The sequence below is a fragment of the Melanaphis sacchari genome, unplaced genomic scaffold (genome assembly GCF_002803265.2).
Source record: "Melanaphis sacchari strain LSU unplaced genomic scaffold, SCAv2.0 Contig4_pilon_pilon, whole genome shotgun sequence".
NCBI classification, from domain to species: Eukaryota; Metazoa; Arthropoda; class Insecta; order Hemiptera; family Aphididae; genus Melanaphis; species Melanaphis sacchari.
Genome location: NW_020271335.1, coordinates 10,996,083 through 11,140,261, shown reverse-complemented (window position 1 = coordinate 11,140,261; position 144,179 = coordinate 10,996,083). Strand labels below are relative to the sequence as shown.

The following is a 144,179-nucleotide window of genomic DNA, read 5'->3' as shown; positions in this document are numbered from 1 at the left end:
CAGTACATAATGCGTATAAAACAAAATTGCATTTAAGAACTTATGTTTATGTTTTTGCAATCGAAAATAATACATCGTCGTATTATACGTATTCGTCGTCCTGGACTGCCACATAAATCAACGACATAAATCAACCAGGTAAATAGTGTTAAAAAATATCTTGCACCTTTTATAATTTTTACAACGTTTTATTAATTGTAATACGCATATATTATATTATGATCATAATGAACGAAATAGATGTCTTATGGGCAGTGGCGTAGCTAGAATTTTGCAAGGGAGAAGGGTTTAAGTGAAAATTAAACTTAATTTTTTACAGATTTCGTTATGTTTGTTGCCCAATTGAACTATTCAAGAATAAAGTTCAGTTGTGAACTTGTGAATATACAATATTATAATAATATATTATAAACACCTCAATATTAAAATAGAATTAATGAAATATATAATGATATAAATAATACATTTATTAGATGTGGAAAAAAATGGGGGGGGGGGGGGTTAAACACCCAAACCTCCCCCCATTGTCTACGCCATTGCTTATGGGGACACGAACTGTCCTGCGTCCGCGAGTTCTAATTTTTGCTATAGAGGGAGGTGAGCATAACGATTTGGTTTTCATCACAGCGTTTTTTAAAAAAATTTTGTTGGTGCAATAACGTATGTATATAAATCAAATATAATTTTAACGTCATCGCTTTTTTTTGGTCATTTTTGACCTTTTTCTATGTGAAATCATTTTGTAAAAATAGTGATTTTTTTTTTAGTTAATCATAGCATTTTGAACATTTATTATAATTTATAAATCATTCAGTTGAATTTGAAATTTTTAGTTTACGGCGATACAAGCTCGGTAATATGTACTCATTATGTTGTCCTAATTTTGAACAGTTCAAAAGTCCTTTCTCTAAATTTTATATTTTAGAAAATGTTAATGACAAAATTAATTTTATTCACGGGCTATAGTGAATTTTATTTCATATATTTTCTTTTAATAAAAATATTTTCTATAGTTTATTTTTAATTTTAAATTTGAGTACCAATAGTTCACAAATCTACGTTTCAACTTTTGAGCAACTTATATGTATCAAATATTTTAATACTTTAATAATTTCATAAATACTTTTTTTTACCTTAAATATTTTAAATGTTTACTATTGTGAAATTATTTTTAAAATTTTAGGTACCTACCTATTATTTACGTTTTAATAAAATAGATATGTCATAGATTGGGTTGAGATTTTTAAAACTTTTAATTGTGTATGTGTTTATATTTTTATAACTTTTAAAAAACGTTTACAATATTATTAACGGAATTCGGATTAAAATTATTTTACAATTTTGATTAATTATATTGCTTTTAAACGTTGATACTTAAAGGGCTTTAAATAAACAAACAAATTAAAATATGCTGTTTTAATGATTATAAATTATAATAATTTATAGATTATTTTAAATAAAATTCAACAATTATTTTAAATTTCAATAGTTACTAACAAAAAAAAGGTATAATTGTATAGGTTTGAATAAACAACCGGTATTTAACATTACGTGCACTAGAATGACAACGGAAAAAGACAATAGTCTGATCAGAGTTTTAGTCCCTTATAGGAATATATGTATTATACATCTTGAGACCTAATATTTATATCTTATTAAAAATTGAATAATTTCACAAATATTGACAATTTTAAAATCATAAACGATAATTTAAATACAACTACAGTTAATTCATATACATTTTATAAGACCTACAATTGAATACTTGTTTAACCATAGTTCAAAGTTTCAAAAGTTGTTAAGACGTGTTGAAAAACCGATTTTTATTATTTTACAATAATATTATTTTTAAAACTATTTTTATTTAAAATAAATTTGATTGGAAAATTAATAATTAATAAATAATAATATAAAGTATTTATAGGTAGTACATACTCATATTTCATATTTTTATTAATCATATATCTAACTCATTATTAGTCATTACTTATAATTGTAAACTCATGATATTTAGTTTAAATTTTTTGACCAACTTTAAATATTAAAAATATTTTATTAAATATCAACTTAAGTTAGCTAGGTTCTACTCAGAATTGTAGGCTTTTATAATATTCATATTTTTACACTTGAATTGAATATTTTTATATTTCCTTTCATAACATTATATTAGGTAATTATTTAGTATTAATTTCTATTCAATAACCATATAAATATGGTTAAAATTTATACAAAAAAAGCTTTAACGACATTTGGTTAATTAGATAAAACTTAAATTAAATTATCTAACTAATTCAATACAAAATTTCCTATAAAAGAGTATAAATATAATATTAATTAATACTTAAAAAATTTTAATACTAAAGATCTATTTTAATAATAAATTATAACATAATTAATCAACATTTTTAACCTGGCAGCGAAGCTGCATAAAACATTTGGAGTTCATTAGTTCTAAAAAAATATTGAATAGTAAATAATAATATGTAAAAAAAAAAAATACATCATCTAAAGACTTGTAGATTTTGCTTTATTAAGAATTTGAAAAACTTCGCTTTCAATCACCAAAAAAATAATGTACTAAATTACAATAAAGATAAAAAATTAATTAAATCAAATGCATAAGTAAATAATGTTATTTTAAAATGTAGGAGTCAAAATAATGAAAAATCTGTCCTTCTTCATATCTACCACAACTCTTTAAAAATCAGGATGATTAAGATCCAAATTCACTTAAAGTACAAGCTAGGACAAAAACAAAATAATAATACGTTATACGTAATATTAATACAATATTATTACATATTATAATTGAAAAAAGTGAACATCATCGTTAAATCTCTACAAAAATAAGTAATCAAATATAATAAACTATATCATTCGTGACTTAAAAATAATTAAAATCTAAAAATATAATATTATATCTATTGCCATTTATATAATAATATTCAGCAAGTTAATTTATAATGTTAGGTGTGTTATTTTACTTATAATTTATGATTTATTGTGATGACTTGGATCGTCAATAACTAATAATTAAATAAAAACACAACTTTTGTGAGTATTTTTTTCTGTTCTCACTTTGTTGACAATAAGATGGTACATATATTTAATATACATAAATCATATGTGTATACACGCTTAGAAATATTTGTTTAAAGTTCTATCATCAAGTCCAAGTTCATAGAGATTTATGGTAATTTTCAACTGAAATACCGGAACAATAAACTTTCCATATTGCTTCAAATTGTATAAAGTGCTATTTTTAATACCTCTTGCAACAGACAATATGATAATACTGTTATTATCTGTTCGGGTAACTTAAATTATTCAAAATTTCGTTAGCCTACACCGATCATCAATATTAATAAATATTTTATTTTTTACCCTCGCGATATTTGCAAAATGACGTCATTAATCTCTGCCGACTTCTAACTCCCGTTGAGGGACATCCGTCCAATTTATGTAAATTATACAGCCGGTGCATTTTTGAAACCACGCCACCCTGTCACCACCCTGATGATGAGAAAAGCGAAAAATATTTTTCTCACTATTGTAATGAAGGTGTCTGGTTAAAAAACAGAACGTGGAAATATAGTCTTAATTTATTCCTAAGAGATTTTTATTTTTTCATTTTTTCAGTTTACATTTTTCACGCACTAAAGCACTCAGATAATATGATTTTTCTTTTATATTGAGATATTGAAATTAAAATACATCAACAGACGGATATTTCCTCACTAATGCACATTTTGTTTTATAAAAATACAAAGATCATATATAGCGATAGTTCTTAAGCTTCATTATTTTTAAAGTATGTATAGCTATAATTTAAAAAACGTCCTTTTTATAACGCATTGTTTTAAATAATTATTGAAAATAGATATAAGAAAATAATATATGAAAAAACAGCTTTTTTTTATTAATAAAAATATATTTAGTTTAATAATTTGAAAAATAGTATAAATTCAAAATTATATAATTCACTAAACCAACTTATGTCTAACTCATTGGGTGCATCGAATTAAAAGAAGAATTTTAAAACGCTCTGTTAAATGTACCTACCTATAACTTTAAAAGATTTGTACCTATACATTACTCGAGTATTATCTACTTATTGAAGTATATTTTAAAATAAATGTGTTAGAATGTATAACAAATTAATTAATTAATTGTACTATTCTCGTTGCAGAAATCTATAAGTACTTGATTTTTATTTATTCTGTAAGAAATATAATTCAAATAGATATGTTTATTGCATGATTTATTTTTCATATTTTAAACAGAAAATTGTTCATAAATACCTAAATGTAAACAAATAAATATAATATTTGACAGTAAATTTAATTAATAAAATAATATTTACTAAAATATTTTTGTTATTTTACATTTTAACACGTTTTAGTCAATATAATAAATAAAAAATAAACAGTTTTAGATCGTCTTTAATTCATAATTTTTCTCTCGTAAGTCTCTAACATGAGCATACATATTATTAGTTATTACATGTTTCATTTCAATAATTGAAAAAGAAGAAATATTGTGTTATCTTCCTATAAGTACACATTATAAATAAGTTCTATCATTGAAAATGAAGGATTTTAATGAGCAACTGTTATTAATTCAATAAACTTATAACTTTTTTTGAAGAATGATGAATAAATCATATAAAATTAAAATTTATTTTTAATACAATTATGACTACATTATTATTATAATTGTTTAAAAATAAATATATTATCCAAAAGATGAAACTATACGATATCACTAGTTAGTGTCTACACCATGGTATGTTCGAGCAAAAAAAAAAAAAAAACAAGTACCTACTAATGTAGTCAATGAGATTTATCTGGCTTTTGTTTATTTTTATTTTGGACTTAGTTAAATAAAAGTACCATAGCACAAACTAAAATGCTTTTTAAATCCATTTATATGAATAAAAATAAAAGAAAAAATGACGGTCAAACTAAAATAATTATTTTTATACGTATTTCTATTCGTCTTATAGGTTATATATAGAAGTATTATACAAAGTGATTCATTAATTTCAATTCCAATTTTTGTTTATCTGAAAGAAAAAAAAATAATATTAATTTATGTTGTTTTTTTTAATGGAAAAAGTTTCCTCTCTGCAACCACGTTTTGTCAGCATCATTTTTTTAATTTGTGAAAAAGACGTTTAACATTGCATTACTACCTTTATTTATTATTTATGAAAAAGGGATTTGTTTCGTTTCGTTTATAGTTACCAGTTGGTTAGTATAGGGTTAACATTTGACGTGATATATGTTTGTTTATATTTTTTTAATTGCCTATAGTTTAGAAAGTATATTTTTGATAAAAAAAACATGATATTATGAATTTATTATTTTATTTTCAAATTGTTGATATGAACCACCTATAAAATATAGCACACCTATTATACGTGTGCTATATTTTTAAACACATTATGATATTATGTATACAAAATGATAATATTGTCGTTGTATCAACTTAATATAATCGCTTAATATCAACACTCATACGTATGTTTTAGAAAAAAAATCAATATTAAAAAAATATTCAAATATATTCAATAGAGTGTTGTTACAACTTTAAAGCAAAAGATAGTATAAAAATATTTAAATGTATTCATTAATTTCTATAAAACTCTTTACAGTATTATGAATACTTATTAATTGTTTACAACTTCAACAATATGAAATTTATATCGTATAATACTATACATATATAATTTATAAGAAATAAGAATACTATTCATAAATCATTTAAAAGAAATTTTAAGATAATTTTTAATTGTAAAAATGGTATAACTATTTATACAGGCATTTAAAATTAAATAAAAATTATAATATTTAATTTATCTTGTTGTATTCATGACTTTTTAAATCAGAGGTGCTTTATTGCTACAAACTCTAATGGAACATTGGGACGAGATTGCATTTTAGTTGAAAGTTTTCTTTTATCTTGCTTTTCAACAGTAAATTAATACAGTTGTGTCGTATAGAATTCATTGTGTACAAACAGTTGGTAAACTATTAATTTGAATTTCTGCACCATATCGCCATAATGTCTTCAGATGAATATTCCAAATAATATGTTACCTACTTTAAACATTCAATGAAGTTGTCGCGGTTACAGTTAAGTAGAATATTAGAATATTCAAAGTTAAAAGTATTGTCAAGTACTTATTACTTGTTAATGTATATATATATTTATATGGATAGATAGATAACTGATAAGCAAGGGAACATAATAATTTAAAATAATATTTTGAAAAAGTTAACGTTTGGGTTTGATTAATTACTCTAGGTATTTTTAATTTTTACAATGTTTAAAATTGTTTACATAATTTATTATTTATTTGTATACACATAACGCGTTATTGCAGTGTATAAATAACACTATATTAAATACTATAGCAGAATGCGTGAAATCCCGAATATAATATTTAATTAAAAATATTGTTTTGTATTCAATAAGAACAACAATACTGCGTGAGTATTTTCTTGGCTATATAATAATCGTTGTCGTCGTCGTCGTCGTCGTCTGCGATGTGCTGGTGCGAAAGGGAGCGACAAATTGAAACAGATTCGTATCCATGGAAATCGTCTGCTGCTCGACAAAGCGAAAAAAAGAAATACAAGGGAAAAGAAAAGAGAGAGAAAAAGAAAGGATAGGTATAGTGTTTTCTCAGGTCTCTAGCGTTTTAATTAGTTTGTCGAAGAGGTAGGGGGCATTAAACAACCGTCTTGTAATTAAATCGGCGGTGCAGCACGGTACGAATCTCAAAGAGTATTAAAGTTTCGGTCCCTTTCAGAGTAATTAGCATCCACGGAATAGTACGCGTTTGGTGGTAGGGAAAGGGGTGTAAGTTGCAAATCAACAAAGTTTTCAATTCTACCTATAATTCTATATGACATTAATTCAAACCGTCTCGTTCAAAAAGGATTTTAATTTAGTCTTCTTTATTATTTTTACCGTTTCTTGTATAATAAATATAATGGTTATTGTCCCAGTTTTGACGCTGACTGAATGTTTCGAACGTCCAATGTTATTAATTACTTATTTCGTATTCTCGCCTATATATTTTTATGCATAATATTAACTCCAACTAAATAAGAATATCGGAATAATTTCGTTTATGCTATTTGAATCATAACAATTATTTAGCCCTTTTATTGTTATAGATAATATTTCAGCATTGCGTTTATCATAGCTGTTTTTAAGATATTGTTAGTTAAGTGATAACCTATACTTTTTCTCGTGGATCATCATTTATAGTGGTATGATTATTATGGTTATTCGTTCGCATTTAATGTTAGAAGAGTGCAGAGTGCAAATAAATTTAAAAAGTTACAAAAATTAATAAACAAATTATAGCATACACTATAATAATAACTTATATACATAAATAGTATGTATAGTGTACAATAATTATAATCTTGAAACTATGCTTTCTTTGCTGCAGTAATGCAGTCAAAACCGTACACGATTTTCGGGAGATTGAACTCTTAACATCCTTCCAGATACGACATTGTTTGTAGTTATATCACATAAATACCAAGTACCAACTATAATCAAGTAAATTTTTATTCATTGTGAATTGCCAAATTTTAACTGTTTACGTATCCACATATATATACGAATATATTCACAAGATATGATGTAACCTCTTTTCTATTAATTGTTTTATTGTGCACTATACAGTATACGCGCACATATTATATGTTGTACCACATCGACTGCAATTTATTGCAATCCGGACGGGCGAGCAACAACAGAATATAAATATGTATATAATCTACTTTTTGCAACCTCTCTTAAATTTAAATCATCAATATTTTTCTGAGATTTTTTTTTTTTTTTTGAAATTATTCAAGAATCTAGATGGGGTAAAACCCCTAAGTCGACCATAAGAGATTTTGGCGGCTACATTGTTACACCTACTTTTCTCATTATTTTAGGGAAGATTTATTCTGTATCAATAATAATGAATATATATTTTTTCTCTAACACTATCTGTGCTATATTAAATATTATTATATTCAAAAAACGATATGATTTTTATACAGTTTTTCGATTTCTAGTTATAAAAGTAATTATATTTTTCATGCCAAAGTATCGATGTTTTGCGGTTAGCTGTATTATTAGAAAGGCACTTTGCCTAATTCGAAAACCACACGGGTTCCATTAAGATGGCATTATTTCTGATCAACAAACAATTCACAGATCATACACCATATAATATGTATAGGGCGTACTGCCTTTTGTTTGCATCGGGGTAGAATCTTTTGTTCATTTGGTCTGTGTATATATATGTACCACTATTCGGCAGTTTGCCATTCCCCGAAGATTTGCTTTCCTTTATTGTTTGTACACTATGGATTTTTTCGTTATTATATATTTTGTATTATAAATATCTAAACTCTGCAGTTACATAACATACTAAAAACACTAGTCATCAGACTTATAGGTACGCGTAAAGTCACGTACGTGTTTATAACAGATATACTAATTTTATTGTAAGTGTATATACCTATAAAAGTTATACAATTTAGTCAAATGATGTCGTAACCTCATAAATGTATAATAAAAGCACAATCAAGTATGAAACATACAAGACTGCGGTATTATAATTATTATTGCAGTACCAAATACTCTATATAATTACCAACTTTATACTACAAACATGTTAAAAGTTAAGGTTTAACCAGACATAATAACTATATAGTTATACATTAACTATATGTTATATTATGCTAATAAAACATATCAACGAAACGTAAATATATCGTTTGGTTGAAAACTTTGAAAATTTTTTCAACTCATTATGTTCATATCTAAACTGGTTTGATTATTCATTATTCGTAAAAACCAAACTCGATGGAACAATATTATAAATTATAAAAGAAAATAAGCGAATTCTATTACGTTTCTAACAAATAATAATAATAACAAACCAATAAGATTTTAATTAGAAAAACAACTGTGATTAAAAAAATATGTTCATTAACATTTTTACACAATTTTAATCAAATTTATACTTCTACTTCCAATTGTATTTATAAAATTAGTATAGTTAAGCTTTTGTACTGATAAAATGATTTTCTAAAATAGCATTTTATAAATAAATAAAAACATTTTTGATATTTTTCAATACGTCGGTGACCTGGCAATATGTTTTTTTGTAAATCGAAGAACATCAATAATAGAAAAAATGGTGCTTTACTGTTTTGATTTAAAATATGACATGTATTTTATTATATTTTTTTTAAAAGTTCTTGTGTAAACATTTCTTTACTTTTTAAAATATGCTAAAAAACTATTTAAACACTGAAAGGACAGAAAAAAAAATAGTTTTGAAATTTAATTTAATTTGTTATATTTTTATAGTGGATACCTATCGTTGACCTATATTTTCAAATTTAATTTGGAACTTCACATTCGTTACTTATTACTCAATAAGTATATTCAACAATAATTAACTTATTATTCGATACATAGCTATAGAGAAAAAATAAGCCTATAGTGATATAGCTTTTTACACAATGACATCCCAACACTATAATTTGATGTCAGATATTACGTTATTATCATTATCCAAAAGTTAAAAGCTTATACATCGGTTTAATGACGTATTTTCTAATACTGAGAACGATTATTGTTTTAAATGCTTTTATCATTATAGTGTGCCTACTCATATTAAATATGTATGTAAATAAGTATATAGTTTATAGGTATAGGTATGTTTAATGCGCATATATATATATATATATATATTTATGTATATGCACATGTTTAATAATACAGAACTTTGGAAGGCAGTGTATAATAATATGTAGTGTGTACCTAACCGCAGAGAGAACACGAAAGGATGATTGTTCCCCTATAAATGACAAACGTATAGCCGTAGGAAACGTGAATGTCAAACTCACTTACACGCACAAACACGTATTATATGTGTATATATTATAGCAATTGTTGTATGGGTGTGTGCACGCGCAAATCTATATGTGATACAATGAAAATGCAAAATGTAGAGGGGATTGACGGTGCAACGCAGTGCAAATTGGGTTCGAATTTCCCATTTACTCGCAATAATTGAATTATTCGCATCGCAGACGAGAATATTATTTCGTATTGTCTGTCCGGTTGTCAACTGTGCATAATACGTATTATCTGCAGCGAGTCCGACCAACCGATGTGCGGTCCCTGTCACATCTTTTGTTTCCGGTGTCCTCGTCTCCTCGGTTTCAAATATTATAGTTTTTTTATTTTTCTCGAAATCAAACGAACAAAAAAATTAATAACAACGGTTCTGAGAAAAACCTAAAGTATATATAATATATATTTATAATTAATCTTCGTCGACGAAAAATATAGTTTAAAACTTGGGAACGATGATGATATCTACTTCGGACAAAACGCAAATAATAATATTATGCAGTTATATTATTACTGTTTTTTTTTTTTTTATTTGTAGGCAAAACACAAAATTAATAAAAGTACCCACCACTAGCGTTGTTCCGATTGGCAGTCGCGATGAGAATATAGGCGTATTACCGTATTATAGTGACTATGCGATCGTATTACCGATAGCCGATTATATACATTGTATAGTATATAAACTTCTACAAAGCCAGAGTATATTTAACTATTATGTTATGATGGTAGGGAGAAAGATCAATGGTAAAAGATAAACCAGTATACAAAAAAATAGGCGTTTTAAAATATTTATAAGCCCTAGAAAAAGGTCATTAATTGAGCGCAAATTTAAATTATACTCAAAAAACAAGAAAATACTTTAAAAATATTCATCAAATTATTCTTAGTTATATACGATTTAAAACATAGGAAATAATTTATTCTACTTCAGAATATTAAATAAATTATTATGTATATTGTATAATTTTATTATTGCGGTTTTTCAGAAAGTAAGAAATTTAAAAAGAAACTTAAAATTATAAGATTTTTTAACAATTCAGTGTTGCTATTTTTAAATTCATATGTAAAAAATAATAACAATAATGTTTTTTAAAATACCCATTTAAAAGGAAAATTTCTGCTTAGTTATAAAGAATCACCTTGCGTATGATATTTTTTACATATATTTTAAATCATGTCCAGTTAAAGTGGCGCGCAACGATTATTTTTTTTTAAACAGTGTAAATTAGTTAACACAAACACGTGAAAAATTGATGAGACAACTACTCATTGTCAGGTCTTCGTATAATAGTAATATGAACAGGGGTGGATCGTTGAATACAATTATGACAGAGGTAGTAAATTTAAAACGAAGTCCATTCGACGTGATTGCGTGTTTTTTGCTTTTGTGTGGAAAAGGCCGGCTGCGGTATACATATGTACATTATATAATATGATGGGGACGGGCATATACGTACATATGCATATGTGGTATTGTCGAGGGCGATGATGACTAATGAGTCCTGGGGTTATAGTTAACTAGACGTGCATATATTATTTCCGACTGCTGTACAGTGTATATACCAATTATAAATTATTATATATTTTTGGATGCCACGAGACCGCGTGCAAATCGAATTTTATAACCGTCACTCTACGCAACGTCCAATTCAAAACTTTCGCATAAATCTCTAGAGTATTCAAATTGTCATCGGCCAAAAATAAATTTATAATAATAACACTGATTCAGGATAATTTTTGTTGTAAATAATCATTATACTTTTCCACACTCTAAAAAAGTATATATGGTTCGATTTACTCGAAGAGTTAGTGGATAATTCGATATGTTGATTCTTATAATATAATAAATATAATTACGAAATTCTTACTGAAAATCAATAGATTAAATATGGCTTTTAGAATTCTCTAGCTTGAAACGACTTTATATTGTTGTAAATGTTTCCAATATTGCCAGTACATAATAATAACAAACATATTTAATAAAAATATCGCGTCATTATCATTTTTACTTTAAATCAGAAAATACACATTTTTTAATGCTTAGTCTTCAAAGTTGTATACTTACTATTAAAACGTTTATAATGATATATTTCAATTAATGGCCACTGTTGGAATGGGTTGAATAATAAATAAATAAATATTCATATATATCAGATCAATTCATATTTAGTATAATATTATGAATTTGACCATTAAGAGACCTGTGCATAATATATGCATAGTTATTCACTATATAATAGCATTTTTCTTGTAATTTTAATAATTTTATTCATACATATTTTTTATTTCAGAATAAATTGCATTTAGATACAGCGGTTAACTATTATTTAATATATTATTATTGTTTCTAATGTATTTTATTATTTTTTATTTTGTTAATTACGTTCAAATTGTATTTGATAATTCTTAATTTAAATATTCTTTATCTTTTTAGATAATGTCGGGCACAGTACGTGAGTCTCCTTCAGATTTTAGAAATGGCGATTTGATAAGTCGTTTATTAGCGGCCACGCCACCGTATCAGACCAATTCTACGTTTGTACCGCCGGGATTATATTTTAGCGAAATGCTGAAAAGATTCGTACAAGCAAAATCTTGTACACCCTTATCCTTAAATAAAAGAGGACGAAAACGGACCTGGAAGGATAGTGGAAAGGCTGAACAATTATCTGAAACTAAGCAAAAGAAAATGGATTTCGTACCAATACCACCACCTGCACAAACAGAACCACAATTTCCATTATGGTACCCACCATTTTATCCACCTACTTACCCACCGGTCTATTTTAAGACTCCAGAAGCGGAACCATTAAACTTACAAATACGTTCAGATCCGCTAAAGCAGGATAGACATTATTCTGCATTCCGTGTACCCGAACCGTCAAAAGTGGAAGAACACGAAAATATTAACAATAAACAAGGAACGAGTTATTTGATGGGAAACTTGACGAAAATATATAAGCAAGTGGCACCAGAGGAAGAAAAAATTATTGATGTGGAGGGTGATGGTCCTGAAACAGCGCAACCCGAAGGTGGCGAAAAAAAGAATTGTAAAGATTTAACGGCTCTAATTGGATTAGAATTAGTTGTAGATTACGTCAAACACGGAAATAATAAAGACGGGCAAAACGATCAAAATGTGAAGTGTTGCCAAAACGCGTAGTTCAAATGTTATATTATCACCACTCTTTAATCAAACAAAAATTGTTATGTACTTTCAGTGAATATTATATATTTATATATATTATGTGGTTTTAGCTCTTTATGTACATTAATGATGTTAAAATTTAATTTAGTTATTCTTCATTAGTATCAAATTATATTATAGAATAATAATTAATAGTTTAGTTAGACGTAAAAACATGATAGGAGTACCTATATTATACGTATATTTATTGAGAAAAACAAATTTTGATATTCTGGTCCTCATTTATTATAACAAAAAATGATACAATTTTATTAACGAACATCATAGTTTAAGTGTGTTTAGGCATTAAATATTAATGTTAATTACATTTGATAGGATAATAATTTATCCATAATACACATGAGTATTCTATGAATTATATTATTATCACAAATCAATGTAATCGCATAATTTTCTAATTAATTATTTTTATTTCAATACATTCATCTTCAGAATTTTAGTTATTTATACTTATTACTTAGCATGAATTCAACTACTAACTATAAAATAATAATAGTTTATGCCGTTCGCGGTACACTGCTATTAAAATGTAGGCAAATGAAGTGGCATATTTTTATAAACATTATACAGTGTTTACATGCATACAATATTTTCGTTTTATAGGTAATATAATATTGAAATAATTAAGATTTTAAGCAGGTATACTTGTAATTATCGAACTCATCTCATAACTTATTACCTTACATCGGACATCTTAAAGAATAATCAAATAATATAAGAATCATTGTTTGTTACGTAGTATGATTTTATTGTAAGACTTTGTGAAACACAATCAATAATTTATTAATATATTATTGTATAATAAATTAGTAAGTATTGTAAAAGTTCACGCAGAAATATTTATTTATTGTTCGAACGCATTCAAATAGATTTAGTAAACAAATCTTTGAAGTAATTAACTTCGAGTTGAAAATAAATGATGTGACATTTTTTAGGCCGTAATAAATATTGAGTGTGAGCATGATTTTTTTTCTTTCAGTCATTTTAAGTAATACATACTTAGGTACATTTAACAATCACGAAATCTGTAAATCTCATATTGTAATTATCTAATCGTTTCGTTACCTATTATATACATTGAATTATTATTATTATTTGGCAATTTTTCAAAAACCTACTTTCAGTAGGTGTTAAACTATTTTTACTTCTAAATTAATTGATGTTTAATGATTAATGAATAATTATTGTTGTATTATGTTGTATTTATTTATATTCTTAAATTATAATTAATACTTAGTAATTTTGAAATCAATTCTGTTTTCAAGTTTTTTTTATTTTACTCCCATAATATCGTACTTGACCCGTTCATCTTATATCCTATTTACATGTAACATGTTATATTATGTCTTTGCTTTTCATAGTTCTATGTCATCACTATCAGTATTAACAATATAATATGTATATAAGCTGCTGATTCATTATACAAGTATAACGTGATGTCCCTGGATACAATCGATAATAATTTAGACACATTCTAATCAAAGGTATCAAAAATTCTTCAAAAAATATACAGTTAAGGTTCAGAAATTATAAATAAAATACCAAGTAATGTATTTCTATTGAAGTTATTAATTATATTCTATTAGTATATTAGTAGACTCGAATAACTAAAAAGCGTATTTAATTATTGGATATCACTGTTTTGGATATTATTCAAACAATTATAAAAATAATATATAAAGTTTTCGATTTAATTTATTTAACTTTTTTACTTAATTCGGCAAGTCCAAATTCGAATTATCAAAAACATTTTATTTAATGATTGTTAGTTGTTACCATGATTACTTGTAAATGTATAATATTATAATAACCGTAATACTTGACTGTATTAGTTTTAGTTTATTTTAAATAATTAACATACACATTTACAAAAATTAATTAAATCCTCACTATTCTTACAAAAAAAAAAAAAAGTAATAATAAATATGGTTACCGTAAATATATGAACGTTTTGAAACGGTATTCTATGATATTAAACAAAAGTAAAGGATCAATTAATATTTCAATTAAATAATTGTTATTCATATATATTTTTATTTTTATGTTTACATGGTTACCAACTACTTAGTATATAATAATATTCTATAACATTGTATATTATTATTAAATAAATCATACAAATTGAATTGGTATAGATACGATAGATAAACTCGTAAAGATAAAAAACGGATTAAAAAAAAAATTTTTTTCTTGCTATTAATACACAAATTGAATAACCTAAAACTAAATAAAAGACATTTTATTTCTAATGAATTTAATTTACAAGTATATAATATAATAAAAGATACACATACATTTCTTTTAAACAATAAAATATTATATTATACACGCTTTTATTCTTTTCTCACTTTGAACACATATTGTAATTTATTTCTAAATATATAATTATTTCCGTCCTAAACCACATTGAGATTGTAGTTTATACATTCAATATAATCTGCCCTATTGTAGAAACACGTAGTTCTTTTTAATATTCACGGTCAATATTCAGCCCTACGTGTCGTATTTTCCAGTGAAATGAGTACTCAATCACCCCCGTTCTTCAACACTTGCAAAAGTTTCATTCAAAATCATTGAATCATAACATCATATGACACGAGTTTAAAGATTATATATTTCAATAGACGTAATAAAAAACTTACTCACGAACATTTTCGTTATTAAAAATGCACTCTCAAATGCTTAATTCTTTTAGTTTCGAGTTACGTTATGGTACAGTAGCTTTATTAAAATCAGGAAGTCAATAGTGGTATACACATACTCGTATATTATATAAATATAATGTATTTATTTTTCGACGTTATACCACGAATAAATATATAATATATAATTTATATCATAAATCTTGCAATGTATAATTATTAATTAAATATTTAAAATTACTATTTAGTAAAATGTTTAGAAATTATCAGAAAAATCTAATAAAAAGATCTGTCGTTTATTAAAACATTTTTAAAACATACATCAATACTTTTATTTAGTTGAAAAAATTATTTTCTTTGATTCAAAAAAATAAAATTATTATCGTGTAATATGCTATGAGCAATCTTTAAGTACTTAAATTTTGTAATCCTAAATATTTATATAATATTAAAAACAAATAATAATTTAACAATTTATAGGCAAGTTATTCTTTCGAAACAGTAGTTCTTTATTTATTTTGATTATGATAGTCATAATATCGGCCAATTTAGAAAACAAGTCATCTTACAATGTCTATAGTTCGAAGATCTACTTCACTGCTTATATTATTACATTGTTGATATTAAATTTTATTTTAATAAAACAGAATATTTTTCTAAAAATGCATATGATCATTAATAAATAAATATCGATTATCGAACAAATGGTTATTATTTATCACTATTTAAAGATTTCAAAGTTTGCACAAAAAATCACTACTATTTCATTCATGGGCGCCCATAGGTAATATTTTAGAGGGGGGGGGGTCAAAATAAAAAAAATTTCGAATGTAAGATAATAAAGATTTAATATTATTTTTCACATATAAATGTATACACTATACATGCATGTTATATTTTTATTTGTATATATATATATAGTGTATTAATATAATAATTGTCATATAAATAAATAAATTAATAAATAATAATTGCCATACGAATAAATAAATAAATAAATAAATAATAATTTTAATAAGTATATAAAAAAATAGAAATTAAATAATATAATTAAGTATATTATTCGGTATCAGTAAATAAGAACTGTAAATTTCTTCGTTTTATTCCAAACATATTAATGACATCTTGAATGAAAGTATCCTTGTTTGCGTTAAGTTGAAATATTTGTAGTACCTATATTGTGATCTTTATAGATTTACCACAAATTATCTGCGATAAATTATTTTACGTATAGGTTATACAGACTACAGAATACGACCTATCTATGATGTTAATATACGATAACAATGAGTATATTTTTATATTTATTTCATATATTAAAAGTGATTTCAACAAATAATTTGCCTCGGTAATAAGGTAATATTGTGGTAATATTTTTTCCAGGGAGAGGGCAAGTGCCCTGTCCCCCCCCCCCCCCAATGGGCGCCCATGATTTCATTCCAATTATCTGAACATTACCTATAATAATTTATAAATACTTAAATAATATAGCTAGATAGGTAATAATAATATAATACATTATGTATTATATAATATGTTATAATTATGTAGATGAAAAAAAAATATAATTTTATTTTAAAATGTTTACGTTAGTAATTTTATTAGAATATTCCACTTCCAAAATAAAAATAAAATTAAATTAAAAATATTAGTCATTATCGGTAGAAAAATTGACTATGTATTGACGTGTATTCATATTATTAAATACTAATAATTCATACTTTGGAGTTTGAATTATATAAAAATAAATGTCTTTTACAAAATTCTACCGAATCATTGGACACGTTTATAATTAAAATAGAATTATTCTGCATATTGTATTAAGTAGTAAACGGTTATAGGTGTGCACAGTTGTAGACTAGTATTGATAGAAACAATAATTGATGATTAATAAATACAATAAATGATAAATTACAATTAATAATAATAATAATTATTATTATTATTATTATTTTAATAATAGATTAATATTCAAATTTGTTTATACTATTTATAAATTTATGACCATTGGTAGTATGTAAGACGCACAGGTACCTAATATATATAGCCCGTATACCTACAACTATTACGTATCGTGACATATCGGTACGTAACTGATGTCCGTCAACTATATTATGTACCTACTCGCGATCGTATGTTACAGAAAAATTTCGATTTTTATTTTAAGAATCGCGTACCTATGTTCATAATATCTACTGTACGACGCGGTGCGGCGTAACAGGGGATTTTCGTATCATTTAGAACGCGGAACGAAAACCCATCACTGCCACCGACGTCGCAGAGATACCGTAGATCGATGACGACTTATCGCAAGCGGGTCATTCGCGGACCCGCAAAATATCGTTATTACATTATTATATTGTATATACCTACGCCAAACGTGTTTGGCACGTGCATGCCAAGTCTTCGGTAATCGGTATACCTCCATAATATTATCGTGCACGCGCACACTGTTTTCAGTCGGCGCATCTCATTATAATACCTCTGTAATCATTATAGTTGTCGTCGAAGTCGCATTAAATGACCATCGTCATCGTTACCGCCGGCTCACAGAAAACTTCACTCGGAACAGTCGGAACAATAATACAATAATGACCGATCGGTTCCGGACGTACGACAGCGAATGCAGCGTGAACGGTGTAGGCGATCGTCATCACTGGCCGGTCGCTTTCGGGGCCCCCCGCCGGCCAAACAAAAAGTTTACGACAGTTCGGAGGCCTGTTTCACGAGGCAGCGAAGGACCGGAAGTCCGCAAACCGGACAACGGGATGCTGCTGTCGTCGTCGTCATCACCGTCGCTATTGTCGTCATCTTCACCGTCGCCATCACAGTCGCATTCATCGACATTGTCCACTCCATCGACTACACATTTCTACTACGAACCGCTTCGTCGTCCCAACCCCAACAATGTCAAAACCTGTGAGGCCATCGAATGGGAAGTCATGTCAAAACACTTTGCCAGGTGAACAATACACTTGTACCTATATTTTGTATACAGACTACTGTAGTTTTTCTAGGACTGACCACAAAAATATGTACTGTACTTTATATGGTGGTGGGAGGAGGGGTGGTTGATTGGTCAGGGTGTGAGGATTGAGTATAAATTTGTATAATGAGTGGCTCACGATTAAATGTTATAATTTTGTCATCTAATTTTGAAAAAGTTTTCAATCTATACAAAATTTGATAAAAATATGTGTTCGTATCAAATTATTAATAGGTGCTTACTATAATTATAACCAACTACAGCACAGATTTTTACCGTTGCTTGCAACCGTGTTTTCTCAAAAACAAACAAATTTTGATTGAATATGAATAATTTTTACCATTTCTGATTCAACTACTATACCCATTGAATGCTATAAAATATACCCTATAACCTATATTTTATTATGATGTTTGAAATGACCCACAATATACGTGTGTATTTGTTAAATCATATTATAGTATATTTTTGGAGAAATATTTAATTTGTTTGATTTCCAAAACTTACGACAACTAAGGTTATCCACAACAACCAATACTACGATAACTTTGATAAATGTACTATTTCTGGAGTCAAATTTTATCTGTGGACGTCGGAATATGCGTTATAATGTTGGTAGATATTACAAATTACAAATCAACAGTTGTCATTTATACTTCCCATGTTAGATAAGAAAGGTTTATTGATGTTCTACCAGATTAAATCAGCTAATGTCACAATTCAGCAACTACATTGACGAGTAAAAATGTTTTTAGTGATAGTTTTTACTTATTTTTAAAAATTTAATGATATTCCATTTATCTTTACCTTTTTTAAGACAAACAATTAAAATATTGTGCATGATAATTGTTTCTTTACATTACTCATTGATTTTAAAAGTTATAACTCAAGTATTAATTATGAATTTAAATACTTGTAATTTAATTGTATGATATTTCAAAATTAACTAACGATATGGAATCGTATTCATAAATAAACATTGGAGTTAATGTTTTCTTAGAGGAGAGTATAAAAACGTTTTAAATATTTTAAAATAGGGTATAGAACTTTTATTATAGTAAGAACAGCTGTCTTGTAACTAAGAACCTTGGAATTTGGTTCTGTTCTATATAGTTCATGTCAAGTGTTCCTCGCCATTGACTGTATATTATACACTGTAATGGATATGTTAAATTTAAAATCAATGATTAATCATTGTTTATGAAAAAATTCTGATTGTAGATGATTTGTCAACATATATTTCTTAATATATTTTATAAAAAAAGCTATTGATAATTTATTTTTCTATTAGTAATACGGCAGTAATAGATTGAACTAATTTTTGTCAAAAACAAATTGCATATATATATATATATATATCAATCGCTATAAGTAAAATTCACGAAGAATCTAACACCACATTTTCAAATTTTATAAATGAGCATTAACATTTTATCAACCTTTAAAGAAAAAATAATTCTATATTTTTAATCCAGAATAAAACAAATTTTAATAAATATTATAACTTTATATGCCTATAAAAGATTCAGTTTTTTGATTAACATTACAATTTTTATTTATTTGAGTTTGACTTATACCTGTTTCAACTGAAATTTCAGTGTATGAAGTGTTATAAAATCAAACGTAAATTATTATCATCACATTTTCTATTTATTAAATACGATCTATGATGTTATTTTCTATTATTTTGCAAGCAAATCGTGTACCTTTAAACCTTTATTTAACCCATATTGTACTATATTATTGTAATATATTATGATATTGTTACGATACAGGTTGCCACCATTTATCAAAGAGAAAAATTCGAAACAGTTCAATAGCGGACATTCACAAACAAACTTACCACAACATCATCATTTACAGTATTACAGCGATCTGCACAAATTACACCAAGTGGCATACGTAAGTACTATTGTAAAAAAAAATAATAATAAACAGTACGAAAGTTATATTGAAAATATAATGATCTGATTAGTACACGGAGTTTGTGTCGCCGTTTTCGTATATAGTAATTATCATTATCAAAAATTAACTAATATTGTCAACGACTCGTTAATATCATACACAGGCCACCAGAAACACTAACGCTAGAAAACCAGTGACGGCGGCAACGGCTGCAGCTCATCAGTCGTGCTGCAAACCGTGGCAATGGAGCCCTTACGGAGGACCTGCTGGGACGTTTATGAATGCGTATTACCTATCTGAGCCACAGAGGTATGACAATCACGCTAAGAACGTTATCCTGGAAGACTCATTAATACAAGTAGATGAAACAGACAAAGTAATGTACAATATAATATTATCACAATTACTAAAATTATATTTGTTGGTAATAGCATACTATTATAATGTTACATACTTATATACATAGACCAGCTTTGCCTATAGTAGGTTCTAAAATTATACGCCGTGAGCAGGGAGAGGTTAGAGAGCACGAATAAATGACTGAGTGGATGATTTATAAACGCAATTATAAATACATATATTTTCATTTTTCTTAAAATATAGTTATGTTAATAAATTACTGTATCATGTATTATATTGTTTTATATACACGATGACTTTAAAAACATTTAGATTAATTTGATGATGCTATTGCCTATTTATATCACAAACCTATTCATATTTTTTTACGGTATTTTGGTATTTACTTGAAAGTTTGTAACAATAATACCTATATGATTTAAATATATACTATAATATAATTAATATAATAATTTAATATAAATAATATTATAAGATTAACATAATGGTTTTTGCAAAAATTTATTCAGCATATCGTTTATTGTTAATCATGTATAAGATAAATTGAACTATAGTAATGATAATGATTTATCTATGAAATAAAACTTTACACTAATACATTGCAGTGACGAGGTATAATCGTATCTATACCTACTATTTTTAGTTTGGTGTACATTCTCCTTTTTATAGGTATTTACTTTTGTACATTTATTTCACTTTAGTTTATTAATTAATTTTTGACAATAAATAAGTTATTGAACATATATCAATACTGTAATTTTAATTTATATTATGAGTTATAATTTATTTAGTACCTATATAAGGATATAAAAATTCTGAATATGTGAAGTTCTGAGCTTCTTGCATCCTCTTTTAAATTCTACCTGGTAAATAAATGATATAAATCGCTGGTGATAATAATATTATGATTTATGATATATATTTATACATCGCAATTATGTCATATTATAATAAATATCTTTATCATTCCATCATCATTATTGTGACGCGTTTCAGCTGTCGTCGAAAGTCTGGCACACGTACTTGGACAACCGTCAGTCCGAGAGCGTTTACGAAACAAAAATGGCCATGTGGCGCAGGCTGTCGACACTAATCAAAAGCTGGGCGCCCGGTTGTGGTCTATACCTGGTCGGGTCTACGATGAACGGTTTCGGCGGTGACGTAAGCGACGCGGACTTCTGCTTACTCACTGGCTGCACGGCGGCTACGGGGGTCAACGCTGGCGTTCGACAGCATCGAACCGTGACTGAGGAGCGACACCGGATATGTGCCGTCGAACGGCTCCAGTGGCTGATGGCATTGCTGAACCATGAGCGTATCAACGGAAAAGTAGGTACCTCGGAAATGCGCATCGTGTACGCCAAAGTTCCCATACTCAGGTTTCGGTGGATCGGTTCCGGCGACGAAAAGATGGACGTGGACTTTTGTTGCAACAACGTGGTGGGCATCCGCAACACCCATTTGCTGTACTGCTATTCGAGGCGTAAGTTAGACATATTTTAAAATTGTATTCATATTAAAATATCTCGGACGTATGTAGTTTAATAACTAACTACGCTGTTTTATAATTTAACAGTTTTATTTTAATACTTAAATATAGTTTAAAGAAACTATCATATGAGAATTTAGAAACTATATAATATATGGTAATCATTATGTAAAACTAATATTTTAACCATGGTAAAGTGTATGGTAATTTGATTAATATGTAATATTCGACTATATATTATAATTTATATTATAGTTCGGTGTAGTAAAATAATTAAAAGTTGTCCTTACACTAAAACCTCATAATGTTATGGACATGGGTAATGCTTAATTCAATGGCGTATTGGAATTCTCGAATTCGACTAAGGGAGATGAAACGTTTAAAATGTATTAATACAACTCTAGTTACGGCAGAGACTTCAAGCCCACGTATTAATTAAATTCTTGAGTTTTTGATTTAAATGTTATAATAATTTTAGATTTTGAGCAGGACAATGAATGTAATAGTTGTATAACGTGTTTTTTTTTTTTTGATAGGGAAGAGGGAATGTAAAAATATTCATTTTTTTAAGAAAATATTCTTCAATTATCAACTTCTAGGGAATTTTCTGATAGAAAATTTGATTTGGTTTGTCATAAGTAAAAGTTGTCTAGTACTTTTAAAAATATTTTAGAAAAACAAATAAATTATAGTGACCAAAAACTTAAAGCAAATACTAAATTAAAATTAAGACTCTTTCCACTCGGAATCATTTTTAGGAATACCCTCCGTTTTCTGATTGTTTTCCTCAAATACGTTACTGGTTTAATATATTATTATAATATGTACAAATAATAATTTATTAATATTTGCAAAACTTACTACCATACTAAATAAAGAAGCTGCATATCCATATGTGATGATGTATATTTATTATTTTTTATTTTAATACATAACCATTTTTGTTCTGCACCACCACATATCGTGTTGTAATGGTTTTAATGGTTTTTCAGTCGATTACCGTGTAAGGCCATTGGTAGTAACCATTAAATTGTGGGCGTCTAGTCACAACATTAACGATCCGAAAAAAATGACGCTTTCCAGTTACTCGCTGGTGTTGATGGTTATCAATTTCTTGCAAAGTAAATAAATAAACTTACTAAAACTAATAACTTAGAGCCCAGATTTCAACTCAAAAGGTATTATTTTTTAGTCTAAAATAATACATTTTAAGTACATACTACTTTTAATGTAATAGATGTTTGAAAAGTGCAAATTTCATTTTTCATTTTTTAACATTTTTATTATACAAGATTTTTGTAAATTAAAAAATTAAAAATATTATATTATGAATTATTGTTTTCTTAATATCTGATTTAATAGTTTTCAAATATTATTTGTCTATACCTAAGTAAGGTATTTTGTTTTTATATTATTGCTAGTTTAGTTAAGATCAAGAAGTGCTGAAATCTCCGTTAATTAAACCGTTGTTTTCCTATCACTTATAGAGTTATTGTGTGGTCATTTTTTAAAGACATTGCATTTTCGGTGATTTTCTAGAACATTTTTTGATAGATTTAAGGTATTTAAATCTGGGCCCTACTCACAAGTAATAATGTGTAATAATTACAACATTTTACGCGATGACGATGTATGATATGTATTATTTTAATGACAATCGTTTCAACTGATGATAATAACGCATATCATTCATGGTTGGATCGTTCATTAGTCGTCGTGATCTATATTAAGTCTGTATGAAAATTATAAATATTATATGTATATTTATATATATATATTATGCTTGTGATTCACAGGCGTCAAACCGCCCGTGTTACCGTCGCTGCAGTGCATCTACGGCATGAAGTTCTCGGCCAACACCGACATCGAATTCGTGCACATGCACGAACAGTTGCCTAGCAGTGGTTGGAGAAGCGAAAACAAACAGAGCCTCGGCGAATTGCTTTTGCAGTTTTTTGAATACTATAATGATTTCAAGTAAAAATAATATATTATATAATATAGTTAATACTTATTAGTTTGTGCATGTGTTAACTTATTTTTATTATAAATTACTATATATTATCGATAATTGATGTGTATACCGAGGAGTGAGTGCGAGAATAATAGCATATATAACTTTAAAAATAGATGAAATATTCTTGAAATAAAATAAAGAAAAGCAATTTTAATTATTTTATTTTATAAAATTATTTCGTTTAAGTGAATGTTGGGGAAAATATTAGATCCAATAAGAATAAATATTTAAACACATCATATTTAAATTATAATATGTACATATATATAATGTATTAAACATTAATGTTGTCATATAGGTTATTTAAGAAATATTTTATGATATCTAAACCCTGGTATTTATATTTTTTCAAACATTTAAACTGGATATAAAAAATTAAAAAATGCTTTTAAATTATTTGGCGGTATTCTATATAAAAATAAGATAATACTATTTTTTAAGTTTTATGTTATATACAAGATATTCAATATATTTACGATAATACCATGCACCTAACTACGTGTCTAAATCACAGCAGGTTTTTAAAATTAAAAAAACATATTTTCATTATTTTAAATTTTTATTAATTTCAAATCATTATTATTATTTTTATTTTTTATTTAAATTAACACATTTCTTAAAATATAGTCCCATTCACTTAAATACATTAGATAAAAACAAATACTTAATTTATATTATTACTTACTATTTCAAATTATACCTGATATTAAACTATATATATATATATGTATTATGTATCTATTTTTAGTTTTTATAAACACGCGGTGTCTGTGAGAATGGGATCACCGATACCACTAGAAAGCTGTCGGATGGCCGATGCGGCAAAAAACAATCCGGGACAATGGAAATTCATAGGAATCGAAGGTTTGTACCAAAAAGATTATTATATGTTATCGTTAAATTTTATAAAATAATAATTTTACAAATCTGTAGACATTATGTAGTTTATCATGCTATTGAAAAATATAAAAGTCTTAGCCAGGGATCTATAAGAACCCTTCTCGGATCCCCCCTCTGATCCAAGAAACAAGCAAACATACTTCTTCAATATACCTATAGGAAATATTATAACAATAAACATTTCTTCAATCACATATAAATACGAGTATAATATAAATCATGCAGTAATTTTTGCCATGTTCGTCATTTAAAATTTATAAATATTAAATAAATTACATATTTGTAAAATTATAAATTAAACAATTTCTTTTACAACATTTATTTTTATTAATAATGATCGTAAAAATTGCTTAAAAACGATAGAGTTTTGTACATTTATTGACTTTTTGGAGCTTTTAAAATTGGTAATAAGATTACCTTAAGATCTGAAAATGTAACTCAAACTTTATTTTAATATATACCTATATTATATATATAGTTTTAAATACTTTTAAAAGTTTATGGTAACTTTGTTTTGGTTTAGCTTTTTAATATATAAGCTATAAAAAAAAACTATATCGATATATTAATATAATTAATTAGTACGAAAAAATTAAGAAAATATTAAATTCAGGTATGATTCAAAATTCCCTGATTCTTGCGCTCTAGATCCGGCGCTGATAATACATTTTAAACATCGATTTTTAATATAAATATATGTTTAAATGTTTTAAATAAACATAGCTACTCCAAGATTTTTACGCTGGATTTGTATCTTTTAAAAGTTAGAATGCTGTTGTCAGCTAACACGTTAGGCTAGGATCACACTATGCGTTTTGTCGGTTCCCGATCAACCGGAGCCAAACCGCAACACTCTAAAATAAAATAGGTTTAAATATAAAACGCGTTATCAGGGCCAGACTAGACCGATTTGCGGAACCGATTAAAAACCGTCGGGAAGCGACCGCAACGTGTTGCGGCCCAACCGTCCGGTTGCGTTTCGGGATGTAAAGCACAACACATGCAATGCAATTTGTCCGATCACATTTGTGCGGATTATCGGTAACCGAAATTGAAAATTTTATGAATAATTAATAATTATTTTTAAATTTAAATAATTAAAAAACTTAAAATATATTTGTAATATACATATATATATTATATTTTATTTATATTATAGATGTATATTATTATTTATTAGCATAATTAGTTGATACACGTTTTAAATAAAAACAAATAATTCTAATTACACAACCTTTTTATTATTTTTTTACTTATAATACTAGATACATTTTGTTTAAATAAAAAATCAGTTTAAAATTTAAATTTAAATTAAAAACGATTTTCGGGCTTTTTAATCTCATTTGTATGTATTCGGTTACCGATAAAACGCACAGTATGATCGATCGTCCCGATTGCGGTTAATCGGGATAGTATTTTTCGGTTGCCGACAAAACGCATAGTGTGATCCTAGCCTTATTTATCCATTTCCGTCTAATGTATTAGAAATTTAAAAGTATATAAAAAGTAATTAGTTTCTTATAATTAATAAGGGCGTGATAAAGATCGCATTTTTATTAAATGGCATCAAGTTGATTCTTCAAAGTCATCCAAAATATTTAATTTTTATTTATCCATACTTTAGTCGTTTATTGTTAATTGTCATTGTTCTTAATATTATTATTTTTTTTTTCAGAACCTTTTGAGAAAACGAACACAGCACGGTCTGTGAATAACCATAATGTATTTGCTCAAATCAAAGAAGCCATTAGTAATAGTTACAATCGATTAAAAGAAACGATGTCATTGGATTCAATATTTTGTTAGTTTGTAAAAAAACAAGCCCGAAAAAGAACAAAAAAAAAAAAAACAAAAAAAAATTATAAAACTACAAAATTACTAGAAAAAAAAACTTATAAAAACGACAAGAAAACTTCGTGTGGCTTTCGTCTGACGATATTTATATAGTGTATACTTAATTATTACGAAAGGAAAACTCGAAATTACCGCGTGATAATACAAAAAAAAAACGTACAAAAAGTATATAAAATAAAAAAAAATTGTCTTAGCGAATACAAAAATTTAGAAAAAAAAATTGTTCGAATTTATAGCACTTAAGTATTATTATATTATATTATGTATTGTTGAATTTATATTTAAAAGAAAAAACCATCGCATGCACGACATCTGTCGAATATACCTATAACTTTTTAATTTGTTACTATTGTTATATATATATATTACTTAATATTATTATGAAAATTAAATATGGGCTCTTATATAATTACTATAGGTATTGAAAAATATTTGCTAGCGCGATCCTGCACTATTTAGTTAAATTAATCACTGTGTTGACTACGATGTATTTTGAATTATACGTATAGATTCTATAGTAACTTTTGCGTTATTATAATAATCATCTTTATTAATAAATATTTTTTTCGAACAACCTGAAAAAATTTTGTTAATTTCATACAATTGTAGTTTAATTTTATTACGACTTGTACGAATTGTGACTATCAACTATCAAGCCTTGCCGGAAAGTGTTTAGACTACAGAACTGTATTAAAACTAAATCTTTATTACGATATTATATAGTATATACATTATACATTGATTATAGAATAGACTATTTTATAATTAATGATGTACCAACATTATTGTGTGTATTATATATTTTATTTTTGTCAGATTATTGACTTTAACAGCGGGAATTTTTTTCTTTATTTACCTATTTTATTGGTAAACAATAATGTTTTGCATTAATACATGGATGTTTACATGATGTATCGTAATCCCAATCGGACTTTTAAATGCGGCGAGCAAGATAGGGAGTGAGTGTCGGAGGCGTTATTTATAATGCTCCCTGAATGAATCCAAAAAAAAAAATTCACTTTTGATCATGAGTCTTAGTATTACCCAACATATATAAACAACATACTAGTATACTACTCAAAATACCCAAGTATAACTGTAAATTAAAATTGATTTCTACCAGATTATTTTTGTTGGACACATTGAAAATATGTTTGTTAAAACTAAAATGCTTGACGTTTTTATAATCGTTATCAGCTTATTGCATTTAATGTAGCCAATAATATTTTTTTGAATTTTTGTATGATGTTGGAAAACTTTGTTATATCCCTGATTTAGAAAATTTAAATTGTTGCAAAGATTTGGAAATACATTTGTTAGAAAATGACAAAAAAGATTTAAATGTTTATGATTTATATGAAGAAGTATTAATTTTCCGCCGTTTTATTGATAAAAATACTACACTACTTTCAGTACTATCTGAAATTTAAAAAAAAAATAAACAAACGTATTTCCCAACTTGAATATTGCTTTGCAAATTATGTTAACAATTTCGCTTACGTCACCTGAAGCAGAGAGAAAATTCTCAAGATTAAAACTTATTAAAAAATATTTACGAAGTACCATATCAAAACAAAGACAATTTTTTTTAAGCTTCCTTTATAAAATAAAGTAATTACTTATAATAATGATTAAGATGATAAGTTTATTTTCTATGCAAATAATATGATAATACATATTTTATCATTGATTGTTTTTATTTTTATTTACATACCTATAATAATATAATGTACAATAATTGTTTATTTAAAAATCGATAGACAAAATTCCCTTTTGAATTAAATATATAATTTATTAATTTAAAATGTAAATGTAATATATAAGATAGGAATGATGCCGGCATCGGTACAAGGTATACGCGATCTGCATATTATTAGAAAAATGTGTTTAGTATAAGCTTCATAACCACATTATGGTAAAAGCAATTCCTCAATTTTGTAAATAACGAACTTGTAAAACATCATCAAAATAATCAATTGTAAAATTTGATTGAATAACATGTGGTACCTATACCTACTGATGTAATATATTATAGACATATTATAGTCTTATATGTTTATTGATAAAAGGAAGATTGATCTAATTTTTAGTTTTAACGATGAAACAAGAGTTATCAATAGTAAATATTATTTTTTTAAAGGAAAGTGACGACTTAAAGGCTTCAAACAAAAATACACTAAAATAACATAAGAGAATGAATGATTATTTTTTCAGAGAATTAAATGGGCAAGACTGTTTTCGACCAAAAACGTACCCTTCCATTTTCGGCCGATTCACTTTTTGATCAAAACAAAATTTTATGTAATGTATGTAAAAAAATAAAATAATTGATAAATAATTTTTTATAAATGTAGGACAATTGAATAATTATATAATTTTGAAAATGATTAAAAGTATAATTTTCTACATTTTATTTTACATAACGTTATGCATTTTATACTTTTTATCATTTTCAGAATTATATAATTATATAATTGCCCTAATTTTACAAAAACTATGTACCTACCAATTATTTTATTTTTTTTTACATAAATTATTTAAAATTTTGTTTTGGTCATAAAGGGAATAAGTGTTTTTTTTTTAAATTTGGTTGAAAACTGAAAAGTGAATTGGCCTTACAAAGAAGGGTACGATTTTGGTCAAAAAAGGAATCTACCTATTTTAAATTTGGTCGAAAAGCGAAGAGTACGTTTTTGGTTAAAAACGGCCATGTCCAATTAAATATTTTATTAATATTTATTTTGACATAAATAGAATATTACCTACATATATTCAAGAAGTAACAACCAAAACGAATTATGCTTGTTTTAGTATTGCAATTTGCAAGATATACAAGATAAATAATGTAACGCAGCAAAAAAATTATTTGAGAGAAGATGGAAAGTTGGCTCTGCTATACTGCAGATATCATTTAAATTTAAATTTATTCTGTGGTGATATTAGCTGATAAACCGTATTCATTCAGAATTGTCATTCGTATACAACGATATATCATTGAATTTAAATTGAGCACATTCATATAACTATAACCCACTCAACATTTACTAAACAGCAGAGTAGAACCCATTTGCCCATATTTTAATATATATTTAATTTTATTAATTAATTTATGTTCCTACAATTGGATGTGAAGAAGGGAAATAGTGCTGTACTTTATCATATGATAGAATTTACATAAATGCAGCATCGTACCTACATATTGTTTATTAAAACTCGATAATTTAATATAAGTTTTTCATATAGTGTTTTTCTTTGTATTTATTTACGAAATCTTAAAAGTAGGTAATGTACGAATATTGTCAAAATCACACATGTTTATATATTTATTAAATTTTTGAAGAATGTAATCTTCAATTAAAATCGCAATACAAACTATTATGCAAACAATTTATTATTTATAATGGTTTTACAAGACATTTCAACTTGTGATCTATTAGACCATAAAAATTAAACACATTATATAAATTGCGATTTACAAATCTGAAGTCATAAGATCTACTTTTTTTATCGTAACCAATGGGTTATGGCATATAATTAGACAATAAATAATAAATGTAGATTAGGTTATGCTGGATACGGAATACGTCACTATTTTACAAGCACAAAGATAGTATGAATACAGAGTAGATATCTATATATATATATATGTAGAGAGATGTTGTATATTGTTATAGTTATATACTTGTATTATATTCAATATACCTAGTACCCAACAATTATTTAAAATTATTAAATTTTTTTTTGACTATATTAAAAGGAAAGTTAACATCTTAGCTTTCATATAATTTAATTTTGAAATGAAAGTCTCCTAATCCTAAAGTACCAAACGTATTGAATCATTTCGATTTAAATTACATCTATATGACATAATACATATCACTTATGTTGATATCACTTGTGTTTTTTTTTAATTTTTAACTATATTTTTGAAAAAATGATTGTTTCTATAATAATTTATCTAATCATTTTAAATACCTATCTATTTAGTTAATAATAGCATTAATTGTAAAAATTACTATTTATAACCAATGATAATAGGCAATAAACGTAGGATATAATTTTTTATTCAGTTGAGACTTAAGAGTTAAGAGTAACAATTGTTTACAAATCTATCATTACTAATCGTCTTAACTATTTTTGGTGGTTTTTTTGTAAACATTTTAAGGAATTAGTCTGATTTAACAATAGAAATTATACCATAATATTGTTAAAAGAACATTTTAATTAAGCCTAAATTAGCGAGTTAATTATTAGAAGCTTCATTTTTAGTTTTTACATCTTCGATGAAACGATAGGTACTTAGAGAAAAAAACTTTAATTTTAAAATTTATTTATGTAAATATTACAAACTGTCAAAAAACCTTCTTAACAATCATACTTACTATAAACTATAAAGTATAAAGCACAAAAATTCTCCTGCAGTCAAACTTATTATAGACATAAGTTAATAGTTATAGCTAGAGCAAGTGCTTTCATGTATTTGCATAGGTATTTATTTGGTTAATGTAATCGTATGTTTATTAAGTACAAAATTCAATTCACAATATTTGTGATTAAATACTCAATTATTTTAGTGTTTAATTTAATAATTTATCAAGGACTTTGAAAGATATTTCTCGTAAATCAAGGTTAAAATTAATTACATTATTAATTATAATTATAACCTACATTTTTGTTTAATATTTCGGATAAGAACTACGTAGTAAATAGTAATAGTACAACAAAAGTTATAGTTTTTTTTAGCGCGTATTTAAAATTTTTTGAAAATATTTTTAAATTCATAATGAATGATTTTTTAATATTTTAAGTTCTTGGACTAGTATAATTTTTTTTTCTCAAAACATTTTATTTAATAGACGTGTCTTAATAATTTAGACTGTTTAAAATAATTACTTCTACATTTGAAAAATCAAGATAACTAAAATATTCGTCAATTCATCATGCGGAGTCAATCAATTATTGATCTCTTTCTCCTCCCAAACATTTTACATTTATTTATTATTTTATCACAGTTTTTACTTATTGCATAACATAAGTAATAGCGTATTACTACTAATAGGTATTTTAATTCTATTGCGAAAACCATTTTTTTTTTTTTTTTTTTTTGATAAATGCAGTAAAATAAAATATTATGCATAAAATACCTAAATATAGTTCATTTATAAATGCTCACGATAAATTATTATTATGATAAGTGGTAACCAACGGTATTTACTATTTAGTGCCTACCAATTATATAATCTTGCTATAATGTTACTTTATATTTTATTAATATCCAAAAAAATAAATTAGAAATAACTTGTACTATTATGCACATGTTTATTATTGCAGATTACTGTGCTTAATTTTTTATCTTAAATTTCCCAACTCGTGTTATTAATATGTAACGTATGTAGTAAATTATAACTTATTTTAATGAATAAAAAGTACGTTTTTAATTGTATAGAACGTAAATGAGTAATTAAATCATACTAATCATAGATTTATTAATATTAATTATTTTACGAATTAAATATTTTAAATACCTTCACTGGCTTCACTCAATTTTTACATCCAACTATCATGATAAGACTACTCTTCTGTTATCTTGAAAAAAAGCCGCTTATCTACATTGTTATCGCTATAATTATATCTCCTATAATCCGTTTTCCATGGCCGTAACTTGTTTCAGTCGGTCACTGGTTCGTCGTCTATTTTACTTACCTAATACCTTCTACTTTCTAGTCAACTCGTCTGGTCGTCCCTCATCTGAGTCGTCTGGCCATCAATCTACCCATTCACTTTTTTTTCACTTTAATTTTATAGTTTCGTTATTAGTTTTTTCCTGTCATTAGTATTGGTATGTAACAGTTATCTTCACTATTCGCCCTTATCCCTCCGATTTTCGATCGTGATGATCAATATTTGGTGAACAATTGTATTAATTATTTGGAATTCAAAAATTTTAAAAATGACTACTAACTGTGACAAAAACTGTTATCTTTCAAAATTCAAATGGTTACAAAAGCTTGGACCATCATATTCGGTTAAAGCAGAAAACGTAAGTGTATTTTTAAATTTAAACTTTATCAAAAAAAATGAAATGTAATATATTATACTCAATATAGTTTATTTTTATACTATGATAATTTAGATCACAGCATTAAAGAGTCCCTCAGAGTTCTATCGCACACTTTTAGACCGATGCCGTACAGCAAAACATCGCATTGTAATAGCTTCTTTGTATCTGGGTATAGGGAATCTAGAACGAGATCTTGTGAGTAATCTTTCCTTGGATTAGTATAATACTGTGATTTATAACTGATTTTGATTTCAGGTTAATACCATAAAAGATGCTATGGAAAATAGGAGAGAATTGAGTGTGAGGGTTTTGTTGGACGCTAATCGTGGGTCTAGAGGTAAAGTAAGTTCACGTACCATGTTGATGCCCATAGTGAATCCATCATTCGATTGTCGTGTAGGTAAATATAGTAAAATATAAGTTTAACACATAATCTAATATATTTATTAATTGTTTGTCATTAAGGTATTTTTGTATCATACCCCAAAATTGAGAGGACTACTTCGGTTGCTATTACCTGAAAGATATAACGAATTAATAGGAATACAGCACATGAAACTATACATGTTTGATGACTCTATAATTATCAGCGGTGCAAATTTAAGTCAAGATTATTTTACTAATCGGTAAATAAATTTTAATAAACTTTTTATTTTTTAATAATTCTGTTTGCATATTGTATTAATGTTCAAATAATTGTAATTTGTATTAATTTGAATTTTAGACAAGACAGATATATTATCATTGAAGATTGCAAATCGTTAGTAGATTTTTATACAGGATTAGTTGAATTATTTGGCCGTATGTCATTTCAGCTTACAAATAAAAACACTTTAACATTGGATCCTACTTGGGAACATCATCCATATAAGAGTCCTTATAAAACATATGCTTCAGAAGCTAGAAAACAGTTAATGCAATATTATAATACACACATTATAAAACATCCAATTTTTGAAAAAAGTAATATCAATTTTTTTCTTTAAAGTATATGTATTATGTTAATTTATTATTTTCTTTTTGAATTTTAGCTACGGATACAATAGTTTATCCTTTAATTGAATTTCCTCCATTTGACATACATCATGACAGTCAAACAACTAATCTTCTTATGTGTAATGCTGAACCTGGATCTACAATGCATATGGCCACTGGATACTTTAACATACCAGATATTTACACTAATACTATGTTTCAAAAATCATTGGCAAACTTCAAAATATTGTTTTCCCATCCAATGGCTAATTCATTTCAACAGGCTAAAGGACCTGCTGGTTTTATACCTACTGCATACAGTTATCTCACAAATACTTTTCATAGTAAAATTGAAAAACTCAAACTTCATGAACGGATCACTTGTTTTGAATACCAAAGAACTGGATGGACATTTCATTCCAAGGGTTTGTGGTACACTCCAAACAAGTGTGAGTTGCCTGTATTAACAGCTGTGGGCTCTTCAAATTATGGTACATAATTAATTTTTTCTTTAAATATTGAATTTGGATGGATTTAATTTTTTTAATTTTTTTGTACAGTTTATTTTTCATCGTAAAATTTAGTATTTTCTGAAGTTGTAATTATTTTTTTCAGGAGCTAGATCATTGAATTGTGATTTGGAATCACAATTAATAATTGTAACAAATAACCAAAAATTGCAACAAAATTTTCATACAGAGAAATGTGATATTTTTAAATCAACATCATTGTATATTCCTGATGGTGAATTTAAAGCACCTCTTTGGGTACGATTTGTTTTAAGAATATTTAGAAATTATTTTTAATTATTTTGAGTAACCATTTAAAAAAAAAAAAATAAAATTCATATAAAAAAATATATTATATTTAAAAGTATACAATTTTTTATTCTTACTACCATAACTGAAATAATCAAAAATATTCATATTATTATCGCTTTAGATTTATATATTTCAATTTTCTTTTAATAGTATATTGATAGCAAAAGAGGAATTATTAATTTAAATATTTAGTTTGATTAACACTTTAACATAAGATAAAAATAATTTTTATTTGAAATAATATTTAAGTTTAGTAGTTACTTGTATACTACTTTGGTTAAAAGTTAAATTGTTCTCCGATTTAAAAATGAAACTTTATAAAAGAAACACTATTAAGAATAATGAAAAATTCTATTTATGAAATATTTGGGTTACAATTTAAATATACCTTTTTACTATAAGTATGTATAAAAAAAATTTTACTACAAAAATAATTTATTTTGAAAATTTAATAATTAAATTATTTATTTTTAATTTTAAACTAATTTAGTTAATAAGTTCCCTTGCAGAGTAGAATCTATAATATTATATTAATAGTAAAAAATTCACTTATTTATCAATGGTTTTATATTAATCTTCAATTTCATGTTATTATTTAAAATTTATTATAATTTTATAATTGTAAATTTTTTGCCTACTGGCTACTTATATATTTGAATGAATATTTTATTTATACATGAATTGTACAATGAGATAACTGAAGTTTTAATCAAAAATGATATTTTCATAATAAATACCAACTTTAGACTTAATTTTCAATCAATTGACACATGGGTTACATGATACTTAAGTGAGTTATGGATTTTTTTAACTACTGGAATTGTGTCAGAAAAAAGTCATAACACATTCTTTACTTTACTTAATTGCATTATAGGTACTAATAAAGTATAATGTTACATTATTATTTATTACACTTATTTTAGTTAAATTAAGTATTTATATTTTTAAAAATTGATTTCTATGAAATATTTTTTTTTTTGTAAAACTAATTTATAGAAATATTGTAAATATGTGTATTATTTATTATTACATGCTTATTACTGTGAATTTGTGTACCATTATTGATGAGAAAATCAAGTAACTACTTTTGTTATGTAATAAATATAGCTGTAAAATTGTTTGCTCAATAATTTTTATGAAACAGTTTTTTAGCGTAATTTAAACTGTTAAAAAATTGTTTAATAAATAAAACAAAGTACCTACTCGTATTTGATTGTATTTTGAAATAAATATAAGTGTTGATATTCATATATAGTAATTTTCTAATTATTTTTTTTTAATAAATATTGATTATTGAAAGTATTAAGAATAATGTCATTTGTCAATAAACTATAATCTAGACATAGAATTTTTATTCTGAGCTGTAAGTCTCGGTTCATAATAAATATTATACATAAGTAATAATAATAATAATAAACTTTTAATACTATTTTACTAATATACATTATAATTGCATTATGAAGGTAGAATTATTGACGAAAGAGCCACTGTAGAAATTAAAGCTCCATACATTATGTCAGGCTAAAAAAAAGTTCAAAATGCAATTAAGGCCATCGAGAGTGACACAGTGACTATATCTAATAATAAATAGAAGGTATATGATTAATATCATATATCATTCATAATTTGTACATTTTATTGAAATTATATTTAATTTTCTTGTTGTGAAATTGAGAACGGCCGATTAAAGTGTTGTGAAATGTAATGATGTAAATACTAAATACTAAATGATAATATTTTGTATCCATGACTCAATAAATGATAATTATAATTATTAAAAGATGGAGGGATAGACAGTGTAGGTACCTAAACTACTACGATTATTACAACTAGCGTAAATTCTTCCAGGTCAACATAATGTTTACCTAAAGAAAATATTTGATTATATAATATTATAGTATTTACTATTTAGAAATATCAAAATACCATAACATCATATTATTATATTTTGTTTTTTATTTGGGTAGAAACTAGTTGACCCGGCAATATTTTATCATTCCTTGGTTCCAGCATACATTTATTAATATTTTAGTTAAAATGAGATATTATTTACATATACATTATTATTTTCGTTGTTCGATTGATTCAAACAATCGAGTTGGAGCATTGTAAATTCGAACGATTTACAGTCTATAGCTTTTTGTTACTCGTCTGTTTCTAAAGCTCTTCGTGTTTTTTCATTATGTTTGAGCTGTAGATCGACCATTATTGCTTTTCAGTTTAAAGACATAATTTGAGAGTTTATATTATATATTACAATAGTTCTTTTGCAAATTTTTTAGTAGTAGGTATATATTTCTACTTATAAATAAATCGTAAACAATAAAATGTACTTGATAACCTTTATTTAATTTAAACAAAGTCACATGTAGATATATACATCGTATATATATATTTTATATATCGTCGAATCAAAAATATAGTTTAAAAGTGTACACCATCGTTGGCTGCTTCCCTAGCCCCAGCAAAAGTCTCCCAAGTTCTTTTTTACGGCTGCGTGTCATAGGCATGCGCATGGGTAGAGATGATTGGGCTTTAGCCCCACCTGAGTCTTTTTTTTTAAGCGTGGGTGGGTACTTGGTACCTAAAAAAGTAATAGGGCGTTATAGCCGTAGATTATTAATAACAAAATAAATCAAAACCATAGATATTTACACGATTAAAGATATACTAGTTGCTCATAGGCATAATTTTTTTTGTGTGATCGTGACCGATGGGGGGAGGGTGAGTGGTCAGATTGAATTTAGCCATACCCGACTCAGAAGTCGGGGCACATCTATGCTGCGTGTAATTGACATATGACGTAATGCCAGCACAATTATTTTACTGACCTATTTAAATTTGAAAACATCAAACTTAGATACAATGAATCCACAGCCACAGTAAATTGGCGGACGTAACCTGTCTTTTGGAAAAACATTGAAACATGGATGTCTTTAGTTAGGCATGATTATATTATTTTTCAATCATTTTTTATATTAAGATACAGAATATATTTAAATCATATCTAATCAAAATAACTATTTTATTATCTGTAACCAATATAGCAACGCTATTAGTACAAACAAAAAAATATTCGATTTTCTTGAGTAAAATAGAATATACGTATGTATGAGCCATTCTAAAGTGTCCTAACTTCTAAGTACGCGAGTTGAAAAACAAAATTTCAATCGCTCATTGTTTCTTGAGAAACCTATAGATTTCTATTGAAAACGGGCCATTAGTTTTTGAGTCTATAGAAGACGAAAAAACGATCATTCATTTTTTATGTATTAGATTTGTAATTAATAATAAATAATAATTATATGTGTACCTCTACAATGCCTTGGGACCTGGCCCAACAGCATTTGTTTATTGTTATCTTCGTCTTGGAAATACAGAAGTGCATTTATTAGCATGGACCAAATAATTATGGTTAGTAGCTTAAGATTAATTTAGTTCATACTCATATTAATATTATTATAAGACAAAAGTTAAATTATTATAATTATTATAGTCAAACTTTAATGTTACAACATTGTCTGTGTTTTATTCAAAGACGTGTTTTTTGATTGCAATGAGTTTTAGACATTTTGAAAAGTGACTATTTTGATGTTTTTCACGACTTGTACTTATCTGTAGCATATTGACGACAAAAGAAATAACAAAATTGCATCCGATCAAACAGAATACTTAATCCAAAAAAAGGTATGTTTTGTAGCAAGAACTTTAAAAACGTCGTTTATCATCAATTTTACGACGAGAAGAATTAAAAAATGGTTGAATTGGTCGTTCATCACTTCATCAGTAATTACAATAATTAAACTCATATCGAATACTTTTGCATCAATAGAAATCGAATTATCGTTTAGCTTAACAATTTTTTTTTTTTTTTGTAGTTAATCAATTATTTTGCCATTCTTATCTAATATTCTTGTTGAATTAGAAATAGATTTAAAAAACACACAAAACACATATAAAATAAAAACATACACTCACTCGCAGAGTACGGACTCATTTGTCAACCGTGACATAATAAATAGCAACGTTGTTAAATTGTCCTATGTCCATGTTCAGCAGCGGTGACCGCTAAATGCGGATGCTAGCGATGACGACCGTATTATTATTTTAAAAATATTTACTATAAATTTATTTTTAATTTTCATCATAAAACATTATTGTTGTTGACGATGGTTAGCGGATGCATGTTTTCCTAGAAGCGTTTGAAGATCGCCAATTAATTTAATGATTATAATTACAATATACAAAATATAATTGATACATAGGTACGGATATCTATGTAGACGTCAGTACGCCGATTTATTCACATTTCATATTCAGATTTCGGTATACAATTTTTTGTTTTTAATTTAAAAATATTTATTTTAAAATGTATATTTGAACTGTTTTGTTCAACAGTATCTACTATCTAACATAGTATATGATGTAAAATAATATGTACATAGATAGCTATCTCAATCAATAAGATATATTTATATGTAAGTATATTAGTACTATAAGTCTATAGTCTATAAGAAATAAAAGTAAGTACAAGTCTTACCGATCAAAATTTTAAGTATTGTTCAATATGTTCAGTATTCAATAGTTGTAGTTTTGTGCATGTATTGTGTAATATCGTGTAAAAATCGATTTATCAAAATATTATAAAATTACACTAAAATTATAAATTTTAAAATAAAACGTATGTTAAATACTTAGATTCTTATAAATGGCAATGTATCAATAAAAAACGTACCGAAAAAATGTATGATTGTCATTTATCATGTAAGATGAAAGTTTACATTGTCACAAAATGAACCCGAATTTGTAAAACAAAAAATTAATTTAAAATCAATTGAGACAAAAATATATAAATGAATTGGAAAGTTTATCAAAATCCGTGAATAAAGAAATCCAATAAAATCCTGTACCATCACAACACGTAATTCTTCAAAGCACATGCAAGTTTATTTTTGCTTTCATATGTATTGAATTTAAAAATACAAACTGATTCTTATGCAATAATATAAGGACTAAAAAATAATAAAATCAGCAAAAATTAAAATTATAAAATTAAAAAAGTGTATGTAACAAATATTTTTGACGATTCGTTAAATAAAAAATATCTATGGATTTTCTTGTAAAAAACTGCAGGCATCAGACCACCGTTTTGAAAAATGTTGAATGTAAAAACAATCACAAAGTATGTATTTATGTTATATTATTTTGGCAAATTTTACATTGTAATTTGTATTTTATTGTTTTTTCTGCCATAATATATTATGCACTGGGTATAATTGGGTTGTATTATCCGTAATGAACGACGATGTTCGAATTGTTTTTTAAAATATTTTTATTTAAATAAAAAAAAAAAAAAAATACATTTACTATAATGGTAAACTGAGAGTAGGTACCTGTATTGTTGATTAAAAATTAAAAAAAAAAATTTGTATAATATGATACATTGGTTATTGTTTATAAAACAGTTGGCGAAATCAATATAAACAAATAACCGGTAAAATCGTTAAGACTCTGGCCCGGGCCTACTAAGCCTATCCGCTGGATTTCTAGACACGCCACTGGGATCGCCGTCTCACCAGTTAACGACCTTTTCCTCATTATTGTCATGTATTTATTTATGTTCATGCGGCTCGTCACAACTTGTGCATTGGCCGTCAATGACTGATGGTAAAACGGCAAAGTATTCTATTCACTTTTTCGAACGAACGTCGCCGTGACGGACAACGCGTGTTGTACGATCCATGGTCCGGACAGATCAATCACAACGATTTCAGCACCATATACGACGTCCATCGTTTTGCAGTCCAGTGAATGACAAACGCGCCTGGGTATAACAAGTCTTGCGTTAAATAAATTTAAACGATTTTTAATGAGAAATGTCTATAACAATGGGTGTCAGGTCAAAATACAGTTCGGTAATACACATAAAATAAATGTGTCTTTTTTAAAAATAAAAATGTTATGTTGGAGTTTCTGTATGGCAGTGTTAAAGGTTTTTGAAATCAATTCAGACTTAATGTCGTTAGTATAGTATTGATGTAATAAATTGTATAGGTACGTATTTGTAGGTATGTATATGTACCGTTAAACGTATAATATATGCTATAAAATACTGTGATAATTAATATGTGAATTATATTTTTCTGTGTAACGCATGTGAATTAGTTTTCAATATTACCTACGTTCACCAAATAGTTTATCATATTAGGTATTATTATTAATAAATATAATATAGTGAGCACAAATCGCCATTTATTTATTGTAATACTGTAATTTATGTGTGCCTAGCTGGCCAATTTGCACTCCACAAATTGTAAGTTGTTATTTATATACAATATTGTGCCAAAAGAGCCGTAAATTGTTTTTATAATATCATCGTTTGTCAAGCTAAAAGGGCTATTTTTATTTATAATTGTAGAGTCTTAAAGGGCTTTATTTATTATGTTTTTAAACAAACTGTTTGTATCAAATAAGTAATTGTTTATATAATTTTTACACTTCTATATTTTACTTATTGGGCCAACAGGACCGTAATTTATTTACTATAGCTATTATTGCATTAGCTTTTTGAGTTACTTAACCTTATTTATTTTTTTTTTAATTTTATTTGTTCTTAATTTTAAACTTACACGTACAAATATACATACCTACACCAAACACTAGTACTCATTGGCCTTGTTCTATGACCCGGTCTACTTCCTCTGAATTAGTGTATACATAATATACCTATATACACACGTTAAACAAAGGTCAGTTGGTGCTTAGTAGTGTAGACAAAGTCTTTCAGTGATCGAGTACACGGACTAATAGTGTACGTTCCTATTGTAAATAAATCTTTTTAAGCATTTTTAATTACTGTTATTCTTTCTCATATAATATAATATACACCATATCATATAGTTTATAATATGTATAAACAATGCAACATAAAATATAAAAAACAAGATATATTGTAAAACTAATAGATACTTGTAGTTTTTGCTATCTTCGAATTAAAAAAAAAAAAAACATTTAATTAAAAATAAAATAAAAACCTGTTTGAAAACATTTATTTTAACATAGGTATACTTACACTACCAACCATAATAATGCTGTATTATTTATACATAGGTATAGATACTGTTTGTAACTCGAATGTTTTTGTATAATACATTATATATTAGAACAAAGTTTATTTGGGTATACTTACCTATGTTTTACATATTTATTAAGCAGGTTGGTACCTTTATACTTATTCATACTCACAATTTTTTGTCTTTGACTTTTACTTAATTTACAAATAGATAAAAAACAACTGGTATGATGATTATTTTTATTTTGTCAAGTAATAAATGTTTCAACTAAAATCACAAATATTATTTTTTCAATAGATATTTTTGAAGCACGTTGAGCATTATTCGATAATACTGTAAAACTCTCTATATTGTGTATTATTTTAATTATATTCTAATTAGAAAATAATAATTAATAGCATACATAGGTATATACCACATACCGTTTAATAAACCTAACACAATACTAAAATAATGTTTTAAGAAAATATAAAGGTATAGCCGGTATAGGTACCTACTTACACTTCAAGTTATAATAATATATTATGGTATAGGTAGTTTGTACACAAATAATAAGTAGTATATTATTGAAAGTATAAACGAAATTAGTTAAGGTTTAATATTATGTATAATAATAGGATAACAACGTAATTTTGAATAGAAATGCTAATTAGTTTTATATTTTCATTTAGTGAATATTGTTAAATTGTCAATGATATTGTTGTTGTAATGAGATTTCATGCAACGGGGTTTTTTTTTTTTTTTTAAGCCACGGGATATGGTATAAAATATTCAAATTTATCATCAAAACCAGTTGAAGTTTTATTATTATAAAAGCCAACGCACCAGTCTGTACCTATCAACTCTTGTATCACTGCTCACTTCGAGTAAGTAACTGTTTACCAACCAACCTACCGGCTACCTATAAATATTAAAATATTATAATTTTTCGTGAGTACCTATATTATATTTTTTAACACTATATTTTTAAGTACAATATTAGGTACCTAATTAAACCTACCTATATCATAATATACCTTCCTAAAAATAAAATTGAATTATTTTAATTCAAGTACATAATTACAAAATGTAAATGTTCAAATCACCAAACTTATACTCGTTCAAGTTATATTGTGAAATCCTAGCTCATTTACACTCGTGTATATTTTATAACATTATTATTTTATTGTATTGTATTACATTATCGTGTATCATAAACGGTTGCCCTATAATGGGGTCTCGTTCGTTTGATGCTTGGATAAATAATTAATTCTATATATAAAATAAAATATTAAAGTAATTACTGATTAGTAAGTATACCTAACCATATGTCTTATATAGATGGATTTTTATTAGGAAAAAATATATAGCCGTTAAAAATCTATTTTAAAATGATAAAGTAAAATATTTTCGTACATTATTTATAATTAATGAATTATCGCGATTGAAAGATAATAATATTATAAGATCTATTTATAAAATATTGGTTCAATAAGTAATTATGATTTTATGAAACTAGACAAAAAAAACTTAAATGTGTATATGGGTCTTATAATGAATTTTGCTATAATTCCAGAGTTCTCCATCATGCAAATTAATTATCCGATCGTGTTGGTATTGGTACTTATGAGTGCAGAATATATCAGTAATTAAATAATATAATATTATATTTTGTCTAAATTAAGTTCCATTGAGTACCGTCATATGTCCCGTTGTCCGTATGGAATAAAATCAATTTCAAATTAATTATATAATATAAATAATTATACATGCAAAATATCTATTGAATTCGCATAGCATAAAATTAATAATATATTGTACAATGTAAGTAACTACCTATTTTATATATAGAATGGAATAGAGTGCTTTATAATGTTGGAATTATAAAGTTTTTAAAAATGTTATTCTGAAATTATAATTTACTGGAAAACAGACTTCATGAAAACAGGAAAATAATTTTACAGAATATTATGTATAACATAAGTAATGTATTTATTATACAGCATCCGGACACAATGTTGAATTCGGTTGCGGTGACGTTTGCGGCGTTTGCCGTCTTGCTGCACGGGGTCACTGGCCTCGACAACGGGTTGGCTTTAACACCGCCGATGGGATGGCTCGCGTGGCAGAGATACAGGTGTATCACAGACTGTGAAACGTATCCCGACGAATGTGTCAGGTATGTAAATAAATTGTATAAAGACGCCGCAGATAAACACAATTTTATTTTTTTTTTGCTCGAATAATGAATTGCAATACTTATAACTGATCGTAACCCTCACAGCGCAGTGAATTTTCTAAAAACAAAAACTAAAACGCATTACCTACTTATACGTTCATCTTAAGAAGACGCCACACTCGCATTCGTTGTCTCCGTTTTACACACGTATGAAATAGTAAATTTTCGTTCACCAGTTTCAATAGTGTGTTTTTAATTTTGATATTAGAGTGAATTGATCTATTATTAAACTTTTAGTCAAGTACATTATCTGTGTTCTCTCGTTGGTTTTTACGATATTTTAATTTTTAAATTAGTTATGAGCATTTTCAAATATTTATATTTTTCATACTCATAAATTGTTTAACAATTAAAATATCGTAAAAAACCATCGAGAGAACACAGATAATATTCTTAACTAAAAGTTTGATAATAGGTCAATTGACTCTAATATCAAAACTAAAAGCACACTATTGAAACTGGTGAACAAAAATATACTATGCCGTACGTGTATAAGGCAGAGACAACACATGAGGGGCGTATATCGATTCCGCCGATTTTATATTGATTTCGCCGGCTATTAATTCCGCCGACTACTGTCTATAATATTTAGGCATTGATTCCGCCAAATATTAATTCTGCCGGTTACTGTTTATCGGTGAACGAAAATTTGCTATGTCGTACATGTGTAAGACATATTAATTAATATTATTAAATAATATTAATTAGATTATACATTTTGATTTTGATTTATACAATTATTATTATCATTAATATATGTAATATAATTATATTAATATAATGTATTTATATTATATTAATTATAATATACAGTCGATTCCGTTTAATAGAGACACCGGTTAATAAGGACAACCGCTTAATCGGGACAATTCTAAAATTACAAAAATAAATGTATACTTGTAATGTAAAAGTACGCCGCTTATCTGGATCGCGAATCCGGATAATTGGGACATTTTTATCGAGTATAATATTAAATATTAATAGATCAATAGTCCGACAATCGCGAACGACTCGCGTAATCGATTTTAGATTAAATTATATACATTTTATCTTATCGTATGATCAAATGTGATGTGTGTTAAATGTTATTTAGTGTATTTGTCGCGTATACGTAAAGATTTATCGCTTGCGCAAAAATTAGATATTCTAGACAAAATTAAATTACAGCCACCAGGCTGTAGTACTCGTCGTCTTTCGGAAATTTTAGGAGTATCAAAATCAACAATCGCGCGAATTCAACTACAAGAACAGTTTTTGCGAGAACAAGCTCTTAGCCAAGTGACAACGCGGAAAAGGAAACGAGAGGGTAAAGATGCAGATGTAGACGAGGCACTTACACAATGGTTTACACTGGCTACTAGTCGGGTCGTTCAAGTGTCGGGTCCTATATTAAAAGCTAAATCCGAAGACCTTGCAAGGAAACTTGGTAATGACGAATTCAAAGCCACCGACGGTTGGTTATCTAGGTGGAAAGTACGACACGACATAAAATTTAAAATATCACATGGTGAAAAAGCTAGTGCAAATTCAGAGTATGCCGATGAATGGAAATTTACAAAATTACCACAGATTCTTGCAAAATTTTCTCTCGATGATATTTATAACGCAGATGAAACAGGATTGTACTATCGTGCAACTCCAGATGATTCTCTGTGTTTTAAACACGAATCGATAGCTGGATCAAAAAAAGCTATGGACAGATTAACTATACTGTGTTGTGTGAACGCAAGTGGGACTGACAAAAAAAAGCTTTTAGTGATAGGAAAAAGTAAAAAACCTCGTTGTTTTCAAAAAATTTCTTTACAAAAATTACTGGTTGAGTATCATGCAAATAAAAACGCATGGATGACTTCGGCCATTTTTACCGATTGGTTGCAACGTTGGGATAGTGAGTTGAACAAAACAAAAAAGGCTATAAGTCTCGTCTTAGACAACTGTACTGCCCATCTTAATATATCTTTGAAAAACATCAAGCTTGAGTTCTTACCACCTAATACAACGTCACTAATTCAGCCTTTAGATATGGGTGTTATCCAAAATTTAAAGGTTAAGTATAGAGCAATACTGGTCAATTACATTTTAGAAAAGATTGAAGACAATTTACTTGAATCAAAATCAACAGCAATAGATATCAGTAAAAAAATTAATATCCTACAAGCAATTCAATTTATTTCAGACAGCTGGCGTGATGTAAGTAGTCAGACAATAAAAAATTGTTTTCGAAAGTGTGATTTTTTGGAGGAAAGTTATAACAATGATCAACAGTTGGAACCTAATTCCGAAGAAAATTATAACGTAAGAGTGCTAAATAACGTAGAATTTGAACAACTGGATTCAAATGTACAATGTTATGACCAAAATGAATACGCCGATGATGTAATATTATTCAATCCATACAAGATCAACATAATTCAGATGAAGACACGGATGAGGAACCAGATCCACCAAACCGACTACAGAAGGCAAAGAAATCTTTGGAAACATTGAGATTATTTTTTCTTCAACAAGGAAATGAAGAAAGCCCGATAAGTGCTTTGGATACTTGTTCGGACTACATTCGTCAACAAACATTAAAATGTAAAAAACAAAGTAATATTCATAATTTTTTTAAATAAGATAAAATAATAAAAAATATATATATGTGTGTACTTTTATAAATATTTAGGTTATACATAAAACTATGTTTTTCTTTTTGTATAATTAAAAAATTTCTATAATTGTGTTATTGTAATAACTAATATGTATTTGTAATAATAAAAACATAAAAAATCAGTTTTTCAATAAATTCATATGTTTTTTTTTTCATTTCGGATTATTGGGACAACCGCTTTATTGGGACAAAATAAAACGCAACCAATGTGTCCCAATAAAGCGGAATCGACTGTAATTAATATATTCACATACACGTATTAATTAGGATACACATTTTAATTTTAATTATATATTTATACAATTATATTATTATCATTTTATACAATTTAGACTATACATTTTAATATTTTTTAATATATATTCACATAAATATTAATATTAATAATTATTGTTTTTTTTTTTTTTCATAAAAATTAAATAATATTTATTGTTGATTTATTTTATCACAACAATAAAAATATTTGGATAATTAAATACTATAAAATTTTTATTTATTTATTCATAGAAGGTGCAATTCATTTTTTTATTTTTATGGTGACGTAAACTAAAAAAGTTTGGTATATATTTAAAAATACATATACAAGGGGGGCATAAACAGTGTCCAACAAAATCGATGTGTAGATATTATAAACAGTAGCCGGCGGAATCGATACAAACCTTTTTCCTAAACAGGTAGTTTCGGCGGGATCAATAGTTCCTCCACATGAGACGTCCTCTTAAGTTCAATGTGCTGTTTTTCCGCTTATCGACACTGGATATGTATATGTTACAAATAATGAATCATAAATAATTAGCAATTAATAATTATATTTATTATGTCTATATAAAACGTATATTCGTATTATAGCTTTATAGCCTATATAAGTGAACTTATTATACAACCTAGATAAATCATAACTTTTTTAATACCACCTAATAATATTTTAATTAAAATATCGATAGGTAATTAAAATCTGTTATTTAAAACTGCAGTTTGGCGTTATTGTATAAATATGAAAATGAATAAAATATCAATTAGATATCGGTTTATATAATAACATGAGAAATATTTTCACATACCATTTGAATAAAATAATGTATTGTTTATTTTGTATTAGAAATTTATTAAGTCTATTGAGATTAGATTCGCGTTACAATAATAATAATAATAATAATAATAATAATAATAACGAAATAATAATTTCGTGTTCTAAGTTCAAGAACTATAATATTGTGTATACGTATATTTAGTGAAAAGCTGTTTATGAATGTGGCTGATTTACTGGTCAGCGAAGGCTACGCAGACTTGGGGTACAAATACGTTATCGTAGACGACTGTTGGTTGGCCAAGAACAGATCAGCCGACGGAAAGTTGGAAGCCGACAAGACGAGGTTCCCGAGCGGTATTAAAGCACTGTCTGACTACGTAAGTTGCAATTAAGAAATTCTTTGATGTTTTTATAAATATGCTATCTAATATAATGTAAATTATAAACGTATGTTTGAAATGTGAACGTAAATTTCTGAGTAGGTAATGTCTAATGTTTGCCTTTGATACTAAAACAACAAATTCGTGTGTGGGGAACACATTAAGTAAACATTATACTAACTCAAAGAAAATCTATAAAGAAGTTTTAAATTTATTTCGATAGGTAACTGGTAACTGGTATGTGTATGTTAGGAGTCAGGAGATAGTTAATACAGTATAATATTTTATAAATATATTATTTGATCTATATTCTATGAACATTAATTTGTACAAAATCAAACGTTTAAGTTAGATACATAAAATATTAAAGTAAAATATAAATTATAAAGTATAGTGATGTTACTATACTTAATAGTTAAAATGCTATTGTTTATTCACACTGATATAGGTGCACTCAAAAGGTTTGAAATTTGGTTTGTATCAAAACTGGGGAGAGAAAACTTGTGCCGGTTATCCGGGCGTGCTGGGCAGCGAAGAAATGGACGCCAAACAGTTTGCCGAATGGGAAGTTGATTACGTAAAATTAGACGGATGTTATTCGAACGTCAGGGATATGGATAGGGGTAAGATTACTTACAGGCAGTCATTTAAACATCAATTTTTGTTTAACTTATTTGTATTTGTTAAACTTATTATACAACTACCACTCTTTTAATTTATTTTATAAATAACAATTTTAAAATTTCGGTATTTGAATGACGAATGAATAACTATAGTATAATATATGTTCACAGGTTACGTCGAATTCGGAAAACATCTAAATAACACAGGAAGGCCAATGGTGTACTCATGTAGCTGGCCGGCATATCAAGAAGACAAGAGAATGCGGGTAAATATGATTATTGAAAATTATTATAAGTTGTGATTATTAAATGTTGAGATGTATGGATAAGACTATATATCTATATGCAATACAATTATTAATTATTAATACAATATTATATAATAAGATATTTTAATAAGTATTGTATTTTTAAGGGCATGTTATTTTATTAATGTGTTAGGAAAAATACTTAATGTGGTGTATCGGTAAATTGTTCTAAACATATATAACAGGCAATGATCACTAAGAGGACAACAATCGAATTTGAAGGGTTGTTATTAAATTATTTTCCCGTCATTTTATGTTATGCGTGGTTTATTTCGGGAAATCTGATGCAATGAAAATTAATTCAAAAATCTAATATAGTATCCCGTGTCCGGTAGTACTTCATTATGGTTTGAAAATCAAACATAGATATGGTAGCTACATTTTGTTGATTTATGATGAAACCGTACTTGGACGGCATTGAACATTTATTTAAAATCCTGTAATATGTATTGCTTACAAAATAATACTTACATATTATGACATTTAATCGATTATTGTGATTTTTCCCGAAATAAAACTTATCCAAATCCAGTTTTTATTTTTATTTTTTTCGACTACTTATTACTTGTAAATTGTTATTATAGTTGAGATTTTGAGCAGAGCAATGAATGTATTGATTTTACAATGATAAGTTTTTTCTTTATGTTTATAAACACTTTTTGGAGTAGTAAAAATTGTTATTAAAATTTTATAAAATGGGATTGGTTTCTGATATAAAATTGGATCTAGTTAGTACTTTGGAGAGTCAAAAGTAGTAATTTCCTAAAAATAAATTTTACAATCGGGAAAAACAGATAAAAATGAAAGCGATGATTTTCACGCAAATCCAATTTTCGACAAAATTAATTTTGTTGTTTTAATGTAACTCAAAAACAAATAATCATATAGATACTTGAAATTTTCACCAAATTTTTATATTACTATTTTCATTATATTATAATAAAATATTTTAAATATATCGAATATTTTTGAGCTATTATAGACATGATAAGTTTTTAATTTTAATGACTTTTTTCTAGAAATATTGATAATTAGCAGGATAGAAATGCTTAAAAATGTAATCCCCATAAATTGATAATTTTCTCAACTAAAAAATATCAAACATTTAGTCACAAGATTTTTTTTAAGTATTTTAAGTTAAAATTTTATTAAAATTCATAAAAATCATGAAAATTAGCAAATTATTTTGTAGTTTAAAATTTATAATCATTTCTGTTTGAAAATTTAATAAATGCTTTTTATAAGTTCTTTAATATATATTTATTTATTCATTATTTATATTTATACATAACAACATTTTATACGGGAAAGCCAAATCAATTTTTTATATCTTTTAAAATTCAAAATTTTATGATATTAGATATTCATTTGAAAATAAATATTTAAATTCTTGAACAATTTTTGATATTTTATAATTGTTGATAAAAAATTATTTAGTAGGTTAAATTTATTGAATATTTAATGCATGAAACGACAACTTCGACTGCAAACAATTATTTTATGTTGTTTTGTATTTTTTTATATCATCATGTGATAAATTTATAGCCATTCTTCAATTGTAAATCTCATTAAATGTAGATCAATTACGCGTTGATGGCTAAACACTGCAACCTGTGGCGTAACTACGGAGACATTGACGACTCGTGGAGTAGTGTAACATCCATCATTGATTACTTCGCACTGAAACAAGAGTTCTGGGCGCAGTATGCAGGACCTGGCCACTGGAACGATCCAGACATGGCAAGTACATATTATTATACATTATAATACTACACATCGTTAATATAATTATACAGTAATGAAAAAACTCTGTTTATATAATATATAAATATGTACATATGTCTCTAAATAGTATAAAATGTACTCGTATATTTTAAATATTTTATTATCAGTTCCCAGTGTGATATATCATACATGCTTCCTTTTAGCTCCTGATCGGAAATTTTGGTTTGACAATCGACCAGAGCAAATCGCAAATGGCCATTTGGGCCATATTGGCCGCTCCACTGCTCATGTCCAATAAATTGTCCGCTGTACGCCCAGAGTTCAAAGAAATTTTGCAAAACGCTGAAGTCATCAAAATCAATCAAGACGCCTTAGGAATACAAGGCATGCGAGTGTTTAGGGTAAGTACTTTTACGGTATAAATATAAATATGCTATACGTAATACGTAAATATATACCCACTTATCCGCGTATTACGTTTTTTCGCTGGTTCTGTAATGTCCGTTTACCGGCCACGTAAAGTTCTAGATCAACGACGAGCACTGGCTAATTGATCTTTAAGTATTATTATTTTAAGTTCTAAGATAAAATGCACAGTTATTCCTCATCTAACGTTTTCCGCTTGTTGTTAAATACCGTATTTCAGGATAGGAGTATTGAAATTTGGACTCGACCAATCGAACCAGTTCATCACGGAAATTATTCTTACGCGGTGGCGTTTGCGAGTCGTCGCGAGGATGGCGCTCCTTTCCCGTACAAAATAACTTTGAAAGACTTAGGACTTAATCATCACATCGGTTACACAATTAAGGTAATAGAATTAATGAATTAGCATTCCGTGCCTTATAAGAACTAGTATAGTACATAGTACTATAGTATATAGTGAGGCTGTTCAATTATCATAATACGTAATTTGATTGTAAAAAGTATGAATTAATCGAAAATTTCGATTATTCAAAGATTTTTATCGATAAAAGTTTATTTAGAAATCAATTGTTGAAATAGCTTAATGAAGCTAATCGATTAATTGAAATAATTGAACAGTTCTAATATATACAGTGTGTGTATGAGTACAACGTATATTACAATTATAACATACGCGTTTTAATTGAAAATGAAGGTCTACATAGGTGGTTCTTTAAATCTTTTAAAATTTCTAAACACTGAGAAAAATGAAAATAAATATAGGTACTTATATAAGAATAACCTTGTAAATAAGTATATGCCTAAATAGTAGGTACATTACATAATTATTATATACTTGAATATTTAATATATTATAATAACATTAATAACTACTTATCCGCTCAGTATTGAGTGTATAAATTATGTTTACCCTTATGGCCTATAGTTTATAGTTTTTGTAAACTTTTATTCTCATTTGATTATTTTATTATTAACTCGTTACAGAATTTGTTTGATAAGCCTACCTCAAATAGTATCAAACACTACGCCTTGCCAAAGACTGTGGTCAACGTACGGATTATTCCGACAGGTAAAATAATAATCTATAAATCATATATATTAGTCTAAAATAATTATTTTACTTATACGTTCTTGTATTGATGCAATAATAGTATGTAGTATATTCATATTTATTATTATGTGTGTTATTTAAAATAGGTGTTGTGTTCTTACGATTCGACATTATTAAGATCAAATTGGAGGACGATATTTACAATAGCGCACTCAACAAAACCATTACATTTACATAAATCTATTGAAAAAAAGCAAAAAACCATTATAGTTTACTTGTTATAATTCATAACTTTATATGTTATTATTAGAATAGTAATAATGTTTCGTATAAAACTATAAACGATATACGTTTATATAAACGTTATATAGAATAAATATTAAAAAACTTTCAATACGCTTGATAAACGTGTTGTGTACTTACGACTTAACTATAATATTATTACAAAAATCTCAATAATAAATGTTGTAAATGTTGTGATTTATTCAAGAGGTTGAAATTGTTGGCACGTGTATGTGTCATGTGTGTAATGTGTGATAAATTCAAGATCTCGAAAAATTAATTTTTTTTCTGCACGTGAAATAATTTTTAATGTTCACCAATACGACTTATCAATTACACAATGTTGGCTTATTTCAATATAACAACACATAGTTATTGTTTAATAATAATACTTGCAATAAAAATTTACTTCGGTGTTAACATAAACAATAAATTAAAAAATATATTTATCTATATAAAAACTACGCAAATAACTGAATACTTTATGCTTTTAAGTTATAGATTGACATATAGTGCACGTTTGCCGTTCAAGTTTCACAAGAGTGAAGTCGGTTTACTCATCGGTGGCTAGCATTGTAAAGAAAAACTAATTAATTGAAAACTATATTACAAAAAAAAAAAAGTTATAAAACATATTATGTTGTGAATTTGTAAAATACATATATTAATTATAAATGACGATCGGTTGCATTAAGGGAGTGAAATAACTAATGATGTATGATTTTTACGTTTTTTTAACGAGGACACGATAAAACGAGAATCATAAATTATAGTGCTTTAACTAAATTTATTCCCTTCAAATCAAATTGGATCCTACTTAAATTTGTGATGTGTTTCACTACTGGTCAAATTAGTGCACTTATACCTATTTTTTCCCCATTTTTACAGGCTTAGGATTGTCAACTTAGAATTAAAAATAAGTATGGTTAAAAATGTGCGTTGGTAACCGTTAAAGTGAGAGCGAAAAGTTGTTTAAAATTAAAAATTTCAAATATTTTATAAATATTAGATTGGTTAAAGAATTAAGCAGAAACGTGAACCAACTCGGCCAGTGGGATAGAAATTTGGGTGTAATTTGGTATCAGTTATTCGATCCTTGGACTTTTTTTTTAACATATTGGCAGGCAGTGAAAATGATTGAAATTATTATAAACTGTATGCCTAAATTATTGGTTTATGGTCTAGCATTGCTGTATCGCCTGTATCCTATAGCAGTAGCTTTTACTTATATAATCTATACGTTTATTTTATAGTCTTATACAGTTATACATTCTAATATCGATTGATATATATCGTTTATAATCATTATCACCAATATGATACGATATAAATATTACAGCCTTAATGTAAATTTAATAGTAATGACATGCTATCTAACATTTAAAAATAAATAATTTATTTATAATTATTTTAGGTGAACTATACCATATATTTGCTATTTAATCTGACAATTTTCAATATCACTTTGTGTAGTATAGGGACTATAATTCTGTAATTAAAAAAAGTTTGTATATCATAGTATCATTGAAAATACAATTGCTATTTTTATTTTTATTTGAAATCAAAAAGATTACTGGGCCTCACTCGTTCGCCTTAGTAGAAGGGACTTGATTTGGATGGCATCCGTCGGGCCCTGGTCGCAGAGCAGCTCGTTATGACGCCTAAGGTGAGGTGGCGTCTCGGGCGGGCTTTCGAGATGCCTGGCTCCCGGGAGCTCACCCTGGTCTTTCACTCGGAGGAGGTAACTTTGCGGCCATATAAAGGGGCGAAGTGTCTCCAGGGTAAAATCCGGAAGAACTTGTCAGGTCCCACAACACACGGAAAGATGGGCCTCACTCGTGTATAGAGGCTCAAGATTATCTGAGTACAGTAGGTATTCTTAGTAAAATATTGCATATTTAAAATATACTTTAAATTTTACTCGCAGTATATTCATGTTGGAGCCAATGAACAAGATATTTTTAAAAAGCAGGTAGAGGCCTATTATAGCTATATAAATAGGCATTAAGTTTTATAATATCTGAGTTCCCAAGAAATGGTATTTTTTGGCCAGTCTAAAGAAAAGTTATTAGCTGCGTGTCTAGTGTTAACTTTATGGTTAACAAGAGATAATTGGTTATGTTTTTTTTAAAGTTTTTTTATAAGTTGTTTAAATTAAGGACGTTAAAATCTTTGCATAGTTTTGTCGTTGGAAATCTCCAATCTTTTTTACTCGCAACCTCATAATAATTGAGTTATGACATTTTTGAAGCTGCATCCTGTACTAGAACATTATCATATGCCCCTCCTAACCCTATTATATGTCGTACATAATTACTGATTCAAATAATGTTGAGTATATATTTCTAATTTCCTTCATTGGGAGTATTTCTCCTAATTGTTTTATTATATGTATATCATTTTTCTTAATTTGCTAAACATAGAATTTATTTAAATTTTTAATTTCATGTTGGAACACATTTCTATACCTAAATATTTATGGTTTTTAACTACAATAATACTGATTTACAGGAACATAAGTCTGTTGTTTTACATTTATATTCATGGATTTTTATATCAGTATTGCTTATAACTATCCATTTTTAGTTGGTTTGTGAGTAGGTAATGCTATAGCAATATTATTTAAAAGTGTCTTACGGCGTAAGCGTAACTATCAATGTATTGAAACTCTAATTTTTTGTATTATTCAATTTAGAAAAAAAGTGCAAAGATAGGTGTTGGCAGTGTCGTATTTGACCGAGAGTATTAAGGGCAATTACTCAGACCTCACATTATTTTTTTATGATTATAATGTAGAAGAAATAAAACCACGAGTAGATGTGATTTTTTAAATTATTGTACTGTAAATCACAAAGATAAATTAAAGGAATAAGGAATAAAGGCCACGTGTAAATTCTGCCGGTACATTTTTACTACCTGAAAAAATATGTAAATTACACTGGTTTTTTTCCACCTGAAATAAAATTAACAGTATGTAGGTAGTAATAAGTACTTATATCATTTATGAGCAAATTTATTATTTATACATATTATATTTAGATACTTCATCTTTTTTAATACAAATTTAAATTGATAAAAAATATTTATATATAATTACTAATTATCAATAATAAACGGCTAGTTAATAGTAATATTTAGTGCTATTTAATTTAATGTAGGTAAGTGAATGATTGAATATCTAATATAGCTTTTGTAAAGTGATGTGTATTTGGAGGTGTATTTTCATAGAATTGAGCTAAGTGTGAGTGAAACGACTCGCGTGCATTTATAGTTAAATTAAATTCAGCGCTACATTACGCCTAAATATTTGATGAAAATAATATGTTTCTTCTGTGATATAATTGATATAAATGTTTAACATATAATTTGTTTACCTGTAAATTGTGTATGTTCCAAGTTTTGGAGCTTTATAGACATTAATTCTATTGCAACAACATTAGAAACATCTTCGGAGTCCAAAAAAACTATAGCAAGAGCATATTTTATTAACTCATTTAAAGCAATCAATATTAGAGGACACGTGTTTATATCTTTGAATACGTAAAAACACAACGGAGAGTAATAGTCGTTAAGGTATCCATGTATAGTAAAAAGTTGTAAAAAATACTTGATGCAATACTCAAATGTTCCGTCCATGTAAACAATTACTGCTTTACACACAGCTTCAAAGTTTATTTTACAACAGAATATAATAATACACTCTTTTCTTTATTATTATATTAAAGACAATTTCCGTTTCTATTTGTCATATACATTAAGATTTATTTAATGAATCCTGAACGTTCAAGGAACTTTAACGTATTTTTGACATTATCTTTTTCCTAGCATTATATACATTTTCTTAACATAATTTACTTCTCTAACCTGTACCATTGAGTATATATAGTATATATATGCCTGTACTTAACTATTTACTATTACTTTCATCCTATGTAAGCTTATATATTTTTCTTGGTGCTTTACAATTATCCTCAGTCGCTTTTTGTTTTCCACCAATATGTAATACTTGCTGTTAAAATGTATTTTCGGTTAACGCTTTGTGATTATGCAGTGCTTGTTGAAATTATTGTTTATTTCCAGAATTAATCGTCATTAAAACGATGAAAAACCTTTTGTTTTCACATCGTAATTTTTTATCGTAATTATTTAATTGCAAAACTTAAAATTATTTAAACAAATCAAAACTTTGCTACGTCTGCTGATTATTTTCATTATGTTCATCTTGAAATCAACAGACGAGCTAATATGTGCCTTTAAAAGTATCTTATCGAACGCATTCGTTTTGAGAATGAGTAGATATATGATATTTATCTGAAGTCGTTAAAATGTCGTTTAGATAAAACGGCTAGTTCACAGTTGACGTATAGCTATATTAAAAATGGCTGTAATCTGTGGATTTTAGTGATTTTACTATCGTAGAGTTTACGTGTCATAAATCCAACCCTAAAATCGCTACCTGTTAATCAGCGAAATTTACGATTGTCCGAAATAAAAATGTTTTAAATTAAAGGGTCCTTAACCTTTTTTGACCAAGGCCATCAAAGTGCTAAATTCAGTTCTAGATGTTGGGTTGATTGTGTAAGCACTACGACCCTTATTTATTAATCCTCAAAGCTAAAATGTTAGAAAGTATATTTTCAATAGAAACGTATACAATAACTGATTTATTACAATATATTATATTTGTATAATGTGTACTTCAATTATTATAACATAAATTGTAAATAATTATTATAATATATACAAAATACTTGCATCATCGACCACCATATTTTTAGTACAATATAATATTTGGCGACCAGATTGGTAGCTTTGAACGTTCGATATCTATGTGTGTACCATGTGATATTAAATTTATTACTTAGTAAATTATCGATATTGCACGATAATTATGTCGAAAACCTATTTAATAATAACGCTACAGTAGTCCATACTATAATTTATCAGTTATCACTGACTTTAGGACGAGTCAAAAACTATTTTTCGTAATCAACACTTTATAGTAATCATGTTATAACTTATTTCATCACGGTGTTAATGAAAAAAACTTGAAAACAGTGTAATGTATAATGAAATATAGTATAATAAATGTACCACGATAATTAAATATTTTTAAAAAATTGATAGTTTTACAGAAAACATGTACGAGTGAGTAATGACAATATATAAGCGGTCTGAATAATTATTAACCTGAAAATTCAATGGCTTAGGTATTTATATTCTGCATTCAAAACGGTTCTAATATCTAATTAAGTAGTATTCAAGTAAAAAATTTATGCTGCGTACGAATTATCATGTCGAAAGAAAAAAATTATTATATAGCTTGTCATACATATACGTTCCTTAAGTTTTCAAACGATTTAATATTTTTTGATGTCAGACCGGTTGGAGTTCGATATTTAGTAATTATGAACGAATGTTTTTTTTTTTTTTTTTAAATAATAATTTGCTAATTTCTTACGATGTATAAAAATAATAAAACCATTCAATAGTGAAAGTAATTTATTATTAAATATTATTGTTGTTATTTGTCGTTACCTAGTTAATATTCGCCGCAGCGTGGTTTACTCATATTTATCCATTGTCAACTCATCTATTACACTTATAGTCATAACTCATAATATATTGCACATAATTGTATTTGTAAAGAATTATATTTTTAAGTGGTTTTGAAAAGTGACACAACTCATCATTTGAAATGTGCGCTGAGCTCCTAGGTATATTATTAAAAATATATTATAATATGGTTATAGAATGATTTAATTAAAAACTAGGAAGTGAATACTGAATTATGATACAAACATTACAAACACAATATAGGTACCAACCAAATATACAAATAAAAATAATGGAATGAATAACGATCGATTTTATTTAAATCAATAAATAAAATGGCAGAAATCATCGATTCAATATTGTATCTACGCATTGACGTAGCCCAGAGGTGTATATTAAAACATCATCTCTTCTATTTTGTCCGTTTTTAAAGATAGGTATTTAAGTATTGATAAAGTTGATAGGTACCGGCATACTGTATAATTGAGTAGGTATTTTAAAATTATACATAGAATTTAAATTTTATACAAAAACATAATCTACAACGTTTTAACTTATAACAATTAAAACTTTTTAAAGAACTTTGAACTTTATATTTGATCAATATTTAATATTATTTTCGTATAGGTACTATATTACTATACAAGATAACTGATGATAAATGTTAAATAATGTTTATTAACTGAAAAAAAATGGAAAATAATATTAACATTATTTTCTACATGATAAGATGACATTCGATATTAAATAAATTTTATTTTTTTGACATGTCAAATATTATTTAATAAAAATCCAACGTTTCCGAGGTTTCATCATTTATATACTGTACGAAGCACAGGATTCTCTGCGTGTGTATTGATGTCCTGGTTTCAGTTTCATTGTGGAAATTTCGAAATATTGTATAGATATTTTATTATGCGAGAACGCGCCGCGATAAGTTTTACTTTTACATAACATTTAAAATGTCTCCTAAGCCAAAGATACCAACTAGTGTGTTGAAAAAACCGGTCTAATCCGGTGGGACTTGAGTAGGTATAGTGCTATAACGAGTATTGTACACATATAGTGTACACCTGCCGCCCCCTTGTCGAAATAATAATTGAACAACAATAGTGTATTATAATGTATAGTTCACAATCGTTGTAAACGTGCTGGACGTCTAGTTATAAATAAGGTTGGACGTACACTGTAGCTGTACATTTTTGATGCGAGTCGATCCGACGACGCTACAACGGTAACCAAGGAACACGTAAGTCATATTTTTTTATAAACAAAAAATCTAGGAAAAAAATAACAAAAAAAATGTTTTCGCTTCATTATATTATGAACATGGTATAAAGGTAAAAAAGGCGTCCGTCGAAATGACTGTCACCGCAGCGCTGCGATGGGCTTGCTGTTTGATCATCGTGGCGATACGAGGGATCAACGGGCTCGACAATGGGCTTGCGCTCACGCCACCGATGGGATGGCTTGCATGGCAACGTTACAGGTGCATCACAGATTGCGAAACGTACCCCGACGAGTGTGTCAAGTCAGTATAAAAATCGTCAAAATTAAATGGGATGGTAAATAGGGGCGGTGTAATTTGTTTAAACTATCTAGTCTGTTTTATACATCGATTTTTGTGAGTTAAAAAAAAATAATTAGAATTTATATATTATACATATCAATTCAGTTTTGAAAAAATACATGTTATTAAGTAACAACTTTTCATGATGGTAATTTTTAATTTTTTTACAGGATTATTTACATTTTTATAAACTAATATAGTGTAGAACGCTTAAAAAAAAAAAAAATTAAATTATGAATATTAAAAAAAATAATAGATTTCCAGCATTGAATATTCATAACATGTATATTTACAGTTTAGATCAAACTTGTATTAAAATTATTTTTCATTTTTTATTAAATAATTGTTTTGCATATTTTTCAGTGAACAATTGTTTATGAGAGCAGCAGATTTATTAGTTAGCGAAGGCTACTCTAAATTGGGTTATAATTATGTCATAGTGGACGACTGTTGGTTGTCCAAGAATAGATCAGCAGATGGAAAATTAGAAGCCGATAAAAAAAGATTTCCAAGTGGTATTAAAGCTTTATCAGACTATGTGAGTAATACAGAATTCGCTAAATTGTTACTCAAAGAATAATAGGATATTTGCCACTCAGTAATAACACACTGAAAATTGAATTGGAATTATTTTTATACTAAAAAGATAAATTTTTATTCCAATGTACCCACTCAATACTGATTTATGTGTAATAATATGCAATAAGGACTTTGAAAACAAAGTTTGGTTTCTTATCTTGTCTTATTTAGATTCTATACTAACAACTTTTAAACCATTTTATTTATCAAATAATTTGATTAATTTGTATAATTAACAACTAATTACACTTTTACAGATAAAAAAAATGGAAAAAGTTGTTCATAAGACCTAAAGTAGATATTAGATCAAGATTTAAGACATTTAAATCAGTTTTCGACATCAAAATTGATAAATATTTAATTTAAATACATCTAAGACTTGAAAATATAATGAGACTCCTCAACTTGATCTTACTGGAATTTAAAAAAAAGTTAAACGTAAAGCCACATTTTTTTCATATTATAATGTATTATTGGTAGAAATTGACCAAAATATGCAGATAGTAATTATTAGGGTTAGGATGTTTATGACTTTTGCATATTTTTTCTTTTAGTCGTACACATTGCAAACCCAGTAATAAATTTGTTTTGTATGGCATAGAATCAGATATATTCAATTTTATTTTGCATATTTAGGAATTTTTATGAATAAATGCATATTCTACCAAAAAATTGTAAATAAATGCATATTTTGTCCAAAAATTAACTTAAATATAATATAAACATCAATATTTACCTATAGATTGGCATTGTTGGTTTCATAACTAATGAAAACGAGAAAAACATGTAGTTCAAATTATTAATTTATCTTTATTACTTATTTATCTTTACTATAATTATATGTTTATTAATCAATATAATCATGTTTATGAACGATGATCGCGATAGTGTGGTGATGCCTATATTTTTAATTTCAAATATCTCATATTTGTATGTATTTGTATTTAAGTCTAAAGTTATAAAAATAGTATTGTAAATTGATTAGGAATAGATTTTGGATTAGTACCTAATAAACTAATTTTAAAAAGACATTTAATTTTTTTTAAGGGCATATTTTGATATTTATTGTGCATATTTGCATGTATTTTTTAGTGTTTTTAAGGTCATAAACATCCTAACCCTAGGAATGATTATTTACTATCCCTAAAAACCGATGGGTAGCAATTGACCTATATTTGAATAATACTTATGTAGAGTAATTCAGATATTCTTAAATGCTTTCTTTTGCACTTGAATTTAACAAGCACATTAAGCTTAAATATTATCAATAATCATAAGTTAAGAACATTATTGATGTTTGAAATAAACATTTTAATTTTTTTGATATACGAGTATTTGAAATTGTAAAACTTAGCATTTCTACCCTTCAAAATTTAAAATTGATTTAAATTTTAGAATTATGATATGTCAATTCACTCTAATATTAAATCTAATAGAAGAATGATTCTACTAAACATATACTGGACATGTTGGGCGGGCATGGTTATATGAATTAGAAAGAAAACAAATGGTGTATTTACATTTTAATAATTATGACTATTATTAATAGGTACATTCTAAAGGTCTTAAGTTTGGATTATATGAAGACTGGGGTACTAAAACATGTGCAGGATATCCTGGAGTATTGGGGTATGAAGAGGTGGACGCTAATACATTTGCAGAATGGGAAGTTGACTATGTCAAACTAGATGGATGTTATTCAAACGTTAGACACATGGATAAAGGTAATGATGAAAAACATTGAAATAATAAATGATTATGTTTTTAATTAAATAAGTATTCATTTAGGCTATCCTGAATTTGGAAGGCTTTTAAATAATACTGGAAGACCAATGGTATATTCTTGTAGTTGGCCAGCTTATCAAGAAGAAAAGGGAATGTTAGTAAGTATTTCAATGCATACATATTTAACCTTGTTGACTATAAATTAAAAATCGTAAATTTTACCAACAGATTGACTATGCATCAATGGCTAAACACTGTAATCTTTGGCGTAACTACGATGATATTGATGACTCATGGGAAAGTATGATCAAAATAGCAGATTATTTTGCACAAAAACAAGAATTTTGGGCAAAATATGCTGGACCTGGACACTGGAATGATCCAGACATGGTAGATAAATTTTTAAATATATGTATCTAATAAAAAAAAATTCATTTTTTAATATTTTTTTTAGCTTTTAATTGGTAACTTTGGATTAACATATGATCAAAGTAAAACACAAATGGCCATTTGGGCAATACTGGCTGCTCCATTACTGATGTCAAATAAATTAACAGAAGTACACCCACAATTTAAAGAAATTTTACAAAATAAAGAAGTAATTGAAGTTAATCAAGATAAACTTGGCATACAAGGCACTAGAGTGTTTAGGGTATGTTTAACTTTAAATTATATTTTTTATAAATACCATTAGTTATAGTAACTTATTGTATTTCATTAGGATAAGGGTATTGATATTTGGACTAGACCAGTTGAACCTTTTAATGACGGATACCATTCATATGCTGTAGCATTTGTAAGTCGTCGTGTTGATGGTGCTCCTTATCCGTACAATATAACTTTAGAGGATTTAGGTCTAAAAAACCCTAATGGTTATTCAATTATTGTGAGTTAAATATTTTTATTTATTTCTAAGTTATAATTAATTTTTATATTAGTTGTTAACATTATAATAATCTGATTATGCTATACAATTATAGAATCTTTTTGGAAAAGAAAAAAATCCAACCTCTTGTATTTATAAACCAAATGATCCAGTTAAAGTTCGAGTTATTCCTTCAGGTAACATAAAATTAATTTTGAAGCATTTTTAAGCTTTATACTTATTATAAACAATTAACTATATTATCTTTAAAATAATTATTCATAAGCTTCAATTAAATACATAAACTTGTGGTTTGTTAAATTAAATTAATTATTTGAAAATTCTAACAGGAGTGGTTTTCTTGCGAATGAACATAGAAAATTCAAACAAAATATGTATAGATAACAGCAAAAGTCAGTTCTTCAAGTGACAAACAAGAATATCCCAAGGAAATACAAATAAATAATAAATTTTAGATTGTAAAGTTTATATTTTTAAAATATTATATACTTAATAACTTATTGGCTTAACAAAAAATATGCCTTAGATTTTGCTCAATAATATGTATGTTAACAAAACAAATTACAAATTCTTAAGAAACATTATAAGTATAAGTTTTATTATTTATAGTGATTGTGACAATTAAAGATCTTACTTGTTTTATATTTCTGGAACACTGGAATTCTCCAACAAGTAGATCACCTAAAAATTAAATTACAATATGCATTATTAGTAGGTTTATTTTTTTGAGTCATCTCAAATATTAATTATATAATAATTAATCACTAATAGTCGTATATTGTAAGTATTGTAGTAATGATGTTATTGAAAGCTAAATTACAATTAATAATAATCATAATTTAAATTACAAAATTTTCATTGTTTAATTTTCTACATTATCTTACTTTAGAAAATATTTAACATATTAATAAATAATTTTATAAATGTATAATTTGTGTGTTTAAGTTTATATATTTTTTTAAGCTCATTGCAATACTATTATTATTTTAAGTTTTAGTTTAGTTATGTCATCAAGACAAAAATAATAATAATTTATTAATAAAAAAAAAATAGTAAAATATATATTTTTATTTTTAATTGAACTTAAGCCCGGTGAATGGGGCCATTAGCTGTTGTAGGAGTTATGGACTGTGGAATGGGTAAGGTTGGTAAAGTAGATTGTTTTTTACGATTGTTACGGTTGATAGCAAACATGTGTGGCAAGGTTTTTAATCACTATGAACCCGGGTGGTAACCAATTCAGGAGCTAGTAGTTGTGGCCGTTACTTACTCCCAGTCACATTCTGCGACTGGTAGCAGCCAAAGTGCCACAGAAAAATATTTATTATACAATATAAATGAGTATTAAGTTGATATTAGTTGCTCAAAAATTAAAATTTAAAGTTTGATTTAAGTTTAGTATATTTATTTTTTATGTTCTATCACTTATTTTAAATAGTAAATAATTGTATGGTGAATATTAAAGTTAATAAACTTCTATTCTTACAAACCAACACATTGGTTTATTATAATCAATAAGTCTCTACCTAAGAACTGAAAAAATTACCTTCATTCACATCAATTGGATCATGTAGAAGAAATACTGTTTGTTTCCAATGAGTGGGCGGACAATTTGGCGCTGTTGATAAAATTACTGTATTATCATTATCAAATCTTGAATCAAAGTATCCAACTATACTAGTCATTGAGCATGTTTTTTTTATATTAAGTTTAAATTCTACTTTAAAATTAGTAGAATTAGTATCACATGTGTACATGTCAAAAGTGCAAAGTTTACATTCTTCAGTAACAATTCGGTCAACAGGTACGATTTCAACTTGTGCTTTATTTAAGGTTTCTGTTCTTAAGGACGGCATACGAAAACCATATACATCTGACCAAAATCCTAATACTTCATCATATCGATCTGTAAATTGTTAAAAAAAAAAAAAAATGTATTTAACAAAATTACAAGTAAATATAAAACAATTTTAATTATCATATATGATAAATACTAAAATTTAATAATTATTTATTCTCACCCATATCACTCACACCACAGATAAATAGGTTACATTCATTTGGCAACATAATTCCAGTTTTATTTAAATACTTGTCACGGGCAAATATCAAACTATCTAACATTGATTCAAATAACAAAAAATATCCCATCCATTCTGAAACGATGGCATCAACTTTTTCAACAGGTAAACTAACATCTTCAATTCTTCCTTTAATTGGCACAATCACGTCATTAAATCCATTTTCTCTGAAAATTTAACATAATATCTTATCATTCATTGAGTATTATTTTAACAAGAATATTAAAGATTTATACTGGAAATTGTCCATAGCATTGTATAGTATATCAGCTTCATCAACAGCAAAAATCTTAGCTGCTTGTGCTTTGGCCATAAACATGGATAGTATTCCACTTCCTGTGCCTAAATCTAATACAGTTTTGCCATTAAATGAAGGCGCATTTAGTAATATCGCAGAGCAATAACTTTCTGTTCGTACTTTATCCTGAAAATGATTCATTTATTTAATAAACATTCATTGCTTGTCATTCTATTTAGAAAATTTGACTTAGATTATTATTGATTAAAAAAATTTAAAAATATCTACATTAATGTTATCATGATACAAAATTAATTTATATGCTTTAACTATTCCATAGAAGGTAAGTTATTAGACTCAATAAATTTTCAAACAAATATTTATGGGAATTAAGCTATTTTAGTGAATGAATTGAGTTTCTGCATAGTTTAATTTCTGCTGTGTCCTATAAATAGGTAATCAATTCTTTACTTTAAGCATTTCATAGTGAATGTCAACAGATGAATATGAACCAAAATAGCCATGATCATCTTCTAAGTTTAAAGTAGATGCTGTGTTAATGGAATCATTTGGCCGAGCAGACAAAACTTTTGTTAAAGTATCTTTCATTTGAAGCATTTGACTGTATGCATCAGCAAGTTCTTTTTCTTTTAATTCTAGCTGAAAATATTGCATATAATATTATTTTAATAAAAATAATTAAAATGAATAGAATAGTTAATGTTCTTACTTGTTTTGTAACTGTTTGAATTTTATTTTGTATATGGCTAAAATGTTCAGAAGACAATGTAAATTGATTATTTTCAAAATTGACAGTATATCCAGATTCTGATTCTTTATCATCTTCAATTACATCATCAATATCTGAATAATACAAATAAAATAAATTAAACAATTACTAATATGGTATTGAAATATATTAAACATAGCAAAATTTATAAATAGAAATTTAAAATCAGTTAGAATAATTTATTAAAATAACTAGAATAACTATATTATGCAATTAATATTAATTTATAAATATTTAATTTTAATAAAATTGAAAAAAAAAAATTGTATTATGAGTAGTTCTCAAATGATTATATTCTATCTAATAGACTACAGTACTGTTGTTTATCAATAGATTTAATAATTTAATTCAGTAGTATGATGAACTGAACGTTTTCAGAGGCAAACAAAAATATATCAAGGATTCAACCACCATTAAAGATGCAACAAATAGTGGGGAGGGGGAGAATGATTAACATAAATTTATATAATTAATGCATGGTAATATAATATTAAAATTAAAGAGTGCCCACTAATCATTACCTACTCTTTTATTTAAAAAAATCTCAGGGAGACAATCACCTCTAAAATAATTGTTTGTTATGCCATTGATTTAGTTTAAGTATAAATTAATAATGTCTTACCAATCATTAGCCAAGGATCATCTTTTAAAACTGGAGTTAAGTATTTATCATCATTCCATGGTTGAGTGTCAACTTCAAATAGCATACTAGGATTAAAATTTTCATCTTCTTGTATCTGAGTTCTTGTGTAGTTGATGCATTTGATATAAGAATAAAAATCCATGGTATACTTACGTTTTGCCAATGATAAATCAAACCTATGGTCCTTAGCACAGTGAACTATAGCTTCTAGAACATCATCATATAATAGCTCACAGAACAGACATTTTACCATATCTGGTCCACTTTCCACCCAGTCACCAAAACTGTGGTCAGAATCAGAATCTACAGACATCTGAAAATTAAATTGTAAAGTTTAATTTTAATATAATTTAAAATGACGATGCAATAGGTACTGAAGCTTATGCCTACAACGTTTATGATGTACCTATAAAGTTAGAACGGTGGGATTATGCATTTAAAATAAATCATGTTAGTGTAAACTTACGATTGTACGGTTATGGACAATATATCAAGAAAGTAAACGGGATTATTATTGTTGCCAGGAATTCACACTCTTTAGTTGCCTCTTACGAGTCACGAGTCGGGATCAAAACGTTTAAAGTTTAAAGTGTTTAAACTTCAAATACGAAATTTAAAAGTTCAAAACAATCAAAACATGTTTTTATCGGATAACAAACCTAACCTTGATTGAGCGGTGAAGTAGTGATAATAGATAACCGAAAAAAGATAAGATGTAGTCATTGACCTAGGTCGAAGTTTAAAATATAATATTTTAAACTATGGTCGTGGTGGAAAGATATATGACCATATATATATATATATGTATATATATATGTTATAAAATTATGAGTCATTTCGGTTTCTGGTAATCGCCAATCGGTTATCGCTTATTAATTGTATATCGCCATATCGGTAAATAACTATACGGTTTTCGATATTTCGATTATGCCATATGGTTTATTAATATTTAATACATGATATTGTTATATGTTTGGTGACTACTGATTACTTTTTAGAATTTACTACTCAATAACTCAATCATTAATCATTATTCAAATATATAATATTCACTAGACAAGACGAGTGCGTTATAGTATAATAACTAACTATATTATAGTCATACCATCTATGAATATATATAATTAATGGGCATCGTTTCTCGTTGTGCTTGTGTTCTCGTGTAATAGTTCCTTATTAGGACGACCTGTTTAGAATACCTTTATATATAGTGATACGTATTTTTGTATATATTTTTCATTGCAAATCACATGGCGAGATATCTCAACAAACATTTCTTTAGCACATTAGCGCTGTCCACGAGTGTTGGTGCTGTCAGTGGTTTTGCAGTGTACTCGTTTCTAGAATTAAATAAAACTCAAGACCTGGTAAATAAAGAAGTAGAACAGAGGTACTATAAAATATTCGAGAACAAGGAAACGAAATGGGACTCTAACTGGGACAAGTAAGTGTGTCGCTTTGCTTGTGTTGTAGTGCGTAGACAGTTTTGTGTCTAATTTTCATACAATAATATTTTTATGTCTTCTTGTGTGTTCTTTATGAACAACATCTGTCGCTTTGCCTAAATATCCTACATAATATTAATGTTCTACTGTGACAGGAATGTGCTTTAATGTTTTTTTTCAGGTGTTAATTCGACTTCGTTAAAATATTAACTATTCCTGTCTGTCAGTCTTGCTCATACATAAAATATTACACCGCTATCACCAAACCACTGTGCAATGGAAACATCAACAAAACGAATTGGTCGCCAGCCTTCAGCTAAAACAAAAAAAGAAAATATCCAAGTGATTGTGAGATGTAGACCGATGAGTTCTAAAGAAGTGTCTAATGGATATACAGAAGTTGTGAAAATATCCAAAGATGAAAATTCTGTTGCTGTTGCTGTTCCCAAAAATGATGATTCTGAGTACAAACAGTTTACATTTGATTCTGTTTTTGATTGGAATTCCACTCAAGAAGAACTTTATAATAAGATGGTCCATCCACTCATTGAATCTATTTTGAATGGATTTAATGCTACTATTTTTGCGTATGGACAAACTGGAACTGGTAAAACATTTACAATGGAAGGAATCCGAGATGAAAAACTTCCTTTATCTGAACAAGAAAATCGTGGAATAATACCCAGAACTTTTGAACAGATTTTTCAAACTATTGAACAATCAAATAATAAGCAATATTTAGTGTTTTCTTCATATTTGGAAATATACCAGGAAGAAATTCATGATTTGTTAGGAACAAGATCTAAAGGAAAATGTGATCTTCGTGAAGACAAAGATGTTGGTGTTTATGTTAATAATTTAAACAAATATATTTGCAAAAACGTCCAAGAAATCCTAAAAGTCATGCAAGAAGGTAACAAAAATAGAACGATTGGTGCTACAGACATGAATGAACATAGTTCTAGGAGCCATGCTATTTTTACGGTTACTGTTGAAATAAAAAGTTCAACTGAACGTATAAGAGTTGGTAAATTAAATCTCGTAGATTTAGCAGGTAGTGAAAGACAAAGTAAGAGTGGAGCCACTGGCCAAAGGCTTAAAGAAGCTGGAAAAATAAATCTTTCACTCTCTACCTTAGGAAATGTTATACACGCACTTGTAGAAGAAAATTCTTCGCATATACCATATAGAGATTCCAAACTCACTCGATTATTACAAGATTCATTAGGTGGCAATTCAAAAACATTGATGATTGCTAATATCGGTCCAGCAAGTTATAATTGGGATGAAACTCTTACAACTTTACGCTATGCTAATAGAGCAAAAAATATTCATAATGCACCACGTGTTAATGAAGACCCAAAGGATGCCTTGATTAGACAATATCAAGATGAAATATCAAAGTTACGTAATATTTTAAATGAAAAATCATCAAAAAAAGTTACTTCTAAAAAAGGAAAACACGAGGAAAAAAATTATGACGTGGAAAATCTTCAAGAACATACTAAATTCTTAGAAAAACAACAACAAGATCTAAATGAAAAACGTAATAATATATTAGAAAATAAAGAAAATTTATCCACCGATGATCAAAATAGAATGTTGTATGACATAGAATTGGAAAAGGCTAAAGTTGCTGAAGAAATGGATTTTATGGCTTCTTTGATTACTCGTATTCAATCCATGGAAAGCAGTGTGTTGAGAGGAGGAAAGTCTATAACGGATCATTTATATGAACAGCAAAGTCAAATTGATAAACGTAATAAAGAAATTCAAGAAGAAATAAAAATGGAACAAGAATTAGCTAAAAATTTAGAAGAAATTGCTGGTTATACTGAGTCAATTAGGGAAACTTATTCAACATTGCTAGAAGAAGTAGAATCCAAACAATCTAAATTTGATAAATTAATGGTTCTATATCAAAGCCTTAAAGGAGAATTAAAAGTTAAAGAAGATGAATACTCAAATCAACGAAGAGACATTGAGTCTAATCAAGAAGCAATGACTCGTCAATTAAAACTTGGTAATATAATAATGTCAAATTTTATACCTCAGGATGAACTTCAGAGTGTTAAAGATAGATTATATTATGATGATGATACCAATGAATGGCGCATGGTTAGTAATCAATTAGAAGGTCACACACGTGGCTGCATTAATGGTGTGATTAATACAAGAAGAAATGAAAATTTAATAACATTAAATTTACTTACACTTGAACATAAATTAGAAGAGTATAAGAAACCAGAAATTTCACCTTCATTATTATCAATGCTTGATGAAGCATTAAAAGTCGAAGACGATCTGCAGGTTGATGCATCGATTGCAGAACGGCCAAAAAGTGTACGAAGTGCTGTTGGACCTAAGATTAAACCCACTTCAAATAAAAACTACCCGAGAGCACGAGGCTTAATACCAAAATAAAATATTTGCTGGATGCTTTAATTTGTGCACCAAATTTATATGTTGTTAATTTTATAATATTTAAATACTAATAACTACTATCAAATAAGACTGCATTGTTAAATTTATATTCTGCCCACTAAAATTATATTAAGTACCTAATAACTATAGGTGTATTTATTTATTAATATTTGTTTTTATATTTTCTTTCACATTCCTAGTCACTTATAAAAAACATTTATTTTATTTAGTTTCCTATTTTCTATTACTAATATTTTGCTTTATAATCTCAATTGTTTTTTATTTGCTTATTGCAAAATAAGTCCTAATCAAAACTAACATAGTCATATTGTCTAGTCTTTCAGCACAATGAATGACACTAATAAATTATATTTTATACTATTTATTTTTTATTTGTTCTTTATTTATTCTTAACCTTTACTCTTATCACGTGTATATATGTTTGAATGTGTTTGTCAACATATCAATTTTCAGGCGACAACCTAAAAGTCTAGTAAAACCAATTGACTCAAATAAACCAGAGCTTCAAGATATATATGATAAGAAAATTGAAAGCCAAAAATCCTGTGCAACAAGGCACATTTTTCTTATTAGACATGGCCAGTACAATGTATCTGGCGAGACTGATGGAGAAAGAAAGTTGACTGAATTAGGTATGTATCTAATATCTATGAATAATAATAAATGTTGTGTCCAAAGAAAATAATTGAATGTAAATTCATTCATTTAAGAAAACGTCTATTATTAAATACTAGTATCTTGGTAAAACTATTTAAATAGGAGAATTTGACTTATCATATGTGGATGAAATATACCTAATAAAGTTATTTTAATTTATACAATATTATCTTAAATGTAAATAATATTTCAATTTTCTAAACTTTGTTAATAAATAATAAGATAAAAACTATTATAATAACCTACTCTATCCAATATTAAATCAATAACCACTTAATAAAATTATTATTAATGACATTTATAAAACATGCACGTTTATAATATATTTATAAACACTTAAAGAACATTGTTTTTGATATTGTATTTATTTATTATCTACAACTGGATATTTATTATTTTTTTTTTAAATTAAAAAATATTTTTTTGCAGGTAGACAACAAGCTCTGTTTACTGGTGAGCGTTTAAGAATATTGAATTATCCATGGACAACAATTACACAGTCAACAATGACTCGTGCAATGGAAACTTGTTCAATAATCCAAAAACAATTGTCTCCAGATATTCCTTTGACATCATCTGATTTATTAATTGAAGGAGCTCCAGTACAACCAGATCCGCCATCTAAACGTTGGAAACCTGAGTTATATGTAAACATAATTTAAATAATTATTTACCCGCTATGTAATTTGTATGTAACAAACCTATATAATTTTATTACAAATTTTAGCAGTTTTATAGGGATGGAGCTCGTATAGAAGCGGCTTTTCGAAAATTCATTCATAGAGCGCCTCCTGAACAAAATGAAGACTCTTATGAATTAATAATTTGTCATGCAAATGTTATAAGATATTTTGTTATGAGGTAATTGTAATGTTTATTTATTGTGTATAAGCATCTAATCTTAAGTGTTGTGTTGATGATAAAAATGTATAATTGCAGATATTATTAACCAAAACAAAGCTTATAATTTTATTTTGAAAATAGTTTTTTGCTATTTAAAAAAATAGTTGGTTTACTCTTGTTTTAAATTAATTATTGTGACTTTGTGTTCTGTATTGTAGATCATTGCAGTTGACACCAGAGGCATGGTTACGTTTGAGCTTAGATCATGCAAGTATTACATGGCTTTCTATTTTTCCTAATGGAAGAGTAGCTTTACGATGTTACAGTAATTCAGGATACATGCCACCAGATGCAATTAGTCATTAAATACTACTTACTAATTATCAATTTATTACTGAATTAATTAAAATACTTAAATCTTATATATGTCTTAATTAATATCTATTAAAGTTAAACATTGAACAATTTTTGTTATACCTGCATTGAAAGTTTGATGAAAACGCTAATTATAGCATTGAAAAATTATCTTTTTCTATCCAGTAAACAGTAAATATTGTTTAGTTGTAAAGTAATAATCTCATTATTCAGCAATAAAAAAGTTGAAATTTTTTGTTACGTAGTGCTTAAAAAAGTTACCATTAAAAAATATGAATTTAATATATGAACATATGGATACGTTTTTACATTGTTTCAAAGTTTAAAATTTAAACACCAATTGGTAGGTGACTTACACACATGCTATTTTATGAAGATTTTAACAAATTTAAATTTTTGTCTTAAAATACAAGAAACCAATGTTATAGATAAAGAATTTTATCATTCAAATTAAGTTTATTAAAAAAACGTTTGTTTACAGTGTTAAATGTATTTTATTAACATTGTGGAATAGATAGAAGCTTTTGCAATATCAGCTTAGTTCTTACATGTTTTCTATAGGTACCTAGTTAGAGATAAACTATACAACCTAAACAGTGCAATAGGCTCAATCAATTATTATAAACTTTTAAAACTGTTAAAAAAAAAAATGATTTATGTTCTTGAACTAATATGATGTATTCTAATCTTGATTGAGATCAATATAATATGATAGCCAGAGATTTTAAAAATACATAGTTATAAACAGAACAAATAGTTTATAATCATCATTATACATTTATACTCATCTATGCAGTTAACAGGTGGGTATTCTTTTTTACTATCAATTAGGATACAACTTATTAATTATTTTATCACTCTTTGAATTTATTGATTAACTTAATATTTGTCTAATGCCTATTATATTATGTAAAATAATTTTTTTATTTAAAAATAAACTAAATATCAGTATATTTTCACTATTAAAATTTAAAGGCTAATACTTTAGTAAACGTTTTGAGACTAATGTTTATGAAGTGCATTTTTATTGATAATGGAAACTTTTTGATGTTCGACAGCGCTTTGGGTAGGCAATTATAAGGTATTCCATATTAACGAATGAATAAAATTAACGTCAAAACAAAATATAATTAGATACATTATATATTATATTGTATTCATTCGTGGCAAATCATAAAAGGGTTGATTTAGTTAACTCAAAACTAGAATTAATATAAGGTTAGTTCGTTAAATCATATAATGTAGTATTATTAAGTAGGTATCTATTTAATGTTAACATAAATTACAGTACCTAGTTTAAATTTTAGTTTAATCTTAAAGATTTAAACAATATTACATTATATATAATAGTATACTGCTGTCAGTAATACGTTTGACGTTGTCATTTCAAATTTATTTGATTGGTTTGTAAATTCTTATACAAGTGACTCCATCAGCGGTCATCGTCTAAAAAATACAAAATAGCGCATAATTGTTAGTACTTATATTATACATTATGTAATAATATTAATACAACGCTTTTGCATTGTAAAAAGGCATTTTGTAATTATAAATAAAATTGAGATATTGGCCTAGTATGTAGTCACTAGTCATGCAGAGTGCGCGCATATCGTACAGTTTCAATAATTGTGACTACAATTGGCTTAAATGTTAGATTCAGAGTGGAACGTTCTATATATTACATTATTATAATGGCGCGTAATTTATTATTTATGTGTTTGTGTTTACGTGTCTGTCACTGGTCATTATACCTTTAGAAGCAATAAAAATGCTTCAATCTTTAACTTCAATAATTATTTCCTGGTAGGAAACTAAAAAGTAAATAAGAATTAATTTTCGATATCTTTCTCAGCAATTGAAAAAAGAGAAAAGCGGAGATTTTTACGAAATCACAGTTTTAGAAAAATCGGTTTTGTTATTTTGCTGTAATAAGTTCTTTATAAATCATAAGTAATACTTTTACTGAAACTTAAAATTATAAAAAATATGTATGCACTATTTTTTTATAGACATTTTAAGATCAAACCTTTTAGGTGCCTATAGGTAATTAACTACGGTAGACTTTTAAAATCTCGACGATGATAATCCCGATTGGGAAGAGCCTGACAGTTTAATATACCATAGTTCAAAATCTCAACAAAATAAGATAATTTTGTCTTATTTTATCTCGCAAAAGCTTAATCTAGTATATAATATAAAACTCTCAATCATTTACCCTTAGTGAACATTTAAATATTTCAAATAAACAAACGTATTTTGAAGTGTTAATTGTATAGTGCTGTAGTGGTATAGTACCTATACTTTAAATTTACTATTATAATAGTAAAATGATTGAAATTTGATAAACAATCTCATTTTAAAATACTAAAATATATATCAAGGGATATATTTTAATGACAAAAAGACAAAAATCGAGTTGACCTATATTATCTATCGAATAATAAAATATATAATAATACAAATTAATATTATGTAAAAAATATAATGTAATAATTTTTATGTCCTTGGATTAAATTATTGAATAATGATTAACGAATATAATAATTTCATATAATATGATGAATGATGATATAAATATATAATGTAATTTTAGAGAAATGTATTTTTTGTATTTTTAAATAATTAATATAATACGTAAATATATGTTTGGTGATATAGTTAAGATTTTAAACTGTCGGGGTTTAAAACTGTCCAGATTGTGCTTTGTCGATATTTTACATATCGGGATTACGGATGTTAAAATTTTAAATAGCGTCTGTTTATTACATGCTATTTTAAATGCTAAATTATATTTACCTTTGCCAGGGACGATGCATTATTTTTTATTACGAAATAATAAATACTTATTTATCATTGTTAATGGAACTCTGAACTTGTAAGTTGCAACTTCAATACCACATAATCACAATCACAAACAAATACATTGTAATTGATCAGTGTTCATAGGCTTTGATTGTGTATATTTTATAAACATACCTAATGTAAGAACTAAGAACACGACAAATACGTCAATAAAAAAAAACCTGAATATTTTCAACCATTATGATAACGATGCATAGTATATAATATTTAGTTATTACTTATTAACGTTCATATTAATTATATAGCTGTGTAATTATTTAAATGGTATACAATTTAATAAAAGAGCGCATGCATCTAATTCTAATGGATGTTAAATTTATCGTTTATTTATAATAATTAACAGATAATCGCAAATAGATAGGATGAATAATATGTGAATTAGACAATGGTACAATTAAACGGTTTGTTTTCAAAGAGACGCAGACGTATTTATGTATATAAAGTACAAACTATATATTCATGCGAGAAAATCCTAAAAATATAAACCATATAAGTGGCCATTTTTAAATATTCTTTTGATATTATGTTTTTTACTTATTGTTCTGGAACGTAAAAATTTCACTTGGCTTATATAGTTAGCATGCGGCTGATTGTATACTTGATTTTTTATCATGATTTAAATATGTTACTCCTGTAGGGCGTAAAATGCTTAAATACGACACAGGTCACGAGAGATAGCCTCGGAGGGGTCGTTTATTATGTACCATGATTCATTTATATAATTATTACCATTTTGAGTTGATCGGGTTCAAATTCTCTGATTATCGTCGCCTCTTTTCTGTTGCTTGAACCTTTTTGAATGTGGATCAGCTTGTTGCCTTCCTGGGTGATGATTGACCTCACTTTATGGGCGTCTAATGTCTCTTCAATGAATTCTTCGCCAAGGTTGAACTCGATCGATGTATCTCTGATCATTGTGTTGCTGGTCAACACATATTTACCGTCTTGATTTTTGGTCAACTCCACCACCGGAGATATTACTTTGCCCAACGTGCGCATTACTTCAATAACACCTACAGAAAATGCACCCGAGTAGAATCATTTACAAACATACGATACATAATTATTGTAATTAAAACGTATACAAACTATACCATCAGTTTTTATCTGTTCTTAACTCATATCGGTATTGGCGGTAACTTAGGTATTATACAATGCATATTATGCTATTATTATTATTTACAATTCTAGGTTTAGTCTGTATATACGATATGGGTACCTACTATGAATGATAATTGCACTTAACATCTAAATATTATATTAATAATGACCGTGCTATAATTTTCAGGATATAATGTTATTGACCGTATAATAGCTGTAAATGCGTTCGACGTCATATCGAGATGTATTTAATATTTTAATGGGTATAACGGTGGACGGGAATCCTCATTTATATCGTTAAAATAATTGATATCGAATTAAAATTATTGGTTGGTTTATTCCATTTATTCGTTCTAATAATGTCGAGGCATGCGATCGTCACATAAAACGAGCTTATAAGTTCTCGTGCACGGTGTATACAATATTGATATAGTAAATTATACATTATACTTAGCAAATACAATAAACCTGCCATGTGAATAATGGGATATTTATTTAACTTAAAATCGACGCATTATAATAAATAATAATATCATGATGTACATGTGGGTATATCTTTATTCATAATTTCATTTCATTACGTAGATCAACATGCGTGGTATACTGGCATATAAACTAATATTGCTGGTAATAATAATTATAAATTGTAACGTGTTCACTGCTTTTAGTATCTATATGATATTATCACACGTCATCTATACCTAAAGCGTTACGTACAATATGTTGTTGTTACGGTTGTCTGGTCTGTAAATACGGACGCGGCGGATGAGTCTAAAGGTCGGAGAAACGCTTATTATAATTTATTATACATAGGCCTAACATTTTTACTACATTACTGACTTAATATGTTAACACGCAACTTAGATAATTTTATGTATTACATTTTCAAGTCCTTTTACCGAGTAAAAATAACAATTTTATCGACATTTAAAAAAATAAAACTAAAAAATTTCAAATGTATATACGACTATAAATAACTCAAAAAGAGTCAAAATACTTTGAAAGTTTATCGTGCATAGAAAATGATTATATTATAAATATTTTGAGAATTTTTTAAGTATCTACGTTGTTTATTTTTTTAATTACAATAAAATATCAAAAATCGTTTGAGGAGAAATAATTATTTTATTGGTGAATATGCCGAAATATTGAAATGTCTTAAAAATTCAAAATATGCAGGTAACAAATAATTGATTTGTTTTTGGTAGAAACTTTTTTTCATTATTGGTTCAAAAACTTATAAAAGAACCTTTAATTACATTTTAAAATCTTAGATATTTATAAAAGAAAATTTTTCATGAATTTCTACAAAATAATATAAAAGTTAAAATAAATGTAAAATTATAAAATTTTGGTGAAAATTTAAAATTTCTATTGTAGGTATATAGATATTCGTCTTCAAGTAACACCCAAAAAAACAAAATCGATTTTGTTGAAAACCGAATTTTGCGTAAAAGTTCTAATTATTTCTTATTTTGTTTTTTTCAATTTTTTTGAAAAATATTGAGAATTTTTAACTTCGACCTCTGTAAGTACAAACTAAATCCAATTTCATATCCGAAACAACTTTAAAATTTAGTTATCGTGTATACATACACAACAAAATAAAAATAATAACACATGTAATTGTAAAATAAATATATTCATTGCTTCACTCAGAATCTAAAATTGTTATTTAGACATTATACAGATATTTGTTAAACATAATACATGTATCATATTCATTTAACTACAATAAGTCTGTAACGTTAAAGTATTCAATTACTATCATGATTTTCGTATCGATTCGGCCAATGTAATATTATATTGTACTCGAGAGCCTAGTCTAATGTCGATTATCGCAGTATTATCAATTGTGTGTTTACGTATTTATTTTAAAATATTTTAATAATTAATTTTATATCTAGGAAACGAAACTAAAGTAAATCAAATAACACACGAGGCTAATAGTAAAATTTTTATTATAATCATAAATTCATAACAATAATATTAAATGGAAGTTCTGCGTTATAAATATGGTAATTAAATACTTATCAACGTAGAAATACTAAATAGTTATATTGAGATCATAAATAATTATACTAAACGTTTACAGTTTACACATCTTAAATCAAAACAGCGTATGATAAATTCATTATTGAATACAATTAAGATTAAATCAATAATATAATATATATTATTGACGCACTGAAAAGTGAAAAATTGAATTAATTTTTTTATCATTTTATCTAGATAATATTTTACACTAATGCAAATATTACTACGAAAATACAATATTATAAAGACAATTCGAGTCAATTTTGAAATTTGAAATTCACGACAACCTACTTTTAATATAGTTGAGTTGATACTAATAACGTGGGGATGGTAGTGGTGTGAATTTGGGGCGGATTCATTTATTTCTCAATTTTTATTGACTATGATTTATGAAACTTAAATTTACATTTTATTGACTCGAAAATAATTTACGATAACATCGGGCTAAATATTTCAAAGTTAAAAGCATTGATTATAGAATATTACAAAATATTCTATAATCAATGCTAAAAGTAATACTTTTTTTTATAAACTATAGATTATATTATATGGTGACGCAATTATGTTATTCACATGAATAATTAATTAATGGCGTGACTTAGGACATTAGGACACATTTATAGGGATAATCGATAATTTTTATTTGTTATGAATATGGTACATCATATATTTTTTTTTAATAATAATCCAAAATGTTCACTATATTAAAGAATATTATTTCATTATTTAAAAAAAATAATTAAAAAACCTTGTTTATTAAATATCTTTAAATTTATTATTTTAATATGTCTAAAACCAGTATTTTTGTGTTATTAAAATAAATTAATATAGTGTACCTATTCATTTTTTGCCCATTTAAAAATTATATATATAATAATATAAAAAGATAAAGATATATAATATAGGTATTATATTTTATAATAAATAAAATAATTGTTGATTGATAACTTACCCAGAGCTTTACAGAATTCGTCAAAATTTTCGCTGGTTTCCAGCTTGAACTTTTTATCAAAAATCAGAGACATTCTTTACTATTTAGTTTTACTGATTGTAAAAAAATATAAAACAGTTTCAATTTTTCTTTCCAACGATCAAATTATTACTGTACACGCGTGTAAAGGTAAAGTGTGAATTTGTAGTGAACATCTAATATGCACTTTATGTTCAATTCGTCGGGAGCTTTTATATGTTCATAGTAAAGGAACGTGGGAAATATTCTATGTATTTTACGATTACCTTATTTTTTTCATAACACATTTATCAATAACGCGATTACATAAATATCATAATAAACATTCTTGAATGCGTATATACGCTCACAATTATGAAAATAAATCAATTAAATCGATTTAAATTATCATTAAGTACTACTTTAATCAATATATAATAGTAAAACGAACGCCTTGGTGACAATTTTGAATTTTTTAAAACTATCGTTATTATTTATGTACGGGTTATGTTTTTAAATATATTTTAATTTAATACGTGAATTATTAAAAACAGTTATACACATAAAGTAATGAACGTAGCAATTATATTTTTCTTGATTTAATGCTAAAAAATATGAAAAATTTCACAACGCATAGCTATTTTGTTAATTGATTTATCATATGGGTTTTAAGAGATATTTATTATTTGTGGTATAAAAATTACCATAATTAGTATTTCATAAAAAATATGAATTAAAGTCAGCGATATAAATATACAAGTGAAAATGATTTTTTTTTTACATCACAACGACCGATTCGTTATTGAGAAAATTAATTTTTGCTTTTCTTGAAATTGAATTAAATATTTTATTTTTAATTCTATAGCTATGTAAATCGTGGACAAATATAGAATAATATTGCATGATAACGTTTTAAAATAGTTAAATAATATAAAATGCCAGAAAAAAATTTTTGATTTATGATAAAAAAAAAAAAATTAACCAGTATTTGTATGTGAGCATACTGTATAGATGATACTATACCGTTTAATGTTAAAAAAAAAATGGAAGAAATTATTTAAAATCATTTTGAATTTAGAGTATACCTAATTTAATTTTATACTCACAACTTTCTCTGTCATAGATTAGACATTCAGACTATAATATTTGTATATTATACCAAACTTAATTAAATAGAGTACCTAATATGTAATAGTGTTACTTGCTAGACAATACTAAGGTACAATAGTAAAATCACTAAATTGCTTTATTGTTGTAATTTATTTTTAAATAGATTTAAAAGAAAAATAAAGAAATAAAACAGTTTTTTGTTAAATTACTATACTTCAGGTAAAAATTAAAATTCATTAATGTCATTTAAAAATAATGTACTTATGCTTATATATTGTGTTCTAAGTTGAAATAAGGATTGTTCCTAAGTCAATAATAATTTACGAAATATGAATACCTAATGGTGTATACAAATGTTTAACAACACCACAAATATGAGTCTCTGCCCTCTAGTGAAAAAATATTAGCTTTCCATATTGTTCCTCTTTATATCCAAACTACTAATTTAATTTTAATGGGGTTTTACTATAGAATAGTTTCTGTATTGTTTTATTTCTCAATTTACATTCAAATTACAATGAAGCGTAAAACATTTTATTGACACGAATGGACAAAACGGGATTACTTATTTTCAAATAAAGTTTTGTCTGATGAATTGTTTTCAAAATGTATTGCGTCAAACAGTTTATTTGGTTAGGTCTTTAGCATAAAAAGTGTAAAGTCTCATTATATGTGTGAGTATAACGAACGTGTGGTGCGCATGTAGACCAATGTGTGTGTGTGTGGGAGAGGGGGAGAATTAACATGTGTTTTATCATCAGTTTTTTACCATTTTCAATTGATCGGGTTCGAATTCTCTAATGATTATGGTGTCGCTGTGTTTGTCGGATTTTTGAATGTGCACCAGCTTATTTCCATCTTGGCTGATGACCGAATTAACTTTTCGGCCGTCGATCGTCTCTTCGAGGAACTCCTCGTTGAGCTTGAATACGATCGATGAGTTTTTCATAATTGAGTTTGACGACAACACGAATTTTCCGTTATCATTTTTGATCAGTTCCACCACTGGAGTTGTGGTGTGGGCTAATTTGCGTTTTACCATGCCAACCCCTGTAGAAAAATAAATTATTCTTTTAACTGTCTGTCCTCAGAATTAGCAATATCTTTATTCATAGGCGAAGAACGCGTTTACGCATGTTTTAAATTATAATAAGTATAAATGTACAGGATAGGCGTTCTCGCACGAGATCCTCCCCCCCTCCGATTTCGTTGCACAACATTTAAACATTTTCCGTGACTTTTATAACACTTATATAGTGTATTGGGACTTGGTTTAGTTATATATAGTTTACTTGATTGCTAATTAAATTAATATCTATGAATAAAATTGTAATATATTTATAATAAGCATAAAATCGTAATTTAAATGTTTGATTATCATTTCGTGTATCGTATAGTTATTATTAATATAATTATACTATACTTATATGATGCACATATTTACAAAAATTAAGCTACAGTAATGACTACAATAATGATAATATGACATACATATTTCACGTTATATTTTTGATAAATATAGTATAATAGGTATTGAGTACCTACACAACATTTTTGTACTTTGATGTTGATTAATATTTAATGACATGATAGTATAAATTATTATAGTATCATAGTCCAATAATTCAACATCATTCGGCCAAAATAATGCTTTGTTAAATAAATTGAATAGCTGTTTTAATTTGAAACATTTACATGAAATATTTTTTCAAAATAAAACACAAGATTCGTTACGTAGGTATATACTATCTAGTACCTACCTATATAATTAAAAGTAAAATCGATTGTTTTAAATTTTGAGATGGGCCACGGACATTAAATTATATCGATTTAATAAATATAACATAATTATATATTATAACATTAAATAGACGTATAAAATAGCTTAGAATACTCATATTGTAAGAATCAATTAATTCCAAATTTTTTTAAATTATTAGGTACACAAATAAAATGTCAAGTATGTTAAGTAAAAAACTATTTGTATCATATAGATTTATTAATTTTATTTCTTAACTTAAATTTTCGACTAGAATTACGTCTTAAAAATTTTATTAACAGGGTTAATAGTATTTACTTATTTTTTAAAATAGTATTATCTGGTAATTTGTTCTCAAAACGTATTGTATAAAACATTTTTTTTCAGTTATTTTACTAATTGAGGCGTTATAACAGTAATTAATCGTTCACCATTAGTATTATAATATAATATTATGTTTAAATAATAATAGTAATATTATATTAGTACGTATATCATAAATTATTCGTATTTAATTTTGTTGTGCATTGAATTTTGTTTGACAAGAATCTACAGTATATAAGTATTGAGTATAGCTGAGCATATGTATAACATAGTGGTTGAACACGTATGCTCAATCCCATTTTTTTTTTTTTTTTTTAATTATGATTTTATTCTAATTTCAATTATTAAAATCTTTAAATATTCATAAGGATCAAAATATTTTCAAATGTTTAGATTTTTATTTAATTAAAGAGTTGTATTTTGTGGGGATATTAACTTTTTTTCAAACAAAATTCGTCATTCTTTCCTGAACATATGAACATATTGATGTAGGTATCTATATCAAAATTAGAACAAGTAATTTTAAGTTAGTTTATTTTGTGTATTTATTAAGGATAATAAATTTATAATAATAAATTTGGATGATATTGGTTATTTGAAAATGATAATATAATTATAAATTATAATAATAATCTATCAATATTTTATAGTTATAAAAATTCTACCTTCATAGGTAAACATATTTTATATTTTTGTAAAATTAAAGTCATTTTTTTATACTTATTAATAAATCAAAAACTACTCGTTCAAATATAAATTTAGATACATTAAATGTTTATCAAAAATTATCTGTCTAATCATTTAAAGTAAATCATTTTTGTTCTCGTTTGAAAAAAATAAGTTAGTACAGCAATGGAAGATTTCTTAAATGCTATAAAAATCTTAATAATTCATGCTATAATCTTTAAATATACTTAGAAATTCCAATAACCTGTATATTTTTTATAAATTATCTAAAGAATTTAATTTTAAAAGTATTTTCATATTTTAAATTAATCAATTAAATTAAATCTAACTATGCAATTACAGCGTCAACAGAAAACCACTTTGGATTTGCTTTAATCATTTTAAATCAATTAAACATTTTATGAAATTTGAAGGTTATTGGAAGTAAAAATAATAAAAAATTAATTTTTGCAATACTCTATAGTAAAACTTTTTATATTATGTAAAATCAAAATCATAAATATGTGCAGTGTTCTAATTGCTTAAACAACAACAGTAGTTATTAATAAATGTGTGATACATTTTTATAAGGCATATTATTATTAAGACTAAAGAAAGAAGTATTTAATGAGAATACTCAAGATTACGTTACTAAAGATACTGAAAAATAATTTAAAATAAATTAAATAATTTTGTTTTTAATTTCAATTTTTAATTGAAACAAGAATAACAGTTATCAATAAAATAATTTACAACATTCAGGTATTGGCGTATTATTTTCATATCTAAAGTATATATTTCAGAATTTAAAACTTCAGTACTGTAATGCATGTATAACTGATTACGATTAATACATTTATCGTTTACTTACCTAAAGCTTACATGTATTCATCAAAATTTTCACTGGAGTCTAGCTTGTACTTTATATTAAAAATCAAAGACATTGATTGTTTTTTGTTTTCTTTAATATTATAAATTATAATATTTTTACAATAGTTCAATTTTTTATACCAGTGATCAGGCGACTGCTGGCTAACAATTAATAATATTTTAAGCTCGCTCAAATAGATGAGATTGATATATAAATTATAATTGGTAATTTTTGCAATAACAAGCTTACGATAAAATATGTATATAACTCTAGACTATCTTTTAAGCATAAAATTAAAAATTAATTCTTACATAAAATAAATATATTAATGCTTAATATATAATTTTTGTAATTAGGTATATAAATCGTAAAATTATTATCGTTAAATAAAACCTATTAAATTAAAGCACCGCCAAGTAAACGAATCGACGATTAACTAATAAGATAATAAAATGGTGATTATGATTTTAATTCTTTTAGACGTATTAAATCTTTAAATTAATATATTGGTGTTTGATTATTAATGAAGTCCTATATGCATTTTTTTTTAAATTATTATTATTTAGACAATTTTAGATTTCAACCAAAGTTGAAATAATAAATTGCAAAAATGAAATTTAAGATTTATTTTGATTTTTTCAATAATCTATAGGTATATGTGTGTATGGAATTATCGATAAAATATTTTGAACAAATAATTAATACGGTTTCAAATGATGTCTGCTTTATTTCATGTAGATGACCATTTTTTTTTTTAAATAAAAACGAGACAAACAATTTTTTATTAATATGATAATTTTTGTTTTTTCCAGTTAAGTTACAATTTATTAAAATAATAAAATAATAATCAATACATAATTATTATAATATGTTGCTTTTTTTTTAATTGTTTTATATTCTTTTAATACATTGATATTTTTTTTTACAAACATTATTTAATAATAATGGAAATAACGGAATTAAAACGATACCATCTTGTAAAAACGGGGTAAAAAGCGTGCCGTTCAGAGTTTGTCGGGACAACGGAACATATGATCAATAAAGAGACAATCTCGTTTTAAACAATCTACCTAAATATTATCATATTTTAATTGTAATTTAAAAAAATAGCACTTTTAGCTAAAACTTTACTTAAACAATTTTTAAAATTTTTTGTGAGTGATCACTATTTTATTAAAATAACATTTAATTAATTTGATTATAAATGCAAACATAATTAAAATAATTATCACACTTACTGTTACATTTTAATAATAGATTATTAAAATTTAATACATGACTCATTGATTATCATTAAAATGCACTATTTTAAATATATGCTATTCATTATTCGTTTAGTTTTGTGTAACGATTATTAACCAATTATTAATTGTGCCTACTCTTTTTTCTTGAATTCTGATTTTTAGCTACAGGAAAATAGGCACATAATAAAGACGATGAATACCTACTGAGAATAAAACTTAAAATTTAAATTATTTTATAATCGTTTATTGTAAAAAGGTTTCGTTAAATATTCAAAAATTCTTCTTTCGTTTTGTAAAAAATATCTAACATCTTATAATTTAATGTTATTCATCTTTCAAGATTTACTATATAATATTATGATTGTACAGATTTTATTATTAAACAATTGAAATTATAGGTATGTATATTATTTGTATGGGTAATAACTATATTATTTTTTTTTTCAAGGGATTTCCTAAGGATTGATAAATATATAATATGATTAATTAGCCATTTATTATGTGGTTCAATATTGACTATAGCATATTGTATGAATACGGTATTATTCTTACTAAAATAACACTTGTATATACAAGTGTAATGCGGAGTAACCTCTAGATCATCATGGTTTATAACTTACTATTGAAATGCGAACAGTTTTTATTTAAAATAATTAAAATTGATAATATTTTGTTTCTTTATACATCTAATGTATGGACAAAATAATATATTTTATATAATCAATAATCATTAATTAATAATATAGTCGGCCCGCGATATAAAGATCCATCACAGGTCATAGAACAAGAGTTTAGGGGGGCTATTCACATTTTAAGATGACTAAGCCCTCCAAGCCTCCAATTTACGTATATGGTTAACTACTTTCCTGTCGGAGATTAGCTGATCATTGTAACGCGTGGAAAAAAATTCAAATGTATATTTAAAACCATGAAATAAGAAAAATTCAATAGATGTTCAGAAGTTTAATGAGAGAGGATGTTATAAATTATTAATAATCATACATTTTAGTTTATTGAGGGGATTAACCATTCAAAAATTGTGAGTCTTTATAGACTAAATTGTTAATATATACTATATACTATATAGCTTATAACCACGTGGGACTAAGATATTATGATCTGTACTTGTAGCTGTATTATAATATATAGATAGGTATATTTTATACATTTTAGTTTGTTTTGTACATATTATAAACGTTAAAGAGATTCGATACAGTCTGTGTTTTCTACCGAAATAGATTTATCCTATACCGAATTGAACCGATGATTTTAGTCATAGGATAATCAATCTGAAAACATAATATTTGAATGAATAATGAAGTTTACTTGAAAATGGCTTATCAACTTTTTTATATTGAACTTTGAATCCATTAAAATTAATTTTTTAATTTTGCATATTAAGAGTTATAAAATTTTAATAATATTAAAATGAAAAAATTAGTTTAAGAATATAATAGAATCGATTTCAACTAAATTTCATAATGAATTCAAAAAGGTTTTCAGAAATTTAATTTAACTATATAAGTTGATTAATACGATTGACAAAAAATTGATATTATACTGGGAAGTAAGAAGAATGAAGTTAAACCGAGTACAAGGTAATAGAAGTATTACTAGAGTACTTAAGTGTAAAGGAGGATTCATTTTAGGAGTAGTATTTAAAAAAATGTTAAAAAGGGTTTTATAAAAAAGGATTTATAAGTCGATGTAAGAGAAAGGTATATAGGCCGGGAGGCTTTTTTAGTGCTCTTTTTATGGATATAACTGGCTACCTCTGAAGTGATTAGATCATAATCAGGGGATTTCGAAAGGCTGTGTTAGGAGAAAAGTATTAGTGGGTAAAGATAGAGAAAGAGAGATAGAAAGAGAGAGAAGAGTGAGTGAGTAAGAGGAAGAGGGGAATCAAGGTACTGACTTATTAAAATAGTATGTGCTCATGGGGATATTTATATATAATTTTGTATACTGAAGGTTTCTTCAGGGTAGTTTTAAGGAATCCAGATTTTTATTTACTTATTTACTTTTTTGCTTAACGGATTTATTAACTTAATGTTTAAGACTGTGTATTGTAGAGAATTTTTTGTGACAGTCTTAAGGTTATTATTTGTTAACAAATTACTGAAATGGTTGACAAATAATTGATTTTCATGTTTGTTGAGAAAGTTTTTTCAAAGCGTTAATCGCAGATTATTATTTAATAAATAATAAATAAAAATCGTTTTAATAAATAGGTCAGCTAAAAATATAGCAATGAGTAGGATATAAACCCTAACTTTCTACCCTTTGGATTCGTTAAACTAAAATAATTAATAGTTATTCGTTCTATATTAATTAATTTAGATGAGATAGTTCATAAATAAATTAATAAATAATAATTAGACTTCGGTATAATAAATTAGTAGCGTTTAGTATTGAGTGAAATACAATGAATGTATATTTATAAATTAAACATATATTCAGAAAAGAAGGAATTTAAATTGAAACATTAATATTGTAATATTGGAATACACGTATAGATTAAATATTCCACAAAATTTCACTAGCAACTAAATTATGTAAATTTTTAAATTTTGTAAATTTTATGCAGTAATTGAAAATAATCAATAAAGAAAACTTACGTGTGTACTTATTTTTACATCAACTAATACTAAACGTGTATTATAATATGTGGCACCGCAGTTAAAATATTTAAATTTTGATAACAAAATGAAACATAAATACGAAGTGCCTGTAAAAAATATCATAAAAGATCTAAAAAGATTATAAAATCGCTTAAGCTGTATGACCTAAGCTACCCTTCAATTAGAAACTCAAAAGTCAGAAATTTTAGTTTTTTTTACATTAATATGTTTTTGATTTGACGCAACAAATTTTTTTTTGACTGTTGCAGTTGCCATGACAACCAAATATTAACAAAGATGATAATAATTTAACGTTGTAGTACCTATCTAATTACCTATCTAAGTTGGTCTTATTAACCAATGATCTACAGTATAATAATTAATCACTATAATTACTTTACCGTAACAATCTCATTAATTAACTTTTTTAATTATAATTTCAAAAACATATACATATATTATTCAATGTTTTTCTGAGCAGTGTAAAAAATATTAAGTAGCATTTTACGGTTATTTTATTATTTTTTTTATCAGTTTTATCTATAGACAAGGTTATTATAGCATAATGATTAATAGTAGAATTGAGATATTCATACATAATTTGAATAAGGCATCTTTCATTATTGCTGAAAAGATTTTTTTTTAAAGTTTATATCTTTAGGTTAGGTTATCTACATCATAGCTGGCATTATTTATAAATAAATAAATAATATATATATTTTCAAATAGCGAGACCATTTTTCTAGTTATATTTTTAAATTCTGAACAGAGCAATGAATGTGTTAATTTCACAATAATATATATATATATATATATTTATGTTTATAAATGTATATTGTAGCGTTAAATATTTTATTGACATTTTTAAAAATGAGATTTATAGTGTTAAATTAGATCTATAGTTGGTACTTTTAAGTTCAAATTTGGATGAAATTATTTATTTAAATGATAAATAACAATGTAAATTATTTGAAAAATTCAAACTTCTATACATACATTATATTATTATGAAATGTAATATTCATTATGACATTTTAATTTATTTTATTTTATTATCTATTTTTACTATGAACCTATTTTTATTATTTTATTTTATTAAAATATGTTATTACATATTGAGATTTATAAGTTGATATAATATAGAATAAATACACATTACTATAATAATTAAATCATAATATATAATAAATACAATATTTTTGAAAACAATAAAATAAACCTATCGTGATACTAAAAGTATAATAAATTACTTTAATAAGTTATTAATAATAACTACATCAAAAAACATATCATGAAATATACTTAGTGATGATTACGTTGAAAGACCGCCTCCGTTCAGAATCGTTTTTCGTGTACAATGATATATCATTAAATTCAAATTTAACACACCCCTATAATAGTGACCTACTCAATACCTGATATATATAGCAGAGTAGTATCCATTTGCGTATTTTTTTTTTTTTTGAAATAGAGTCGTGTCTATTTTCCCTCTAAATATTAAAATTATACATTCATTTTTAGATCATGAGTAATACGTCAATTGATTTTATAACGTTATAAAACAATTTGTGTAAAGTCTCTATTCTAAACATTACATTTATTATCAGCACAGTATATATTTTTTCAGTCATCCATTAGCTCCCAATTTAAAAATATAATATCTTGATATTATATAGCCCAAATGTGCTCATTTGGCTTGCAACATCAGCTAACCGTTTTGTTGCTCCCCTTACATGTCTTCAACTATGCTCGCAATCAACCACGTTGACTGGCTTTTGACATGCATTCAGGCAAACGGGTTGGCCACCAACACTGCAAATACTGTAATTTTTTATATTTTCTGTTTTTTGATAGCACTAATTTTCATTACAATATTTTAAGTGCTTACTGTTTCTTATATTTTCACCGATTACAGTAACTGCTTACGTACCAAATATTAAAGATACGTTTTATAATAATTACAAGACTGTTATTAAAATTAAATAAATATAGTTCGTGTAATTAGGTGGTTTATCACTTGTATAACATTATAATAAATAAATAGTAGGTAAAATTTCGGATAAGTTGCAAAAAATCTGAATTTTATAGTTATTGAATAACATTATAATATACATATTGTAATATATTATATATTTATTGGACTGGTTTGTAGATTCTGGTACAAGTGATGTCATCAACAGTCAGAACCTGAAAATTGAAAAGCATATCTCTGTTAATATTTTATATTGTAAATTACAAGATCTCATACAGTGTAATCTAAAATTCTAAAAGATAATTTTTTAATAATAATTAGCAGATTTTCTGTACAAACTTTGTGAACGATTTCGTGTTAACAAGTGTTATCTAAAATCGATATTTTGAGTTTTTTTTAATCACTTAATTGATATGTTAATAAAATATTAAAATGTAACCATCATATAAATAAATTGATGTTAAGACAAGCTTTTAAGGTAGCACTCATCATGATCATGGTTTATGACAATTGTGGTAGGTACTAGTATATGATCAAAAACTCTCTGTTTTTCGCAATTATATTTTCAAATTAATTTGAATTTATCAATAACTTTTGATCTAATATTTAAATTTAGATTTTTATCTATTGTTAAATTTCGGATTCACAAATTAGAAAAAAGAAAATTAAGATAAAATTTAACCTATTTTGAATTTTTTTCACTGACTTACTACAATAATTTTGAGTAAGTTTAATCTTTATTACCTACTTCTTTTTTCGATTAAAATTCATATCTATACATACACGAGTAAAAATTAAAGCGTTATAGTTATAAATCAAAAATTGTCTTTTATAATTTATCATATTATAATATGTTGAGGTTAATATAATAACACTTAAATACTTAATGCATTGCCTATTATAAGAATAAAAATCAAAGTATATTTATATATATATACGTAATAAGCCCCTATAATGCATATAATATATAAATATTTAATAGGACATAAATTCAATTACTTTGACAATAAGTCTTTGTACATAATGATAGTAAATTTCGTAATTTAATTTAAGTATCTATATTAATATCATTATTGTGTGATCGTCATAACAGTGTTAGGTTATTTTACCTAACCCTTTCGTAGTGACTGATTTTATTATCGTCTTTACCATTTTTAATTGATCGGGCTCGAATTCTCTAACGATCGTAGTTGCGTTATGTTTGTCACATTTTTGGGTGTGTACTAGCTTGTTTCCGTCTTGGGTGATGATCGATTTCACTTTGCGGCCGTCGGGTGTCTCCTCATCGAATTCTTCGTTGAGTTTGAACGCGATAGATGAGTTTTTGAATGTCGAGTTCGATGACAGCACAAATTTTCCATCATCGCTTTTGGTCAACTCCACCACTGGAGATACGGTATTACCTAATTTGCGGGTCATCATTCCAACACCTACAAAACAAAGTAAGAAACGTACATTAGTACAATGTAGTTAAAACTTCCAAAAACACAAGTAGGTAGGTACCTATCCATTTTTTTAAATTAAAACCATGAAACCTAATTTAGATACCTACTAAAATTAATGTTATATGTTTTAAAATATCCTATATATTTATATAAATAGTCAATATCATTAGTATCAATATAGGAGCTGAATATTGTTTTTAATCTGAGTTAATTATAGATTTCTAATATTATTATAATAATAATCAATCATTATTACCTTAGCTTCTTAAATAAAAATCAAATTTTTTAAGACTCTAAAAAAAGTAATTGTAGAAATAATATAAAGATTTTAGTATTATACAAAAATAGTACTTATTTTATAACTGTATATTAAAATAAAATAAATGAACTATGTGTTGCCAATTATTTTGTATGCATTTATCCCAAAATTAAATATTTTTTGATTTTTTGATTAATTATTATCTGATTATCGATTTTAGAGAATAAAAAAAATATAAAATTTCATTAAAAGAAAGTTTAAAAAAATGATTTAACTTTTTATTAAAACTATAAAAAATTTAATTCATTTACTACACTTTAGAAGGCCAAATTAATAAATAAGCCAATTAAAACTGATAATTTTACAATCAAAATTTTCAGAAAGCTCTACCAGAATTCATTAAAAATATAGTTGTTACTTGTTAATATTAAAAAAGACAAAGTTGACTTTGCTACAATTACAACGTGTTTAAAAATTATGAAATTGTGATAAAAAAATTTCTTAATTAAAAATCAAGAAACATATCTTTTTTTTGAAATTCCATATTGTTGATCCAAAATCATTAAAAAACGCGTATAAATGACATAAGATACATTTTGTATATTAGTAATACAATGATTATTTTTGATATTTATTATAGAACGCATAGTTTAATTCAAAAACTTAAGTTATAACGTATGATGAAATTATGCTACAAAGTGATACAAAAGTTTTAGTGTAGTTAAAACAGTTATAGTAATCTTACATCTTAATGATACTCAATTCCTAAACGATGAACAAATTAATTAACTTGACGATATATCGATAAGACTAATTATTATCGTACAAATCTATTCAATTTCACTGAGGTACATGGAGGATCAATCGTCTATCAATCCATCATAGTAAAATTATACAGTAATGCACTAATACAGTATAGTTAGAGAAGTTGGACAATTATACTAGGTTAAAATTTACATTTTAACTTTTTCATGAAATACTTAACATCAAATTCTATGAATTTAAAGTTGTGTTGTGTAGTATAACCTAACCGTCCTAACCTATCTATCATTCAGTTAATTATACTATACGTGATTCAATATAATATATTATATTATTAAAAAACGCACTGTACAAACTACTAACTAGGTAGTTTAGTAGTTTATACCTTGTAATTTGTACAAATATTAATATTTCTATCGCTTGTAGTCGTATAACTTAACTAAATTATGATTTGGTTTGAAGTGTAATATAATGTTCAATATTTAAATTTCTTAATATAGAACAATTATAATACATTATTGTATTGTTGTCATACAACATTGAAACTATGATAAAATAAAACAAATAATTATGGTAAAAATATTTATTTAAAACGAAAAATCATAATATCAAAATGAATTGTGTATTGAGTAATGAATAACTCTTAAAATTAAAATATTATGTATTAATTCTGCATTAATGTAAAAGTAAATATTTTCTGTAGATGTATCAAAATGTTAATATTAGTTTGTGACTATATCAAATAATTGTTAACCATAATGTAATGCTTGTTTTTGATGAAATGAACTATTTTAATTGCATTTAATAACAAACTGACTAATATACACAATTTTGTAGTGAAATTCTAGTGTATATTACGGTAGAAAAATATAACAGAGAAAGGAAAAGCGTCGATTGATCACGTAAATAGATACGTAAAAACATATAATTTTCTTTTTACATTATTTGCAACAATAATAGTAATACAATTTTACGTAAGTAGTAGTATAAAAAATTGAGTGTTAATAAGTCGAAGTGTAACAACAACAACAATAATAATAATAATAATAATAATAATATTGAGCTCTCATAGTTTCGATAAAAAATTTCACCTATGGCCAATGACCCGTTTCCAGCTCATTATAGTTTCGATCCAAAATAAACATTATAGAAACTATTTGTAATAGGTATATTTACATACTTTGGATAATCTTAGAATAGTTCTATATTAATACTAAATAGAAATTTCACATATTACTGCACTGATAACCGACATGCGAATGAATTCAAGTTATGCATAATATAGAATGCGTTAACAATTATTAACAATGATATACAATGTACTTATACTGAAATAACCTAGCGGTTTATGCTCTCTGCTATAACAGAACTTCCCAAACTGTAGTCCGCGAATAACCATAAAATAACAGAGAAAATAAATCAATTTTTTTTTTTACTTACTAATTTTTGTTCCAAATTTAATATTATTTTATATTGATTTTTATATCTTGTGTAAATAATTATTTACTATCATTTTTTTATGTTATTATAATTTTATCTCAAATTTACGAAAAATAAAGTTTATACCTATCATAATAAATAATGAATCACGGTAAAAATAGTTGTTTTTGCTTAAACTGTAATTACAATGTACTTGCTAATAAATAATGTAAATAATTTTATCCGTTGAGCTTTTTATGCGTACTATTAGAAATTATGTTCTATTTATCACAAAAAAAAAAACATATATATATATATGTGTGTATGTTTAAATAGGTAGATCACTTAAACATTAAACCGATATAAATTTTAGCAAAATTGTTACGTTAAATAGGTTTTATTATTGATAACACTATTGCCACTTCAAAATCAAATAAAATCAATTAATATTGGTGCATATTATATCATAATTAGTGTTAGTATTTTATAGCATTGTATTAAATTATTATTAATAATAGTATTTTATTGTATTATATGAAGTATAATAAGCTAAACTGAATAATTTACAAACGAATTTGAGTATAAGGTTTATACAGCTGTATAGTGTATATACAAATAGTAGATACTTTAATAATTTACAGAATAATTGTTTAATTTTATACAATAATCGAAATAATTCAATCGATACAGTAAGCGTTTATCTAACTACAATATACATTGTTTTATATAGAACGTACATTGTACAGACACTACAAGTGCAAGTCGTGCATCGAATTATTTTTAATAAGTAATAAAAACATTTTATGAATATTTCATGTATCTATATAACTATATAACAATATGTATCAATATTCGTAGTCTTGTATAATTTTCTCACATTAGTGGCGGATCACCAGGGCTAAATTAATTATAAAATAGTTTTTAAAAAATAAAATAAATATACAGAAACGCGGGGCGTTGGCCGTTAGGTTGATATGTGAGGATTTCGTATTTCCATATCACTCGCCCCGTCGGACTGTAATGTACTGATAATATAATACATATTGTAATAGGGTGATTACGATTTTTTTTGTTTTGTTTCGAAAAGGCGATGAATTACAGTGAATTAACACTCATAAGTACATGATGCAATATATAATACTATGGTTGTGCAAAATATTGGCTTTATTGTTTTAATAAAATTAGGGTTGCCAGTCAATAATCTGGCTTCAAAATCCGCTAAGTGAAATATACAGTTATATTGAGAATAAATGCGCCCCTAAATTGTGTTTTATAGTCTGCGGAGTTGTCGCGTTCAGGCCGTTTGGGGAGTGCAAAATATTTTTGTAAAATTTGTTTTAAAACGCGTGATTGATAACACAACGCAAATGTAATATTATTGTTATTATTATTATTATCGGATGTAAATTCACATGTTGTAATACTTGAACGTAAAACGGAAAAAAATTGTGTTATAATGACTGAAGTAAAAAAATAGAAATCAATAAATAGGTAATTTATACAATATTCGTATCATGGAAATGTTGAAAAAGATAATTTATGATTTACATAGGTAGTCATGTACAAATAAATTCACCTCGGCCGGTTGGTTTACCTTTATAAGGAACCGGAATTCGGAACGTATGCATCTGAGAGAGAGATGTTTTTTTGAAAATGAATCGCCGAGAGCTCTGGTGTACTCGTGACCTATTTTCGGTCGAATAGCGGCAATTCGGAGTTCGGGGCTAGTGTGGTAGTGGGCGGGTGGATAAGTAGTGGGGAGACGTAGCAGCGTTAGCGTGCGCGACTGTGGTCACCGTCGTCGTAATCGTTAAAACGAACGCGGCCGAAGAGAAACGTTCGGCAGTGTACCTGTATAATATAATATTGTTTATTACTCGCAGCTGTTATCGGTCCGTTTCCGTCATACGGCGTTGATAATTGAATTATGCAATTAATTACTTAAAAATTAAAATCAATAAAATCTCTAAACCAAGTTGCACGTGTGAATTTAGATGAATACCTACTTATAATAATATCATACGTATACACAGGTCGTGACGTTATAATATTTATACCGGTGACCACACACGGTCTCTACGCGTACAGACAACGTGTCTGTAATACCTAAGTATACGTGATATTTAAATTAAAATTAATCAAGACACTATTAGAACACCAATGGCTTACCGTGTGTGATAAATATAGTGTAGATTCAATAGTACTTAGATATAACATAATAATAGTAGTAATAATGTAGACATTTACGAAATCTTACCCAAAGCTTTCATGTACTCGTCGAACTTTTCGCTAGAGTTCAGCTTATATTTTTTGTTCAAAAAAGCTTCCATGGTCACGGCCGGAAAAGTTAAATAAAATCGAACGACGACGGTAAAAATGTAAAAATGTATATATACCTATATATATATATAGGTAAACTTAGGTACTATTATAACGCGGTTGTGTACGATATTACAGGTGGGTAGGTACAGGCAAGCACTGCAGACGAGAGACGAGAAACGAATGAGCGAGCCGCGTGTAGTGTATCGTGTGCAGAACGATATTAGAATTTATATATATATTATACTGACGAAGAGCGTCGGTTCCACTACTACGCTACGGAGTATTATATATTATCAAATCGTTGCAACGCCGGGTCCGTCCCATTTTATATGCGTCTAGTCTTCCTGGCCGACCGACCGAATACCAATCCCGCGCTGGTTTCCCATTATAAAATTTACAGTATTGATAACAGTTTAATGTTATAATAATGATGTTGTTACAATATTATAATTTACAATAATATAATATATATTATTATCATTGTACCTATTTTGCGTACGTTTCTCGTTCGCTGGTCCATAGTCATCGTTAGCGGTACAAGTATTAAGTATGCACGCACACATGCGTACAACAGTTCAAAGGCTGTATTATTTAAAGGTCAATATATATATACGAAGCTTTAACGCAAATGCCTGCAGAAACGTCTTATGATTCATAAATCGCTGAAATACACTAATTCGAAACTACTTATTACACCTAATTACCTTAAGGTATTCGATTATAAGTAATACTTATTTGTTTACAGGAAATATACAAATCATAGCAATAATATGTTTATTTTAATAATAAATAATAATCTATAGTATTATTATGTTGTAATTGTTTTCGTATTTCACCGGTTGTCATCTAGGTAATGATGTAAGTAAGCACACTTTGGACTCGAGTACAAATTTTGCTTAAGTATACTACATTGTACTAAAACTAGATATTACTTCATTATATTATAATATATAGATTTATTGTTGGTATTGGGCATTGGTACAGGCCACAGAATATGAAAAATTTATTCAATATTTAATGTTGTCTCAGGTGTATGTATTTACTATATCGAGTTTATATTTACGGTAATAACATTTTTGAACTCATTTATATATATATATGTTTAATTTTACTAAATTACCCGTATTGTATGGTCATATTTAAATACTTTTATAAATGTCAATGAATTAAAAAATATATTTATTTTACCATAATAAATATAATTAAGTCAATGTATATCGAATAAATTAATAAATATAATATAATAATTACAATTAAAACATTTAAGTTAGCAGGTATATGTCTTATTTTAGTATAAATTGTACAATACATACTAACATTGAAAAGTTAATGTAATCATTTAAAATTCATAAAAATCAAGTCAAACGGGAAATATTGATAATTTTAAATTGGAACTAATTTATTAATTTACTAATTTATATAAGTACACCATATAAGTAGGTTTGTATATAATATACTCGTGTATTTAATATTCATGTACCATCATAAATTAACTGTTGAAACCATTTGTAATTTAAAACTAGTTGGTGTTTTAGTTATTACTTATATACTTAACGTTAGATATATTGCCTATAAATCCAAGCGTTAGGCGCAGAAAGAAATGCAATCGTATATTCTGCACGTAAATAATATCATTCAATATTGATTATTATAATTAAAATAGTTAAAAAAAAAAAAAAAATGACTATAACATAATTATTAGTCACATATTTTTAAAATAAAGTACATTTCTACCGTATAATTACGCGTTAATGGTTAATCGTTATAGGTGTTATAAGTAATAGTAAGAAATTTAAATGAAAATGGCATACATTTGTTATACTTTAATGTGTATTAATAAAATAATTTAAAGTTGACAGTATTAGATTCGGATATCGGATATCGTTATTGCAGTATTAGAAACAGTACCGGTTTGGAACGGTATACTGTAATATCGGTACATGTCAAAAAACCTTATACCATTTCTTATTGGAAAACCGTAATACTGTACCTATATCAAAAAACGTCGATATGATATGCACTATTTACGTCACGTCTAACCGATAAATCAAAAAAACTGTTATGGCTACAACCCGTTTATAGTTAACACTATTGCTTCGGTATTATGATAATACTTTTGTATTGTGGTATTATGGTTTACCGTTCAAGCGGTATTTTAACAATTATAATCAGTTTACTTGTATACCGATATGAGACCGTAGGTATACTGAAAAACCGTTAACCCTAAAATAATTATGGAGTGTCATAATACTACTTAAATATCATAGTTTAACTTATTATGTATCATATATTTTTACGTACAAACATATTATAGTTTTGGGTAAAATTAAGAGAATTGAAGCAAATTAAATCAAGTATCTGAATATTTCGATAATTGATGATATAAATCGTAACGCGTTATTTAGATTGTTAAGTCTTTTAGATACACTCTGTATGTACCTATAATTGTATGAATTGATTGTTAATATAATATTCATAATATAGAATATAGATGAAACATAATTTTTACAAAAATATTTGATGAAAACAATTTTTAAATTAGTAACAACATTTTATCTAACGATATTACAAAATCTATTGAAAACCATGTTTGATATTGCTACAATTTGTTCACAAATTCACCAGTTATAAAATAATACGTAACAAATAATTTAGTAATTACCTATAATTACTGTAAGCATATTTGCTTTGAAAATATAAAATTTACAAAGTAATTACAATTTTTCATGTTTTTCTATTGATTGAAATAGACATGTGGTACAATAGTCAATAATTGTTGGATTAATAACAATTGGATAAAATAAGTATTTTACATTATTGCATCGATCTCAAATGTTCTTAACAAATTATTCTAATGCAAAACTATATAAAATTAAATATAATATAACAATTTTTAATTTTAGTAAAATGTTTGAACTGCATTAAAAAAAATAATCGTTGAGAGGACGATATGTCTAAAAATCTTTAATACATTATTGAAACATAATTTAATCATTTACGTCTTTCTAAAGGAAATATTATCAATTATCATAGTATATATAGGATATTATGTACATACAATTAAAACGTCGAGAACGTGTCGTTATTCAATCCAAGATATTTATTACAAAACGAACGCGTCAACGGTTAGGATATATATTTTACGAAAATGGTGTATATTTTTTTCCTGTAAAATAATACATTACATAGATTGACGAAGACTTACCGAGAGCTTTCATGTATTCGTCGAATTTTTCGCTAGACTCCAGCTTGAATTTTTTGTCAAAAATCAGAGACATGATTATGCGGTATAGCCGACTGCGGTTCGGGTCTGTTTCCCAATAATATAATATGTATTGTATATAGTGCAATATTATATCACGGAACTTCTTATGTGATAGCTAGCTGAAGTTCACAAAATTTTATTTTGGCCGTCAGACGATCACTGTACGCAAGTGCACAGGTACGGAGCGTATTTATAGCTGTCGGCGAGCGGTGGAGGCATTTGCACCGATTTCGAGCCGCTTCGTTTGGTCCAGTCGGTTTCAACGAACGAGAAATTATTATACAATGCACCAACGAAACCATATGTACATACTACATAATATTATAATAATATAAACTTAATCCGTCCTTGGCGTCCAATTAGTTAGCCACAGATTGACACGGGTGCGCGCATCACGGTATGATTGTAATAACAGAGTAATCCGAGTAATATATACTTGTCTATATTATATCGTAAAATATTATTGTGTGTGTATTTGTAGATCTCTTACAGAGAAGATCTTATGATTTTCGTTGTTCGTGTTAGTTATCAACCGCGTAATAACAATAATCGCGCTGCACACACTGCTACTGCATCATACGCATATTATTATTATTATCATTGTGGGCAATTACACTGAACTTAAAACGTTAAACGGACCTCACGTAGCGAATGACAACAATCGAAACGCCTGCTGAGTGCTGAGTGTATTATGGTCGCAACGACGAGCTACAGTCGATTACTTGATAATTGATAATCTCAATACGTATTACGTGGGTACACGATTGTTACGTTGTTGTAATATGAGGATTTAAGGTATAGGATTAAATACTATGGTACCGAAATACTAAATAGTTATGTACCTAGAAATATTAGATATATTAGACGTTTTCAAATTAAACTCTTTCGCTTGTACCTACCATAAATTTAATAAGTTATTATATTATTATTGCTTGAAATATTCATATATTTCACAATTTTTATCGTTTCATCGGTATGAATATTATTATGTAAGAATAGAGTATGTTATTTTTTATTTTATTTTATTTTTATATTTATTTTTAATTTCATTTAGTCGATTTATTTAAGAGAACAATTTTAAAAACTTCACGTCACAAACTGGAAACTAATACTTGATAGTTAGGTACTTAATTAATTAATATACGACCTTGAAAACTATACACGTTAACCAATAGGATATTATTATTAGTTGTGTAATTACTGGTGCACCCTGGCTTGTCTCAAATGAATCATTAAATTACGACCTCAAATTACAATCCATCAATGAAATTGCTGTTATCTTCTACAAGCACTTCCATTCCAAACTACGAGATAATCCTAACCAACTAATAAACGATTTAGCTACACTTAAACTTCTTGGCAATCCAGCTAGACGTCTCACAAGAAACTGGTGCCACGACCTGATAATTTAAGATTAAATACTTAAAATATTCAGGGGTGTCACAAATGTGTGATTTCCCCTTCATGTAATTAATAACCAATGAACTATCTTAAAATATTTATATTACTTATTATACTTAGTATAAATTGTAATTTTTCATAATAAAGTCAAATATATTTAAAAAAAAAAAAAATTATTAGGTACTACCAATGTGTACATTGTTGATGAAATAGATCTTGTAACATAAAAATTGTATTAGATAAATATTAAGAAATACTCAAATACAAAATATTTATTATTTTACAAATTTTGAAATTATTTATAGAATATTAAATAACCAATAACTTATGTGATCAAAATCTAACGTATGTGTAAAAAGAAAAATAGTATAAAATACGTATTAAAGTCTCTTGACAAATTTAAAAAAATAATACCCAAAACTAGTTAATCGCAGTTCAATTTATTATGAAATAATAAGAACCAAATAACACTTGATGAAAAATTACAAATTTAAATTAATTATTGATAATGGTAGGTTAATACTTAGAATACAATTTTATAGAATATAAATATATAGTAATATTTAGGGTTTTAATAAATACATTTGATAATACATAATCAAATAAATGCGATTTTTAAATGTATGCAAATATGCGATACACACGATGAACCCGTGATGTATATCATGTATCATCTTGAGATCAATTACTCTACCATAGAACATTGGTCATATTACCACATTAAATCTTTCTTTTTTTTGCTATGTAAAATGCATATTTAAGTTACCGATACAAAAAAGTTGATCAGTTTGGAAGGTTAATGATGGATTCGACAGGCTAGCATTTAATTTAAACATTATTCTGATCCAGTATTTTTTCTAAAAAATTTTTACTTAAAATATTTTTCAATAGTTAACCACCTTGGCTTATTCAGTAATAATTATTCTTCTCTTTTAAATTCGGACAATTAATAATAAGAAAATTAAAGTGTAACGACAACTGCAAGTTGTTCTAATTCTACAGTCGCATTTTTTATTTACTATTCTTGTACGCTAAAGTTGGCACGCATCATTTGTAACCCATTTAGATACTGAGTGATGCACAATTGGAATGCGTATTATTGATTTCAAATTTGAAAATTTGATCATGTCTAGAATATAAAATACAAATCTTGAAGATACTTAAAAAGTGGTTTATATTTTAAAAACAACATTTTTTATATGTATATCAAACCTATATACATATATAATTTGTATGTATGTGTATGTACCAGTTAGTGGCTATATTGTGGGTAAAAAATCTATATAGAATATGAAATAGGATTTTTCTTTGCAATAACCTTGAAATAGTGTTTGCGATCACACTAAATAAATAAAACATTTTTTTTTTTATATAAGCATACATTAATGAGTTTTCGATTTTAATATTATTAAGAAATCGAGGATAAAAGTGTTGAAACAATTAACACCTCTACTCTCTAGAAACAAATGTTTTGGTATGAAATACCTAACACAACTTTTGGTCAAAAAATTATAAATACTGATAAATGATAATCACTAAATAAAGTATGTCTGATAAATAACTAACTGTAATATATTCCTATGATATTAGTCTACGTAGGAAATAAAAAAAATTCATATTTTATAGCTTTATAAGTTGATAATTGTTACCTGTTTTATGCCATAATAAATATTATATAATATTAAAACTTTTAAAATTGCGCATTTCTAAGGGTTGTTGGAAAAAAATATTTAAGTTATAACATTGAAATATGACATATCATAATTATTCGTATCGAATAAGTGCTGGTAGAACTTGATGTTCTCTATTTTAAGATGCAAATTCCATAGACGGAAGGTAGGTATATTTGAATATATTAAAATTAGGAAATGCTTGATGTTGGAAAATTGATTATTTTATACTTTTCCTCAAGGAGATATTGTTACGAATTTTCAAATGAGCGAAAAAACATTAATATCGTACAGAATTGCAGGATCACTGGACAAATTTGAAAATTGTTAAGGCATGAGTTTTAAATCTAATAAAGAAGAATGGGAAAACGCCATAGTACAGACTAAATTTAATTCAAAGTTTATTTATTAGAAAATACGGCAATAGCAAATAGCAAAGATAAAATTTAATGATGTGCTTTATGGTTTTACAAGGAACTTAATTTTCAAATTGTCTGCACTTTTTTTTTTATTGAAACTCGAGTTTAATCATCAATTTTAATGATCAGACTTTATTGATTGTGTATATGGTTAACTTTGTAAATTCAATAAAAAATAAGAACATTTTGTTGAAAATAAATTATCTAACGATTTAAATATAAGCTAAACAAATAAGCAAGTACCTATAGTAAATGTATACATTTAGTTATTTTATAAAAATATAGTAAAAAAAAAAAGTTTAAAATACTAGAGTTTGAATAATACTAATTTATTAAAATGTAATTTTTACACCTATAATATTTTACGGGCTTTTATCAAGTCACATAAAAATAATGTAATTGTCACGATTGGAAAAATGTAGACCACAAACAAAAAAAAAAAAAAATGTATATAGACAAAATCGCATACGTATAAATATAAATTTAAAATAGTTTTTTTAGAGATAAATTTGATCCATTGGCAAACATACGTGGTATCTCATGTGTAAATTAGTGTAATCACATACAAGTCAAAAGACAAACATAAACGCAGTTGCATAACTCTTCAAAGATGTAGGTACGTAAATATTGTTTACGATGTCACGTAATACGAGTATTTTTCAGTTTTATCAAACTAAAACATTCAATATACATACCCGCAGTTAAATTGTGACCGATCATTATAGATTTTGTATATTGTTGTGTGTTGTTGGTTTTTATATAGTCATTAAGGTAAGTTTTACATTTTTTTTATGGTACCTAATTAATAAATATAATTTATTCACTAATCTATTCTTCGTACTTAATTATTTTTAATTTGATTTTTATAATCGTTTTGAAGCACCGAAGAACACTATAATAATTACCTTTTGTGTTAATTGTTACCCAGGTTTTCAAACGGCTTCAAATAAAACCAATAATTTAGAATGTAAGAATTTAATTCCAATAAACAAATTGTTTAACTTAAAAAACACAAAAAATTACCAATTTTATTAAGTTAATATTACATCGATAATTAATCAATAAGAGGAAGTTACATTTACGTGTATTCTTTCTTCTTTACACACCCGAAACATTGCAATCTACGTACCGAATCCTCATTATAATTTAATATTATAGTTTATATCAAACCAAATAACATAATATAAAATGTATAGAGAAGAATATAAACTTACTGTACCCAATCGAAGAGTTTTTTTTTATATTTTTGTTAAAAAGTTTCTTAATAGTACCTAAATAATTAATTTCTATACATAATTTTTCAAATTCGTATAACTTATTCTTAAAATAAAAAATGTATAAAAAATACCTTACGCTTTGGTACTGTTTATATTTTCCTTTATACAAATTCAATAATATATATGTAAATTCGCTGTAATATTAACTATAAATAAAGACAGTATGAATCCAGTATGATGTTCTATGTTACGCGTGTGTACAATAGAAACTGCACGTGTGAATATAGCGTCTTCTTAAAATATTTTTTTACTGACAGGTATACTGAAAGTTAGCACGTTTAAGTTGAATATCATAATGCATATTATGACATATTGTACTTTTTTTTTTTTGGTGTATCATGGCACTACGAAGGGGTACTTCGCATTTGCGGGCAGTCAATGACGTACTAACTTGATATATTTTCACTATTTTTACAATCCTAGAAAACTAAGTAAATAGTAATCCTTAGATTACTATATTGTGATTACGCGTTTAGATTTATTAACCATTATTAATAAATTATTTAAGGGGTAGACGAAGGGCGTCGTCTTCTATTCAATTTATTTTTACACACAATGATTAAACAATTTGTAGTATATTTTTTAATTTAAAACTCTAATTTTAGTCGACAGTATCCGTTGTTGTGTATTATAAGCGATGATATGGGAAATATCATGACTAGGACAGGTCACAGGTACATTAAGTATATACATAATATTATATGGTATTACATGGCATGGTCAAGATAGTATTATTAAAGTTACTAGTTACTACCTACGTGCGAAATCTCTTGGAACAACATCAAATAATAATACTATAGCAAACGCTTACTTACGTCACATGATATTATACAAAATAATCAACAACAGATCGCTGTTAGCCTATGCTTTATAATACGTGTATAGTGTGTATACTGTTGTCGGTTGGAAGAAATATTTGATAAAAAAAAAAAGGTCCTATGTGTATTTGATTTATAGTTTATATACACTTAAGGCACATTGTATGAGATTATGTATGCATATATTATGTGCAAACATATTGTATCATATATAATATATATGTGATAACGAAATGATTGTTGTGTATTTCGTGAGTGTGTGTGTGTGTGTGTAATGTATATATATATACATCCATGTTGTCTGTTTGGATAATCGATTTTTGAGCACTCGAGCGTGAATAAAAAAAAACACTGAATAAAAAAAGTGAAAAATAAAAAATTGCTATTCTTTATCGCTTATACGTCACATCCAACTGTATATATAAACATTAAAAGAGATGATAATGTCATATATATATATATATATATTAAACAATATTACCACGTATAATATCGTTAGATTATTATATAGAGGGATGAGGCCGATACAGCAATAGACGGAAAAAGTCATCACCTATGATAAGATTCACAATATAAATAATATTTAATATATTATACGCAGTTTATGTTCGCGGTGTATGTACATAGGCTTTAATTATATGTTATTCATTATGTACCATATTATTATACCGAAGAACGAGAGAAGAGCGGCGACGGTATAAGGCGTGGTGCGACGGCGATGGCACGAAGATTTGTTGCCGCCGACACTCCGGCGCTGAAAATTCGGATATACCGGGGGGCGGGGATGCGACGGGTCGGACGGACGCGGATGATGGAAACTCTTCTTTACCCTTTCGGCGGCGGCGGTGGCGGCGGCGTAGAAAAACCAACTCACAAGAGAGTGAGAGACAGAGAGAAAAGCGCATGCGAATTTTCGTTTTAAAAAAAAAAAACCCCCGGGTTTCGGATAAACTCGGTGTGCGTGTGCACGTCGCCAACGCCGACGCCGCCGCCGCGTGAGCGTTATATCGCCCGCCACGATTACGAACGCTCGTGTAGTAGTCGTCATGCAGCATCTCCGAGACCCGGTGAAAGACCATCACAGTACGTGAACACCGCACAAGTGCAGCTCTCTATCGCGACACTATATATCCGTAGTACGCGACATCCGGCCCTAGCACCGTGTACACGAATACACAAACACACACACACACACATACACAAATTCATTATAATAAACCGTACACCGTACTATCTATTGTCATCGTCTAAATCGCGTTTCTTTTAATCGTTATAGATTGTTTTAACGTATAGAAAAGCGTATAGGTATGTATTTGCCGTTTTGATTTGACAATACACTGCAACGTTTGGTGTAGATAATTGCACGTCCGCACGTCCGAAGAATGGTAGAGAGAAGAGATATTTCGATGGTGAACAGTTATTAAAATATAAACACAAGTAAATTGAGAAACACAGAAACGGGTTTAAAACCACTTTAACCACGACGCAGTTGTCGCATTTTTCAAGTCCGAAGATCGCACTTGACATTTTATAACGCTATATTAGAAGTACTTGTTTTACTCGTTTGAGTAAATATTATAATTCGACTGTATATCACCCATATTTAAATAATATTTAATATGGACGGCAAAATATCATCAGTATTCGAAAAATACTTTTCGCCTTCTCCGTTGGTGAACCAAATAAGGAATTTTGTCGTGAGTACATTTAATTGATAATATTATTATTAATTATGTATCGATACCGAGTACATGTGTATAATGTTATAATACAATTTAACTACCTATGCGTATTAATTTAACGGGCGATTTGTATTGCATTTTAGATAGGTACCTACTTAAAAATAAAATTTAATTAATACAATTATGAAATTAATTTTTATTCTCTATGCATATCACTACTAGTTTTTCAAAATAATATTCATCACACAATTTTAATAAATTTTATTATCTTCATAAAAACATTTTATTTTATAAAAAAAGCTTAAATTCAAACTTTAATTTTGAAAAACATAATAATTAAAAATATTTTACATAATTATACAACGAGGAAATATAATATATAAATAAACATTTGTGATATCTATGTTTTCTTATTTAGCACGGATATAATATATTATGCTTGAACGTTGGACAATGAATTATGTTTAGTTTCTATCCTAATACTGATTTTAACTGGGTCTAGGATGGTTCAGTTTGAAACCATGAACTTTCTGTTTGTTTTGAGTTTATGACAATCGTGAAAATATTTAAAGACAACGATGATATTAAAATTGGTAAATAAAAGTGCATTACTCTTCACAACAAAACCATGTTTTAAAAATATTTTTAAATAATCCAAATTTAGGAAAGGAAATGGAAATGCTTATGAAATATTGAAGGCATTATAGAAAACTTAACTTTTTAAACCTAATGCGTGCATTAATTACTTTTACAAAAGCTTTATATTATTTAATTTTTACTAGGTATTGGTAAATATTACTATAGTTTAAAATAACATTTTACTGAATTTGTTGGAAAAAGTATTATTTAAAAAAAGATCAAATATATTTATTTTACGCTAAATGTATTAAACGTAGTATGATGTAAGACAGTAAGATTTAGAGATTAATGGATGTTTGTGTGTGTGTAAATTCTGATGAATTAAGATAAATACTTAAGGGTTGAATACCATTTAAAAGGTTGCATATAACTAGTTTTAGATAAAGAAAAAAGTTTTTAATACTATTTAATGAAATTCTTAATTGATTTATCTACATTTGAGAATATTGCGTGTACTTATAATAAATGTAAATTTATTCTTACTATAGTAACAAACGCAAATTAAATATATTAATACACACATTTTACAATAAACCAATTTTTGATATGTTAAAACTATGTATTCAATTATTTAGACTATTTAGAAGAATAGTAAAATAATTCTTTTTAAAACGTAAAAATTTAAACAAAAATAAATCAGTTGATATTTTCTTGTATATAATTTTAAAATTTGAACTATCAATTTCATTGGGATAGAGTTATCTATGAATTTAATTTCATAAAAAAAATATAAATAAATCATCATTATTTTTAATACTAACTATCTAATGTATTTTATGAGGCACAATTCAAATACTTAATATCATTTAAAATGTTTAAAGAAGTTATATCATATAGGTATAGTGGTATGAAATTAATAAAGTGGTAGACAGTTTTAAATTGACCCTTTTCTTTCCATTGCATTAATTCTCGTTTATTCTTTGAGTTCGTATTCTATACTAATTATATTAAATGATATTTTGGGTATCTATTCTTTGGTACTTATACACAATCGTTTCTCAGTTTGTAATAATGTTACACTTCTACTTGTTTCCGTGATAACAGCAATTTAAAAAACATGACTTATGAATTATATTATTGCTATTGAAGCACTTGAAGCACTATGTACTATACAAAATGTATATTAACCATTAGGTATATAAGTATATTCAATTTTATAATGTATTTAAGGATAAGAAAGGTGATCATCATGCTTGGCGATTCGCCTTGTAGGTATACAATATACATATGTATATGTAAAATACAACATAATATTAAACGTTAATTTATTAGTAATAACTAGGTATCTATACGTAGGGATTGTAAAATTACGTTTTCGATCAATTTTTAATTTTAACATAATCAAAAACGTTATTTATTATTAAAAATATTTTGCATATAATAAATACGAAAATATATATGATACACGCGGTTCTGCATAAGTAACTAATAATAAAATACGTAGATACATGGTATTTCTGTTCTTAGAATAGTCATGATTATCGAGAAAATGAACGATAATAGGTACTACATATTTCATGTCTCATGGCTATTTTTTCTCGCGTATAAACTTTTAGGTAGGAACATTTTAGATACTATAATTTATACTCAAATGCCGCAAAATACATTATGTTCATAAAAGTAAATTTATAGTGTTCAATATATTCATTAAAAAAAGAAGGTAAGCCTTGAATTTTTCTAAATATATCTAAACTCTATCTAAGATAAGTTTATTTACTGGTAAAGATTAAAGAACACCTATGTCAGAAACAACAATATTCTATTCCTTCTACCTATTTATCCTTAGACGCACAAAGCACAAATAAATGTATTTAGGTCGTACCTACGTTCAATAAAAATTAATTATGAATTTTTAATTTACTATTAAACCTAATATATTATAGTTTTAACTGATGATTTATTTATTGATTAAAAAATGTTTTATTCGTTACCCATCACATGATAATTTTGTCATTTTTTAAATCACCTTTAAATATGTAGTTTGTTGTATTATATAATGTATATTGTCTATAGAGTCGGCAAATAGACGAACAAATGCCACAAAATATAAGCGCACAACCAACGGTAACAAAACACCACAGTAATAATGTAGTGAACGGCACCACTCCGAAACCCACAAGTAACGAAAAACCAACGGCAATCCAAGTACACCCACAACCCATTCAGCCTACTGATAGAAACTTAGTGCACGTTACTAAAGCACAAATGAAAGGTGACATGCTTTAAAACGAAAAAAAAATACAAACACAATAATAATATTATGTAACATTATGAAGATTATGACTCGGAAAATAGTACACGAAAAGAATTATTTTTACTTATTAATCTTTAAATTTGATATAATATTATGTTATTCAATACAAATACATATATCATATTATGGGTGTATATTGTATATATTGCTTTTATATTGCAGAATAAACCAAATTTCATTGTTGAACTTTATCTAATTATCCAGTCGTAATTATGCGTAGGTTTCTGTACTTAAAAGAATTAAAAATTAAATTTAAAGTTAATCTTCGGTGTGTTGATAAAATATTTAAAAATATAAAAATTATCACGATTAAACTTTGAGTTATGTGTACTTCATTTAATTAATTACTATCTCTAGAAAAGTATTATTTTACGATATAAACGGGAATGAATAATTCTTCCAGGGTCGCATTTATTCGAATAAACGGACAACAATTTATTACAATCACCTTTATACTTTTAATATAATCGTTTATACTCAAATTAAATGACTACTTATTATCAAATCACAAAACTTAAAACATTAAATTGCGTGATTAAAAACAATGTTCTTTTCGTTTACATTTTTCGAGGTTTTTATTTTTAATTTTGATATTATTTTTTAGTACCTGATAATAATATTAGTATTTAAATTAAGCTAAAAATAATAGATTTGGCATCTTCATTGTAGAATTTCAAGAAGCATTTAGGTTATTTGATAAAGACGGCGACGGCAGCATCACTAAAGAAGAATTGGGTCGAGTTATGCGGAGTCTTGGACAGTTCGCTAGAGAGGAAGAATTGGAAACTATGTTACAAGAAGTCGATATTGATGGTATATATTATACCTTAATTATAATAATGTGTATTTTAGAATAAGAGGGTTGAAGTTTGGAGGGTTGAAAAATCAAGCGAACCAATCTTGAATGATTAAACTCAAACTACGTCAGGCTATTATCAACATAATTTATATTGCATAGCTAGATTAATGATTTTAGCCATTAGGCAAAGTAAAATAAAAAAGTGTAATATATTAATAACATATAAATTGGGTATTGGCATATTAATAATTTTTTATAATAAATTGTAATATAATAGATTAAAACAGATGCCATTTATGTTATGTAGGTTATGTTGCCTTTAACAAATACAATTTTTAAGTGGTTAACAAATTATACCAAATATTTAATAATATAGGTAAATTTATCATGTTCTACATTATTATAGGTGATGGAGCATTCAGTTTTCAAGAGTTTGTAGAAATAGTGTACAATATGGGCGGTACAGCAGAAAAGACGGCGGACCAAGAGGAAAAAGAGCTTCGAGATGCATTTAGGGTACGTTTAAATATTATATATTATTAATCATTTTATTTTCAATAGTATTCAGTATTATAAATAATTTTAAAATTCAATAATAAATTAAAAAATAAATTATAAAAATTATATAATTTATAAATTTGATTAGTCCAGAATCTTCACATTAAAACTATATTTTAGTCTCCTATATTATTCTATAGTGTTTTGTGCATTATAAACTACCAATATGTTTTAAAAATGATTTAAAATAGGTGCTCAGTGGTAGTAATTTATGGTTTCCTAGTAAGAAAAACATGAAAAAAAAAATAAATGAAAACATTTAAAAAGTATTTTATGACACTGTTTTGTTATTAACATTATTTATACGATAATAATATAAAATTATACAGTATCAAGTAAGCAGATATAAATTATTTTGTTAACAAGACTTAAAAAATACAATTTTATATAATTGAAAATAATAATTGATGTATTTAAAACATGATATTAAGATTACCAGTAAAACAGTAAACCATCGTGAGTTGCCGTTGATTTCATTGAATTTAAATAATAGTTTTTATTTCACTTCTAAAAATGATAGTACGAAATAATTTATTTTTCGAGTTTTGACGGTAACTTATACAGTTATACCTAATTAAATCTCTTTTAATTTATTTAACATACTTTTAAAGCGTTGACAATAAATATTGGCATAAAACATGCATGATGCTTGAGTTTAATTTACGAGAGTGGTATTTTGGAACCTATAAGTTTATAATGATACGTTCTCTTCATGTTAGTTTCTACCACTATGTAACGTTTTGTATAGTATTAAATTATTTTATGTCTTGATCTTCGTGTTTTCTTACATCTTGTCATGCGGCGCGGCCATCACTTATATTAGGTTTGAAAAATAAAACCAGCGTATCTATACATTTATATTAAATTTGAAAAGCCACTAAAAATGTTGGAAAGATATAAAAGATAAACTGTTCGTTACACATTTTGTGTATGTGTAACGATCAACGATGCGTATACATTATTACAAAAGTAAGGTAATATATATAATATAATATTATGTATTATGTATACTATGGTTTTATAGCCATTAGCCTGTATTTTATAGGAATATTTCAGATACTACAACACATAATACTATTTAATTTACGAGGTCTTTGGTTTAACGTCCCTAGGGTAAATAAATGCATGTATTAAAGTTCAAAACAACAAAACTTTTGGCCTTTGACTCGGAGTAAGTTTTATAAAATATTTAACGCACTCTGAACCACTGCATACGATAACTATTGAAATGAGTATATGTTTGGTGTCTATTTTATGAACTGCTAAAATAAAATAATTATTTTTAAGGGTTATATATCGAACAAATATGTTCGTTGTCTATAATACCTGCTATAAACATTAGTAATAATAATAATAATAATAATAATAAACAATAGGTTGAATCGAAAAGTTGTCCATAGTTAATATATATCACGATTACAATTACGTCATGGCATAATAATTCGTAGGCCGCAAGTAGGTACGATCAATATTTGCTTATAAATTATAATTACTATGAAATACTAAACTATTGTAATAAAATATGACACTTTAATATTCGATTACCGTATAACTTTGTACGAGTTATAATTACACTATTTCGAGTAGATATATTTATGAATAATAATTATCGTAGCGTAACCGTATATACGTACATTATGTTTAAAGTATAAAAATAATAAAACTAATAGTTTTAAACACATTATGTGATGTTACTTGTTAATAATAACCAGAAAAAATGCAATTTTCAAAATACAAAGACATGTAGATGTAATACAATATTGAATTAATATAAATCGATTTAAATGATCAGCAATAACCGTACAATCGAGCAAGGTATTCACGATATAATTCTTACATAGGTTATAGGTCGATCAATTTGTATCAGTGAAAATCACAGAATAGTATTAATATTAAATGCTTAGGTACTATTTAAAATTCGTGTTATAAATAAATTATTATTAAAACTACAAATCTAAGATCAAATCATTGAATACTTACAATATATATTCATAAACGATGTTTTGGGTGTTGGGTATATTTTAAAAAGTCATTAAATAATGGTAAAATTAAATTGCGACATTATGAAAATTATTATTACGCGATAATTGCAGGTATAATCACAACTAGTTACTTGAAAAATTGTAAAGTACATTTTAGTTTAACCTTGAACATTGGTATGTTTTAAACAAATTAAAAATTATTATTTTTATATCATGTTTTAAACATAGTGTACAATTTACAATACGAAATAAATAGGTAGTAATAAGAACTCATGCTATTTACATGTCCAACGCTTTAAATGCTTTTTTAATTTTTTAAGTGTAACACTTAGTCTTACGTAAATTCACATAAAGTACTTATGCATACTATAAATAGATTATATTATTAACAAACAATTATATTAAAACTTTAAAAAATATGTAATTCTTTTAAAATAAAATAAAATACATATTTTTATATGTCTGTTTAAAAATAGTTTAATATTTAACCATTTCCCTTTTAAATTGTAAATTGAAAAAAAATTTTTCAGCTATACGAGAAAAATATCCATTTATCGGTAGGCATTTTTTAAAGTTTTTTTCGAGCCAGAAAAAGTGTAATTAAAATAAAAATATAAAATAAATAATATAACGCAGTTTTTTTTTTTTTTTAACACACCAAACATGTATTTTAATTATAAAAAGGGTGCAACGGTAAAATAAAATATTTCAAACAATTCAAATTAAAACCATAACCAATTATTATAAAAACAAAAAAAGATCAAAACCAACAAAATCCGTGTTTTTTTTATAAAGTTTAAAAAGATAACGCTCGTTATACTTAATGGGTTTTATAAAAGGTATTATAGCACCTTGCAGATTTCAATATAACCCAGGTAATCATACATTTTGGGTGGATTGTGCAGAATGGTTTTAAATATTATAATATATTCTAACTCCTGCCGAAGTACTGTCGCTGGATAGCCTCTTCAACTCAAGCACATCAACCAAAATAATAATATTATTATGTAAACGCTTATATTAATACCAATTATTATTATTATTACTACTGTAAAACTATCGATTAAGCTTATTGTACCATTCGTGTACAGACTGTTAAATAGTCTTTATTAAAAATAAAAAATAAATAATATATTCCACTATTTATATCAAAGGTGCAAAATGAAAAATCTTGTATTTTAAGACTACGGAAACCCGCAGACTCCTAGAAACTAGTATTATATAGTGTTGTAAAGCCGTATTAATAGATAAAATTGTTGCAATAAAATTTGTTAATTTTTTTTTGTATATTATAAATATTATAAATAAAAATTCGATAATATTAATAAATATTTACTTAATACTAAATAGATAATACTATTTTTAGAGATAAGTATGTTTTACCTGCGAGCCACGAGCCACAAGTCATTATTCGTTGAGTCATAGCTCATAATAAAGATTAAACTTTGGTATGGAAATATTGTATAGGTAGATGTATTAGTACACTCTAATTACACAGATTATCCAAAATTTAAAAACAATATTGTTCACGGAGGTTAAAATCGGAGTATTACATAAAGTAACATTTTAACCCTATGGGCTATAAGGTATATATTATATTCTATTAGGTTTGTAATGTTTACAGTGCCATTGGTAGATATACGAGTAGACTTTGATGTCTAACCTATCTATTGTTTATATTTAATATTTATGAAATTATATTCTAAGCTAATAAATAAATATCTAGGTTTTACAATAATATAAGAGTAATTTTTTCATATCTGACGTCATTAGAAAGCGTAAAAGAGTTTTTGATTGCAAATATTGTCGACATTTTGGAGGATAACAAAGAGTTAAAAGTAAAATAAATGTATTTAACACTATGTTTCAACGAAATCGATTAAATTTTTTTTTTTTTGTAATTCGGAAATGAATATTTGTTTTATTGTTGTGACTATTAATATTAGCTCTATGGAGATGATGTAATTTCCAAGATATCATTGCTCTTAATGTGCTATTTATAGAATTTTGGATTAATCGAATTTTTCTTTTACATTTAAAGAAGGTAAAACTGTTATTTTAAGTAATAATTTGAAAATATGACAGCTGTTATTTTAATTGCTGTTTTTATAGAAATTAAAAATTAGGAATAAAAAGTACAAGGTCTTTATTTTTTATTTTTGTAATTATTATTTATTGTCAAATTATGAAAACTTAAAATTATTTCTAGTTAAAAATATATTAATTTACAAGGTTCTTCATGAGTTGTTCTAAATGGAATAAAAAAAAAAGTTTAGCGACAATTTACATTTATTTTAATAAGCTAATATAAAAAGTTGATTGTTAATACAATTAAACATAATTACATTTTTTCTTAAACAATTTTAGTTAATTTGTTATAATTCAGTAATATTCTAACTGTAAAGCAGTGATTTTCAACTTTTTTTTTCATGGCAATAACCTAACCTTGAGTGTTTTATAAAAATACCAGAGCACTTAGCATACTATAATATGTATATGTATGAAAAATGTATGTTTTCATTAATATTTAAGGTTAGTTCATGAATCATGGAACTAGTACTTCGCGGCACTTCAGTTTAGAACCATTGCCTCGAGGATTTGCGCTATAACGTAAATCATTATTTTCTAAATTCATTGATATTTTTGAACTAATAGTTTACGTGTATTTTTAGTATTAACTTATAGGTAAGTAGGAGCATATTAAGCCATGATGTATTATAATAATTATTATTTTGTTGTGTAATGTTTTCGCAAAAACTAATTCAAACTATGTATACTTAAAGAAAAACGAGTTACTAATAATTCAGGCTCAGGTATAAATGCCTTTTCAAAAAATGCATTCATAACCTAAAAACTCTAAAAAATGTCCTTTCAAAAAATAAATTATTTATTATATAAATTTAAATTGTTCTGTAAAAAGAAGTATATTATAAAAAGTTAAAAATAAGTAAAAAATTAAATTACATTTGCATTACATTGTACAAAAAGAGTTTCATTAATTTTTTGAAACACGAATAAATGATCGACGGTTATTTGCCAGCAAGTTTTTATTTATTGAAAATGCTTTATCTAATTTAAAACCGGATTATCTGATGTTAAGTTCAAAATGAAAATAATTCATTTTACGTAGTACTATATATAGTTATTATATGTTTAAATAAAGTCAATTTTTTAGTTATAATACGAAATAGGTTAAAAATGTCCTAAAAAAATTTTAAAATGCATTAAAAGTGTAAAAAAATGTTCAAAAAAAATGCTGTGATTAGAACACAGAGTACTTGAAATACATTTTTAGCTTGGAAAACATCGTGTAAGACATTCGAAAAAAAAGATGCAAATGCATTGAAATCTGAGCCCTGCCAATTATAAATAATATAAAATATATATCATAAAATTATAATAGATATAAATCCATCCCTATCATGTAATCGTTTATCACATAGGTTAGGCAATTATGTATAGTCTAAATAATATTTTTATAGGTTTTAATTCAAATTTAACACATCCATAAAGTGACCTAATCAATGACGAGGACCACTCGAAATCTGTTATACAGCAGATCGACTACCCTCTGTTTATACATTGATTATTTTAGCACCTATATGTAATGATAACCTTATTAACCATTAGACATTAGTGTTACGTCAGAAATTACGATTTAATGTTCGTTTACACAAAAAATAATAGCTGTAATCATTTCTATAATAATATTCAAAGTTCAAAATAATAAATGTAGTTTTAAAATAATAATTGTATATCTTATTTAGGTTTAAAATTATATAAATTTTCTATTATAATAAATAAAAATTAGAAATATAAGTATAAATATTTTCTTACTTTGATTAAATCCTATTTAATATATATATATATAGAATTATAGGTACATTACTATTTTGTTATATTATATTTATAGTGTTCTAATGTTTATTATTCGCAAACTAATTACTACAGTGCATATTGATAGTGGTAGTTTGGAACAATGCGTTATAATATAATTTAAAGTAGAATAATGGACTAATTAATTTCATATAAAACATATACATAGGATTTATGTGTATTATGTGTTGAGCTTTACAAGAAAAGTTTAATAATTATTTTTGTACAGATATATGACATAAAACTATAGTTCTATGTTATTTTTTAATTTTGTTAATAAATTCGAAAAAAGGTTCAATATAATTTATGAAATTTATCAAGTAGGTAAATTCATATTTCTACACATCATAATACACTTATAATTTTAAATAATTTGAAAAAAAATTATTTTTTACATAGGTTTAAATTTTTATCAAGTGTTTTATACATTATTGATACGATAAAAATATATAGGTTACAAGTAACAAACATGTTATTATTATAATGTGATAAAAAATAAATATTTTTCATGAAAGGTGCCGCCTATTGATAACACTTTCTAATTTATTACTTTATTTATTATTAAATCTTATAACAGATCATCACAATATAGCTTGCGCTTTATTTAAGCGTCTTAGACGATTACCCGATATTGTAGCTGAGGTCAAATTTTTGATTTGGAGATTCGTATGAGTACCTGACCTATGTGGTTTTTAAATATTTTACAAAAACATTCGGCTTCATAGTTTATTGTTTTAAATTTCAAATCTGTAAATAGAGTATAATTTGAAACGTAAGGATTCGCATTAGTTTTCTTTTTTATAGATAAATGTTTTGGAAAATTTGAATTTTATTAATATTTGATTTTTTCGTTTTACCTCATAGCTGCAATAAATATTTCTAAGTTGACTTTAATAAAGTTTTGTACATAGTTAGTTTGATTTCCATGTATAGAAGTGTACTAATTTATTATTGAGCATACGCGGATGATTATTTAAAGCTAGTCTAAAAGTTGATATATAGTGGGTCTGCATGCAAGTTAATCATTGATCAAGAGTCAGATCAAAATATTTAACAGTGGGAGTTGGGAGAGTAAGGAATAGAAAATCGTATAGAGAAACATTAGGTCAAAGTCTGAAGGTAAAAGTGAACAGATTAGTTTTGATCAGCTTAAAAATACCATAATTTGATAAACCAATTGTTCATATACGGTCAAGGTAATTTTACTGATTTGTTGGAGCAGCAAGAGGATTGTTGTAAATTGAAATTTGAAATTATCGCTTCATCGTCAGCGTAATTGGCTACTGATATATTAAGAGTGACTGCAGATCAGAAACAAAAATGTTATACAAAATAAGGGATAACACGGTGTCTCGAAGAGCTCCGGCGTTTATAACTTATATGTCAGAGTTTGTCAATCTATATGGTGAATTTCAAAGTGACGTTTTGAAAGGTAGGATTTTATAATTGAGTTCAATAGGCTCAGTAAAGTCTCGTTAATCCAAATACAGACTAATCCAAAAAACGTAGTAATCCGAACGGGTTTGAACATTTCTGAATCACTGTAGGTACTAATACACACATATATGATGTATAGGTGCATCATAATAATATTTTTATATTAACTGGCTGTATATACATAATTATAAATTATAATTTATAATAATTTTGATTGTATTAATTGTGTTTTTCAACAACGAATTTTTACAAATCAATACAGTAAAGATAAAAATAAATTTCAAAATTTAAATTACAAGAAAATTGATTTTTTTTTCAAGTCATAGGTAATTTGAACAAATCGGTTATCCGAACAATGCATTACCTCAATTTTGTTTGGATTAATAAGACCCTGCTGTAGTAAACAAAGAGAAGAAATCTTTTAAGCTTATACAGAAATCCATCAAAAGCTCGTGAGATGTTTAAAAAGGCACATGTATATAGTACAATTTTTTTCTCGGGAATACAGTGTAAAATCTACTAATCTGTGCGCTTAATAAATAGTCACATAAGATTATTTATTAAGATTATATACTTCATTGGATATCAGATAACATATTATTTTCTATAATGATGGGTAGTATACGTTTGAGAATTAACTTTTCAAATATTTTTGCAAAAAAATGGTAAAAGACTAATTGATTGATGGGATGATAGCCGATTAAGAGGCTTATTTAGCTTTGTAAGGATATTATAAGAACCGATATATTAAAGATAACCATTAAAAAAAAAAAAAATGGAAAATAAGAAAATTTAAGAATTACATTAAATATGTGTAAGATATTAATAACGGCTCTTTTTGGGAGAATTCTGGCTTACTTCAGCAATAGGTAATGAAATCAAACTTAACTATAACTTATAATAATAGAAGTGAGTATTTTTTAATGCTATATTTTATATAATTTGGCGTGAATAATTTGACTGTAAGTTAAATAAAAAAAGTGGAAACTTCTGGAACATGTACGCATATTTAAAAAAATAACTAAAGCCTATTTAAAATAATATTACGTTTATCTTCAGCAATTATATTCTAGTGTAACGCGTGTTTAATTAAAAATTTTTATGAAAAATAATTTTGACATATTGTTATACATATAATTCGCGTCTCGTATCTAGTTTAGTGGTATAATGTCCTATAGGTACCTACCAAAAGTATATAAGCATGAGAGAACATTTTCTTTTTTTTTTTGAAGATAATTCAGTAAATTGTTATACATACATAAAATAAATTGAAGTTATTTTTTCTCAAAAAACATAAAAATTAGTTATACTGAACCGAATTTATGTGGTTTCAGGTATTTGACAAGCATAACAGAGGATATATAAGTGCATCGGATTTGAGAGCCGTCCTACAATGTTTAGGCGAAGATTTATCAGAAGAAGAAAGTAAGTACCTAACTTATATAAGTAACGTTTAAAAAAAATTAAAAAAGTACCTATCAACTAGGTACGTCTATAGTCTATACTATAGATATTACGATGTACCTATTACGCTATTCAGCGATTGTAGAAACGTTTTTTTAATCTTCTTTTATTTATTCTAGTCGAGGATATGATCAAGGAAGTAGACGTGGATGGAGATGGAAGAATCGATTTTTACGGTAAGTGCATAAGTATCTAGGACGTCGAATATGTTTATTATTATTTATTACATTGTACCTATTTAAGAGTACGTAATACGTATAGTGCTTTTGAAATAACTATAATAATATTGTACATATACCTACTGTATAAAAAACGTCGCGACATCTCACAATCACGTTTTATTTTATTAGTTTACCCATGATTGAGTACCTAGCTATAGCTGTTATATGGGTATATAGATAGTATAGTATAGGTATATCGTATTTATATAATAATACATATGTTTATATATATATATATGTAAATACACACCTATGTCCTACGTCTGTTAAAATAATGAAGGCAGTGTAAATAATGATGATGGAATTTATAGAGATATAGATCTTTATTCGCTTACCTATGTATTGATCTCCTCGACCTACAGAACTTTAATAATTGGTTTTTAAATAAGATTTTGGTCTTTGTTTATGAATATTTATGACTTTATACTTCGTACATCAAAGCCATTCGCGTTTTTACTTATATGTACCTGTATACATTTATTTCAAATCAAAGTAATATTTTTTTTTTACCTAAATATAATTTATAAACATAATAAAATATAGGTATGTGTTTTGGTTAGTACCCATGTCAAAAAATTTACGATGCATCATATAAGTGATCAGGATTTAGCATTTTTAACTTATTACATTCTTAGATAAAATAGCTATAGCGATGTATTTATATACTTTATAGTAACTTTAGTATAAATATTTTCGTTTTCATGGGTTTCTAGTACGTACTTACCAAACTTTACGATAAAGAGTGTCTGCTAACTAAATTACAGTCAAATCTTATCGCATTCAATTTTATTCCTAAATATATAATGTACGTGGCACGAATACTATTTTGTATATAGATATCGCCTAATCTTTTTAATTTGTATTTACCTCTAATTTAATTTATTATTCTATAATATGCAATTAGTTAAATGTTTTGAATGTAAAATCATATTTTTATCAGGAAGTGCGATCACTGGATGGTTTCTTAACTTACCATTTTTCGTGTATTAATTTATTGCTAGTAGCACGCATATATTTAATGGCCCTTGTATATTTCTTATAAAAAAATAAATAAATAAAATTTATAATATTAACATTACTTATTTAAATAAACTAATAAAATACTAATGTTTTAAATTTGTTAGAAAATTTGTCATTAATAGTACTTTTATTATTAAGTCACCAAATACTATTTTTGAAAAACACGTGAAGAATTCATGGAGTTTTTGGAAGCTTTATAAATACATTGCATTTATAAAATTTTTCTTATCAATGAAAAATCAAAATATTAAATGAACATTTTTTTTTATGTCGCCATAAAAAATATAATTTTTTGATAGCGGACCACAGTGTGACCTTAAATAATAGGCAAATTAACTGGAAAACAACGTTTATGTGTAATATATAATATTATTTGGTGAAATGTTATCACTTTATCAGCTTTTATATTTTTGATATTTAATAAATTATTAAAATAAAATTATTTTTTATAATAACTATATTTAAATACAGATAACACTTTTTGTTTAATACAAATAATAAATAGGTAAAATAGTTTTTAATATCATAATTATATTTGCAAAATTAGTATATTGAAACAATATGTACATAATTACTAGCACTCATTTACAAAAATATTTCATTTTCAAAAAATTACCTATATTATATTTTTAGAATTTGTGAATGCCCTTGGAGAACCAGGAGATGATTACGATGAAAATGATGAAGATGAAGAAGACATTTACCCTCAATTGGACATTCAAACATAGTTTTGAACAATTACATGTCTTAATATTATAATAAGTTCAGTTAAAATTGAATTATCAAAAAGGATAACAATTTTTTTGTAATTCCTATCAGGAATAAACACACCAATATCTGTTTATATTTTGCCAACTAATGATCTCTATTAAGTAAAACATATTTTACTATAATATCAATGTAATAATGTAGAATTGATAAGTAATTTATGTCATTTTCAATGTTTAATGTATAAATTAATCATTTAATGGTACAATCAGTAATTCAACTTAAGACCCAATAATTTATTAAAAACATATTTTATCATTAATTTTACTTCATGTATAGATGTTAGTAAAAAATATTCAGTTATATGTTATAAGTTGTTATAACTATTTATTTAAGAAACTATAAAAATTGTTTATTATAATAGTGTACGAATCTAAAATTCCATGGAAGGCATTTATAAATAGAAAATGTTAAGGTAACTTAATTAAAACAATAATATTATGAACAAGTATTTTTACTTTAAAAAAATTACATTATATTGTCAGTATTCTTTCAAATACATTAATTCAAATTTGTGAAATTGTCCATTCCTCCTTTATGCTTTGTGAACTAAAATTAAATACAATAAGAATCAGAATACATTTAAAGGAAATAGTCGGCTGCGTGTTTTTTTGTTGGCATTCCTCGATTTTCTTGTGGAGCTGCCTCAAATATTGTAAAATCTCTTTGGAGTGTTTCACTAAGTTCCAATATCGCCGCAACGTTACCACATCTAATAGCATTAATAATTAAGTAACATAATAAATTAATAGTATATGTATTTTGTATAGTATTTACCGATAACAATAATTAGGTGCTGACCAAACAGTAAGCACAGTTTCATCAAAATGCCATTTATATCCTTCCATGACTAGCTGATGAGCTCGACAAATAATATCTATATCATTTGTAGTATTAAATTGGGAAACAACATCAGAACCAAAAAGGTATCCAGCACCTCGTGGACTCACGCCCCATCCTTGAGTATCTAAAATAATTTAATATGTTTAAAAAACTATTTCTTTTTTTACTAATAAATTATGGTTATTAAAGATACTTACTTTCAGGATCAGACCATAATAAATCACACATAGGTCCATCATGAGGAACTTCTTGTTTTCTATCAATAGTTCTAATTTGATCCAATGTTTGAATTGAAGGTGATAATCCACCATGTACACAGAATATCTAAATATTATGAGAAAATGAATTATTATAAACGTTATTTCAATAAATAAAGAACATACTTTTCCATCAATAATAGCAGATAAGCTCAGGTAATCAAAAATTTCAGTACAATAACGCCATACAGCAACACTATTGTATTTTCGTAGACATTCGTCATAAAAACCATAAACTTGAGTAATTTGTCGGGATTCATGGTTACCACGTATTAATGTTATTCGATCAGGGTATCTAACCTACAAAAAAAGTCTAATATTTATATCCTAGCAAATATCAATAATTAGATAATTAAAAACAAATGGTGTTACAAAAATATGCTAATATTAGTGATGGGCAACAACATCAATATCTAATAATAATTTCACAATATCAAAAAAATGTTATAATTATATTATATTTTAAGAATCACATTTTATTTGCAGGTTCTAAGGCATCTAAACTATAATAAATTAAATTTTATTGTAGTACAAACAAGTACAATGTTGGTGTACCAATAATATCTAGGTATTAAAATATAGCATTAATAAAATAAACTAGTTAAATTCCTAATTCCCAAATAGGATGTAAAAAGAAAAAAAGATTTTGACACCAGAAAAAAAACGATATTTGAAATTATATTGTTGCCCATCACTAATATGTCATAAAAGAGAATTTAATTTTTAAATAACTGTAATTATTTATTAATTATTGATACCTTTGATATCATTTAATGTTAAAATTTTCTTTTTAAGTGTTGAAATGTTAACTTAGATATCTTACTAGACTAAATAATTGTTGTGATATATATCATAAGTGTTAATAAGATTAATATACAACATTGTAGAAACCATAATTTCTTAAGATGCTGTTACATAATGATTGTCTCAGTCTTATAAACATACAAGCCATTATTAATTGTTTAACAGAATTGATCATATTTATTAAATTTAAGGCTGAATTACTTTTTCATTAAATTTAAAAGTATGAATAAAATTTAGGGAAGTGGTCATCAAACTTATTGAATTTGTAATCCATGTTAATAAATTTCTTAAGAAGTATTAAATATATATCAAAACGTCCAATTTTGAAGTCCACAAATCCTAACTCTGGGTTGCATCTAGTTGAAGACCACTGATCTATAGTATCTAATAAGTGTTAATTGATATTTAGAAACAAGTAACATCAAATAAAATGGTAATAATAGTAATATTTTACGTAGATATAACTAACTTTAAAATTAAAGTTAAGAACACCACAAGAATTTCTCTAAGCAAATAAGTAGGGCATTTGTAAGACTAAAACAATCTGTTGAGAGTATTGAGTTCTCTTTAATATTAAACAAATTATTTTTTGCTATTCGTAATAATTCATATATAAAATTAAAACATTTCATGCTGAAATCTTAATGTAGTAAAGAATGTATTATTAACCAGTAGATCACTAAAGTATAGATATCTTATAATAATTTAATAGATAAAATTAATCTTAAACACAACTGATAATACTTGAATTAAAGAGTTTCATGAGGTTCAGAAACATTACCTCTAAACAAAAATTATAATAAATTACTAACAAAAAACTATGATATTAAGATGAAGTTGTAAATAAATTATATCTCAAAAATAATTTATTCTTCCAATATTTATTTCTATATAATTTAGAAAAGCTTAAAAATAGCACCAACTGAATATTCTATCATAATATATATCATTAAAAATTATTAATAAATACATGTCAATTTATTTTATATATACTTTTAAAGCAAGTAGAAGTAAAAATGTCTCAACACTAAAGAACCCTCGGTCAACAAAATCGCCCATGAATAAATAATTTCTTTCAGGAACATCTCCACCAACTTTAAACAATTCTTTTAAATCATAGAATTGACCATGAATATCACCACATACCTGTAACATTATAACATACATTTTTTTTTTTTAATGAATAATTTAATTGCAAATATGAATTATGCTTGAATCTACTATAAAATTTAACTATTGATTTTAGAATACACAGAAAATCAGTTTAGTACAAATAAAATAAAATGGTAAGATATAATTTATTACGAATTCCAAGGCTCATAATAGATTAAAAGGTGCTGCCATTTACACTAAGGTAGACAAATAGTAGTTTCTATCAATGCTAAATTGACTTGTATATTCTAAAACCATTCGCTATAAAATTTAGTTAGAATATGAATTTAATCAAATAATGAATAAATAAATGTGTATACTAATTAATTCAAGTACTACACTGTAATACTATACTTACAGTGACAGGAGAGTCGACACGCTGTACATTACTCTCTTCGATGAGTATTTCGCGTGCTTTAGCGCATAATGCTTTCACTTCATGCTCCTGGATGATTTCACACCGTTTGAGCTGTTCGATCTGTCGGTCTAAGTCACTATTGGAATCATACATCTTGGACATTTGGAATAAAAGCGCGGAGTATGATTGATGTCAGTAGTTCAGACTTGCTTATACACACCTGCAGCTGAGACCGTAATTATGAGCGCACTCAGTCGGAGCCCAGTCGGACACGGATCGCTGATAAGATCTTAATCCACGAATACTCACCCGCATTAGGTACTTAACCCAACGGCTCCTGCGGGACGCGATTCCTGTCCGCTATTGGGGCCGACTGAAGCGGTCGAACGGCTCAGTTGATAATGATGTTGCATGCCATCGTTACTACAATTGAATTTATGAAAACTACAACAAACGGCCTTTTGAATAAACGGTGAATTATGGCCGTTGAACGCGGACGATACCGTATCGAAAAACGATTTACGAATAACGGCGGCTGGTATCCAAAAATGGACGGCCAATCAAGCAACTCAGTAGTGCGAAAAAAAGAGGTATGTGAAATTATCGGATGTTTGGTGTTTACACGCCGATTGCGGGGACTAACCGCGACGACATGAGCGCATGCGCAAGCCAGGGTGACCGCAACGGTTGCCGTGAAATATCCCATTTTCACAACAAGCGTTTCCCGCCGAATTAAACGTACCAATGAAATAAAAAAAAACCGGTTTCGTTGTGCTTGATTTATTTCGCCTCAGCTTCCCCTCATCAAGACAAAAGACAACAAATGTTTGACGTAATAGTATGGGAGAATTAAAATTAAACATGTATTACATGTGTATTAACGTATGATAGTCACCGAAAAATTGAACTAAAAAAAATATATTATTTATTAATTTAAACTATATATATTTCAAATTAATAATTTAACAAATATTATTATTTTTATATAATATAGCAATTAAAGGTCATTTAATATTAAAAAAATACAATTTATAACTTATAACTTTATCAAAACAATTTCTGATATCAATTGCAAAAAGCTAAGTTATTTAAACTGTCGATTAAGTTACTTAAGTTTATAAGTTGATTAAAAAATAAACTAACTAGTCAAGTTAAAAAGTTAAAAAAAAAAAACTTTTTAACTAGGTAGTTAATTCCCACTGGCCACTACTAGCTGTATCACCCAAGTTCAGCCGTGCAAAAATGAACAAACATAAAATACAGTACTAGTGTACTAAATGTCTGCATTGACTACATTCCTATCTTGATTTTAATGTACCTAGCTTGGTAGTTCATGAATAAATCAGCGTTGTTGGCGAACCTCGCTTTGTTTATTAATTCGATCGGGATGGGCAATAATTGCCAATTGATTTGTCTGTAATGAATTAGCACATCAAATAAACCTACTGATGACTTCATAGTTTCTACATGTTTACATTGCATAGCCATGGATACAATGTAGGCAACGTAGTTATAGAACATAACAATGATTTACTATTGGATTGGGTTAGGTTAGGTTTGACTTGGTTAACATAAAGTATAACTCAAGTAGTCAAGTATAAAGTCGTAAGCTGGCATATTGGAAAGCAAAATTTTCCCACTACTGTGCGGTCTAGTGATGAGAAAATGAGCAACTGTCGTAAATGAATTTAAAAAGTCAAAACAATGACGGGAGATGGCGCTGTCATTATTGTCTGTTCATGTTGACCGAGTCATGACAAAATACATATTTTATACTGTTATGGGTCGAATATAATTCACAATAAGACATAACACAGTAAGATAGTTTGAGTTATTACTTAAAGCATTGATTAATATTTATAGTTAGCATGATCTCATAATATAATGTTTATACTATGAAAATTAATGTCTCATAATACATCTAAACTCAAAGTTAAAATAATCTTTAAAACATAAATTTTACATTTAACTCTATCATAATCCATAGTAATATGATAATATAATAATAACAATAATTTTTAATATGTTGTTTATTTCTTTTCTTTTCTTATATTCTACTAGTTATATAGTTTAAAATATTATAACGAACTAAACAAAACACATAATCTTAAAAGTGTAATAATATGTTAAAATTGTTTATATTTTTTAATGCAAATTTTAAAAGTATTTAATATGCTCAGTCATATAATAATATTGTTGATTTTTTAAATATTATTTATCTATAATTTATATTAGGTATATATGTTTTTAATATAATAATTTCATTACTACTGTCAAGTTTTTATAGTAATTTTTAGAGTGCAGACTGAACTAATAAACTATAATTTACCCTTCTATATATATATATATATATATGTGTGTGTGTGTGTGTGTGTGTGATTTAAAAAAAAACATTTATAATATTTAATATAAAATACTCCTAACATTTCGTATTAAACAACGTTGTATAAATGTATTTTTTTGTATACATTTTAGGCTTCAACAGCAATGGTTATTAGGTAGCTTGTGGTTGGTTTTTACTGTGAGGGAGGGTACTGTTTTGGAACACGTGTATTCATGCATCTACATGAGGATAAATACATATATATATATATGTCTATAAAATATCAAAATATGCTCTATAAATTATAACATTAATTAATATATACATTAAAACCGTTAAAAACATTTAATAGATAAAAACTGTTTTGCACTAAAATGTAAAAATTACTATTATTTTTAAATCGAATAAGTATATGTATTGAGCATATTAAAATTATAAAATAACTATGAATTGGATAAATATATAATAAAAACAATATGCTTTTCTTTAACTATTAATTATAAGTTATAACTAAAAATAAAATAGGATAAGTTACTTTGTTTTATAAAATGTATTGAGTGTATGTTTTTGTAGAGTAGCTTGCTGTAATAGTGTAATGGATGTAAATGATAAATTATTGTATACAAAAAACAAAAAGTTATGAGCAGAAACGTCAATTCAACTTTTGTTTCTATAATAATATTTTATAATAAATTTATATTACTATTAATCATTTATTTTTCTGTAATTGATCGGTTGGTTTAACTCATTTTTTCCATTAAAATCACGTAAGTACGCTTATTATATTATTATCAGCGGTTATTAACTTATAAATCAATACCAATGTATCTACTACACAGAACGATATGAATAGATTTGTGTTAAAAATAGCTTAAAATTAATTGAAATATATTGAAAATCACATTATTTTTATCCAATTACAATAAACGTAATGATGAATACCTCCAAGCCTCTATGAGTAATATATTTTTAATTACTAAATAATAACTTATATATTTATTTATTTTTTACTAATTATCAAATTTTATCAAAATTTCTATAAAAAACCCATGCTATCTATCATAGTTGTTATTTTTTATTAAGTTTCTGTGAGAAAACTTAAGAAAAATTATGAATTTATTTTCCAATTTTAGATTCTAAAATTTAAGATTTTATAAATTGTTAACAAAAAAATAATTTAAAAATTTTTGTGATTTTTCAAGTATTAAACTCAAAACATTTAAAATAATTCTTTTTTAAATTACTGGGAATATTTTACTTTTTATAACATTCAAACTACCAACTATATATCCATTTATTAAAAAAACCTACCTTCAAGATTAAAAATCGAATTTTTTATGGTGTTTCAATGGGATATGAAACACGAATATATATATATAAACCTGCATTTCTTTCCCAAATGGCGCTCTTTTTTAAAGTAAAATAAGTTGGTTAAAATGTGTTAATATATATATATATATGCAAAATTATAGTTTTACCTTTTTATTATTCAGATTAAAAAAATGTATATTATGTTAATCTATAATTTTAACTATTGAAATACTACACTTATGTAAATACATGGGTATTTACCTTTTATATTTACTTTACAAAATATCTTTTCAATTACTATTTTTATTTAAATTGTTTTAAAAATTAAGATTTATGATCACTGTTGGCTGCTATGTTTATATATAGTATATATTAAATTGTCTTACAGTTTTAAAGATAAATTAAAATAAAACTACAAATACTTACCTGGATACGGTTAGTATCCATTAATCTAATTTTAATTTTAACAAATTTATCCGTGATTTGTAATAGGTAACTAATAGTCTAGTACACTAATAACTTTATTGTTTTTATAGACACGTACGTTATTCCTATCATGCTTAATTATGATATTGAAATTATTTCGTTCATTGCTCATAAGTTATAAGTTATAATTTACAAGTTTTAACTTAACAATCTCATGGCATATAAACAATTGAAGTATTTAGGTATATAATTTATACACATTTTAATAAATTTGTATACAAATAAAGTATCAATAAATAAAAATATTACATGCTCTAAATAAATAAATATTATGTTGTGAATTTTTTTTTTTTTTTTTATTAGATATGTAATCAGTTAAGGAAGTTATAATATGACATTTAATTTATTTCTTATAATGCTAATATGTAATATGTTGCGTGGTATTATGTATTTAGAGTATAAACATAAATGTATAAAAAATGTAATTGTAAATTTATCTATAGTATTGAAAACATTAACTAGGTATTATATTGTTCAATTGTTGAAAGTTAAAGTTGTTATTGAAATATTCTTATTTCTTTCCCTTCTTTGGCAGATGTTCAAGAACGATAGTCTGAAATCATACCATATATTACATTAAATTATTGATTAAGTCAGTTAAATTTGTTAAAATATTTAAGTATACAAATACAATAAAATCTGTACAATTTTTTACCTCGAACTTTTTGACAGATTCAGCCAATTTGTGTTCTAGTGGACGGAGTGCAGTCCTGGCCTTCTCAAATGCACCATTAATTTTATCTGCATCCAATACGTACTTGATAATATCTTCAGATATTCTGTCTAAGTCACAAGATTTTTCGTAAAATTTAGTTAATTTATCTCCCAACACGGAGTCTTCCTTTTTAATTATGTCAATACTCTTCTTTAATTGATCTTCACTTTCAAGATCGGCCTTCTTTATAAATTCATTAGTGAATTCAGCTCCTCTTTTAAATATAAAATATTAAAAAATTAAAAAATGAATAACCATTTATATTTTTAAAACTATAATAAGAGTAGGTACTATTTGTAACTAATCTATCTACAATTTAGCATATGCGATATGTTATATATTACTATATTAGAATATTAATATATAAAATACAAAAAAACAATAAATTTTAATATATTATACAATTCATTAATTAAATATAACTAAATAATATTAATATTTTTATTATATACCAATTGAAGAATTTGAAGTTGTATCTCACAATTTATGCAAAACTATGTTCTATAAATTATAATAAATATTTATATTAATCTAATGAAGACATTATTTATATTTAATAATTTATTTCTTAATTATTTAACCTCAATAAACTATTATAAATTATTTCATTTCTTATAACTCGCAATTTGCATACACCTAAATTAGGGTATTGCATTTATTGTGTATGTACTAATATACATTAAATTGAACATATTACATTATTACTCATCTAAAAATAAAATATATATGCATTCTAAAATATTGTAATTTAGTATATTATTCTTTTATCCTTACATAAATTATATATAAACTGTATTAAAAAATAAACCGAATTAAGTGAGTACCTAGCTCTAATTATTTGATTATTATGATAATTTTTACAAAACATAAAAAAACAGTCATTTTTAATTAACGTAATTTAATATAGGCTTAAAAATATAAATATTTTATTAATAAATAATTTACCAAAAATGTATTTTTCTTATTATTCTTTATTAAAACTAAACTATAGATTTGTCTTTAATTTTTTTTTCGTTTATTCTTAAATATACCCATAATAATTGAGAATATCGAGTATAAAAAGGTCAATTTATTATGTTACCTAAGTCTGATTTATAATATTTTTAAGTACTTTGAACTGTATTTATTTATTTTTGCTATATATTCTTAAGTAAGTAGATTAAATATGAGGTCTAAAGTATATTAAAAGTTTGGGTTTATTTTAAATAACTAAAGTAATATTAATCATTTATTTAATTTAATATTGATTTTAATCAGTGTACCTAATAAATTTTGATTAAATTTGGACGTAAAAATCGTAGAATATAATGAATAATATTTAATATGTGTAAAGTCCATAAAGAATGAATAAAGATAAGAACTGCTGAATTTAAATACATTTTAATCTTATTAAAGATAAAATTACAGACTTACAATAGTTAGGTAATAAGTTATAACTAAAGTTTATTTGTATATGAACAGAAAATTTGTAATTTTCATAGTTTCGTTGAATAGTTAATTAAAAGTGATTAACCGACAAATTTCAATCATAGCTTAAAAAATACAATTTTGTTAGTCATAATTATTCTTATTTTCTTGTTGTTATATAGAAATAAGTAAAAGTATTAAATAACTATTTCTTAATTTTATGTGATACTTATAATGTAAATTATTAATATATTAGTTATAATTTTAATTTGTATCAAATTTATTGTAATTTAATAATTTAGTGTTATATTTAATATTTAGTGTACATTTTTCATATGAGTATTTAATAAACATTAGACACTAAAGATAACCATGGTTTTACATATAGTATAAAGTATATGTAATATTCAGTCTAGTGTTTAGTATACTTAAATAACTTTATAAATAAGTAATCAAATATTAATATTATATATTATAATTTAGTCCCTATTTCTTAAGAATCAGTTGAGATTATTCTAAAATAAAATAATTTTAGATAGGTACTTATTATTTTGAAAATTGTATTTTACTGAAAATGAATTCATTCTATTTTCCATTAAGTACGTATTTTATTAGAAAAAACATTTGTACTTAATGCATAATGAGCCACCAAGCAGATGCGTTATATTATATTTAGGAGCTATTTATACATATACTATAATATTAAACATAATATTATATAGTATAAAATATAATGTGGATGTATTGATTCACTTTATTTTTCCCTACCTTCAAATAAGTTTGATGTATAAATTTATTTAAAACATTTCATTTAATAAATTATAAACAAATTTTTACTTGTGTTTGCAAAAAGCTTCTAGCTTGGTCTGCCTTTGATGCGATTTCGTATTTTTTGTACAAAGCGTTCAAGTCCAAGGCAAATTTATCGTCATCTGTGGTCAGTTTTGAAAATTCTTTTAACATAGTTGATCCAGTTCCTAGGATTGTGTTGATAAGTTCATTATCATGGTCATCCTAAAATATCAATATTTTTTTAAATATATACTACATACTTACTTAAAAATTTTACTATATTTAAATAAATAATCTAAGATAAATAAAAAAAATTAAGTATAATACTATTATTTCCAATATATTTACCTTGGCATATGACATGACACCAGTCATTAGGAAACAGACCAAAATTATTTTTGCCAACATTGTGTTATTTTTTAATACAAAAGAAGTAACTTGTATCTCTTAGTGTTCAGAAGCAAATGTAAAGTTATACATGAATAGATCATTGATCAAATTTCCACTAAATTCTCCTTCTTTTATGACCTTTAAGAATATGCATTTAAATTATTCATTAAGATAAAAATAGATATGCTTTTAATTATACATTCAAAAGTAAATGTAACTTATTAGTTTTTTATGCGTTTAATTATTTAATGTTTCGAGTGATTTGTTATCGGTGAAATTTGGACTGTAATGTTTTTTGACCCGTGTCAAAAACTACTTTCAATTAATATTATGTATCATACTATACACCACTCTGGTAAATTATTATAACACAATGAAAATTAAATGATTCGATTTTATAAGATAAAATAATAAATAATATATTAATTTTATACACTTTTATATTCAATACATCTATACTTAATAATATATTAAGTATTTTAATAACTACCTACGTAATAATGTTTAGTTAAAATCTTGATAGAAACAAAAATTACTCTTTAATATACTGTAATTGTATATATATATTCTATATATTTTATTTTACTATTAAATTACAACATACAATAAGTTCTAAATTATGGGTTGGTTTTATGAGTTGTTTTTTTTCTTAAATGAGGAGAGTTAAAATTAAATAGAAACAATTCAAAACATTTTATTCAAAACTCTATGAATTTTAATTCCAAAGATAAACTCAAAATTACAAACAAATTTTAAATGAAGTTCTATAACCTACATCACCTAATTGTGTGCAGTTTGGTAAAGTGGTATGTAAGTTGATAAGGGGAGGGTGATGACTTCATACGTAAATTGAAAATTCAAACTTTGACAAAATTATATTTTAAAACGTAGTATATACGATTTATTCTTTAACAACTGTAAGCACTTAATTGCATTTAAAAAATAATAATCACAGAATCTTGAAACATAATTTATATTTTTGATATTCTCTCAAAAATTGGCATACAAATAATTAAAATACTAATTATACTAATGAATAAATAAATAAATTCTAAAATATCCTTAAAAATCAGAGTATTACTCATAGTTTCTAATTAGAAAGTTTTATAGCGTATACAATTATTTACTATTTGAAATTTAATACATTGATATACCTATTCTTTAACAAAGTATTCTTAAAATCTATTATACGAAGTTAGTTACTCAGTTTTTTTTTATTTTAGGTACAAAAAAAAAAAAAAAAATGGCTGTAAGGTATTTATTTTGCGTTATGTTAAACATCATTAGAAGTTAAGCTTTTTCTTAAATATAGATTTGTGATTAAAGTAATCTAAGACTCTTAATAAATTAAGTTTATTGAGTTAGATTGTAATATTATATACCAAATAATTAAGGTTGTCAACCGGTCGGTAATTCACTTCGATAGACTTAAAAAGTCGGTTGCCGGTATTTCCAATTAATAGCTTCAATGAGAGATCAATATAAATTTTATAAAAGTATATTTTATAATCTTAATAAAATTGGTTATTTGTTAATAAATCGTATTATCTTAATGACTTGTATATATGTCTATATAGGTAGTTGTGTGTGTTGACCATCAACTTTGATATTATTGTGTGTAGTATTTGATAGACCTTAGACTGATAGAGTTTCGTGTTCAGTCTCGCTTTAAATTTTGTACATAGTATACGAGTATATACTATATAATTACATTCATTTTAAAAATAAATAAAAGACAAAATAGAATCCATAATTGTGAAATCAAATATTAAATAAAAATCCACGGAAGATTTACTAACCTTTATATTTAATCTCATAGGCAAAAATTTTCAAATAAAAAGTTTGAAAAGTTATTAACTTTAATACCCTAACACAAATATATATAAATATATTGTCTTTTTTAATTTTTAATTTATAAAATATTTTTAAATTCAACACAGTTCATTTATTTAGACTCAAATTAAAATTCATTTTTAATTAAATATAATATAATTATAGTGATAAAAGATCTATATAATTTAATTTTAATTTGTGTTTGAAACTCATAATACATTATAAAATAAATTATTATGATTTTTTTTTATCATTAAAAGCATTTTAACATGTTTATAAAGGCCATCGTCTGATTAGATATAGTAATTTAATAGATTATATTTTTGTACACAAACACATAATTCCATAGTTCATACTTTATTAACCTTCTTAATTATTACCATTATATAATGATGAATCGAAAAACATAGCAATTGTCTTTATTTTTTAATATTTTTGAAGTTTATATTGAAATAAATTTGTAAATTTTTTTTAAACTTTCATACGTCTGATAATGCCAATAAGCATATTTTAATGATCAAATTTGTTTTGGTTTGATCTCAAAAGTAATATAAATAAATATTATTTTACAATATTTTTATAAATTTTAATTTAGTAACATAATAATATGAAAATTTGATAATCGTGACATTTTTAAATTTTTTTTAGAATACATTAACTCCACTTCATATTAGAGCAAATGCACTAAAATTTATTTAATATCCTATTACGCTGTATTGTTTCTAAATTATTAATATCTTTATAATAATAAATAATTTAAATTGTGTAAATTAATTTTTAGGTCGATAAAACATTTAAAAACTTTCAAAAATTTCATTCGTTAAAAATCATTGTTTCATTATTCAAATATTCATTAATATTTTTAACAATTTTTTTGTTTCCTGTTATACCGTTAATAGCGTAAACGCTTGCTCATAAAAAGTATAACACATATGTCGATTAAATTAAACAATGTCTGTATATCACCTTCATTCGTCATTAAGTTTATCACGAATATTGTGTGAATTTTTTTTTTCATAATGATTTATTTCCTATTTAATTAACTGAAGTTCACGTTTTGTTAGGTATTCAATAACTCACGCGATTAGAAATTTTCTAATTAAAGTATAGGTAAACATACAATTTGTAATAAGTATAATAACATCAGGATGAAACAAATAACAATATTTATCGAGTTCTTGTTAATCATATTATTACGTATTCAATATATAAACAGTAGTCATATTAATCAAAAATATTTACTTAATAAACTAGTATATTATTTGAATATTATGCCAATTAAAGTTACTTAAAAATATTTAGACTTTAGTCGATTTATAATATATGATATGTAAAAGTCGAACGATTCGTAATCATACTTCCTTTTATAAATGATAACCTCTGGAGCGGCACTTGAGAAAGTAGTTTAGTTTTTAGGTTTTTTAATCGATAATATTATATTTTAATAGTAAAAAAAAAAAAAATAAGTAAAAGTAAAATTGCTATGACAAGTTTTACTTTTCACAACAATTAAATATTTCATAACATTTTTGACAGAAAATTCACAACGAATAAAATGTTGAATTATATAAATTAATAAGTCTTATTTATTAGTTTTTCTTGATTTCTTTCTTATTCTTTTCAGGGATCAAAGCCAAAATAATCTCCTAAAAATAAATAATAATAATAAAAAAATGGTACTTGTTTTTCAATACTAAATCATCTACACTTACTTCAATGTCTTTGACAATTGGTGTCCAACGTTTGACAATTGGTTTGGTTTTGATTCTGATATCATCCCTAACTTCATTGAAATGTTCCAAAACCGGTTTCTTGATTTCTTCGTATAATTTTACAAGGTCTTCTTTCAATTCAGCTAATTCTGCTTTTAATTTTTTGATCTTTTCACCGATTTCTGGATCCCTTGCTTTTAATTCTTCGCTAATATGCTCGATTTGACGTTGAACGACATCACAAATTTTTTTATGCATTTGCTCTACACTTTCTTCAAGCTAAAATGAAAAAAAAAATAAATTTTATTTTAATTGTGTATATTAACTTTATTTTAATTTACCTATTACCTACATACAATGATTGAAATATTCTCAGAAAGCTTATTCGAACTTTAATTTATTTAAAATTTAGTATTACAATCATTTTAAATGTTTTTTACATTATTTAATTTCAAGTGAATAAATAAAAACTAAAAAACTTACCTTTTGGAGAATACTTTGAAATTGGACATTAGTGTTTTCAACTTTTTCTTTTACATTATCGATGTATTGATCGATATGTAAATCAGCTTCATTTAATCTAGATTGGATTTTCTCTGAGATCCTGTAAGCCGACTTAGAAATCTCTTTGAATAATTCATCAAATGGATTGTCTGATTTTTCAGGAAGAAGTTTTGTACCTGCTTGTACCTATAGGTATATACAAAATAAATAAGTTAATATTGTATGAAATTTAAATTAAAACAATTATATTTAACAATAAAATTCTTAGTATACTGCTTTACATACTTGTGACAAGCAAAATAGGAAAAACACGAATTTAAAACTGTGATTTTTAATGTTCATCATTTTTATTGATTTCGTTTCAAATGGCAAGCGATACTTGGCTCTTAAAAGCTGGTAATAAACTCGGTAACAATGTTTGATCAGTTTTTATGCTTAAACTATGAACCCAAAACATCGATAGTCGATAAGCTATTTACTTATCTCGTTAATAAAGATATACTGGGTGATTCTTTTAACAGTAAACACTCAATATCTCTTACAATTTTAATTGTTTCTTTTTTTTAAATGATTTTTCAGTTTTGAATTACATATTATTACATTGTGATATATAATTTAAATATAATATGCTTAACCTGAATATTTTTGAATGTTTCTTAGAATATAATAATCGAGCTAAATAGCGGACAAACATTTTTCGAGGTAACGTTTAAATTTGAAATATACATATCACAAATTAACTATAATTTTAAGATTTTTAAAATTTTTGGATTTATGTTATTACTCTATTATACCTAATTGATGTTTACCTAATATATACTTGACAAAGGTAAAACTCAAATTTTAATCAATAAATTTAAAACAATTCATAAAAATATCCAGATAAATCTAGAACTAATTTATGATTAATAACAGTACCTAATTACAGAGAATATAAATATAACTTATTTTATATTCAAAATTTGTTTGAAAAATTGTATTATTGATATCATAACGATTAAATGTGTCAGTCGTTTTTGTTTATTATGAATAAACATTTAAAATTAACACGAAAAAAATTGTGAACTTGCTCTGCATACTTTTAAAGATATTTTATAATATATATTTTATTGCTACTATAGTAATTTACTTTTCTATTTAGAATATGATAGACAGAGCTATTATTTTTCCAAAAATAAATTACATAAATTGATAAATTATAATTATAATATTATTTGTTGCAGTATAACAAGTTTTTATTAATTTATAAGTCAAATATTGATGTGTTCCCCATTTAAATAGTTTAAAATTAATCTAAATATTTAAAAATATATAACATGCCTTTTAAATGCTGATAGGAATGTATTTTGGTGGAAATTTAAAATCTTTAGAATTATTCATTGTAAATTATAAATATATCAAAAACTGGTTGTGTATAAAAAAAATTCAGTTTTTCTTTAATTTTTTTTTTTTTTGTTTGTTTCCATCCAATACTTTTAAATATATTCACATACATTTTTAACCTTTTTTTGAAAAAAATTCAAAATTTGACCTTTTCTTCTGAATTACCAACTATATCCAATTTATTCCTCAGATACCACTAGCTAAGTAAAAATCAAATTATTTTTACTGCTCTCTGTCATAAACGATGACTGCTGAAAGACACATAGAAAATTTAATTTAAAAAAAATTCATTAATATAAAACCTAACCAATAAGTATATTCATTGCTTCACTTAGAGTTTAAAAAAAAAATAAGGAAAACGCTCTATTGTATAATAACTGACACGTTTTAAACGTACCTCTTTATTAGATAATATGTTTATGTATTAAATTTAAATTAACACATAAATCATTGTAAACGAAAAACGATTCTGATTGGAGATTGTTAGTAAATTTATATTTCTAAAGATATTTTTTTAATATACTTAATGGTTACGTAACAAAACCTCTTAAGTAGGAATGATTTTACAGCTGTGAACATTGCATAAAACCTAAAAAAATTTCTCAGCATAATATTTTAAATTGTTAATGTAAATTCACTAAGGGTGCCTAATGAGAGATATTTCTTACAATGTTCTTAATCACCCTAATAATTTTTCGTCAGTCGTTTTTCATATTAATAATATTTAATATTATTTATTATACATATGTGTAGATTGTAATTTTTTTCAAATACCTACAGTTATATTAAAAAAAAAAAAATAAATAAATAAAAAATAAAAAAAATAAATGTTTTAAATTATCTAATTTTACATATAAATCGAATTATTGTATACTTGAAATGCCCTGTTATACGTGCTTGTAAATTCTACTAAATTTCAGGTACCTAGTTGATCTTGATTGGATTTATAAAACTTGTAAAAATAAATATTAACTCCATCGATAGTAAATAAATGTAAAATTCTATTGATATTATGAAAACAAATTTGATCAAAATTGGTCTCGAAAAAATAATAATAACTAGACTTTTAAAATCACCATTTGTTATAGAGTCTAGAGCATTTGTCAAATGTGTCTGTCAAACCAACAACAGAGGAAGATCTATTTGCACAATACTTCTCCTCTTCTGCTATCATTTATTGGTGAATAAAATTTAATACACACAGTACATATAACAATGCAAATATTCATACAAATAACTTAAGCCAGCTTGTGTTTCTACTTCCTGTTCTACTGTTTGCCCAAGGAGTGCTCTGCTGCTTAAGAAGATAACTCATAGATTGTCTCTTGAATCTAGACCATTTAACACAATATATTTAAAAATTATTGAAATCCAGGATTTATTCTTTGATAAAATCTTTTTATTCTCTCGTTGTTATTAATAATTATAATTTAACTTATAAAATATTATTTAACCTGAATACATAAATGTTTTTTCATTTCTATTTGTTTCTTAAGTGTTTAAAAATAATTAGTTTTTTTATGCAACAAGTTAAATAATATTGTGTATGTGTGTGTGTTTAATGTGAATACACGTAGACAACTGACCTAAATCAATGTTAATTTTTACATAAACTATTGATATGCACGAAAATAAATTATGCTGATGTAAGTATAATATGCATATAATTATGATTGTTTCTAACTTATTTGTAGAGACTAGAGACGTGATTCTTTTTGAATGATATTAATAATACAATATAAGTAGATATTTAAGATATTTTATAATTCAAATAACTCAATTTAGATAAACAATTATGATAGAAAATAGATACAAACATTTAAAATAATTATTTTAATTAGTAAAATTAATACATTAATTCATTACTGATTTAAATATTTAAGTCGATAAACAAAACAAAATTAAAAAAGACAAATAGATAACATAACGAAAAATAAGGGGAATGGTAAACTCCTACAAATGCAATGTATAATCTCCTACATAGACATAGTGTTAATTCCTACAAAAGATGATAAAAAAGGGTATCGCTTGTACCACTATAAAAATATATCAGTCTTGCAATATATTAATACATAATATATTAATATCATAAAAATTTATAAACCCAAAAAAGTTAAAACAAAAATTATTTGAAAAATATAAAAAATTAGTAAAACAATAGTTTTTATGGCAGGTATACTTTGGAAATAAACTCTAAACATGAAATTTCTCCATGCATATATTTATTTTTTGTGGTTAGTATAAATTCATATTTTTAAATTGTTTTTGTTTGTCTGTATTGTGTCGATCACACATTAATTACTATCGTTTATCTATTAACATTTTGTACTGCAAGTGCCGATATGAACCTATAACATAGCATAAACGTAACATGGATATAACAAATCCATCATATATCATATAAACACGCTCTATTAAAATTTTTGTATTTTATATACAGTAGAACCTCGATTATCCATGACTCGTTTATCCGTGTTTGCGATTAACCGTGCCCATTCTTCCGAACATTTTTAAACATAATACTCGATATCGACAATCGTATTAATGACATTTTTGACGATAACTTCATATTTTAAGCCCTAATAACTTGTTGTAGGTATACAATATTATGGATGTAGGACGTATGTATAACATTATTGTATGTATACGTCTTCTTATGTATATTTCTAATTACAATTGAATCAAAATTTTTAAAATTTCATTATTATAAAAAGTCTCGATTAACCGTGATTTTCATTTATCCGTGTGACCCTCTCCCCATCATTACCCCGGATAATCGAGGTTCTACTGTATTTATTATTTTCAAGTAATATACATTTTTAACTTTTTGAGCTTTTCAACTCCAAAATTGTGAATTTAAATTATATTATCCTATTTTTTTAGGTAAAAATGTAAAAAGGTTATTGATGTAGGAGCTTAAATTTAATGATGATTCGGGTAAAAAGGTTATCCGTGTAGGAGTTTACATTTGGCCGAAAATAATGCGTATTGGTTCATTATGAATTTTTTGACTTTAACCTGCAAAACAACAAATCTTCAAGATGATTTCAGTTTGAAAATAATAATGTATATTTTAGTGGTTAAAAACAACTAAAATCGATTTAGCTGAAAATGAGAAATTATTCGTACATTTCAAGTGTTTTTTTTTTTATATGATTTTTGGATATTCTTTGAACTACATTAAAAAATGATTACCTATTTATACACCTAATTCGAGGGTGTCGTTCATAACTGCACACTTTTATATCTTAATCCCGCATATTTTCCCCAAATTAAACCGTTCAATACCGCACACATTAATATATATCAATAACATAATATACATTTATCTAAAATAACTTTATCGTTTAGTACTGCGCTATAGTTAATCATATTTAATCAAGATCACAAAATCTGAAACTAAATTTAGACTCATGCGAAACAACAACGTAAACCGTACACGTAAAGTATGTAGGGAAAAAGAAAAATATATTTTACATTTATACAATCGTGACCTAGGAAATAAATTTAATTGATTATTTAAAAACATTAGGGTGTAAATTTATTTCAATTTAATTGTATATATAATTATTTTTAATCTATGCTAAATTATTTTTTTTAATTATTTTTTTTTATGATAAAATATGCTTAATTTTTAACTGTCAATCAAATTTGTGCGGTTTTGAACTATCAACCTTTCAAATTTACCTTTTTAACAATAGAATAAATATGTGCGGTATTGAATTGTGTAAAATGTGCGGTTATGAACGATAAGTGTGCTGTAATGACGACCGCCGTAATTCGATTACTTTTTTTTGTTCGTTTTTATATATTACCTATTTATATTAAATCAGCTATATAATGTTCTAGATTACACATTTATATATTTTTTTAAATATTATTTTTATTTCTTAACAATTGTAAATATTTGATATACTTATATATCTTAACTTAAATTCTTAGAAACTAGTTTATTGAATTGATTAAAGATAACAGTTTGAACAATATTTTTATAATGTTACGTCATTATTACTAGTGTTCGTAAAAAATGTAATATAATAATAGTATTGATAAATAGATAATATAAAGTTTAAAATTTATTAATAATTTAAAATATGTATTTGTGGACAATATGATTTAACATTCACTTTTTTTGGTTAAAAATATTTGTTTTAAAGTTAGTAGGTATTTTAGAAGTGGGAGGAGTGTATTAAAAATAGAATAATTTTAGTTTAACCTATTAACAATAATAATGATAAAAACAAACACAAATAAAAGGGAGAAGTAAGTAACGCATAGTTAGTAGGTGTCGAATATATTATCATTAAGGAAATCATTGTGTCTAATAAATGTATTAAATTTGAATTAAATAGTACCTAAATTAACCATAATAATAATTTTTGAGAAACCTTATATTAAATTTTCAAGCTTTTTGACTCAGTGATAATATCTTAAAATAATCGTTTTCAACTCATGACAAAATAGTTTTGCATTAAAATTTCCGTTTTTGGCTATAACTTGTTATTTGTTTTTTTTCCAATTATTTTTAAAATTACTGACCATTTTAATTTTGGACTACTAAAATAAATATTTAAAGTACTAACTATAGATTAATTTTCCAATCAGATAAGATAATATTGATGTTAAATTCTACAATTTTTTCTATAATAAATCGTATAAATATTTCTTATATATATTTTCTTATAAATGACGTATAATAAGGTACATAAATCATTATTTTTGTATGAAAGACTCATTGGATAATCCACAGTTAGTCATCAACAAAATTATATCATAATATAATTAAAATCTGATATTATTCTATTGTGTATTATTCTCATTTTACTTTCGATATCTAATCTATAAAAATGGTTGGTCAATTACGAGCAACATGTTTTATCCGAACGCTCTATGATCGGATATATTTTTGTTTTTGCTGTTATATATTTCTCATTATATAATGCAGCTTATAAATGTTTTTTTGTTGGTCATCCCACAATAATAATAGCTAAGTATAAAGTAAAGTAAAATAAATAATTATCATTATGTGTAAATGTCGTTCAAATATTTTAGATTTTTGTCTGAAAGAGAAAACTGTACTCTACTAAAGTACAAGTAAACAATTTATAACAATTATTTAATATAAATATCCCTCCCCCCACCTACGAATATACCAATATGATTTATCTGTAGGTAAATATATTGTAAAAAAACACATCATCGCCAAACGTCTTTAATGCGAAGAAACAAACAAAAAAAAAAAAACACAAATTTCCTGCACAAATCGGACGGATACTATGGCCATATATTTTTATAGATGCTTCTTTAAAGAATCAAATATTTGTATTTAAATGAATTTATAAGTATTTTTAAACACCTTGACTCAGTATATAATCTATTTTAAATAAATTAAGAAAAAAGATTTATTTGTATTAATAATTATTATATTATAATACTTAAACTTTTGTGTACAATATAACAAAAAAGATGGGCAGATAAGTCCAAAATTTAAACTTTTTGGATTTCTTTTAAGTGACTATTTAAATATTTGCTCTATTTTTATAAATTATAAATAGTGTGGTAAATTAATATAAAATTTATAAAATTATTTTAAAATTATTAAATTAATTATTTAATTATTTATTATTTATTTAAATTATTTTAAAATTATTACTAAAATTTTCTAATTACCATAACCCTCCATATTTTTCTAACTTGTTATCATGGATTTATTATATTTAGCATACTAACTACTAAGTTAAGTAACTTAAAAACTGCTCGATATAATTTTAATCTTGATGCATCAACATTTTTAGAAAAACAATCTGCAAAATATTTTACAGTGTAAAAAGGAGGTAGTTAGTTGTAAAATAAGAATTTGTATCTCCATATGAC

General features: G+C 25.8%; 14 protein-coding genes and 1 pseudogene across 21 annotated transcripts in view; 8 read left to right on the top strand and 7 right to left on the bottom strand.

Annotated features, from left to right (window-relative positions):
* Positions 1-13,450, top strand: part of LOC112599011 — a 13,499-nt gene extending 49 nt beyond the window's left edge. Inside the window, exons 1-2 of the mRNA XM_025345710.1 lie at positions 1-138; positions 12,380-13,450. The exon at positions 1-138 is cut by the window's left edge and continues 49 nt beyond it. Coding sequence (XP_025201495.1) covers positions 12,383-13,108 — 726 coding nt within the window. The 5' untranslated portion in view covers positions 1-138; positions 12,380-12,382 and the 3' untranslated portion in view covers positions 13,109-13,450. The remainder of the gene's footprint in view (positions 139-12,379) is intronic.
* A 4,662-nt stretch (positions 13,451-18,112) lies between these two features.
* Positions 18,113-27,311, top strand: LOC112598777 (poly(A) RNA polymerase gld-2 homolog A-like). Of its 2 annotated transcripts, XM_025345383.1 has the most exons (9): positions 18,113-18,211; positions 18,295-18,757; positions 20,557-20,683; positions 20,850-21,062; positions 22,043-22,529; positions 23,528-23,656; positions 24,332-24,512; positions 25,301-25,416; positions 27,128-27,311. In XM_025345383.1, exons 2-9 carry the CDS (start codon positions 18,387-18,389, stop codon positions 27,256-27,258), a joined length of 1,755 nt encoding a protein of 584 aa, XP_025201168.1. In that variant the 5' UTR covers positions 18,113-18,211; positions 18,295-18,386; the 3' UTR covers positions 27,259-27,311. The 2 variants fall into 2 exon arrangements, with proteins under 2 accessions (XP_025201168.1, XP_025201167.1); XM_025345382.1 differs by having other exon boundaries at positions 18,134-18,757.
* A 5,945-nt stretch (positions 27,312-33,256) lies between these two features.
* On the top strand, positions 33,257-35,169 carry LOC112598911 (CDP-diacylglycerol--glycerol-3-phosphate 3-phosphatidyltransferase, mitochondrial). The gene is made up of 7 exons (XM_025345578.1): positions 33,257-33,346; positions 33,440-33,562; positions 33,623-33,763; positions 33,833-33,993; positions 34,092-34,330; positions 34,399-34,833; positions 34,958-35,169. The coding sequence occupies exons 1-7, from the start codon at positions 33,257-33,259 to the stop codon at positions 35,146-35,148; spliced, it is 1,380 nt and encodes a 459-aa protein (XP_025201363.1). The 3' UTR covers positions 35,149-35,169.
* Positions 35,170-40,797: 5,628 nt separating this feature from the next.
* Positions 40,798-52,943, top strand: LOC112599105 (alpha-N-acetylgalactosaminidase-like). 3 transcript variants are annotated; one of them, XM_025345853.1, is made up of 11 exons: positions 40,917-40,991; positions 42,985-43,166; positions 44,219-44,394; positions 48,337-48,511; positions 48,963-49,137; positions 49,309-49,403; positions 51,024-51,185; positions 51,374-51,571; positions 51,817-51,981; positions 52,581-52,665; positions 52,794-52,943. In XM_025345853.1, the coding sequence occupies exons 3-11, from the start codon at positions 44,231-44,233 to the stop codon at positions 52,883-52,885; spliced, it is 1,311 nt and encodes a 436-aa protein (XP_025201638.1). In that variant the 5' UTR covers positions 40,917-40,991; positions 42,985-43,166; positions 44,219-44,230; the 3' UTR covers positions 52,886-52,943. The 3 variants fall into 3 exon arrangements, with proteins under 3 accessions (XP_025201637.1, XP_025201638.1, XP_025201639.1); XM_025345854.1 differs by having other exon boundaries at positions 40,918-40,991; positions 42,985-43,102; XM_025345852.1 differs by lacking the exon at positions 42,985-43,166 and having other exon boundaries at positions 40,798-40,991.
* Positions 52,944-59,558: 6,615 nt separating this feature from the next.
* Positions 59,559-63,750, top strand: LOC112598873 (alpha-N-acetylgalactosaminidase-like). The gene is made up of 10 exons (XM_025345524.1): positions 59,559-59,734; positions 59,826-60,016; positions 60,419-60,593; positions 62,184-62,358; positions 62,423-62,517; positions 62,588-62,749; positions 62,814-63,011; positions 63,081-63,245; positions 63,340-63,421; positions 63,575-63,750. Exons 2-10 carry the CDS (start codon positions 59,847-59,849, stop codon positions 63,652-63,654), a joined length of 1,302 nt encoding a protein of 433 aa, XP_025201309.1. The 5' UTR covers positions 59,559-59,734; positions 59,826-59,846; the 3' UTR covers positions 63,655-63,750.
* A 31-nt stretch (positions 63,751-63,781) lies between these two features.
* LOC112598872 (protein arginine N-methyltransferase 3-like) lies at positions 63,782-67,644 on the bottom strand. 2 transcript variants are annotated; one of them, XM_025345523.1, is made up of 8 exons: positions 67,151-67,238; positions 66,977-67,062; positions 66,295-66,428; positions 66,036-66,224; positions 65,563-65,750; positions 65,267-65,493; positions 64,792-65,151; positions 63,782-63,926 (listed from the first exon to the last, which is right to left on the bottom strand). In XM_025345523.1, exons 2-8 carry the CDS (start codon positions 67,059-67,061, stop codon positions 63,817-63,819), a joined length of 1,293 nt encoding a protein of 430 aa, XP_025201308.1. In that variant the 5' UTR covers position 67,062; positions 67,151-67,238; the 3' UTR covers positions 63,782-63,816. The 2 variants fall into 2 exon arrangements, with proteins under 2 accessions (XP_025201308.1, XP_025201307.1); XM_025345522.1 differs by adding an exon at positions 67,464-67,644 and having other exon boundaries at positions 63,817-63,926; positions 66,977-67,310.
* Positions 67,645-68,348: 704 nt separating this feature from the next.
* On the top strand, positions 68,349-70,978 carry LOC112598808 (kinesin-II 95 kDa subunit-like). The gene is made up of 2 exons (XM_025345432.1): positions 68,349-68,441; positions 68,624-70,978. Exon 2 carries the CDS (start codon positions 68,719-68,721, stop codon positions 70,864-70,866), a length of 2,148 nt encoding a protein of 715 aa, XP_025201217.1. The 5' UTR covers positions 68,349-68,441; positions 68,624-68,718; the 3' UTR covers positions 70,867-70,978.
* On the top strand, positions 70,906-72,753 carry LOC112599237 (serine/threonine-protein phosphatase PGAM5, mitochondrial-like). Its single transcript, XM_025346055.1, has 5 exons — positions 70,906-70,910; positions 71,341-71,519; positions 71,974-72,191; positions 72,272-72,405; positions 72,606-72,753. The coding sequence occupies exons 1-5, from the start codon at positions 70,906-70,908 to the stop codon at positions 72,751-72,753; spliced, it is 684 nt and encodes a 227-aa protein (XP_025201840.1).
* A 1,015-nt stretch (positions 72,754-73,768) lies between these two features.
* On the bottom strand, positions 73,769-79,964 carry LOC112598903 (fatty acid-binding protein, muscle-like). Its single transcript, XM_025345568.1, has 3 exons — positions 79,715-79,964; positions 76,354-76,637; positions 73,769-74,208 (listed from the first exon to the last, which is right to left on the bottom strand). The coding sequence occupies exons 1-3, from the start codon at positions 79,785-79,787 to the stop codon at positions 74,155-74,157; spliced, it is 411 nt and encodes a 136-aa protein (XP_025201353.1). The 5' UTR covers positions 79,788-79,964; the 3' UTR covers positions 73,769-74,154.
* Positions 79,965-81,385: 1,421 nt separating this feature from the next.
* On the bottom strand, positions 81,386-84,514 carry LOC112598902 (annotated as a pseudogene).
* A 5,764-nt stretch (positions 84,515-90,278) lies between these two features.
* Positions 90,279-99,973, bottom strand: LOC112599116 (fatty acid-binding protein, muscle-like). Of its 2 annotated transcripts, none has more exons than XM_025345870.1 (3): positions 99,691-99,973; positions 91,428-91,708; positions 90,279-90,493 (listed from the first exon to the last, which is right to left on the bottom strand). In XM_025345870.1, the coding sequence occupies exons 1-3, from the start codon at positions 99,761-99,763 to the stop codon at positions 90,440-90,442; spliced, it is 408 nt and encodes a 135-aa protein (XP_025201655.1). In that variant the 5' UTR covers positions 99,764-99,973; the 3' UTR covers positions 90,279-90,439. The 2 variants fall into 2 exon arrangements, with proteins under 2 accessions (XP_025201655.1, XP_025201654.1); XM_025345869.1 differs by lacking the exon at positions 99,691-99,973 and adding an exon at positions 96,421-96,756 and having other exon boundaries at positions 90,284-90,493.
* A 6,359-nt stretch (positions 99,974-106,332) lies between these two features.
* On the top strand, positions 106,333-122,288 carry LOC112598750 (neo-calmodulin-like). The gene is made up of 7 exons (XM_025345341.1): positions 106,333-107,032; positions 109,670-109,868; positions 110,580-110,723; positions 111,116-111,225; positions 119,897-119,987; positions 120,146-120,202; positions 121,901-122,288. The coding sequence occupies exons 1-7, from the start codon at positions 106,955-106,957 to the stop codon at positions 121,993-121,995; spliced, it is 774 nt and encodes a 257-aa protein (XP_025201126.1). The 5' UTR covers positions 106,333-106,954; the 3' UTR covers positions 121,996-122,288.
* A 185-nt stretch (positions 122,289-122,473) lies between these two features.
* On the bottom strand, positions 122,474-126,073 carry LOC112598748 (serine/threonine-protein phosphatase 4 catalytic subunit). Of its 3 annotated transcripts, none has more exons than XM_025345339.1 (7): positions 125,759-126,073; positions 125,450-125,675; positions 124,933-125,085; positions 123,262-123,435; positions 123,076-123,202; positions 122,813-123,002; positions 122,474-122,747 (listed from the first exon to the last, which is right to left on the bottom strand). In XM_025345339.1, exons 2-7 carry the CDS (start codon positions 125,609-125,611, stop codon positions 122,618-122,620), a joined length of 936 nt encoding a protein of 311 aa, XP_025201124.1. In that variant the 5' UTR covers positions 125,612-125,675; positions 125,759-126,073; the 3' UTR covers positions 122,474-122,617. The 3 variants fall into 3 exon arrangements, with proteins under 3 accessions (XP_025201124.1, XP_025201125.1, XP_025201123.1); XM_025345340.1 differs by having other exon boundaries at positions 125,450-125,669; XM_025345338.1 differs by having other exon boundaries at positions 125,450-126,073.
* Positions 126,074-130,012: 3,939 nt separating this feature from the next.
* Positions 130,013-132,961, bottom strand: LOC112598995. Its single transcript, XM_025345689.1, has 4 exons — positions 132,832-132,961; positions 132,529-132,705; positions 130,225-130,506; positions 130,013-130,122 (listed from the first exon to the last, which is right to left on the bottom strand). Exons 1-4 carry the CDS (start codon positions 132,889-132,891, stop codon positions 130,081-130,083), a joined length of 561 nt encoding a protein of 186 aa, XP_025201474.1. The 5' UTR covers positions 132,892-132,961; the 3' UTR covers positions 130,013-130,080.
* A 3,212-nt stretch (positions 132,962-136,173) lies between these two features.
* LOC112598975 lies at positions 136,174-137,326 on the bottom strand. The gene is made up of 4 exons (XM_025345657.1): positions 137,208-137,326; positions 136,902-137,108; positions 136,419-136,697; positions 136,174-136,352 (listed from the first exon to the last, which is right to left on the bottom strand). Exons 1-4 carry the CDS (start codon positions 137,265-137,267, stop codon positions 136,296-136,298), a joined length of 603 nt encoding a protein of 200 aa, XP_025201442.1. The 5' UTR covers positions 137,268-137,326; the 3' UTR covers positions 136,174-136,295.
* Positions 137,327-144,179: the final 6,853 nt, after the last annotated feature.

What these genes read in the sequence shown, in the direction of transcription:
- LOC112598777 (XM_025345383.1), top strand. Translation starts at nt 18,387, where the DNA reads ATGACCGATCGGTTCCGGACGTACGACAGCGAATGCAGCGTGAACGGT. An exon ending in ATGTCAAAACACTTTGCCAG is followed by an intron (nt 18,758 to 20,556) that starts GTGAACAATACA and finishes GTTACGATACAG; the next exon opens with GTTGCCACCATTTATCAAAG. An exon ending in GGTTATCAATTTCTTGCAAA is followed by an intron (nt 23,657 to 24,331) that starts GTAAATAAATAA and finishes TGTGATTCACAG; the next exon opens with GCGTCAAACCGCCCGTGTTA.
- LOC112598911 (XM_025345578.1), top strand. Translation starts at nt 33,257, where the DNA reads ATGACTACTAACTGTGACAAAAACTGTTATCTTTCAAAATTCAAATGG. An exon ending in ATTCGGTTAAAGCAGAAAAC is followed by an intron (nt 33,347 to 33,439) that starts GTAAGTGTATTT and finishes ATGATAATTTAG; the next exon opens with ATCACAGCATTAAAGAGTCC. An exon ending in ACATCCAATTTTTGAAAAAA is followed by an intron (nt 34,331 to 34,398) that starts GTAATATCAATT and finishes TTTGAATTTTAG; the next exon opens with CTACGGATACAATAGTTTAT.
- LOC112599105 (XM_025345852.1), top strand. Translation starts at nt 40,905, where the DNA reads ATGGTCCGGACAGATCAATCACAACGATTTCAGCACCATATACGACGT. An exon ending in TTAAAGCACTGTCTGACTAC is followed by an intron (nt 48,512 to 48,962) that starts GTAAGTTGCAAT and finishes ACACTGATATAG; the next exon opens with GTGCACTCAAAAGGTTTGAA. An exon ending in ACTGGAACGATCCAGACATG is followed by an intron (nt 51,186 to 51,373) that starts GCAAGTACATAT and finishes GCTTCCTTTTAG; the next exon opens with CTCCTGATCGGAAATTTTGG.
- LOC112598873 (XM_025345524.1), top strand. Translation starts at nt 59,847, where the DNA reads ATGACTGTCACCGCAGCGCTGCGATGGGCTTGCTGTTTGATCATCGTG. An exon ending in TACCCCGACGAGTGTGTCAA is followed by an intron (nt 60,017 to 60,418) that starts GTCAGTATAAAA and finishes CATATTTTTCAG; the next exon opens with TGAACAATTGTTTATGAGAG. An exon ending in TTAAAGCTTTATCAGACTAT is followed by an intron (nt 60,594 to 62,183) that starts GTGAGTAATACA and finishes TATTATTAATAG; the next exon opens with GTACATTCTAAAGGTCTTAA.
- LOC112598872 (XM_025345522.1), bottom strand. Translation starts at nt 67,310, where the DNA reads ATGTCTGTAGATTCTGATTCTGACCACAGTTTTGGTGACTGGGTGGAA. An exon ending in TTCACTATGAAATGCTTAAA is followed by an intron (nt 65,751 to 66,035) that starts GTAAAGAATTGA and finishes AATCATTTTCAG; the next exon opens with GATAAAGTACGAACAGAAAG. An exon ending in AATGCTATGGACAATTTCCA is followed by an intron (nt 65,494 to 65,562) that starts GTATAAATCTTT and finishes TTAAATTTTCAG; the next exon opens with AGAAAATGGATTTAATGACG.
- LOC112598808 (XM_025345432.1), top strand. Translation starts at nt 68,719, where the DNA reads ATGGAAACATCAACAAAACGAATTGGTCGCCAGCCTTCAGCTAAAACA.
- LOC112599237 (XM_025346055.1), top strand. An exon ending in AAGAAAGTTGACTGAATTAG is followed by an intron (nt 71,520 to 71,973) that starts GTATGTATCTAA and finishes ATTTTTTTGCAG; the next exon opens with GTAGACAACAAGCTCTGTTT. An exon ending in GTTGGAAACCTGAGTTATAT is followed by an intron (nt 72,192 to 72,271) that starts GTAAACATAATT and finishes TACAAATTTTAG; the next exon opens with CAGTTTTATAGGGATGGAGC.
- LOC112598903 (XM_025345568.1), bottom strand. Translation starts at nt 79,787, where the DNA reads ATGTCTCTGATTTTTGATAAAAAGTTCAAGCTGGAAACCAGCGAAAAT. An exon ending in CGAATTCTGTAAAGCTCTGG is followed by an intron (nt 76,638 to 79,714) that starts GTAAGTTATCAA and finishes CATTTTCTGTAG; the next exon opens with GTGTTATTGAAGTAATGCGC. An exon ending in AACCCGATCAACTCAAAATG is followed by an intron (nt 74,209 to 76,353) that starts GTAATAATTATA and finishes TGTATTTTTTAG; the next exon opens with ACGATGACCGCTGATGGAGT.
- LOC112599116 (XM_025345870.1), bottom strand. Translation starts at nt 99,763, where the DNA reads ATGTCTCTGATTTTTGACAAAAAATTCAAGCTGGAGTCTAGCGAAAAA. An exon ending in CGAATACATGAAAGCTCTCG is followed by an intron (nt 91,709 to 99,690) that starts GTAAGTCTTCGT and finishes TTTGTTTTGTAG; the next exon opens with GTGTTGGAATGATGACCCGC. An exon ending in AGCCCGATCAATTAAAAATG is followed by an intron (nt 90,494 to 91,427) that starts GTAAAGACGATA and finishes TTCAATTTTCAG; the next exon opens with GTTCTGACTGTTGATGACAT.
- LOC112598750 (XM_025345341.1), top strand. Translation starts at nt 106,955, where the DNA reads ATGGACGGCAAAATATCATCAGTATTCGAAAAATACTTTTCGCCTTCT. An exon ending in TACTAAAGCACAAATGAAAG is followed by an intron (nt 109,869 to 110,579) that starts GTGACATGCTTT and finishes TCTTCATTGTAG; the next exon opens with AATTTCAAGAAGCATTTAGG. An exon ending in ACAAGAAGTCGATATTGATG is followed by an intron (nt 110,724 to 111,115) that starts GTATATATTATA and finishes ACATTATTATAG; the next exon opens with GTGATGGAGCATTCAGTTTT.
- LOC112598748 (XM_025345338.1), bottom strand. Translation starts at nt 125,611, where the DNA reads ATGTCCAAGATGTATGATTCCAATAGTGACTTAGACCGACAGATCGAA. An exon ending in TACTTCTACTTGCTTTAAAA is followed by an intron (nt 123,436 to 124,932) that starts GTATATATAAAA and finishes CTTTTTTTGTAG; the next exon opens with GTTAGATACCCTGATCGAAT. An exon ending in CTGCTATTATTGATGGAAAA is followed by an intron (nt 123,203 to 123,261) that starts GTATGTTCTTTA and finishes CATAATATTTAG; the next exon opens with ATATTCTGTGTACATGGTGG.
- LOC112598995 (XM_025345689.1), bottom strand. Translation starts at nt 132,891, where the DNA reads ATGTTGGCAAAAATAATTTTGGTCTGTTTCCTAATGACTGGTGTCATG. An exon ending in GTGTCATGTCATATGCCAAG is followed by an intron (nt 132,706 to 132,831) that starts GTAAATATATTG and finishes TTGATATTTTAG; the next exon opens with GATGACCATGATAATGAACT. An exon ending in GAAGCTTTTTGCAAACACAA is followed by an intron (nt 130,507 to 132,528) that starts GTAAAAATTTGT and finishes TAATATTTTATA; the next exon opens with TTTAAAAGAGGAGCTGAATT.
- LOC112598975 (XM_025345657.1), bottom strand. Translation starts at nt 137,267, where the DNA reads ATGATGAACATTAAAAATCACAGTTTTAAATTCGTGTTTTTCCTATTT. An exon ending in TCCTATTTTGCTTGTCACAA is followed by an intron (nt 137,109 to 137,207) that starts GTATGTAAAGCA and finishes ATATACCTATAG; the next exon opens with GTACAAGCAGGTACAAAACT. An exon ending in CAATTGTCAAAGACATTGAA is followed by an intron (nt 136,353 to 136,418) that starts GTAAGTGTAGAT and finishes ATTTATTTTTAG; the next exon opens with GAGATTATTTTGGCTTTGAT.